Genomic DNA, 144,179 nt, shown 5'->3' on the forward strand with positions numbered 1-144,179 from the left:
CCTTTTACCTGAATTTTGGGTAAATGGTTTTATTGCTCTTTTTACTATTTCATATGAATATAATAGTTTCATATAAATTACTCTCAATTTCACCTTCTATCATAAAGCTTAACCCATCCCTTTCCTTGGGAGAGATACAGTTTGTGCAATTTATTCTGAAAAGTTATTAAGCCTTTCTAAGCAAGGAAAGCTAGCAACAGCTCATCAGATGACTGAAGATCTGCTGAATCACTCTAATACCGAGTCTTTTAGGAAAATGCTAACCATTTCCCAAACTTTGACATTTGTTTTCTGCTCTTCAGCCACTTATCCTGATTAGATTTTCTGGCTGTAGCAAGGATCATTAATCATTAGACAGCTGGGGCTCACTGTCAAGTGAGACCTTGTAACACATGGTGGATTTGTATTTTCTTACCAAGTTGAGCTTTTAGGGAACATTCGCTGCTGGCCACTAGCAGAAGAATTTCGATGACAAATTTCATCTCTCGAATGCCAGTGAAAATATCTGGCTGCATGCACGGTTTCAAAGTGTTTATTGATTCAAAATGTATTAAAGCCTACCAGGTGCTTGTAATTGTGTGAGAAATGTGAAGAAAAAAACCCAGTTCTTATTCCCCGAAGGAGCTCTAGTGGGAAAGACAGATGACAAACACACAGTTGAAATCAAGTAAAGTATTCAATGAGGTCAAGTCTGTGAAACACGTGGGGAAGAGCTATAAAAGTATAGAGGAAGCGCTGCAACATTGCCCCAGTCACCTTCAGACTCTTCACCAACCACATTTCATCACTGGTTATGCAAAGGCAATGCAACCCTGCTACATGACTCCATGCATGCATGTTTGAAGGAGAAAACATCAGAATATTTCTGCGGGAGAACAGTGAGGTCTCCAAACTGCAAATATTTTCTACACCAATGGCAGAGCATTGTTGAGCACCTACGGTTGAATAAACTAATTAAGGTGAGCTTGGGTTTATGACCTAATCTTACTTCCATGCATTGGGAGAAGAAAGCATGGTCGTGCAAAGAAATCTCCTGGGGTCAGAAAACCAGATGTGTATTGTGAGATTAGGCAAGCGGGGTTCACTCAGGCCAGCTGAGCACAGGATCGTCATCTGTGAAGGCATGTCTGTCAGGTCCCCCCAGTCATGTGACATTCTAAGATCTAATCATAAGGGGATTGGTCAGGCCAGCCTGATTATCATTATAGTTTAGGACCATTTCAAACATCTGAATCTCCAAGGTGTATCATATAGGAGGAAACTCTGGTAACTGCTGAGCTCCACTTTATTGAAGGGGGTTAAAAAAAACTGTTTTAATAATCAATCGGTTTCTGTGCAAAAAATTATCAATAATGAAATTTTAACCGTGCAGAGCAGCACTAGAAAGCATTTGGCCACAGTCTGATCAACCAGGAAAAAAACTTTACTATGAAATGTTACTTACCATAGCCAGTTTTCTTCCTCTTCTTGAAAGTGGTCATTCTTTTTTAGCATTTTTCAAATCTTTTATTTTTTTTTACCTTTGATAATTGACTTTATTTGTGGAGTTTTTTGTATACACAAAAACTTTAATTTTCACATATTCAAATATGCCTTCACATTCTTGCATAGCTTTGGGGTTTGCAGTTTTAATTAAAAAGGTATTCCTAACTCCTATATTGTACATGTGTTTTAGACTTGTCTACATTTAACTCTTTTTTTAAATTTATTTTTTATTTATTTATTTTTAACATCTTTATTGGAATATAATTGCTTTACGATGGTGTGTTCGTTTCTGCTGTATAACAAAATGAATCAGCTATACATATACATTTATCCCCATTTCTCCTCCCTCTTGTGTCTCCCTCCCACCCTCCCTATCCCACCCCTCTAGGTGGACACAAAGCACCAAGCTGATCTCCATGTGCTATGCGGCCGCTTCCCACTAGCTATCTATTTTACATTTGGTAGTGTATATATGTCCATGCCACTCTCTCAGTTCGTCCCAGCTTACCCTTTCCCCTCCCCGTGTCCTCAAGTCCATTCTCTAGTCTGCGTCTTTATTCCTGTCCTGCCCCTAGGTTCTTCAGAACCATTTAAAATTTGTTTTTAGATTCCATATATATGTGTTAGCATACAGTATTTGTTTTTCTCTTTCTGACTTACTTCACTCTGTATGACAGTCTCTAGGTCCACCCACCTCACTGCAAATAACTCAATTTCGTTTCTTTTTATGGCTGAGTAATATTCCATTGTATATATGTGTCACATCTTCTTTATCCATTCATCTGTCGATGGACACTCAGGTCGCTTCCATGTCCTGGCTATTGTGCATTTTTCAAATCTTAAAGAATGTCATTCTATATTCACTCAAAAACCTATGCTAACACCCGACAAATTCTTCTCTTTCCTGCCTGATAACTTTAGTGAATATGCAAAATAAATATTCTACTTTGTCAACATTTATGGCACCTTTGGTATCACAATATAATGTTAAACATATTTTTCTTATCAAACTGCTGATCTTGACAATTTAAACAATGCTGATTGTTTAAAGCCCTTTATGATTTCAGGACAGTCAGTGGCTCCAAATACAATCAATTACTCTGCAGACAGAGCAACAATTCCTTGGGTCTTGTAAGGCACTTGATTGAAGTGTAACATTTTCTCCCAGCTACCTTCAACTCCAGAGCACAAAGAATCACAACCCATGTGGGGCTAAAGATCCGTTAGGAAAAATGACTCCGGCCAGAGACTGCAAAAAGGAGGATTGCATGGCTTAGTTTTGCAAATATAAATTTTGTTTTAGAGTTGGAGGAGAACTCAAAGAGGAAACCAGCAAGTGCAGCTTTCAGCCTCCAGGAAGGAAGGACTACAAGAGCTAAACCTGGATGTGCTATTTCAGTTCAAGGAAAGGGGGAAAATTTAATTTTGCAAAGTTTCATTTCTTTTAAAATAAGTGTAATGCTATGGCTCAGCAGGCTATATGGAAATGTGTATAGAGTGTGCACTAAAGTGCGAGGCTAATTTCCCTAGAAAAAAACTGGGAGAGAAAGAGAGAGAAAACAGACTCCACTCTCCTAAAAACTCTCCAGTCTGTCGAGGAGGCAACTACAGAGTACAGTAAAAAAAATGACGGCAATACTTTGACAAGAACGCCTACAGAGCCGCTCAGTAGAATAAGAGTTAACATTCTCCTGCCTGACAACTTTACAGCAAAGCCCAGAAGAGGAAGCCAGAAAATTCAGAAAAACCAAAGCTTAAGTCTGACTATATTTTTAAATTTCATTTTTGGTTTCTTTATACTTGAGCAGAACTCAGTCCCGCAAACGTCTTCTTCAACGGCGGCAGATGTCACCTTGGAATTCTCCCAGAGGCAAAGTGCTAGATTTGGGGCAGTTCTTCTTCGGTCACTAAGCCGAGGTGGGCTGGGTTGTGCCTGAGCTGACTGAACTTCGGACCCGTAGAAGCACCTGCATTGGCACCATCTCATAGGATGCACCCAGGCTAAGGGCCCGGGGAGGTAGGCGAGCCAGGTATCATTGCCTTCGGGGCGAAAGCCGAAATCACAGCTAGGAGAGGGCTCTGCTCCTTGTCACGCTGTTACTCGGCTGCAGATTCCAAGGCTCAGCCTGACGCGCGCAAAGAGCCCGGGAAATGCCCTGGGGGCCGGAGAGGAGCCCGGAGCCAGTACTTTCTATTAAACTCGGTAAGTACTGCGCTCCCGCTGGCGGGGACACTGCATCGCCAAATGGAAGGGAGGGTTCCCTCTCCTCCACCTCGAACTCCTTCCAACCGCCACCTTTTCCTTCCCAACAGACCTGCCGCCCATTCAGGCGGACATCTGGGTCGGTGGCCTGAGGGCAGAGCTGGGAGTCAGGGGGTCTGGGTGGCTGGGACTGTGGTTCCCCTCAGCACCTGGAGCCGCCAGTGGCCGAAGGACACTCGCGCTTGACGGCCGATTGAATCACGGGTGAATCAGCCCCTGCAGGGTTTCGGAGTTTCCTACAGGGAGGAGGCGGGGCCGGGGTGTGGATTCGCCAGAAGCAGCCCAGGGAGGCTGCTGGAGCCTGGCTGGGGGCGGGGAGTCGGGAGGAGGGGCGGGGGCGGCCGTAGGGCCTGCGGAGGCGCGGGCGTGCGAGGGGCTCTTTAAAACGCGCCGGGCACGGGCTCCCACAGACTCGGGGTTTCTCGCGCCCCTCCTGCTCCATTCCGCAGCCCCAGGCGCCTGCAGTCCAACCTCCGCAGCCTCCCCGCCTCCCCAGCCTCCGGGGCGCAAGGAATCCTCCCGACCTCGCCGTCAGCTCGTGAACATGGCGACCCCCACCGGGCCCCGGGTACCCTGCTACGAGGCCGCCGTCGCTCGGGCGCTCCTATTCGGCTGGGTCCTGGTCCGAGTGGCCGGAGCCACAGGTGAGCGGCACCCTCCCCCGCCCCCCCCCCGAGCCCTGGGGCCCGCCACCGGGAAGAGGGAGGACAGTCCTGGCTGGCAGCAGGCTCGCCCTGCCGCCCTGAGGTGCCACCCGCCCGGGACCCGCCGCCCCTTCTGCTAGAGATGCTTGCTCGTGGCGTCCAGCGTTGCCTAAGTGCGTTCGGGGCTCTCGCTTGAAGTTTAGGAAAAGAGCTTCCCAGGGAGCCGACACCTTGAAGGTGGTGGGACGTGGCTCCTCACCTGCACGGGTCGGCGTGCAATGTTTGAATGTTATCCTTCATTATATATGCACTTTCCATAATAAAAAGCGGCTCTCGGTCTTATCTTGATCGTCTGTGTTTTAGATTGCGTTAGAGGCAGTCCCTGCAAAATGTCGCTTGGACTGGAGCAGGCACCACATTGTGCATGCCCTGTAAGCCTGTTGTGTGTGCGGGCAGGGCAGAGGCTGATCTGCTGAGAACTGGCCAGGCAGACCTTAACACTAAGGCATCCTAACCGAATACATCCGACGGTGTTAACAGGCTTAACGGCTGCACGGTTGTCTGTGGAAGTTTCAGTATAGAAACATTTTAGATACAAATGAAAAAAGTCAAGGTTTGGGTTTTTTATTGGATGCAGTCCTAACTCTTCTTACACATGTGGGCTTTGTCCTTTAACGTAATTTATGGAAAACCCTTCCTAGCCGGCTTTCCCTGCTAAGTTGAACCTGGAGTCCTGCCCTTCCCGAGTTGGGCCGTGGACACCCTGGGCCACTGATGGCTCCTGGGCTGTGCTTCCAGGTCATTATCACAGGGCTTTCCCCCATGAATAATTTCAAACAAGGGTTTCAAGATCCTTGTGCGTTTCCTCAGATTACCCGGTCAATCTTGCCATGAGGAAATTCTGGGTTTAGGAAAAAATTGCAGATTTTTTCTTATAATTCAGTTAAAGCTTTTGTGATTGGAAAAATATTAATGTGAGGTTTATGATGGTGTTGGGGAGTGGGAAGCTGTTTTATACCATCAACATGAAATCGTGTGCTGAGAAGTTCATGTAAACATTAATAGCTGTTTCTCTGTTGTTTAAAGGCACTACAGATGTAGTAGTAGCATATAATTTAACTTGGAAGTCAACTAATTTCAAGACCATTTTGGAGTGGGAACCCAAACCCATCAATCATGTCTACACTGTTCAGATAAGGTAAGCCAGGTACCAAAAAAGAAAAATAAGATTTTTGCTGTTTCCTGTGCTGAATATAAATGTCTTTAAAGCTGATTGATAGATGAGATTATTTAACAGATAACGAAGAAGAGGGCATTCATCATAATTTGCTGGCCAGAGCCATACTCTGTCAAGCCTGCAACATTTCCAGACCTTAAACTGATAGAACATTTTAATTGTTTTTGGAGATGACGGGGAAATTTGTAAGTGGAGTATAAGCTATGGATAGGAGAACCTTCTTGAGCAAGCCACGGTGGCACTGATCGCTGATAATTCATCTCATCTAAGTACACAGCTTTTTTCCGTGCTGTCTAGACTGCTAGCGGGATTTAACATGTTAGAGAAGAGGTGGGGAGGAGTTTGGATGTATACATTGCCTTTAAACAGTGTTTGATTCATTAATCTTTGGATTCATGATTCAAAATTCGGTTGCATACATGATCTTGGAGGGGGTCAAATTCATGACTCACTGAGCGGGAATGGAATACTCCTCTGTCTGCACCCTGAGCTGTCAGGGCTGCTCTGCTCATCCGTCCCCATCCCTGATTGGCAGCTGTCCCCAAGAGCCCCTAATTCAGCATATTCAGTCTCAATGTCCTCTTTTTGATGGTCGTCACCATATTCTTAGCAAGTTTTTGGTTTCTGAAATGTTCTAGGAAGCTTGGTAGAGCTCTTATTAAGTAGAGGAGAGCAGCTGTGGAAATTAACACTGCTTGTAAAAGGCACAAAATTATCGCTGGCTAAAATTAAAGGTGCTTTGCCATTTTGTTTAGCTTGTGCCAAGCCTTTTGTAGCATTTGGAATGCAGCTGCTAAGTATGGAGTGGGGCTTTTAGGTGGTTTTTTGTTTGTTTGTTTTTTTTTCCAAAATCAACTTCATGACAACAATTGCCAAGGCAACACGGAAGAGAATTTGTGTGTGCATGCATGCTTGTATAGATACATAGAAAGATTTAAAGGAATTTCATAACTCGAGGTAATAATTACTATTATGGTCAAACTTGTCAAATCAGATTCTACTGGTTGAGAGTTAGTAATTCCACTGATACAGAGCTGAAGTTTACCTTAGTAGATGCTTTCCTTCTGGGTAGTGAAAATAAGATTTTAGGAGGAATGCTTACCTCCGAAATATATTAAGTTTGGTGAACACAAGGAAACATATTTCTGAGTTACCAGCTTTTGAAACATAAGCCTTTGTCAACTCAAAGTTCTTGGACTTTGCATGGCTGTTGTTACATAAGTGGACGCAGTCCCCTTGTGCAAACATCCTAGTGCAGAGCTGCCTCTTGGGGGCGCCCGCGGACCCGGGCTGGGGGTGGTTCCCGCCGCACCGGCCGTCTCCACACCTGTGCTGGAGGACGTGTGAGCAGTCCCTCGCCCCTGCCGGAGATCCGCACTCTTCGGCGACCAGCCCACGGGTAAATGGGATTCCTGGGTGAAGGGACCGTAGCAATCATTTTATAGAAGAGGAAACTGGCCCTGGGAAGGTGAGGGACTTATTCATGACTGCGCTGATGGGGCTCGCCCAGCAGGGTCGGGTACCACGGTCTACCCAGCGAGGCGCACCACCACCCCTCAGTGGGTCTCCCCCGGGTCTGATGTGGGGCTCCAAAGCCGGGAGGAGGAAAGAAAGTCATTCCCACTGGTCTCCTCAGTGCGCCTTCCTCCCTCCCGGTTTCTTTCCCTAGAGAAAGCGTCTTAACCTGCTGCTCCTCCTGACCCACCCACCTCACCACCAGCCAGTCCTCAAACACAGGGTGCCGCTGCTGTGTCTGAAGCCCCTCCTTGGAGCGCCAACTGCCTTTTTCCCCTTTGGAAATGTTCACCGGTGGTTGCAAAGTGTTACTGGCTCAAGCCTTAGCACCGACCATCCCTTGTAGTATTGATTCCATGAAACGTTCTGAATTCTAAAACAGAACTAACTCCCCAAGCTTGTAGAAGACAACTTGCTTCTTAATTGGAGAGTCTGGATTCTGTTGGGATTTTTTAGAAGTTCAGGCGGAACTTTTATTATTTCCAAATCAGGAGATTTTGCAATACCCAGAGGAACCTTGGAGGCGTTTATATTGTTCATGCTCATTATAGCATTCAGAGGAAATGAACTGCAGAATTGCCCCTTCCTAACCTGTTCACAGCACTTCATGGCTTTATTACTTTTGATGATTTAGTTGCTTGTGCTAAATTTTGTCAGAGGACTGTGGTTGCTACTGTGAGCTGGAAGGAACCAAATGCTATCTCTCAGGCAGAGTATAGCCTCAGCACCCAGCAGTGTTGCTCCTGTTATCTGAACCATTTGTTTGCCATAGCAGTGGAGAAGAATCATCAGGTTCTCATTCACTTTTTAAAATAGAAATGATGTAATTTAAAAAAATGCATCTGGTCATTCTGGAATTAAGACTGCATCTCTACTTTTATCACAGAAAATTAGAGAAATCTAAGAGTATGTAAACTGATACTTCTGTATCAATCTTTATCTGTGAATTTAAGGACCAAGAGTGTGTTTACTCACACCCTCTTAGCCCGATTACTTAGTTCAGACTTTTAAAAAAATACTTATTTATGGTTCTCATGCCTGGATTTAGACAACTGAATCCATATGGCAGCTTGTTTTCCCCGGTTCAACCTGGAAATGTAAACCATCTAGTATCCAGCAAGGCCTGGCCATGTGCAAGCCCTAAAGCCCCACTGCGTGATGGGGGAGCACAAGGGCGTGGAGCCCTGGTACCACCCTCACCTTAAGTGCTTTAATGAGATGTCAGTGCTGGGGGATGGGGAAGGGAAAGATAAATTCTGAGCAAGGAGATCTGGAGATTCCTGCAGAAGGTGGGATTGGAACGTGGCCTTGAATGAAGGGTAGGGAACGCTAGTGGTTGATGATGGGGAAGGTCAGGGTAGCTGTCAACTTATGTGGGACAGATGTGTGTGGATCCAGCTGCAGTGACATTTGTCTAGGAATTGTCTTGGTTCTGTAGAATAATTTCATTTTTAGAAGCTCTTTATATCATTTCAGGATACTTTCATTTTTGGCAGTACTTTAAATCATTTCCTCTTCAATGACATCTTACAAAAGAAAGCTCTTTCGTCAGGTCTCTTAGTCTCAGACTTTGACAGATAACCACCTGTGTTGTTGCTCTATAGTTTTTGACAGCACATCTTGTGAAAGTGAGGGAGGCATGTCGTATAATGAGAGGAACAGACCCAGCTCTCACCACATAAGCTGTGAGACCTTGTACAAGTTACCTAGCAGCTCTGTGCTTCAGGGTCCTCATATGTGAGGAAGATCCAATACCTTCTTGGAAGGATTATACCAAACAAAGTAACATGGCTGAGGGTCCAGTACAGTGCCTGGCTTATAGCAGATTCAATAACTGTTAAATAACCACACCAAGAATGGTCACAATAGAATGTAATAGGATAGAATATATTACATAGAACATAGAATGTGGTAAACAGAATATAGTAAGTGGACTGTAATAAATAATTGGGTCTTGATGGAAAATTGCCCTTTATCCCACATAGTCATGACAAATCATCTACATTTTAAGGAAGATATTTAACAAAACGGTTCAGAGCACAGACCCAGTAGTCAAATTGCTGTCTGGCTCAAAATCCAGCTGTGTGACGTGGAGCTGGTCATTCAGTCTCCCTTTGCCTCCACTGCCTTATCTGTAAGAACAGAGACAATTACAGAGCCACCCGCAGGTTGCTGTGAGGATTCAAACTCATCTGAAGTGCTCAGCGTACCAAACGCCTCCTCGGGATCGCTTGTGGGAAGCTGCTATTTTAACAAGGCACCCCAGCCAGAAACCAGTTTGTCTTGTTGGATGCAAATCATAATGTTCCATTTCTCTTCCTTCAGCTCTAGATTAGGAAATTGGAAAAACAAATGCTTCTACACAACGGACACAGAGTGTGACGTCACCGATGAGATCGTGAAAAACGTGAAAGAGACATACTTGGCCCGGGTCTTTTCCTACCCATTGGATGCCATCGGTTCTACTGGGGAGCCTCCGTTTACCAACTCCCCGGAGTTCACACCTTACTTAGAGAGTAAGTAGCTCGGTTTGTAGTAACCATTCATTCTTGTTTTAAAAACTTCTGAATATTCTTGTGAGCTTGTGACCCTTAGGAGCCATGACCTAAGAAAATATTTATCCATAAACACGTCTTCTTTCTCAGAGACTGGTAAGTGCCACAGGCCTCTTCGCTCATTCCGGATGTGGCAGGAGGTTCACGGAACGTGAACTTTGGAGTTGATAACAATGTCATCAAGTAGGTTTCTCCACCAGTCTGTCCCCAGACCCTACCAATAACTGGCTGGATGAGGGGCAGGGAGTAGGAAATTCACTAAGCCTGGGGTTCCAGTATTTCCCCATATATATTTAGGAGAGTCTATATACCTCACTTCTGAATTTTCAGAAGTCCCAGATGAGGGTTTTTCACAGATGGTCACGAGTCCATGGGGACAGTTCCGTCTCCCTCCAATCTCATCATCGGGCTTGCTGACCTTTCTAATCGCTTGACCATGATCTGAGTCCTGTGATGTGCTGCCACTTGCCGGGCCAGCTCCCATCCTGCTTCCTTCATGCTGGTCTTGAAAACGCAGAATGCTTTTCTCCCCAGCCTTTGGCCCAGTAAACTGACTTGAGCGTCTACTAAGGGAGAGCAGAGGATTCCTGCCAAGTAGGAGACGTAAATTTTTTGTCACGGCTATGGTTCTGAACTAGGTATTTTAAATAAACACATGTAGCACATTGACAAGAGTGTAATCAGCTGCTCTAGCAAGAAGACTTGGAATGAAAGTGTTGTGTTATTGGTGCTTTTATATTTACCCTTCTGACACCCAGAGGGGAGTTTCTCAAAGCAGGGATGGAGAGAAGGGGCCAGAGGGACAGGCAGCCGCCTTTCCCCTTAGCACCTACTTTGAGGGTGGAAATAGGCCCAGCCTCACCCCAGGTGAATCTGGCTGCCTGCCCTGAGCCCCCGTGTGCCAGAGCCCGTCTTCAAACTCCCCTAGTGCTTCTACCTGTGTGCCTCTCCCAGCACTTAGCTAGAGTAGCGACCCTACCCACAGCCGCCTGCAGGGTCATTGACATTTATTCTCCCTCCACTGGCAGCATCCTCATGATTCCTTTTTATAGTTCTTGAGTTTTTTTGTCAGCCACTGCAAATCCTTTTTTGGTGCAAGAGGGAAAATAGTTTATTTATTTATTTATGCGCTCACACACACACATACTTGCACATAGTTCCTGTTAAGTTATCGGGATTTGTTTTACTGTCCTTCAACCAAAGCACATGAGATAACTGAGCCATCAAAGAGACGTGGTGGTTAAAACTGGTTCCTTGAGGTACCAAGGACAGACATTTCTTGGGCTTTCCCACAGCCTCTACTTTATTGTATGTAAGATCTGGAACCTTATGCAGCTGTTTGGTTAACCACATGTGGCTGCTGAGCACCTGAGATATGGCTAATGCCCTAAGTGTAGAATACATGCTGGATTTTGAGAAAGATCTCCAAAAGTTTTTATACTGATTAAATGTTAAAATGATAATATTCTAGCCATATGGGGTTAAAAGAAATATATTATTAAGATTAACTTCACCTGTTCCTTTTTACGTTTTCTAATGTGACTCCAAGGAAACTTAAGGTGACATCTGTGGCTCCCACTACATTTCCGCTGGACAGCACTGCTGTAGAACGTCTCGGGGCCCAGCTCTGGGGCTAGGGAGTTGGTTCTATGAGCTGTTTCATGAGGGATGACCAAGTTGTTATTAACCATGATTAATGGGATTCTACGTTGTCTAGAATTCTTTGATTCCAACAAAGCTCATTTTCTGTGTTTTAGCAAACCTTGGACAGCCAACAATTCGGAGTTTCGAACAAGCTGGGACAGAACTGAATGTGACCGTACAAGATGCACGTACCTTAGTCAGAGTGAGCGGCACATTCCTAAGCCTCCGCGATGTTTTTGGCAAGGACTTGAATTATATACTTTATTATTGGAGAGCTTCAAGTACAGGAAAGGTGAGCGCTCTTTTGTTTTTATGACTCGTTTTAAATTGTAGATCCTTGATTTTACAGCCTACTTCTTTTCCAACTCAAATATCAGAGCGGGTGGTTGAGAGGACAGGGTGGCGGAGTGGGAGGGGCCGCTGTCCTGGTTTTACCTGTGACTTCCAGCTGCCTTGCTCAGGGCCTCCTCGGATACTCAGGTTCCTCAGCCAGGGGGCTGGACCAGTCATCTCCAAGGTTCCCACCAGCTTCCTCATTTCTTCCTCTACAGAGGATCCCAGAGACGAGATTTGTTTTCCATTCAACAATTAATACTTCATTCCTATTTTCCTTTACTGCAGATATCTTTTTTAATTAATTAATTAATTAATTAATTAATTTTTGGCTGTGTTGGGTCTTCATTTCTGTGCGTGGGCTTTCTCTAGTTGCGGCGAGCGGGGGCCACTCTTCATCACGGTGCGTGGGCCTCTCACTGTTGTGGCCTCTCTTGTTGCGGAGCACAGGCTCCAGACGTGCAGGCTCAGTAGTTGTGGCTCACGGGCCTAGTTGCTCCGCAGCATGTGGGATCTTCCCGGACCAGGGCTCGAACCCATGTCCCCTGCATTGGCAGGCAGATTCTCAACCACTGCGCCACCAGGGAAGCCCCAGATATCTTCTAAAGGGGCTAAAAACTGGGTTGGATGCGCCCAAACTGGATATCTTCATCCTTGGGAAAAAAACATCCTTAGCAGTTATCGGGGGAACTTGGTGAGCCAACTCACTTCCAATCCTTTATGTCAGATGTGTCCATGTAGGCTTTAACTACCACAGTGACTTAGTAAAGGGGGCAGAATTCCTGGAGCCCAGATGAATAAAGGACTCTATCTTTTAACAGAAAAAGGCCACGACGAACACTAATGAGTTTCTGATTGATGTGGATGAAGGAGAAAACTACTGTTTCAATGTTCAAGCAGTGATTCCATCACGAAGAGCTAACCAGAAGAGTCCAGAAAGTCCCATCGAGTGTACCAGCCAAGAGAAAGTTCTGTCCACGGGTGAGTGGCTCTACCCATGATCCATCTGGGAGGGAGGGAGGGGTGCCTTCCAGGACGAGGATTTAATTTCTTCAGGGGAAAACTGCCTTGGTTTTTTGTGGTTTTGGGGGTACTCATAATTTTAGGCATTTAGAGATGTTTCTATGTTGCTCCCTTGTATTAGCAAGTGTTTTTCTGAGCGCGTACCATGCGCTAAGCTCTCTGCTGAGCCCTGGGCCCATGGTGCATGTTTAGGATTTAGCGTCAAATGCAGATTTCTCTGAGCATTTCTTCATACTTAAATTCTGATTTGGGGAGCGTGGGGGGAGCTTCTGGACCAGGTGCAGCAGCACCTGATGCACATTCATGAGCACCTACTGTGGGCTGTTTCCACAAAGGTTTTAACCCACGAAGGGAAGGGACTGAGTCTATCAGGTATACCACGTGCATGTGTGTGTCCCTGGCCGGCACGTGTGTGTGTACATTATGTGCCACACCAGGGCCCTGACACCAAGTGAGGAGTGGATCTTATCTGGAGATGCCATGGAGGCTCAGACACGTGCATGAGGGTGAGAGCCCAGGAATCTCCCACCAGGCTTGAGCGGGTAGTGCTCTGAGTACTTTTGGGAACAAAAAGTCAAAGGATAGCAATAATGACCTAGTGCCTTGTTAAGATGTAATTTAAGCCTTTTAAAAACACTTAAAATTCCCTCCTGTTTATTGACACTGACAGAAGGAAAGGGCTCTCTTTCCCTCTGGTTCTGCACCGTCTGGGCCCTCATACCCACAGCCCTCAGGTCCATCCTCCTAAAGCCAGCTTGAGTTCCGCTGCTCTCTGACTTCATGCACACCTAGATCGCTGCTTCCCCTGCCTCTTATCTATCTGCTGAATTGGGTCCTTTGAGAATGATTTCAAATGCCACCTCCACCAGGAAGCCTTCTTATTGCCCCAACCAGTTATCATCTCTTCTTTACTTGAATTTTGGTAGTGCTCTGCATCTCTCTTTGCACTGAGAGTTCAGCTTCTATAATCGTTGCCACCAAACTCAGCATCATTTTCAGCCACTTGTTTCTAACAGCCGTTCTTGCTTCCGTCTTCATGCATCTTTCTAGACTGTGAGCATTATCCAGTTTATTAAATCGTTTTCACCATTGTCAATTGCCCGCAAACATCTAGGGTTTGACAGATTCTTTCCTAATCGAAATGGGTTGTGGTGGAAAGAGCGCAGGAAAGAAATTTCAAGTTACGCAAAAACAGGATGGTGTAATTTGGGGTTATGCCTTCAGTTCTGCCCACTGATAAATGGGATTCAAGCTCTCTCTCTGAGTTGACTTGGTACCTTTTATTTTTCAGAAATGCCCTTCATCGTTGTAGCAGTGATGCTTGTGGTCATCATCTTCATCATCGTCCTGTCTGTGTCTCTGTATAAGTGCAGGAAGGCGAGAGCAGGGCGAAGTGGGAAGGAGAGCTTGCCCCTCAATGTTGCATGAAAGATCCTGCTCTTGGATCTGCCAACTCTGCAGAACTCGTGTTGCACTGTGACCAAGAACATTTAAGGCAGTAGAATACATGGAAACACAAATGAGTGTTTGAAGCTTAGAGACCCTTGGGCTCAAAGAAAGCTCTCATCTGACCTGTTCTCACGATTAGCATTCTGGTTTCAACATCAGCATTAGACACTTTGGGACGTAATGAGCGGTACAACCAATTCCAGGTTTTTTAAATTTCTATTTTAATGCTGCAGCACCTTTTGCACATATCATGCTCTAGACTGTATATTTTCTACACTCAAGTTGAAGCCAGATCATCTAAGGAAAAACAAATGAACAAATGCCCTAAAAAATCCTGGGTGGATTTTTGGAGAACTTTTGAGAGGCCGACTTCAAACCATGTGGGAGAGTAAAATGGAAACTGGGTGGACTTTCTAACGTATGTCTGTCCTTTTGTAATATGGTGTTTAGGGTTTTTTTTTTTTTTTTTTGAGTACTTTTGGAGGTTCGAAACAATTAGCAAACAACATTTATATGAATGTGTTAAAAGCAGAAGACTTGTATTGGGGGCACATTCGTAACATGCATTACAGTTTAGCACTTTAACTGACTTAAATGCTGTTGATGAAACACTTGACAGATAGCTGTATTTTTATAAGACTACTATACCAACAAATTACATAGAGTTTAAGATTTAAGGTACTTCACACTTTATGGTCAACATTGTACATATTTATAATTTGAAAAAAGGTTTTATATATGGGGATTTTCTATTTATAGAGGTAATATTGTTTGTATATATTGAGATTATTTATTTAATATACTTTTATATAAATAAAGGTAACTGGGAATTGTGACTATTTATTATATCTTATTTATCTTATTTAGTTATTATTTATGGTTTGGCCTTTGTATTAGTTGGCTCTGCTGCAGTAACAAATGACCCTGGAATTCTCAGTGGCTTATGACAATGGTATCTTTACATTACACTTACAGTTTGGTGGCTGTGGATTGACTACAGCTCTTCTTAATGTCTTCTCATTCTAGGACCAAAACCAAAGGTGAAGCCCCTATTTGGATCAGGGCAGAGGGAAAAGCAAAAAACTAGTAGAACGGGCAGCCATGTCTTCAAGGTTTAAGCCTCCTCCTAAAACTTCCACTCCAGAGTGGCTCAGTGTCACTTCTGGTCACATGCCACTGGCCTAAGCAAGACATATGACCAAGCCTGATAACACTCTGCCTGCCAGGAGGCACCACAAGTCACACAGCAATGGGCAGGGGTGTATGGTTTCCAGGGAAGGGAGGATTTTATACCATCTACTGCAGGCTTAGCGGGAGAGAGACCTTCCCATGGGCATCAGTTTGAGTTGCAGATGAGGGTTGGAGAGGAGAACAGAAGAAAAATTCTTCAGATTATTGAAAGAAAATTTGATAAAAGGACAATGTAAGATAGATAAGGAGAGAGAGAAGTGGAGTTTCTAGAGTTATTAGAAGCAAACTAGGTTGAGAGCTCTTTGTGGACAGGATGGGGTCACCGTCTGCTGCTCCTTGAGGGTGACCGTGCCAGTGGGCTCTTAGACATGGCTGAGTCGAACTACTTCACTTCGTCTAGAATGTAGAAATAGTGAGTTCTCCATTCAAATGCAAATAAAATCTAGCAGAACAGTCTTGATCCCACAACTGCACTGAAAGAGGATTCTAAGTAGAGATGAAAATGAGCCTCCTGGCACCTGGTTGAGCCCAGCCGTGTTTGCCTCCTGTTGTGGAAGGCTGGGCCAGTGCGGCCTGAGAAAGGCTTCCAGAGGCCACCCCTGCTTGGACATGGTCCCGCCAAGGAGACACTTAGTAAGCACTGAAAGCCAAGACTCAGCTCACTGTCCAGCTGTTCATGAATTAAGTGCATTTTGTTCCTTTGCTCCAAAGAGTTCAAAGCATTGTCAATAAAAATCTAAACATGAAATGTTAGGTATAACACCATATTTTTAGAAAGAATGGGGCCAAACAACCTTTCAGGTCCTCAGAAAGATGGCAGCCTGAAAAAAATATATTTTGGAGAAATTAAGGGAAACAGACCAGTGGTTGGTTTATTGGCTGGTTCTGATGGGTTGTTTGCCAGTCTGTGTCAATGCTGGAGTGGCATTCAAGCCAGAGAAAGGGCGTGCATTTGCAGCAGAGTCAACAAAAGAGAGGTTGGCATGGGAGCATGTCCCCAAAGAAGTATGCTTTGGCTGTTATCTTGAATTCCTGCTCACATGGGGCTATCCAGGACAAAGAGCTTAGTGCATGGGGGTAGAACAAGCTCCCAGAGAGGGTATCTGACTGGGTGGTTCCATCAGGCTGCTCTATTCTCGGCTAGGAATAAGTACAGCATTATGCAATTCCATGGCCTCATAATCTAAGGAACTTGAATGGTCCCACTAAAGAAAGTACTGGCAGAGTGAAAGCAGGTCTGGGTAGTAATGAGGTGTCTGGCTGTTCACAGGGAAGGAATTCATTACAGATCCAAACGAGGCTGCACTGCAATGATCGGGAAGCTTCAATATTGCACATTTTAACCACGACTCAGGTTTCCACCCCCGCCCTTATCGCTGAGACTAAAGAGCTGCTGCTCAAATCAACATCGTAATTAGCACTGGAGCAGAAAACCATACTCTAAATTGTTGGCTGGTATCCAGAAACTACTGCCCTCCAGTGGGCCAAATTATACTTCACTATTTATCCTGGTCTTTAAAAGTATCCCATAAAGCTAACTGTTAGTAAACTAAACGTTCATGCTTTGAAGACAGATTTTTACCATCTTAAATTATTAACCAAGTTTGACTTACATATAAGAGACTAATACTTGTGAAATCCAAAGACATTTTACCTTAGTTACAGCTGAGAGCCAATAACCTAAGGACTTGTCTCAAACAAAGGAACAATTCTATCAAATAGTAAATAAACTCATTACCAAATGCAGTTTTGACCTGTTCTAAGACACGTGTATTTAGCATGTGTTATTTTTCTTCGGTGGTTGCCTGAGAAGCTTTGTGATGGTTACAAGGTGACTTTCATTCATACCACACACTTATAGTGGACTCTAGTTCTTCTTTCCCACAGCCCTGCTTTTCAACTGCAGACAGAGGTGATTCTGGCTTTGCCATTCAGCACATTCCTTCCTCATGACTGCAGAAACTGGTTTAGGGGTAATCACATGCCCTAACTTGGTCTAGGAAGGGTGAATCTCAGCGCTCTTTGTGGGAATGTTGGGATGCTCTCTTTCTTGATGAACATAATGAAGAAACATGTAGCCCCAATGTTAGCTTAATCTGATGGTTCTCAAAGTGTGGTCCTGCATCTCAGGTGATGGAATAAGAATTAGCATCACGTGAGAGCTTGTTAGAAATTCAAATTCACAACCCTGACCTCAGACTTACTGAATTAGAAATCTGCATTTTAACAAGAAGCCCTTCAAGTGATTCTAATGCCCAGTAAAGTTTCAGAACCACTGGCTTAATCTATAATCTACTGCAGTGAGAGACTACAAGTAGCTCTAGACACAAATGGGGCATTCCTAGTCCTGGGAGAGGTCAGAAAGCAGCTTGCTGTGAAGCCAAAATCAAATTAAGAATACATAAAGCACAGACAAGATCCTCTGTCTTTAGCTGCACTGGAAGGTCTGTCATATATGGGTCTGTTAGGATTTTTTCTGTTGCAACGTACCGAAACTCTTTCAAGAGAACTTCAGCAAAATTGGGGAGCCTGTTTTCTCTTTTGTCAAGTGAGCTAATTGGTTGAAAGCTCTTCAATCTCTTTTAGCCTAAATTCCATGATTATGTATTCATTAGACAGAGCATGAATAATTAACAGCTGAAAGGCAACACTTTCTCTGGGAGAAATGAAAATACTTCAAAACAATCCAGGAATTTTGTAACAGAAATTGCAATTCATCTTGAATATATAAAATTTAATAAACATTTAAAACAGGGTTCTAAAAAAGCTTTAAGAAAAAAGGTTTTGACATAATCTTAATCCAGCCTGATTTTCAAAAATCCCTGGAAAACTATGCTCCATCTGCAAAGAAACTTGTCTTCTCTAAGCATGTATCAGGCCAGAGAATAAGAAACATTCAGAGGGGCAGGAAAATGCTTTTCCTCTGCATAACGGCATTTAGGGTGGAAGCGTCCTTTAATGACTAAGATTGCAGTGCCACCTTCAGTTCCTGAGGAGGATCGCAACTTAACCAGAATTCACGAACTGGATTGCAAAAGCAAAGGAATAGTAAATAAAACCCAGAACACCTGTAAATGATTAAGAATGAAGGAACATGGTGGGGGTGGTGGCCAGAATCACTGAACCAGAGAACCTACTCCAAGTTGCTGCAACTCCACCTGTGATGGTCTCTTTAGTCCACAGCTAGAGCTCCACTCCAGATCCTGCTACTTAAAGTGTGGTCTCGGGACAGCGTTTGAGCATCACTTGAGAGGTAGTTAGAGATGGAAATTCTCGGACCCCACCCCCGACCTACTGAACCAGAATCTGCATTTTCCAGGTGATTTATATGCACATTGAAGCTCTGTGCTTTCCCCAATCATTTAGCCCACTCTTCTGATTTCACAAAGGCAGGGTAGGGGAAGTGAGGTGGAGAAGGGGAAGAGACACCTCACCAATGGATAGAACTGCACAGCCTTGACAAGAAGTTGCCATTTATTAAACTTCAATTTTAGCAAGTTATTAATCCAGGCCAAACGTAAAAGCAGAGCCATGATCATACTGTAAATACTACCCATTTCACTAAGACAATACTCTGAGGACCTCTGCTTTAATCCACAGCTTTCTAAAGACCAAAAGCTTTCCTGCCTCAATCTCACCGATTCATGTGCCCTGCTTCTACCTACCCATCCTTCAAGACTGGATAATAATTCCTGGATCTCACCCAGGAGCTTTCCTCTCCCATATTCCCAGTGCACTCTTCCTACCTCCTTACTGCATTCTCACAATTCTTTCTTACCACCCTTAGTACTGTACAGATCTTTACCTGTTATGGCCCCTTTCTAGATGGTAATTTTTCTGGCAAGAACCATGCTTATGCATTTGAATTCATTCATTTATTCTAATATTAAGCACCTACTATGTGCCAGGCATTTTGGATTTGATAAAATACAACAGGTATAATCTCAGCTCTTGTGGAGCTCATGTATTTGCAGGGTAAAATGTCAAACAAGTAATGATAATAGAACGTAATCATTATGATAGGGGAAGTATAGGGTGCTTTGGGAACTCACGTGGGGCCATCTAACTTGGAAGGGCTACCTAAAACCTCAGCTGAAGGACACAGTTATAACCAGGCAGATGGAGGAAAGGGAGAGGAGAAAGTGTGAGCAGTGTTCCAGGAAGACGGAAGGCTTGATCACAAAACAATGTCTTGGACATAGGATGATGCCAAAAATAAATATGTGTTTGAAAAAGCTTGGAGTTTTGTATTGCCTTAAGCATCCCAAATTCAAAGCCATTTGGCAAAATATCTTTGGCTAAATAGTTTGGCCAATTAATTTATGTTTAAAATTTAAATTTCTAATGGATATGTATAACTAACTCGCTTTGCTGTACAGCAGAAACTAACACAACATTGTAAAGCAGGCTAGGATCATTAGCTAAAAGCCCGCCTGTGACAAACTCAAATCCTCACACATCGACTGCTTTAAATATTGTCCCAAACCATAATTTTAGCCGATTAGAGCCTACCTACTTTACATACCCCATGAAATTGTATTGAACATCTGCTGACCATAGATAAGACAATCCTATAGCTGTAAGACCCCAAACCACTGCTTGTCCTTCAGAGCAACTGCTGCTGAGGGACATCACCTAGACACATGAGCCCCTCTCTGATTTCCCTGTTGCCCCTGGGAGTCCCCTTGTCCTATTCCACTTATAGGCGGTGGTCTCACGCCACCATCTCTGGAACTAATTTTTTCTTAAGTTCTGTCAGTTCTCACGTGTTGAAGGACTTCCTCTCTCATGTAATCCTGTCCAACTGCCATCCAAATAAAGTTTATGTGTTTAAAGTTTATCTTGTCTCTCCTTGATCAACACCCAAGCCCCTGACTTACCACAAGAAGTTACGAAGTTCACAGGTTCAAGGGATGGGATTATAAATCTCACTTCTCTTTGGAGGATGTTCATACCACACTGTAAAGAGCATGTGGGGTGGGAGCATCCTTGGAAAATACAATCTGTCATAAAGATCAATTTACAAAAATTAACAAGTAGAAAATAAAATATACTATACTAGAATCAACAAACATCAAATGCCTAGCAATGAAGATGTGCAAGACCTCTACACAGAAAACAACAAAATATTACTGACAGAAATTCAAGAAGTCTTAAATAGAGGGATCTATCACGTTGGGTGAATTCTGCAGTTGCTGGGTACACATGTTAATTAGGTCAAGTTGGTTAATTGTGTCCAATATTTATGTGGGGTTTTTTTTCCCCCACTACTGGTGGATCAACCTTTTATCATCATGAAATGACCTTTTTAATTTTTAGAAATGTTCATTATCTTAAACGTCTACTTTGGATTCTGGGACAAGATGATAGAGTCGAAGGACTTGAGCTCACCTACTCTCATGAAAACACCGAAATCACAACTATCTGCTGAACAACCATCAACAAAAAAGACTGGAACCTACCAAAAAAAGATATTCTATGTCCAAAGACAGAGAAGAAGCCACAGCAAGACAGTAGGAGGGCATATGTGTGATATAATCAAATCCCATACCTGCTGGGTGGGTGACCCCCAAACTGGAAAGTAATTGTATCACAGAGGTTCTCCCACAGGAGTGAGAGTTCTGAGCCCCATGTCCGGCTCCCCAGCCTGGGGATCTGGCATCAGGAGGAGGAGCCCCCAGAGCTTTTGGCTTTGAAGGTCAGTGGGGCTTGATGGCAGGAACTCCACAGGACTGGAGAAAACAAAAACTCCACTTGTGGAGGGTGCACACAAGGTCTCATGTGCACTGGGACCCAGGGAAAAAGCAGTGACTTCATAGGAGGCTGGGCCAGACCCACCTGCTGCTCTTGGAGAGTCTCTTGGGAGGCAGGGGGTGGCTGTGGCCCACTGTGGGGACAAGGACACTGGTGGCAGAGGTACTGGGGGATTACTCATTGGCGTAAGGTCTCCTGGAGGCTGCCATTCTGACACCAAGACCTGGCCCCACCCAACAGCCTGTAGGCTCCAGTGTTGTGACACCTCAGGCCAAACAACCAACAGGGTGGCAACACAGCCCCACCCATCAGCAGACAGGCTGCCTTAAGTCTTCCTGAGCGCACAGCCACCTCTAAACACAACGCTTGACGTAGCCCTGCCCACCAGAGGGTCAAGACCCAGCTCCACCCACCAGTGGGCAAGCAACAGTCCTCCCACTAGGAAGCCTGCACAAGTCTCTAGACCAGCCTCACCCACCAGGGGGAAGACACCAGAAGCAAGAGGACCTACAACCCTGCAGCCTGTGGAACGGAGATCACAAACACGGAAAGGTACGCAGAATGAGATGGCAGAGGAATATGCTGAAGGAATCAGATAAAACCCCAGAAGAATAACTAAGTGAAGTGGAGACAGGCCATCTACTCAAAAAAAGAATTCAGAGTAATGATAGTAAAGATGACACAAGATCTCAGAAAAAGAATGGAGGTACAGACCAGGAAGACACAAGAAATGTTTAACAAAGAGCTAGATGTTATAAAGAACAGAGTTGAACAAATACAATAACTGAAATGAAAAATACACTAAAAGGAATCAATAGCAGAATGAGGCAGAAGAACAGATAAGTGACCTGGAAGACAGAACGGTGGAATTCACTGTCATGGAACAGAATAAAGGAAAAAGAATTGAGGACAGTTTAAGAGACTTCTGGGACATTAAACACACTGACATTCACATTATAGGGGTCCCAGAAGGAGAAGAGAGAGAGAAAGGGCCTGAGAAAATATCTGAAAGGGCCTGAGATAATAGCTGAAAACTTCCTTAACATGGGCAAAGAAACAGTCACCCAAGTCCAGGAAGTGCAGAGTCCCATACAGGATAAACCCAAGGAGGAACATGCTGAGACACATAGTAATCAAACCGATAAAAATTAAAGGCACAGAGAAAATATTAAAAGCAACAAGGGAAAAGCAACAAATAACATACAAGGGAATCCCCATAGGGCTGTCAGCTGGTTTTTCAACAGAAACTCTGCAGGCCAGAAGGAAGTGGCACAACATAAAGTGATGAAAGAGAAAAACCTACAATCAAGAATACTCTACCCAGCAAGGCTCTCATTCAGATTCAACAGAGAAATCAAAAGCTTTACAGACAAGCAAAAGATAAGTCAGCACCACCAAACCAGCTTTACAACCAATGCTAAAAGAACTTCTCTAAGTGGAAAAGAAAAGGCCACAGCTAGAAACAAGAAAATTACGAATAGGAAAGCTCACCAGTAAAGGTAAACATATAGTAAAGATAGGAATCATCCACACACAAATATATCAAAACCAGCAATCGTGAGGAGAGTACAAATGTAGGATATTGGAAATGCATTTGAAATTAACAGACCAGCAACTTAAAACAATCGTGTGTGTGTGTGTGTGTGTGTGTGTGTGTGTGTGTGTGTATATATATATATGGACTGCTATATCAAAACCTCATGGTAACTGCAAACCAAAATTCTACAATACATATACACACAAAAAAGAAAAAGCAAAAAAATAAAATTAAATTTAAAAAAAAGCAACCCAAACACAACACTAAAAATGGTCATCAAAACACAAGAGAACAAAAGAGGAAGAGAAGAAAAAAGACCTACAAAAACAAATTCAAAACAATTAACAACATGACAATAAGAACATACATATCAATAATTACCTTAAATGTAAATGGATTAAATACTCCAACCAAAAGACAGACTGGCTGAATGGATATAACATATATATGTTATCTACAAGGACCCACTTCAGATCAAGGGACACATACAGACTGAAGGTGAGGGGATGGAAAAAGGTATTCCATGCAATTGGAAATCAAAAGAAAGCTGGGGAAAAAAAAAAAAAAAGAAAGCTGGAGTAGCAACACTCGTATCAGACAAAATAGATTTTAAAGACTGTTACAAGAGACAAAGAAGGACACTACATAATGATCAAGGGATCAATCCAAGAATATGTAACAACTGTAAATATGTATGCACCCAACAAAGGAGCACGTTAATATATAAGGCAAATGTTAACAGCCATAAAAGGAGAAATCAACAGAAACACAATAGTAGTGGGGGATTTTAACAACCCACTTACATCAATGGACAGACCGTCCAGACAGAAAATCAATAAGGGAACACAGGCCTTAAATGACACATCAGACCAGATGGACTTAATTGATATTTACAGAGCATTCCACCTGAAAGCAGCAGAATACACTTTCTTCTCAAGTGCACATGGAACATTCTCCAAAATAGATCACATGCTGGGCCACAAAGCAAGCCTTGGTAAATTTAAGAAAACTGAAATCATATCAAGCATCTTTTCCAACCACAACACTATGAGATTAGAAATCAACTTCAAGTCCTCGTGCAGGAAGATCCCACATGCCATGGAGCAACAAAGCCCGTGCACCACAACTACTGAAGCCCGCGTGCCTAGAGCCCGTGCTCCACAACAAAGAGAAGCCACCGCAATGAGAAGCACGCACACCGCAACGAAGAGTAGCCCCCACTGGCCACAACTAGAGAAAGCCCATGCGCAGCAACAAAGACTCAACACAGCCAAAAATAAAATATAATAAATTAAAAAAAAAGAGAAATCAACTACAAGTAAAAAACTGTAAAGAACACAAACATGTGGAGGCCAAACCATATGCTACCAAATAACCAATGGATCACTGAAGAAATCAGAGGAAATCAAAAAAATACCTAGAGACAAGTGAAAATGAAAATATGATGATCCAAAACCTATGGGACGCAGCAAAAGCAGTTCTAAGAGGGAAGTATTCAATATATAGCAATACAAGCGTATATCAGGAAACAAGAAAAATCTCAAACAACCTAGCCTTACACCTGCAACAACTAGAGAAAGAAGAACAAACAAAACCCAAAGTTAGTAGAAGGAAAGAAATCATAAAGATCAGAACAGAAATAAATGAATTAGAGATGAAGAAAACAACAGAAAAGATAAATGAAACTAAAAGCTGTTCTTTGAAAAGACAAACAAAATTGATAAACATTTAGCCAGACACATCAAGAAAAAAAGGGAGAGGGTTCAAACCACTAAAATTAGAAATGAAAAAGGAGAAGTTACAACTGACACCACAGAAATACAAAGGATCTTAAGAGACTAGTACAAGCAACTATATGCCAATAAAATGGATAACCTAGAAGAAATGGACAAATTCTTAGAAAGGTACATTCTTCCAAGACTGAACCATAAAGAAACAGAAAATATGAACAGGCCAATCACAAGTACTGAAATTGAAACTGTGATTTAAAAACTCCCAACAAACAAAAGTACAGGACCAGACAGTTTCACAGGCAAACACTATCTAACATTTAGAGAAAGTTAACACCTACCCTTCTGAAACTATTCCAAAAAATTGCAGAGGAAGGAACACTCCCAATGAGGCTCCCATCATCCTGAAAGCAAAACCAGATAAAGATATGCCTAAAAAAGAAAATTAGAGCCAACATCATTAATGAACATAGACACAAAAATTCTCAACAAAATACCAGCAAACTGAATCCAACAATACATTAAAAGGTTCATATACCATGATCAAGTGGGATTTATCCCAGGGATACAAGGACTTTTCAATATCTGCAAATCAATCAGTGTGATACACCACATTAACACATTGAAGAATAAAAACCATATGATCATCTCAATACATGCAGAAAAAGCTTTTGACAAAATTCAACACCCACTTATGATAAAAACTCCCCAGAAAGTGGGCATAGAGGGAACCTACCTCAACATAATAAAGGCCATCTATGACAAACCCATAGCTAACAGCATACTCAATGGTAAAAAGCTGAAAGCATTTCCTCCAAGATCAGGAACAGGACACGTTTATTCCACATAGTTTTGGAAGTCCTAGCCATGACAATCAGAGAAGAGAAATAAATAAAAGGAATACAAACTGAAAAAGAAGTAAAACTGTCACTGTTTGTAGATGACATAATACTATACATAGAGAATCCTAAAGATGCCACCAGAAAACTACTAGAGCTCATCAATGAATTATGATAAAGTTGCATGATACAAAACGAATACACAGAAATCTGTTGCACTTCTATATATTAACAATGAAAGATCAGAAACAGAAATGAAGGAAACACTCCCATTTACCATCGCATTAAAAAGAATAAAATACCTAAAAATAAACCTACCTCAGGATGCAAAGTACCTGTACTCTGAAGGGAGTACACAAAGGGTATCCAATTACATATGAAGTTCACAAACAGGCAACCTAATTTATAAGTCAGGATAAAGTGGCTTTTATGGGCTAACGATTGGAAGAAGACATGAAGGAGGCCCGGAGGCGTGACAACGTCCTATTTCTTGATCTGGGGGGTGGTAATGCACATGAACACTTTCTAAAAATCCAATGAGTGTAAGATTTGTGGGCCTTTCTGCTTATGTATTATATTGCAATAAATATATTGGCTGTGGCTGGAATATGGGCAGCAGGGGATGCCTAGAACTGAAAAAGTAAGAAGTAGCTATATAATACACTGCTTAAAAATAAAACCACCAGGGCTTCCCTGGTGGCGCAGTGGCTGAGAGTCCGCCTGCCGATGCAGGGGACACGGGTTCGTGCCCTGGTCCGCGAAGATCCCACATGCCACGGAGCGGCTGGGCCCGTGAGCCATGGCCGCTGAGCTTGCGCGTCCAGAGCCTGTGCTCAGCAACGGGAGAGGCCACAACAGTGAGAGGCCCACGTACCGCAAAAAAATAAATAAATAAATAAAAAATAAAACCACCATAAAACAGTTACAGGTTAAAAATGGTTGCCCCACTGAACAGCAGAAACGACCTCAGCATTGTAAAGCGATTATACTCCAATTTAAAACAAAAAAAGAGAGAGAGAGATTGCCCTTAAGGTGTGGGAGGGACTGTTATTTATGAATTTCTGGTACTAGATTTTTTTAAGTGGCATGCATACATTTATAGGTCAGAGCATTTCAACTCTTCACAAAAGAAAAATTACTGATGGAGGTAAAAATGTAAACAGCTTCCTACAACTAACAATGCTAAAGTCCCATCTGATAGGAGAAAACTCACTCTGCTTTTAGGCAAACTATGGTTTTAAACACCAAATTTAAAAGTTAAAAAATTATATAAGGAAATGATAGATGCTATAATATCACCACAGTTTTAAGCCAAATGCTAATCATTAAGGGGTGGAGGGGGAAGAGGTGAAGGGTGGTAGGATTTGTCATCCCAAAATATGCCACTTTGGCATAAGGACTAGTTTGAGCTACAGGCACTTAAACAGCAGGTGCAGGAAGGGCACTCTGACTCTCCCCTTTTTCTTCCTTAAAATAGGCGATAAAACCCCCATATGGAATATGTCCTCACTATACCCGAAGGAGAATAACACTGTTATCAAGGACAGGATGTTGAGGCTGAGAGAATTCTATACAAAACTTATTAAAATAATTCTTACCTTCTTTTAGCCTCTCCACATAGTTATTTTCCACAATTGCTTGTTTGTTCAGCTTTGTAGCCTCAGGTTTTGCCACTTCTTTGGGGCTTTATTTCCTTTCGAGGACTCCCGTGTCACATAAAACTTATATTAAATAAATGTGTATGTTTTTGTCCTGTTAATCTGTCTTACGTCAATTTAATTCTTAGGCCCAGTCAAAAACCCAAAGAGGGTAGAACTTTTGCCTCCCTTATAGAGGCAAACCCCAGATACATTTATTCTATTAGTGCATAGCATACAACCCTAGGTGTCTGCATCCCTATTTTCTCATAGAAAAAGTAGAAGCTTGGTATGATACACTTGATATGCAGTGTGTTGCTCATGGATGAAAGTCCTTATCTTCAGTTTATTCTTCAGATTAAACCACCATTTCCCAGTTCAGTCTATGAACGATACTAACAGGAATTATATGGGAAAAGATGTTCCATGGTCAATCACGTTCTGGAAACACTGGATTCCTTTACTGCAAGCCTTCCTAGAACCAACAAGTTAATGTATACTGTGATTCTCCAGGAAAGGGATCTTTCTTTATACCTCATATGGTGAGGCACTTTAACATTTGTTAAATTAAAAATGGAAGAAAAAATAAAGAAAACAAAAACAAAAAAATTTTTTTGATTGCAAGAATTCATTACAGGGCTTCCCTGGTGGCACAGTGGTTGAGAGTCCGCCTGCCGATGTACGGGATGCGGGTTCGTGCCCTGGTCTGGGAAGATCCCACATGCCGCGGAGAGGCTAGGCCATGAGCCATGGCCGCTGAGCCTGCGCATGCGGAGCCTGTGCTCCGCAACGGGAGAGGCCACAACAGTGAGAGGCCCGCATACAGAAAAAAAAAAAAAAAAAAAGAATTCATTACAGAGAAATAAGGAGGCAGCTAGGAAAATACTTCTATTAGTAGGCTTACGATAACCTAGAAATCTGAAAATCTGAAACTTCCCCTATGCCATAAAATGTTTCCCAGGACTGATACTATCTTTTAAGGTCTCCTGTCTATTTGGTAGCATTTGTGAAGTACACTGAAGGTTTTTTCCTGGCTTTTCTAAAGAAGAAATTCATTCCACTAAAACCACATTTGACAAAAATTTTTAAAAATTAGATACTGGATGCTAAAAGGGCTTTGTGAATGTTTATTTTTGTATTTTTCAAGTCAAGACTGTATAACTCTGTATGAACTACCTAGGATTTATATACCAGAATAAAAAGAACAAGCAAAGGTTGTATAGGATATCTGATTCTTTTTTAATCTGAACAGAAAATAAGTAAGTATACAAGTTTGCTAAAGAGAAGTGGTAAAAATTGAATGTTATGTATTATGAAATCAGTACATCAAGTTTTAACTTTGGTAGTCAGTGATTCTTATAGTTAATTCTGCAAAATAAAGACCCAAACCAGTTATGCAGAGACAAGAATATAAAAAGCCCCTTTCTGAATCCCAGTTTGATAAAACTGATTTCATATCTAGCTTATTGATAATACTCAATTTCAGTTCTCCCTGTGCAAATAATACACATAGTCATTAATGGTGGTCTGGTGAGATGAAATGGATTTCTCTTAGGATATAGTTCAACATAATGACCCAAATACAAAAAAGTTATTAAAGAGTCACAGAGATAAACCAGTGCCTTAGGAAACATAATTCATTCATGTGCATAATTTTATAACATATTTTTTAAACATAAAATCACAGTCAAAGACAGTGATAACATTGCATACTCAGTGCTTTACTTCATGTAGTACATTCCTATGGCTCATCTGGAGTTTAACGCCATGTAACCACCACACTTCTAATGAATGGGCTCCTAACATATACAAATCCATCCAATTCTTTAAAAATTCTAAAAATCTTGTAAGACCTTGAGCTTGACATGTAAGGACTTTGTGTTTTCATATCCCATCACTGAGAAGATTAGGTGTGAAACACAGTAACCATCCCCTGTAAGCAAGACTGCACATATACTTTTGTTGCATCACCACAAATAACCCTCAAAACAACTCAATAATGAAGATTGCGAGTGGCACACTTATTATTTAGCCAAAGAAAATCCAAATGGCTTTCCTGGATTCAAATGTACCCCAAGACATAAGCAAGGAATGAGTATAACTGTGGCAGCTAAAGATATCTGCCACAGGGTAATAAAGGCCATTATGCCAAGATGTACATTTTGATAATACACTATGATTTGTTTGTTTCCCACTATCATGGGGCACAAGAAAATGAAACTCAAGACTATCTTGTTAGAACAGGACAAGTGATGACCCTAGTTTTAAATAGGGTTCTTCATTGAAGGAAAAGATAGAGCCATAAAAGTCAAAGTAGCTGACTTCAAATGGTTTACATCCCAGGATGAATCAGGTTACACTGATTTAAGCCCAATTTAATTTAGGCAGGTTTTTAACCACAAGAATAAGGACATTCTTAGTACATATTAATAATTAAACCAACATATACACAATTAGCAATATCCTATATAATATTAAATGTTTCAACAACTTATTCGTGATTATTTTATATCTAGTTAATTTGTTGTTTTGTTTAAAAAAACAAGCTCAACTTTATTTTACAATGTACTTTGTATTTCTAATTGTATTGTGTAATTATTTCATTGAAGCTGGTTCAATACAGTTCTCTGGATTCTAAGAGCCAAACTCAACTGTATCTTCTGTTATCTGTTTGAATTCATAATTGCCTCTGCCATCCATATGCAGGTAGTACTATGGGAAAGAAGGGGGAAAAAAATCAATAACTGAGAATCTCCTTTTCATCAGGAATTTATGTAGAGCTTATTATACGAGAAAATGATTGAAAATAATTATTTTAAGCCACTAAAATCTTCAAAAGTTTATACTCAGAAATGCATACCATTTTCCAAGGAAAGACTAAAAGAAGATGTCCGCTCTCTTTAAAAGGAGCCACAATATACAACTACTTGTAGTGGATACAGTACTTTCCATTAAGAGAACTAAAACACCAGACTTCCTTATTATTATTTTTTCCTTATTATTTTAAAGGAACCAAATCTGTAAGCATCCCACAAATTAGATGCTACCACTCCACAACCAACAATCTGATCTACAGAGGTGCAAGTGCACTAAGTGCAAGCCTGTCGTATAGGACAGCCTCTAAAATACTTACTTTAGCTGGTTTCCCAGATCAGCTCAGAACCTCTAACTTAAGGCTTTTTGTTCATTTGTTCTTTGACTAAGCAGAGGAGGATGAGAACTAGAGAGTGAGCTCAAATATTTCATCCTATGAAGATGCTTAGGACAGCAGTTACAAAGCCTTCCGTTTTATTTAGTGGCTTTTTGTTTACAGAAAAGACTTTTGTTTTTCCATTTTCTATATTGTTATTTTTAAGCTATTCTGGACTCTTTAACATTGCAGTTCTTTGTGTTACCCCTCCTGCACATGATCAATGGCCTGACGGTTATTTTGATAACTGTCTATACACCTCCAGGAGAAGAGGAGAGGGGAAACCCAAGTCCTTTCACTGTCCTATGGCTGTAATGTTTATGAACTTCTGAGAAAACACAAAGGCTTGGGTATATTTTAAACTGCTTTGATTTCTAGTTATTTAGTTTTTCATTCAATTCATGAAAATGGGCAAATTATAATATGTCATTAAGATAATAAAAGTATCTTTAAAAGTCAACAGCTATACAGAACTTCATTACGGTTTATTAAGAACTTTCATACAGGCTACCTCTTTGATCCTCACGGTAATCTATGAGACAGTTAGGCAAGGATCAATACTTTATTATACGAAGGAAGCAATTAATGCCAGAAACAGTGATGCCTGAACCCAGGTTTTCTGACTTCAAATCCCATGCTCTTCATTTAACCATTTATACACTATCATCTAAACCATAAGGTTCTTGAGTGTAAGGACAGTACTCTGTATCCCTCATGACACTTAGCCCAGTATCTGGTTAAAAAGATAATCAATCAGGTATGTATTTTATGGGACAAAACACCCTTACCATGTTCCAATTTTTCTCAACCCTTTCTGTATCATTTAGGTAGGAAAAAAAGGAAAGAAGAGAAGAGGGAAGGGAGAAAGAAAGAAAGGATGGAAGGAAGGAAGGAGGGGGAGAGAGGAAGGAAGGAAGGAAGGAAGGAAGGAAGGGAGGGAGGGAGGGAGGGAGGGAGGAAGAAAGGAAGGGAAAAGAAAAGAAAAGAAAAAAGAGAAGAGGAACTAAGCTGGGTTTATTTTTAGGGTTTGATTATTTTACATTAAGAGTTGAAGAGAACTCCCACACTGAGAATGGCACTATGGCACTGCTGGAGCACCTGTACCTATGTAAACCTCACTGTAATATCTTTGTAAATTATAGTGACCACCTAATGAATTCTGTTTATTACAGTGTGATGACAAATATAGCTGACATTATATAGTTTCCTCCTTGTAGTCCTGATCTCTACTAAAACTGTCTCTAAACTTTTTGCTACCTGATCCTTCTTAAAACTTTCTCCTTCTGTCAATAAAGAATGGTAAGAAAAAGTTTGTTTGGCCATAGTTGTGATAAGATTATGCACATTTTAGTCAGTTATTATACAACAGTCATTTATAAAACTGGAGAACCACTAACTGGTTCTCTAATATCTATCATATATAACAAGGGACTGTTTACATATATTGTAGCTTTCAAAATTAATAACTACAATAATATTTATGAAAATCCTGTTTTATAAAAATGAATTAGAATCACCTTTTTCCCTTAAGTTATATATTTATAAGGGAATATACACCAAGAAATCTAAAACCATAATCACCTGAATTCATATATGAAAATAAACTCTCACTATACCATTCAATAAGAAATACAAACCTCATGGTGTTTCCAAAGAGACTTTCTATGTGACACAGTGAAGAGGGTAATGCCAACCTAATACAAGGAAAATGATTTAGGTTTATATCAAGAACACAAAGTCACAAATTAAACTAGTCTATATAATTTAAGCTGTTAAGATGACTGTCTTCAGTAGCTATAGTTAAAAATCAATGCCAAAGAGAAAGAACTGTAACTGATGCCAAATGTTTAAGGTAATGCAAAGTACAGGCCATTGACCGCATAATAAAAACTAACAAGTATCAACAGAATCTTAAAGAAAAAAAAAACTAAACTAATAGGTACTAGCTTAATTTAAGTGTATTATTTTGTTTTGGGCAGGAAATATATATCCTAGCACATTTTGTATTTTATTGTGAAAAATATCTGAAAAGAGTATAAAGGTGGTAAAAGTAGCAAAAAGTCAAAAACAGGAAAATTAAATCAATATAGTACTGCCTACAGCAAATTTGTTTTTCAAATACAGGGTCATAATCTTTTATTGGAAACCCTTATTTTGGAATGTCTTAGAATTCAGACTTTGTAAAAGTAGTATTTACCACCCCCAGAGGGTTCTGAGGCAGAATTCAGAAATCAAACACATCAATGTTTCTGCATCAACACATATGGACATGAACATTCAGTGAGATAAATAAGAGCTTAAAGTCTTCTGTTAGCTCAGGCCAGGTCTGGCTACCCAGTGAACTTGCTACAAAATAATGAAAAGTCTTTTGGTTTTACAAGCTTACTGGATTTCAGACTGTGAATTAGGATTTATAGATTGTTCTTCAAATTTTCAAAACAACACTAAGAGATACAGCTAGTTGCTCTGGATCAGTGATTCTCAACCAGGGAGGGGAGGCAGGGGATTTTGTCCCATAGGGGACATTTGGCAAGGTCTTTTTGATTGTTGCAACTGAGAGTGCTACAGAAGTCTAATGAGTAGAGGTCAGAAATGCCGCCAAACATCCTACAAACAGAGGACAGCCTCCCACAACTAAGAGTCATCCAACCCACAATGTCAACAGCGCTGAGATTGAGAAACCTTGCTCTAGATCAGTGTTTCTCAAAATGGATCTCTCGAGGCTGAGATACATGCTAGGGTAGCCAGGAAATCTCCACCATGAGTTCCAATTTTTATATTCATTTTGATAATTAAAAAGAATTTTGAGTAAGTATGTTCTTCTTATCACTTCTATCATGAGATTTAAGTGCCCAAGTTTGTGTTTACACTTCTGTTGGCACCATGTGGTGACTTAAAGTGGTATCCTTTAAAACTTTTAATGTATCATAAGTTTGGCTGCCGTGGGAAAGGTTTTCAAACAGGTTAGGAACTGCATGACAAGTATACGGTCCGTTATTAATAAAACATATATTTCGATGGTGCAACACATATCTGATTTTTGAAAGCTCACTTCAGATATTATTTCTCTTACAACTCTAAAATAACTGGATTAGATCTCAACTGAATGAAGGCATTCTTATAATAGAATTACTTAAGTCAAAATACGTAAGCAAAATTCAAAACGTAAGATCTGGACCTCCTATTATTTTTGGACCTCAGATTAAACCTAAACCAGTGGTTTAGTTTCAGCAAAACAGTATCATAGGTCTCTCTAACGCTGCAGTTTTGAAACTGTGTTTTAAAGTTTTATCTGTACTTAACTTATAAGTTTATATTGGTTTTGTAGCTTTTGTAAATGAGTTTTAAGTTTAAGTTCATACTTCATTTCATGCTTATCATATTCAAGTGCCATTATAGTAATACAATTTATCAACTGGGGGCTCCATAAGAATTTTTTTCTTTTAAGTGGAATCTACACATAGGAGAATTGCATCCTTTGTGGGGACTTGCAGCCTACAGCTAGATATAAGAGGAAACTGTATGGACAAAATTACCAGCAAAGTGCCTCTAAATCACTAATCAAGTAGAGACTACGTGGTTTTATGTGTAAGAGATTCCACAAACACCTCTAATGCCTATAAATCTGAAAATATGTATGGACAAATGGATAAAAATTATAAATGACTAAAACTGATTAAGAACAGAAAACCATTAAAGAAATAAAATCAGTAGCTATAAAATCTTCCTAAAAGATGAACGTAGCAAATTTATTCCTTCTTCATTATGCCAATTCTTCTCAAACTTTAATGTGCATTTGAATCATCTGGGGGTTTTGTTAAAATGCAGGCTCTGATTTAGTAGTAGGGCTTGAGACTGCATTTCTAACAAGCTCCGAGGCGATGCTGCCGCTGCTGAGCTATGACCAACCACACTTTGAGCAGAAGGAATTGATCCTGTATATATGCATCGTGACTTTTTATATTTATTGTGAACTCCCAAAGAGCAGTTACAAAATGTTAAAAGACCCCTGTACTTCATTTGCTTACACTGAAACTCTAAAAAACAGTTAGGATACACTGCTCTTGTTCTCAAAATCCAACACAAGTATAGATGATGGTGACAATTCCTCACAGGAAAAAAAACAAACAAAAAAACTGAGATTACTGGATAATTACTTAAAGAATGGAACCAATGTAGACAGCCTCAGAAAAGGCTACTAAAAGAAGCCCTGGTAAAATACTGGCCAGGCCAGAGAAAAAAATGGATAAATTAAAAGTTGCCAAATAATTACTATCAAATTTTTTTAATTAAATTTTTTTTTATTTTTTGAATTTTCTTTATAAAAAAACAAATGATATTTAGGTAAAGTTGATGGAACAAATTAAGAAAATATCAGTTTACTAACTCTGAGTATAGAGAATGAGTTAAAAGGAAAAAAATGTAAACACTTATTTTATATCTAATACACGGCTAAAAAGAATTATATTCAGAATTCATTGATAATTTTTTTTTACTCATATCTATTAATTATCAGTTTAAAATATTAAAGCAAGATATCATCCTATGATAGTAATTTTGTCCCTTTATAACCTGGAATCTTCTCTTTGGGTAGATATTTGGTTGGACACAGAGTAAACTGAAAGGGGGGACTGAGAATTTATCACACTTACCTTTCGACAATGACTGTAAATGTAGTCTTCCACATCCACACTAACTGCACTTGTGCATTCATCCAAAATGGCAAACTGGGGCTTATGATAAAATAATCTTGCCATCTGAAGCATAAAAAGAAATATTCTGTACAATCATTTAGAGAGCTAAAATTAATATGCGAAAGTAGATTTACTTTAAATGAAATACTCATTTACAGTCTTCTAAAGCAAAGATGAAAATTATTCTAACTCAAAAAATCTACTTCTCAGAAGCAAAAACAATATAAAGAAACCTGATTGTTTTTATTATCGTCCTGAACAAAGGGAAAAATGTAACACATGGGAAATATTGTTAAGAGTAAAGCAAAAACTTTTAAGACTGATGGGAGATGAAGTTGAGTTTTAAACTAGTATTAAAGAAAGCTCTCTAAAAAAGGTCAGAGGGTATACTTTTTGATGAAATCTTAGAATTCAGACTATAGATGACTCATGCAAAAACTGACTATTTTTAAACATTTTGTTGCTGAAGTAATGTCAATATTATGTTGCCAATTAATATTCCCACCAACAATGTTTGAGTGCACCTGTTGTATATATCCCTGTGGTCAGTATTGGGCATGCTCATTTTTAAAAGGCTGTGCTAATTTTATAAGTGAAAATTAACATCAAGGTTATTATAGCTTACATCTCTTTGATTAGCAGTAATGCTGAACATTTTGCTGTTTATTTTCCATATGTATCTTATTTTCTGGGAATTATTTATTCTGATCCTTTGTCTAACAGATACTCCAAATTGTCATCTGCTCCTAACAGTGATCTCCATGTTGCATGACCATGGACACTTTCTATCCTTGCCCAATTTACCTTCTCTGCAACATTCAATACAGGTGACCAGTCCCTCCTTCTTGAGAAAGTGAAATCATGGTTTTAAGTTTCTTTCCATTTCTTATGCTGTTTTCTCAGTTTCTTTTCCAGCATTTTCTCTTTCACTTGACCATTAAATGTTGGGGTCCCTGAGGGTTAATTCCTAGGTCCTCTCCGCTTTTTCCTATGTTGTTTCTCTCTGAGTGATCTCATCAAATCTCATGATTTCAAATATTATTTACATTTGAAAACTCTTGATATATCTCCCTCACCCATACTTCTCTTCTGATTTCCAAACTAATACATAAAAATTCCTATTTGATCTTTCTATTTGGATATCTTACAGGACTCGTAGACTTTAAAAATCTAAAATTCAACGGATTTTCTAGATTTTTCCCTTAAATCCATTCATCCATTTCCCCCACCCCATCTTGAACATTTCAGAAATGAAGCTATCAAACAAGCTGCTCAAGCTAGAAAGCTGTGAGTCCTCCTTGATCTTTTCCCTTCTCCTCCTCCCTTCCCCTCCCCCCCATTTTTAGTCCATTCAAGTCAGTCCTGTGGACCCTATTCACTTTCCCCCAGCTCACAATCATGTCCTTAGCCCAGAGCATAATCCTCTCCTGCCTGGACGACCACAAAGAGCCTCCTGCTTCCTCTTTTGCACCTGTTTAACCCATTCTCCATGTAATCAGAGAGGATCTTCCAGAAACGTAACAGAGAATTTCATTCTTCTGCTTAAAACCCTTCAATAACTTCCCATTTCACTTAGAATAAAATTCAAACTCTTTACCATGGTCTACAAGGCCCCGCACAACCTTATTACTACTCACTCTCTAACTTCAACATTCCAGCCACCCTCTCCTCTCAACTACCAGGACACAATGTGTCACAGGTCTTACAGGCTTAGCACGTCACTTTCCTTGTGTCTCAAACGCCTTACTCTGCTCCTTGCATCTTTCAAATTTCTGCTTTATGTCACCTTCTCAGACAAACCTACCCTGATCCCTTTCCCCAATCCAAGTAGGTCCCTTCTGTAACATCTCTGCAGCTCTTCACATATGTAAATTGTATGTTGTCTCTTTGTCTACCCCTTAGGCTATAATATTCACAAAAGCCGAGACTCCGTTTTAATCACTACTGTACACCCAACACCTGTATAGTATAGGAAACATTCAAATATTTGATAAATGAATGACTAAAACATAAAAACAGCTTTCTTGGGGTTTATATCTTATTTATGAGAGATGTGAGGAAGGGGAAGCAGCAAGGACAGCCCATCAAGAAGTTCAGTTGTGCAGAGAATGAAAGGTATAGGCTACATGGGACCTTTGGTTAAGGCAGAGTTTGCTTTTTAGATCACAGAGACCTGAAAATATCTTTCTATAAGAGGACTAGAAGAGATTAAATATGGGGGGGGTGTCGGAGGGGGTGCATAACTGAAGGAGAGGGATGTGATAAAGTTGGAGGAGGGAGGGTCCAAAAACATAGATGGAGACATTTAGCCTTTCTCAAGAGGAAGGATGACATATCCTCCACTAACAGTGGGAGCAGGGAGGTCAGGACAGCCCAGTGCAAAGTTATTAAGAGGAGTGATTATTTGAAGGCATTCCACAAATGCCCCTCCTCTGTGTTCCCATGCAATGCTTTGCATACCTTCGTCACCACACTTAGCACATTATATGGAAATTGTCTCATCGTGTGTTTTTCTCTCTCCCACTATGCAGTCAGCTACCCGGTTTCTCAATACAAGGAGATTTTGGAGTATATGAACTCTGCAGTCACACTGCTGACTGAGCATGACAGGCCACTCCCACCCCCCACCAGCTTTAACATTTCCTAGATATCTTTGCCTGGCAAGCCACTTAACTGTTCTACATTCTATTTCCTCTGTGAAATGGGACACTCACAGCTCTCATCTCACAGGACTATGGCGAGAATGAAATGAGATAACCTGTGTAAAGTGCTTGGCATACTGCCTATCGCCTGTTTAGCACTCAATAAAAATTAGCAGTCATGTAACTGAAATAAGAGCATCTCTTTTTTCTTTAAGAAGTAGGAGGGGGCTTCCCTGGTGGCGCAGTGGTTGAGAGTCCACCTGCCGATGCAGGGGAGACGGGTTCGTGCCCCGGTCCGGGAAGATCCCACATGCCGCGGAGCGGCTAGGCCCGTGAGCCGTGGCCGCTAAGCCTGCGCGTCTGGAGCCTGTGCTCTGCAACGGGAGAGGCCGCAACAGTGAGAGGCCCGCGTAACGCCAAAAAAAAAAAAAAAAAAAAAAGAAGTAGGAGGAGTTATTCTGCTGAGAGTGGTGGAGAAAGTAATGGGGTAGAAAGCCTGAGACTGGTAGTTTTCAAATGATTATCATGAAAAATGAGACAGAGGGACAAAAATCAGTAATAGGATTGCCAAGCCATGCTGTGAATCCCTGTAAGACTGGAAACCATGGAAGTGCAGTGCCACCAATCCATCTTATTCTCTGATTTTTTTCCAGCGGTGCTCAGAAGCCAATGTACAGAGATGCCAAGGCAAACAAATGCTCTTGGATTGGTGTTTAAATAATATGAGAAAACAGAAAGTGGGAAAGGAAGTTAAGGGGAAGGGATCATTTGTTCATTCCTTTAAGAAATATCTCCTGTGTACCTCCTATATTCTAGGCCCTGGATTGTTAAGTCTGTGCTGGACAGGAAAGAAGGTAGTCAGAAGGGAACTGATCAATTATAGAGAAGGAATGGGTCAATATTAGAGAGACCTCAGTGAGTCTGAAGAACGGGGACAGCTGCCAATTAGGTAAAAGAAAAAGAATTAATTACAAAAATGAATTAAAAAAAAACACTAAAAATCTTATGACAGTGGTATGTCTGGTAAGGTGGTTTGGGCCTTTCTTTACACTTTTATAAACATTCCAACTTTTCTATCATATATACTTTTTCATAATTCAATATAAAGAAACCATCACTAAAGAGGAAGAGCAAGAACAGAAGAGTAGAAAAGAAAACTATGGGTCAGAGAAATAAGACAGCCCAATTTATGATATTAGGTGGAGCAACCCTGGCTGATGTTTGGACCAGGGTTGGACTAGCTGATGGCTGGACACAAATGGGTACAATGGGGGAAAAAGACATGTCACTTGAGACTTCAAGGTACAGTGAGAGAAGAGAACTGGTCAGACAGTTCATCTGCATATTGAAGGCCATATACTGTAATGTACTGGTTAAGAGCAAGAGTTCTGGGGTCAGACTCACCTGCACGTGGATCTCAGTTCTGCCATGCAGCAGCTGTTTGGTATCAGTAAGCTGCTAAGTTCTCCAAGTCTTTCCCTCATCTGTACCTTACTTCACAGGGGCTCTTGAGAGAATTAAATGGGACCTGCCATCCCAAACCAATCTTTCCCTCATCAATATTCTACTGCATTTTCTTTGTAACTATCACTGAAGACTGCCTGCCTGGTATCACAATTAAAGGAGCATATCTGGCTCTCCTAACTAGATTATAAAGGCAGGCACCTAGCTAAGTGCCTTGCACAGAATAGATTCTTAGCTAATCCTAAACTCTGTGGCAAGCATACCATAATTAATTTTTTTGCTGTTAAAATAATGGAATATTTCCCCCTATATTTATGTTGATATTTTTCAAGGGACTTTTAGAAATGTGTTCACCAGATCTCCCTTTATTCAATAGTTTTATTCCATTCCCTCAAATTCAAATCCTGATTCTCCTTACCTAAGACTTCCTTTGGTTCATCTGTTTTATACCAACCTTCACTCATAGATTCACTGTTTTTGTTAAACCTCTCAAGTCTGTTCTTCCTAAAAACTATAATTTTTATAATTTATAAATTATAGGTTTTTATAATTTATAAAAATTATGTCTTCTCTTCCCATCAACTTTTTACTTTGAAAATTTTAATCCTACCAAAAAAATGAAAGAACAATAAAATGAATACACATACATTCTCCACCCAACTTCAGCCATGTTAATATTTATTGCATTAGCCTTTTCTATCTTCCTCCAAACCCTTCTAAAGTAGCAAAACAATATGCTCTCTTTCAAACTTCACATTCAATTCTCCAAATATTGGCCTACACAGAACACACCCTGTCAAGGGCTTGGCCATGCAACCGTGTTACAGGTGAGCTCTCCCCATTTCCCAGCTCTATCATGGTTCATCTAGCTTTATAGGGTTCCTTCCCCCACTCCCTATCCTTCCAAAATAACCTCTCACACCTCTAGGCATACCCTTAAATTTTGTATCTTCTAATAAAAACTACCCTCTGTGTAACATTTATACCAAACATATAGAATTCCTTAGTTTAAGCAGATTTATTTTTCTTTCTGAGTCTCCATTGTGTCCACTTGTGAATCTTGCCTTATCCTTCCATTTTCTTTGAAGTCATAGTATAGGAATGTAAATTAGTTTTCTTGAATTGCAGTTATTTCTATAGGCACCTTCTAAACTGATTCCAGAAATGCTCAATCACTTTAAATTTTCATGCCTTCAGCCCAATTTCCACTTTGAGTATGGCTGATATCTCCTCTTTCGTTTATGATTCATTCAGCACTCTAGATTAATCCCACTAGCCAGATAAATCACAATATTAAGTTGATATTAAGTTCATATAATGGGTATGACCTGGAGAAAAACAACATGCAAAACAATCATGGAATAGGAGGTAACCAAAAGGTAGAATATAACCTGAAGATAAACAGTAAGCAATTCTGAAATAAGGCCATTCTGCTGCTCTCTTTCCTTGGCTACAGTTTTCTCTAATTTCCACAAGGTTATAACACTCCCTCACCAAAAAATTCCTCTGGATCTGCTCAAATTATGGTATGTCTAGTTAGAAAATGACTCCCTAAAAGTTATCCCCCTTGCGACTTCCCTGGTGGCGCAGTGGTTAAGAATCCGCCTGCCAATGCAGGGAACACGGGTTCAATCCCTGGTCTGGGAAGATTCCCACATGCCATGGAGCAATTAAGCCCGTGCACCACAACTACTGAAGCCCACGCGCCTAGAGCCCGTGCTCCACAATGAGAGAAGCCAATTCAACAAGAAGCCTGCGCACCACAACAAAGAGCAGCCCCTGCTCGTCGCAACTAGAGAAAGCCCATGTGCACCAATGAAGACCCAATGCAGCCAAAAATTAATTAATTACAAAAAATAAAATAAAAAAATAAAAGTTATCCCCCTTTACAGAGTACTCAAAGAATCACTCTTAATATGTCACATTTTGTAGTCATGTTTGATTGAGATAACTTTAGTTGATCATAAAATAATTGCTTTGAAATGCTTCTTTATATTAGGAAAATTTTAAAATTCTAAATAACTTTAGGTAGTAGATACTGAGCCCTGAAACAAGGATAAATATAATGATAGAGGGAAAGGACAAGAACAGAATAAAGAATAAAATGATAATAAAATTAACATCTCTAATACCTTCAGCTACTTTAGAGAGAACATGCTAAGACAGAGAGGTGTCTATAGGGAAAAAATACTGAAAGGGATCTCATAACCCAACCAGGACCTATGTGCTACAAAGTTCCCCAAACTTTTTGGAAAAACGGATTAACGGTATATAATTGGATCTGCATCTTTTCCTTTCATAGGAATATTTTTGAATTTTTCAGAATTCCAAATTTACATGCAAGCTATACTTCTATTATCATATAAACTAAACCACACTATAATAATTGCTAAATAAAAAGATTAAAACAAAACTGTATGCCTTGATTACCAAAATGCTGGATTCTAAGAGTGACTTTATGCAACCAGCTGCATTGCTGTGCAGTGTTTTCAGAGCACACTTACTGCCATTCTTTGCTTTTCTCCACCACTGAGTACATCCATCCAATCCTGAACACTGTCCCAGCCTCCTTCACGTTCAAGGATATGACCCAGCTGGACGTTGTCTAAGTATTCCTTCAGTACCTTTCAGCAAAATGATTAAAGATGAAATCGTGCTTAATATAAACCAATATTCTCTATCTTGCTTTATTTTTTAAACTAGAAGGACTATAATACTATTGTCAATATCACTAAAAAAGGCACATTTCACAAAAGAATGTGGCACAAAGGTAAACTCTTTACTTCCTATTTATACTAATTTTGACAAAATATATCTAGAGGCATAAAGAAAATAATACTATTGTACATAATTAAAGGACAAGGGCAATGAGAAAACAAACAATAGTGTAAAGACAAGGTTAAACATTCAACAAGTCATATTTAAGCAAAATGGTTAACGTCTTACCTCAACCTGGAAAGTTATAATTAATGATCAGGCTGTAGAAGCCTTTACAAAAGGTTAGGATAAACTACTTGAAATCTAAAATACTTAACTGATTAAGATAAAGACTCTGAAGTGGTGTTTTCAGTAAGTCTAGGAAATAAACATTTCCTTACGAGGTCAGAAATCCCCTTCTTTCTCTGATCTTCTCTTCCATCTGGATATATCACTTGGTCTCGAAGTGTTCCAAGGGTCATATAAGGTCTCTGATAGTAACAGAGCAAAAATCATTAGAAGTGATTTTTTAAAAAATAAGTTAAAAGATCTTGAAATCAAAGATTATAAAATAACTCAAACAAGGTCTCACCTGGGGAACGTAAAATAACTTTCCTCTCTCGGGTTTAGTTAGACGTCCTCCAAAAAGAGGCCATAACTATAAAAGCAGAGGAGGAGGGGGAAGAAGAGCTGTAAATTTCACAATGTGGTAGATTATATGGCAAAATAAGACTACAAAACCTTGAGGCCAATTTTTACTTACTTCACCAAGAACACGGAAAAGTGAACTCTTTCCACAGCCATTTGGACCGCAAATTAGAACGTTTGCCCCAGATCGAACCTGAAAGGAAATGAGTCTATGAATTAATTAAATAGAATATACACTCAATGAACATTTCCATAGAGTCAAATAGTTCTTCGCTAATGATAAGCTTTCTATTAGGTCTATAAATGTGATATTAGGTAGAAGCAGTGGAGGGTATGGATGAAGAGACCTTTTATTTTTGTTTACTTTCAATTTTTACTCAGTCACTTTTTTTCCCACTTAAATATCACTACTGATTGATATCAACTTAATCTCAATCAGAATACAAATATCTAAAGCTTGAATTCTTGAAAACAGTAATTATGTATGTAAACACATTCTTGTTTTAAAAACAGAATTGTACTATATATACTGCTCTACAACTTGTTCTTATTTAACAATATATCGGGTGCTGAATAGACTCATCCTGCCTAGTTGGGGAGGTCAGCAAAGAATTATGTTTTATTTTGCTTTGCTTTTGAGGTTTTTAAAATGTACTTAAAAAAATCTAGTTATATATTGCTTACAAGAAATATACCATAATAAAACAGCTCAGGAAAGGTATAAATAAAGACTTGTACAAAATACAGATGTAAACAAAATGAATTTCATGGAAGGGATCAAGATGGTGGAATAGAAGGACGTGCCCTCCCTCCTGCAAGAGCACCAGAATCACAACTAACTGCTGAACAATCTTATCAACAGGAAAACACTGGAACTCACCAAAAAAGATATCCCACATCCAAAGACAAAGGTGGAGCCACAATGTGACGGTAGGAGGGGAACAATCACAATAAAATCAAATCCCATAACCACTGGGAGAACACAAACTGGAGAACAATTATACCACAGAAGTCCACCCTCTGGAGTGACGGTTCTGAGCCCCACGTCAGGCTTCCCAACCTAGGGGTCTGGCAATGGGAGGAGGAATTCCCAGAGAATCAGCCTTTGAAGGCTAGCAGGATTTGACTGCAGGACTTCAACAGGACTGGGGGAAACAGAGACTCCACTCTTGGAGGGCACACACAAAGTAGTGTGCACATCAGGACCCAGGGGGAAGGAGCAGTGACCCCACAGGAGACTGAACCAGACCTACCTGCTAGTGCGGGAGGGTCTCCTGCAGAGGCGGGGGTGGGGGGGTGGCTGTGGCTCACCCTGGGGACAAGGACACTGGCAGCAGAAGTTCTGGGAAGTAATCCTTGGCATGAGCACTCCCAGAGTCACCATTAGCCCCACCAAAGAGCCGCGTAGGTTCCAGTGTTGGGTCACCTCAGGCCAAACAACCAACAGGGAGGGAACTCAGCCCCACACATCAGCAGACAAGTGGATTAAAGTTTTACTGAGTTCTGCCCATCAGAGCAACACCCAGCTCTACCTACCACTGGTCCCTCCCAACAGGAAGCTTACACAAGACTCTCAGATAGCCTCATCCACCAGAGGGCAGACAGCAGAAACAAGAACTACAGTCCTGCAGCCTGTGGAACAAAAACCATATTCACACAAAGATAGACAAAATGAAAAGGCAGAGTACTATGTACCAGATGAGGGAACAAGATAAAACCCCAGAAAAACAACTAAATGAAGTGGAGATACGCAATCTTCCAGAAAAATAATTCAGAATAATGATAGCAAAGATGATCCAGGACCTCAGAAAAAGAACAGAGGAGTCAAAGATTGAGAAGATACAAGAAATGTATCTTCTAGAACAATTAAAGACCTAGAACAATTAAAGAACAAACACCCAGAAGATTTAAGAACAAACAAACAGAGATGAACAACACAATAACTGAAATGAAAAGTACACTAGAAAGAATCAATAGCAGAGTAACTGAGGCAGAAGAACAGATAAGTGACCTGGAAGAAATGGTGGAATTCACTGCAGTGGAACAGAATATGGAAGAAAGAATGGTGGGATTCACTGCTGTGGAACAGAATAAAGAAAACAGAATGAACAGAAATGAAGACAGACTGAGAGACCTCTGGGACAACATTAAACACATGAACATTCACATTACAGGGGTCCCAAGAAGAAGAAGAGAGAGAGAAAGGACCCGAGAAAATATCTGAAGAGATTAGAGTCTAAAACTTTCCTTAACATGGGAAAGAAAATAGCCACCCAAGTCCAGGAAGTGCAGAGAGTCCCACACAGGATAAATCCAAGGAGAAACACGCCGAGACATATAATAAACAAGCTGGCAAAAATTAAAGACAAAGAAAAATTATTAAAAGCAACAAGGGAAAAATGAAAAATACAAGAGAACTCCCATAAGATTAACAGCTGATTTCTCAGCAGAAACTCTACAAGCCAGAAGGGAGTGGCATGATATATCTAAAGTACAACTAAGATTACTTCCCTGGCAAGGACTTCGTTCAGATTCAGTGGAGAAATCAAAAGCTTTACAGACAAGCAAAAGCTAAGAGAATTCAGCACCACCAAACCAGCTCTACAACAGATGCTAAAGGAACTTCTCTAGGTGGGAAGCATAAGAGAAAAAAAGGACATACAAAACCAAACCCAAAACAATTCAGAAAATGGTCTAATAGGAACATACATATTGATAATTACCTTAAATGTGAATGGATTAAATGCTCCAACCAAAAGACACAGGATTGCTGAATGGACACAAAAACAAGACCCATAAATATGCTGTCTACAAGAGACCCACTTCAGACCTAGGGATACATACAGACTGAAAGTGAGGAGATGGAAAAAGATATTCCATGCAAATGGAAATCAAAAGAAAGCTGGAGTAGCAACACTCATATCAGATAAAATAGACTTTAAAATAAAGAATGTTATAAGAGACAAGGAAGGACACTACATAATGATCAAGGGATCAATCCAAGAAGATTATATAACAATTATAAATATTTATGCAGCAACACAGGAGCACCTCAATACATAAGGCAAGTGCTAACAGCTATAAAAGAGGAAATCAACGGTAACACAACAATAGAGGGGGACTTTAACACCTCACTTACACCAATGGACCGATAATCCAGACAGAAAACTAATAAGGAAGCACAAACTTTAAATAACACAACAGACCAGACAGATTTAATTGATATTTATAGGACATTCCATCCAAAAACAGCAGATTACACTTTCAAGTGCATATGGAACATTCTCCAGGGTAGATCAGACCTTGGGTCACAAATCAAACCTCCGTAAGTTAAGAACACTGAAATCATAGCAAGCATCTTTTTCAACCACAATACTATGAGATTAGAAATCAATTACAGGGAGAAAAACGTAAAAAACACAAACACATGGAGGCTAAACAATACATTAATAAATAACCAAGAGATCACTGAAGAAATCATAGAAGAAATCAAAACATACCTAGAGACAAATGACAAGGAAAACACAATGACCCAAAAGCTATGGGATGCAGCAAAAGCAGTTCTAAGAGGGAAGTTTAGAGCAACACAATCCTACCTAAAGAAACAAGAAAAATCTCAAATAAGCAATCTAAGCTTACACCTAAAGGAACTAGAGAAAGAAGAACAAACAAAACCCAAAGTTAGTAGAAGGAAAGAAACCATAAAGATCAGGGCAGAAATAAATGCAATGGAAACAAAGAAAACAATAGCAAAGATCAATAAAACTAAAAGCTAGTTCTCTGAGAAGATAAACAGGATTGATAAACCTTTAGCCAGACTCATCAAGAAAAAGAGGGAGAGGACTCAAATCAATAAAACTAGAAATGAAAAAGAAGTTACAATGGACACCACAGAAATACAAAACATCGTAAGAGACTACTATAAGCAACTCCATGCCAATAAAATGGACAACCTGGAAGAAATGGACAAATTCTTAGAAAAGCATAACCTTCCGAGACTGAACCAGGAAGAAAGAGAAAATATAAACAGACCAATCACAAGTAATGAAATTGAAACTGTGATTAAAAATCTTCCAACAAACAAAAATCCAGGACCAAATGGCTTCACAGGTGAATTCTATCAAACATTTAGAGGAGATCTAACACCTATCCTTCTCAAACTCTTCCAAAATATAGCAGAGGGAGAACACTCCCAAACTCATTCTACAAGGCCACCATCACCCTGATACCCAAACCAGACAAAGATACTACAAAAAAAGAAAATTACAGACTGATGAACATAGATGCAAAAATCCTCAACAAAATACTAACAAACAGAATCCAACAACACATTAAAAGGATCATACACCATGATCAAGTGAGATTTATCCCAGGGATGCGAGGATTCTTCAATATATGCAAATCAATGCGATACACCATATTAACAAATTGAAGAAAAAAACCATATGATCATCTCAATAGATGCAGTAAAAGCTTTTGACAAAATTCAACACCCATTTATGATAAAAACTCTCCATAAATTGGGCAAAGAGGGAAACTACCTCAACATAATAAAGGCCATCTATGACAAACCCACAGCAAACATCATTCTCAATGGTGAAAAATGAAAGCATTTCCTCTAAGATCAGGAACAAAACAAGGATGTCCACTCTCACAACTTTTATTCAACATAGTTTTGGAAGTCCTAGCCACAGCAATCAGAAAAGAAAAAGAAATAAAAGGAATCAAATTGGAAAAGAAGAAGTAAAACTGTCACTGTTTACAGATGACATGATACTATACATGGAGAATCCTAAAGATGCCACCAGACAACTACTACAGCTAATCAATGAATTTGGTAAAGTTGCAGGATACAAAATTAATGCACAGAAATCTCTTGCATTCCTATACACTAACAATGAAAGATCAGAAAGAGAAATTGTGGAAACAATCTCATTTACCATTGCAATGAAAAGAATAAAATACCTAGGAATAAACCTACCTAAGGAGGTAAAAGACCTGTACTCAGAAAACTATAAGACACTGATGAAAGAAATCAAAGATGACACAAACAGATGGAGAGATATACCATGTTCCTGGATTGGAAGAATCAGTACTGTGAAAATGACTATACTACCCAAAGCAATCTACAGATTCAATGCAATCCCTACCAAATTATCAATGGCATTTTTTACAGAAATAGAACAAAAAAATCTTAAAATTTGTATGGAGACACAAAAGACCCTGAATAGCCAAAGCTAGTTTGAGGGAAAAAAACGGAGCTGGAGGAATCACACTCCCTGACTTCAGACTATATCACAAAGCTACAGTAATCAAGACAATATGGTAGGGGCTTCCCTGGTGGCACAGTGGTTAAGAATCTGCCTGCCAATGTAAGGGACACGGGTTCGAGTCTGGCCCAGGAAGATCTCACACACCACGGAGCAACGAAGCCCATGCACCACAACTACTGAGCCTGAGCTCTAGAGCCCGCAAGCCACAACTCCTGAGCCCACGTGCCACAACTACTGAAACCTGCGTGCCTAGAGCCCGTGTCTGCAACAAGAGAAGCCACGACAATGAGAAGCCCGCACACAGTAACGAAGAGTACCCCTGGATCACCGCAACTAGAGAAAGCCCGTGCACAGCAACGGAGACCCAACACAGCTAAAAATTAAAAATAAAATAAAATAAAGACAATATAGTATTAGCACAGAAACAGAATATAGATCAGTGGAACAGGATAGAAAGCCCAGAGATAAACCCATGCACCTATGGTCAACTAATCTATGACAAAGGAGGCAAGGATATATAATAGAGAAAAGACAGCCTCTTCAATAAGTGGTGCTGGAAAAACTGGACAGCTACATGTAAAAGAATGAAATTAGAACACTCCCTAACACCATACACAAAAAATAAACTGAAAATGGATTAAAGACCTAAATTTAAGACCAGACACTATAAAACTGTTAGAGGAAAACACAGGAAGAACACTCTTGAAATAAATCACAGCAAGATCTTTTTTTATCCACCTCCTAGAGTAATGGAAATAAAAACAAAAATCAAGAAATGGGACCTAATGAAACTTCAAAGCTTTTGCACAGCAAAGCAAACTATAAACAAGACAAAAAGACAACCCTCAGAATGGGAGAAAATATTTGCAAACGAATCAATGGACAAAGGATTAATCTCCAAACTATATAAACAGCTCATGCAGCTCAGTATTAAAAAGAACAAACAACCCAATCAAAAAATGGGCAGAAGACCTAAATAAACATTTCTCCAAAGAAGACATACAGATGCCCAAGAGGCACATAAAAAGCTGCTCAACATCACTAATTATTAGAGAAATGCAAATCAAAACTACAATGAGTTATCACCTCACACCATTTAGAATGGGCATCATCAGAAAATCCACAAACAACAAACGCTGGAGAGGGTGTGGAGAAAAGGGAACCTTCTCGCACTGTTGGTGGGAATGTAAATTGATACAGCCATTATGGAGAACAGCATGGATGATCCTTAAAAAATTAAAAGTAGAATTACCATATGACCCAGCAATCCCACTACTGGGCAGATAGCCAGAGAAAACCATAATTAAAAAGACACATGCACCCCAATGCTCACTGCAGTACTATTTACAATAGTAAGGTCATGGAAGCAACCTAAATGCCCATGAACAGGCGAATGGATAAAGAAGATGTGGTACATATATACAATGGAATATTACTCAGCCAGAAAAAGGAACGAAATTGGGTCATTTGTCAAGACGTGGATGGACCTGGAGACTGTCATACAGAGTGAAGTAAGTCAGAAAGAGAAAAACAAGTATTGTATATTAATGCATATATGTGGAATCTAGAAAAATGGTGCAGATGAACTGGTTCTCATGGCAGAAATAGAGACACAGATGAAGAGAACAAACGTATGGACACCAAGGTGAGGGAAACGGAGGTGGGGGTCGGGTGGGGGGCAGGGTGGTGGTGGTATGAAATGGGAGATTGGGATTGACATATACACTAATATGTATAAAAGACATAACTAATAAGAACCTGCTGTATCAAAATAAAATAAAATTTAAAATAAATAAATAACAAACAAACAATATATCACAGATATTCTTTCAGGTCAGTATATTCAGATTCTCCCCATTCCTCTCTTAATGCCTGCAGTGTATTCCATAGTAAGGATGTATCATAACGTATTTAAATACTCTCCTTCTGTTAAATATTTAGGTTGTCTGCATTTTGCTTGCTCTTTTAATAATACTGCAATGAAGCTCTGAGAGTGCAAACTGATGCACTAGTGAGAAATACTTCTACAGATCAGATTCTTAGAAATTATGTATTGTATAAAGTACATATGTATTATAAATATTTATAAGTGCCACCAAATTGCTCTGCAACAACGTAAAGTTAAATGAAAAATGTCAAGAGTGGTTGATTTCTAAGCTTATGGTCTTATCTGAGTTAATCAACCTGGTGATGAATCAAAAAACCTGAGTCATAATTGTAGCTCACACAGCAATGTATCACAGCAGGAAAAGACAACAGAGAGATATGAGTTACCCTGGCTGTGGAACCTGCCTTTTTTAAACTGTTGAGCCTTAGGTTCTTATTTTTTAATTCAATGAATATGTATTGAATACTCAGTGTCTGGCTCTGTTCGAGGCAATGCAGCTACATTAGTGAGTAAAAGAGACCAAAGAAACCCAAAGAACAACAAAAAAACACAACAAAATCCTTACCCTTACCAGTACACATTCTAGTGGGAGAGATATACAATAAGGAACATGCATAATAAATAAGTAAATTAAACAGTATGTTAGAAAATAAGTGCTACAGGGAAAAAATAGATAAAGGTAAAAGAAACTGTGGCGGGGGGGGGGGGGGTTGCATTTTTAAGGTGGTCAGGCCAGGCCTCACTGAAAATGACAACTGGGCAAAGCTGTGAAAGAAAGAGTAAACCAGAAGTTTATCTGGAGGGACTGTTGCAGTCCCAACCCTACCCACAAAAAGTAGCTACAAAGGCTGAAGCAGGAATGTACCTGTCCTATTCAAAAACCAGAAAGGATTCTGCTGAAGAAGAATGAGCAGGAGGGAAGAGTAGTAAGAAATGAGCTCAGAGAGGTCAGAGGTGGTGGTAGGGTAACGGCAGATAAACACTATAGGGTGCTGTAAGCCACTGAAAGAACTTTTTCTGATGGAATGCAGAACCTTCTGCGTTATTCAAAATAGTCGAAAGTGGAAGCAACCCAAGTGGATAAATGAATAAACAAAATGTGGCATATACATACAATGGAATATTATTATTCAGCCTTAAAAGGAATGAAATTCCGGTACATGCCACAACATGAATGAATCTGAAGACACGATGCTAAGTGAGATATGCCAGACACAAAAGGACAAATGTTATGATTCCATTCACATGAGGTACCCAGAATAGGCAAATTCAGTGAGACAGAAAGTAGAACAGAGGTTACCAGGGACTAAGGGGTGGGGAGAAACGAGTTACTGTTTAATGGGTACAGAGTTTCTCTTTGCTGTGATGAAAAAGTTCTGAAGATAGAGGTGATGGTTGCACAACACACTAAATGTACTTAATGCCACTGAACTGTATACTTCAAAATAGTTAAAATGGTAAATTTTATGTTGTATATTAGAGAATGAGCTATTCTGAATGACTTTTCCAGATATTTGTCTTTTTTTCTGAGAAATTATTTTAAAGAGTTATTTTGATGGACTTCTTCTAAATACATATTTCTTTTTCCTATAAAATTGAATATAGTGAATATTCCTAGTAATACATTATATATAATAATTGTACTCTACTATAAAAGTGTTTCCCCTAGGAGCACCTTAAAGTTCAGAGAACGATTAATTAAATGGTTCCCTAGCACTCTGATTTATTTAGGTAATGTTAGCCATATGTACTCTTCTCTGCACCTAACTGCTTACTGTGGCTTTCACTGATATCCAATACCCCTCCACATTACTTGGTGCAACATGCCGGGAAACCTCAAAACCAAGTTTGTAATGATGTGTATAAATAGCAACTAGAGTTACTGAAATCCTTAGGTACTCTTCTATGCACAAATGTCTTAGACTCAGCATTAACTTTTCTTTACTCCATGGCTTTTGATAATGTTGGACAAAACTTCCAATTATGACATCAGCCATGGTAAGCCAGCGATAATTTTTCCAAATTAAAGATTTGTAAAAACATGTATTTTTTTTTCTGGGTTGAATTAAGACTAAAAGCCAAGGGTTCCTTTCACTGAAAACCAGTTATTAAGTTCTTAATAACACTCTATTTTTAAATTTTTTAAATATAAATTTATTTTATTTATTTATTTTTGGCTACGTTGGGTCTTCATTGCTGCGCACAGGCTTTCTTTGGTTGTGGTGAGCGGGGGCCACTCTTTGTTGCGGTGTGCTTCTCATTGTGGTGGCTTCTCTTGCTGCAGAGCATGGGCTCTAGGACAGGCTTCAGTAGCTGTGGAGCACGGGCTTAGCTGCTCCACGGCATGTGGGATCTTCCCGGACCAGGGCTGGAACCAGTGTCCCCTGCACTGGCAGGCGGATTCTTAACCACTGAACCACCAGGGAAGTCCCAATAACACTCTATTATTGAGGATCCTGGATTGCTTTACTGGGGCAACGAATGCTTTGAACCACCATATCTTTACCAATAAAAATATTCCCCCAGAAATATCACTTCTTGATAAATCCTACTTCCTATGAATTTACTATAATAAAACATCAAAATATTCTACCCATAAATATGATTTAAATAAAAGAGAGATTACATGAAAGTATGCTGTTTACGAAGATTTACTTAGGCTTCTTTAAACATTAAAATATGCTCGCTTACTGAAAAGGTAAAAATTTTAGTAAGTTACAAAGTACTATTTTAATGCCCACATTATAACCTGCAAGTAGTTATTTCTTAGGGTTTCTCCAGTCTATATAAATATGCCATTGCTGAGGGAGTTTATAAAGGAATAAGATATAAAATCTCCTATCTCAAAGAAGCTTACATTATTTGATTATTAGGTAACACAAAAGGCAAACTGATCATAAAGTAGGACACATTTATTTGTGATGGCCAAGTCTCAGTTTTATCATGCCTCTTTGCAGGAGAAAGGAATCTTTATTTTCAAGTAAGCCAGATGGATAGAAAACAATCAGATGTTACAAAGAAGTGATGGATGTTTGTTGAATTAAAAAACAAAATAAAACAATGTTAAAAAAATGATAGAAAGACAAAATAAATGAGAAAAAGCCAAGTCTAACTTAGAATACCCTAAGTCAGAAAGAGACAGAAGAGGAATTTATTAACAGTGGACCAAAAGTACAGAAGTCAAAGAAACAGCTCCAAGTGGAGGAGAAAACAATACAAGAATCACAGAATAGACAACAGTGATATGGAACATGGTCACAGAGTAAAAAAACTTAAACAAGCAGGGGTGTAACTGATAACTAAAATAAGACTTTCCAAAATGAAACCAAAATAAGAACAAAAAAGTTAGGTCCTTTCTAAGACTAAAAGTGAAGTTATCAGGACTGGCCAGAAGTATACTAAAATTCAAACATAAAGGCTTTAAAGGGAAGGGCGGCTTTGGACTAAGATGAAAGGGACAGCATTAGTGTGGTAACACTATGACAAAGTGAGCATATCACAGACCATAATCATGATCTATTTATTCCACGTGGCTGTACATACAGATCCCAAATCTCTCCTCACTAGGCTCAAGCCATGTGTGCATCTGTATTGTTGGCGTATTCTATGTCTGTGTAAAGACACAAGTGAGGGAAAGTAGGAGAAAGGGCTAAGAGGATTCTTCAATGGAGAAATCTCATGGCCCTTTTTACTCTTGGGTAGTGACAATAAAGGGGCTACTGAAAATCTATCAAAGATGGAGTTTTAAGCTCTGTTTTATTCCTGAAATCAAGCCCTGTAGGTGGCCACCTACTTTGCCAAGGGAGCAAAGCAGCACCTAGAGCTGTAGCTCTGACTGCAGCACCTGGAGCTAAATGAGAAAACACTTCTGTAATACTTGTGCCACTAAATATTTACCAAATATATTCACATTTTCTGTACTTCCCTTTTTGTTTCCTGGCTTTAAAGTAAACATGACAATATATAACACTCATTGTTGAATAAGTCCAAAGTACTTTGCATAACCAACACTTTTCATCTTTACAGTTCCTTAAAAAGAAAGTGGAGACGTACATAATAAATATACATGACTAAGAGTAGAAAAACTGAAGACTTACCCATAACACTTCGAAAACAAATCCAGTAATTATACTCCTTATTTTATAAACTATCAGACAACATTCCTTCAATAACAGCAGTTGAAAAGAATCTCCATATACAACACAAATTACAGAGGACCATACACATAAGCATGTAGAGAATTCTAGAGTTGTGCTGTCCAATACAATAGCCACTAGTCACATGGCTATTTAAGGTCAAATTCATTAAAATTAAGTAAAATCTAAAATTCAGTTCCTGAACTATACTAGCCATATTTCAAGAATACAATATCCACATGTGGCTACTATACTGGACAATGCAGACACAGAACATTTCCATCATGGCAGAAAGTGCTATTGGACAGTGTTATTCCAGAGTAATGGTATCTGGAACTGGAGAGACAGCCCACATGATAGCCATCTGTTACTAATCTTCAAGATTTTCAGATATGAACTATTCGTAAAGTCACAATAGACACATAACCTAAATAGTAACCCTTAGGTCTGTAAGAGTCTTATAAAATCATACAATAACAATAATTCTCATCTTTTGCTTTTTCTTTTTCATTTGGCCTGCCATATTCCCATTTGGTTAATAGACTATATTGATCAGCACCACAATTCACTTGGCTCGAGATGTTATGTGTCTTGGGTGAGTGGCAATCTGCAGCACTATTGTGCTGCTCTTCCACTGTTTTCATCAGTAATATGAAAGTTTATGTTTTGTTTTTATAGGTACAGATCCTCCTATACCATCAAAATACTACCAAATGGTAAATTATTTTAATTTAAAGAGACTGTTATATTTGCATGTTTAAATATTCATCTTACATCGGAGATTCCAATTATCTATATCTTCTATGGCTTTCTTCAGATGGACTTTATTTGCAAAAGATTTTTGATAGTAGTATTTGAAACTTTAAAGTCCTGTCAAATAAGAAAAATAAATTTCTATTTCAAAGACTTACTTTTTATTTTTTTCTTCCAGTTTTATTGAGATATCATTGACATGCAACACTAAGTTTAAGGTGTACAGCATAATGATTTGACTTCCATACACCATGAAATGATTATCACAGTAAGTTTAGTGAACATCCATCACCTCATACAGATACAAAATTAGAGAAATAGAAAAAAAATTTGTGTGTGTGATGAGAAGTCCTAGGGTTTACTCTCTTAACAACTTTTCTATATGACATACAGCAGTGTTTTTATATTGGTCATGTTGTACATTACATCCCTGGTACTTATTTATCTTATAACTGGAAATTTACAGTACCTTATGACTACCTTAATCGAAGGCAGTCCTCCTTTATAAAGACTTACTTTTTAAAGCAATTTTGTGGGTTCAGAAACTAAGCGAAGCCTTAAAATTATGTTAAATATTCAGACAACAGTTCTCCATTTCACATTCTGAAGATGATTTAAGCTTTTATATAACCATGTAAAAACTTACTTCAAAATTAAGGTCTCGAATCAAGATATCTCCATTTGGCGTTGCTAAAGGAACATGATCAAATCTATAGAGGAAATTAATAAAAAGAGAATAATTTTACATTAAACACTAAGCAGATGTAGCTGAAAGAGAAAGGCTACTGTGTAGTTTAACAGATGTTTATGGTGCTAAAGAACCCTTTTCTGTACGTACTTTATAATGTTATCTGCATTGATGATTTCTCCAACACCAGGTATCAAGGGAATGCCTTGTGCTCCTTCAATACATTAAATGGAAAAATCAGTATTAAAGCATCATGTCATGTCAGCAAAAACTTATGTGACCTAGTGCATTCATATTTACCTTTTTCCTGTTGTGAGACCATGGTGCGTTCATATTTGCCCTGATTTAAATCCTTTAGTACTTGCATTAATTCTGTAATCCGAGCAGTAAAGCTGAAGAAAAAAAGAAGTCATAATCAAAACTCCAAAGGCTATATCTTTAATTTTTATTATTTATTTTGAATATAATTGACATATAACATTAAGTTCATATTTTTTACTTTATACAAATCTAACTGAAGTTTCTAAACTTATCATTTAGTTTAAATGAGATAACTTAAAAGACATCTCATCAACATAAAGTATTAGTACACATTTTATTATTATGCTTCAATAGGAGAGGAGGAACATGCGGCTAAGAAAAGAGGTCTCATAGGATCCCACCTCAACAGATACTTCATTAATAGGCAAATCAAGAAGGTTCTCTGCCACTAGAATTTTAAGGAATTTTCTAGTAAATACTATAAAAGGACCAATGCTAGTGCATTCCTTAGGTCCAGGAAGCATGGACCCTGAGTTCCTGCTGGAGCGAGTTATAAAGCCTTGGATAAAGTTGGCTTTTCTCTCTGAGGACATCATTTATTTTAAGTATGCCAAATGCACACTACTTCCCTGCAAACATGGAAGAATTTGGAGGATTCCTCTCTTTCTTCCTCTGAAGAGGGAAAAAAGATGAAGTGTTCTTAATATTAGAGAGAAATCACTGTGGTGATAGAAATCAAAACTAATGACAAGAAGTTGAGGAGGAGAAGAATGATATTCTGGTCGAAGAGAAAGCACTCTAACCAGAGAAGCAAACAGGATCATTCTGTGAATAACAAGCAGAAACTTCCTAAAGGAACAGAAGCATCCCATATGCTAGGAGCTGTAAAGGCATGAGAAAGTTATTAACAAGTAGGAAGAATGTCAGCATTCTCAAGAGAGAGACTCCTCATAGTAGTTTATAACTTCTTCTATCTTGCCATGAAGACCTTAACTGCCAAAGGAGTAGAGAAGAAGGAACAGAGGAAACAGGCAGACTAACCACAGGCCTGGGAAAGATCCAAAGACATCTAATTTCTTCAGATGACCTGAAACTTACGGTGCTCTTTTTTTACATTATCGTTTTTTTGACACCATACCAAGCCCTTTATATTAAACCCTGAAATTTTGAAATATTTAACTCCATTTGATGGTCTAAGAACAATTTTACTAGACACCCTGACCATATTTACAACTGGACCTACAGCTACCATAAAGTAACTTTTCACTTTTTTCATTAAAATCAACTTCATCCTTGTTTATCTTTTGCTGAGTTGCCAGGTATCAAAGACCTAAGGACAAAAAAGTCTGGTAGGGGACAAAAAAGTTCAAACGAGAAAATTCTATTCACTAACTTAATTTTCTGTGAATCAAGGAAAGACTGCCCCAATTCGACATTTCCCAGCTTACTGAATACCAGTGTCCACAGAACAGACAGCTTGAGAACAACTAACCTAGTTTAAGGCTCCAAACAGCTATCTTAAGGAAACATGGAAAGTTCACTACCAAAGAAAAATCTTCCTACTTTTCTATCAAAACCAGCTTGCAAGAGCAAGAAATACGGGGCTTCACTGCCCCTTATCTCAACCTCAACTGGGCACAATTATTAAGGATAACATATTTGAAAAAAAATTATTCTCTGCAATTGCTCATTATTACTAATCTTACTTACCCAGCCAATCTTGTCATTTCACGGCCAGCCAAAACTATTCGACCCAGAGCTTGAGACATTCGCAAAAGCATTCTTCCACTTTGGTAGTAATCCTGACAAAGAAATAAATATTAGTTTTCACTTATATTTCTAAGATTAAAACTAGCTTTTCTTTATTGTTATATTTAAAATTTCAATTGAGTATGACTACTACTACCACTTTACCTCCAGAAGTTCTGAATGTGAGCTTTTGAGATGTCGAGGATGAGACAAATCTAGGAAAGGACGACTGACAACTACATAACCAACCACAGTGGCAAAATCTGAAACAAAACAGTTAAAAACATCAACAATACTTCACTTTTCCCACAAATTCCATTCCATTATCTCTTTTAAAGCATACTTACATTTGGCAATTATGCTATCAATGAAGCCCATAGAAAACCGAAACAAAATGAAATTATGTAGGTGCTCCACCTGGCAGAAAGCAAAAACAAAAAATATATATACTTTCTGTATATTAAAAAAATGAATCTATCATGAAGACAAAAGAAACTAAATAATTTTTGTATTCAACAAGTATTAACTGAGTGCCTGTGATCTCTGATGACATTATATACATCACATTTCACTGAGCACAATGCTGATCACAGAACAGTTGCCAAACAAATACTTCATGAAACCATTTTTATGCAAACAGAATGGAAACTACTTAAAGAATATCAATGTGGTGTCCCTTGCATGTAACAGTACAATGACACTGTATTCATAATATTGTCAGATACATACATGTTAAAATTGATCAATAATCAAAAGAAAAAGAACAGAAAGATGAGCTAATTTAGGTGAAACACCAGCTGTCTGGCAATAGCACTCAATGCTTTGCCTTAGTTGGAAACCTCTGGTCTGTGCTTTCTCTAAGAATTCTACTACACTCAATTTGAACCCAGCGCTAGTGATGCTGCACAGCCCGAGTCTGTAGCTTTAATCTCAGCATGCATTATCTCAAAATTACAAGTCTAAAAATGTATTTTATTCTGCATTTTTAATGTTCTTGACTTTTCCATCTATCATATTACTCAAGGCCCTGCATGATCCGGCACTGGTCTCTATCTTAAACCTCATCTGCTTCTACTTTGCTCTTTCTCACTGAGCTCCAGAAATATTGGTTCCTCAAACATGCTTCTGCCTTAAGGCTTTTCTCCTGCTGTTCCCTCTGCCAGGATTACTGTCTTCCTAGATATTTATATTCTGTGACTAACTCCCTTACTTCATATGGGTTTCTGATAAAATGCCACCTCTTCAAGAAAGACCTTCTTGCCATCCCCTACCTAAAATAGCTAGGCAACAGCCCCCATCATACTCTACCACTTTATTCCATTTTATTTTTGGTCACAAAATTCACTACAACCTGAAATCATATATTGTAAAATATCCAGTTGTTTACTTGTTTATTGTCTCCCCCACTAAAACGTGGATTTCCTGAGTACAGGGTAGCTTGCTCTTAATATCTTCTGTGAAAGAACAATGGCTAGAACATGTATTCAATGAATGACAGATGTTACATACTGAGCTCAATGCTGGAGATACAACAATGAATAAAGCAGACAAGGTCCCTGAGCTCATGGAATTCACATACTAATGAAAGAGACAAACTAGTAAACAAACAAAATAATTATAAATCACAATGTACGCTTTTAAGGAAACAGATCATTAAAATGGGAAAATAACTGGTGGAGGCCATCAGAGAAGACAAGGCCTCAAAAAGGTGTTAACTTTTGGGCTGAAATCTAAAGGATAAGCATGGGCAAGCCACGTGAAGAGCGAACTAGTTAACAGCAGTCCCCTAGAACATTACCTTAAATGCATTTTATCAGTGCATACTATCAAAGTTCAGTCATGTTAAATATAAAAAAGGCAAAAATTCAATTTCTGAAATAATTTAAAATAACTTCCTTAACCTTTAAAAATCACCTTAAATATGTATTTAATTTCAAAAACTTCCACTAAAATGTAAGCTCCTTAAAGGGAGGATGTGGCCCATCACACACACCACTGTTATCACACTAATCACCTGGACAAGCACAGACACCTAGATGGTGCTCCGTATCTTTTGAATGAATAATCAATAAAATTAATTAAATTCAAATTTTCCAAGCGGCAAGTAAATAAAAACCAAGGTATAGTTTTCATAAGAAACAACGTTTATATTCTAAATCAAGGGTCAGCAAACTATGGCCCACAGTTCAAATCCAGCCTGTCACTTATTTTTGTAAATAAAGTTTTATTAGAACATAGCCACATCCATTCATTTACATACAGAATATGGTTACTCTTGAGTGGCAGAACTGAACAGTTGCAGCAGAGACCATATGGCCTGAAAAGCCTAAACTATACATGTATTATCTTGCCCACTACAGAAAATGTTTGCTGAACTGTGCTCACAGTATTTCCATGAATGCTACAGGAACAAATTCTTTCTGTAATAATCACTAAATTTATCACTAAATAAGACTCCTAAGTAACCGCTTTAAAAGTACAGACAATTATTTTAATAAAACCTACCCATTTTTATAGTTGGGCAACTTAATACAATGATTTGATAGTTTTTAGGAAAACACAGTATAAAAATTCTTCACAGTTAGTTATTTTAAAAATAAATATTTTAAAGATTAAAGGTATATGTATGTATCTTGGCAAAGGCCCCCAATCTTTTTTCCATAAACACATGAGCCTCCAACATGTTATCTTACCAGTTTTCGGAAGACTGAGTGGATTGTCTGCTTCTCTCTTTTATTTCCATTGTAAAAGGCAATTTCTTCACTATTAAAGAAAATAATTTAGCAATTAATTTTAATGTTACCTAAGCCTGAGAAATAACTGAAATACCGTATTTAATGACCGAATATTTGTATATAACTGGACATTTTGTGACTATGAGCTTATTGGGTACATCTCAAGCCACTATCTGTACCCAGCTCAACTGATCAGAGCACAGGGATACGCACCTGACTGGATCACAGACTGCACTACTGACATATGTTGCATATGCCACATATAGCCTGGCTGGAAAAGATGTGCTGGGTTAATTCTCAGAAATGTGAACAAAGAAATAAGAAATATAATAAGAAGTAAGAAGGAAATTGCCATGACATATAGGAAGGCAGGACTAGGGCAGCCATTACTACAAACTGAGTACAGATCTAACCAGAAGGGAGAGGAGAAAACAACAGTTAGAAAAAAAAATAAGGTAGTGATGCCATGACATGCAGCCTTTAAAAGACAGAAAAGCAAATTAATTCCTGCCCGCCTCACAGTGCCAGCTCCCAGGAGGCCTAGCTGAACAGTTGTTCTTATTCTTGGAACCCCAGCATAGCCTCGCAACTCCTCTTTCTTTGAGCTGATTTGAATGGGTACACAGGGGCCACAAGGATCTTAACTAGGAAAAAAGGGTCATTTTATGGATGAAAATAGGTTAAATATAGTTAACTAAATTTGCAGAAGTCATGGAGCTGGAAGGTCAAATAGCTGAAATTATAACTCGTATCTGACACTTAAGTCTAGTTTTCCACTCTATTCAGTATAATGTAAACTCTCCCAGCAAAGTACCTCTTATAGCAGAGGAAAGTAAAGATTTACATAGGCATCTAGAAGGCACAGTTAAAACAGCTCTTAATAAACACACAATATTTCTTTAAAGTCTCTTTTTTCCCTTAAAAATTTATGTGAGTTTTATATTCTAGTCCAAAATGTACCTGTATTTTTTTCCATCATAAAAACAAGGTAGTCCCTACCTCAACCAATTCAAGTAAAATTAACTTTCCATAAAGTTGCTTCGTGTTTGACCTGCCTTTCACAATTTCCCTTACACAATAATACAGGGCCCCAGGGTATCAGAATCCCAGTTTAACACAATTCTATACCTATAATTTGTCTTCTTACTTCCTTTTACCTCCTCTGCACATTTAAGTCAGTGGAGAAAGATGAGGTGATAATTCTACTTCTCCTGAACGTTTCAGCCTAAACCTAAAACCTGAAAGAACAGAACATCCCAGAATACTGACAACTGCCTATCCAACATTTATTCTCTTCCATGTCCTTCTTCCTAAGAGAACCCCAATTTTCTTAAAGTTCTCTATCCTTTTCTATGCATCCAAATGGTTGAGGAATGGCCTCAACTCCATCCACAGGGGAAGAGTTCCCAATGGTCTAAGCCAATCACTTTGCTGTAATTGCTTTAGTGATAATTCTGGCCAATGAGATGTGAAAGAAAGTCTGTTGTGGGGCTTCTGGCGAAGATTCCTTGCTCTCTTAAAGAGACAGCAGAAATGGTCTGTTTTTGTTTCTGGACTTTTTGCAGGGAAGGAGGGCTGGTGAGATCTAAAACTGCTTTTGCCATCTTGTGATCACAAAGAGAACTAGCCAGAGGAAAAGGGTAACATACGGAGGAGGAGAGAGCCAAGAGAAGACCCAGACACCCCGATCATGCTGCGCCTGGAACTGCTCTATCTTTAAGAGTTTTTATGTGAAGTAGTAAATGTCTTTATTGTTGCAGCCACCTGAGTCAGGGTTTTCTGTTTCTTGCAATGGAAAGCATCCTAGCTGATACCATCTTTCATTCACTTGGCAGATCACCTCTCTACTCAACCTTCTATTCTTCTGTCTCCCTACAGCACAAAAACCCTATTTAGAACTGGTACTATTTTAGCAATCCAAGGACATAAAGGAAGAGGGAACTGTTAAAAGAATAATTTCCTAAATAATTCTGTAATGCCAACAGGGTAGTAAATAAATATTAGGACCCTCAAGATGACTTAAGGTTGACAGATCATCAATATGCGAGAAAATGTATTGAGCACTTGCTACATATTAAAAACAGTGCTGGAAGCTTTATATATATTTCATATTTAATCCTCATGACAACCCTATATTATCTACCTAGCATAAACAAGGAAAGTGAGGCTATAAATAACTTGCCAAAAGTCATATATAACTGCTAAGTGGAGAAGGTAGCTTTTGAAACTAGTCAGGCTGGCTCTAACGCCCAATACTTCCTTCTTTGGATTTTTAAACTGTCTGGAAAATAGGTAGAGACACATGCAGTGAGACTGAATTAACTTTGAGTAGTCCAAATACAGTCTCGAACAAAAAACATTTGTGGATAAATTGAGACAAAATTTTCTTTGAAGAAGTAAATTCGAATTTAAATTGTTTTTTTGACTTTGCTTAAAGTGAAATCAACAGAAAGTTAGTCAATAGAAGACATGAAGAGGTAAATCAGGGATACTGAACAGTTAACAAGAAACAGGGTTAGAAACGTAGAGGATTACTACTTTATAAAACCGATATCCTTCATAATGTATATTTTCAAAAGAAGTAAATACACACAGACATAATTTCAGTAACAGTGTTACTAGACTTTTTGGAGTCAGCTTACAGGACTTCAATAGCCATACAAAGGAATTTTTAGTACAGCCAAATACATTTAATACATTTGTACACACCTGTTTGTGATGAGCCGAGAATTAACGTATCTATACTCTCCTTCAAGCTTCTGCTCAGTTATTGTCATCTTACCAATGGGTCTTCTAATTCGAGTTAGGAATAGCCCAGAAACAAGCAAGTAGGCCATCATGCTTGCTGGGCCCTGTTATTATTGGGAGAGAAAGATATACAAAGGTCAAGGATATAATAAATTCACTGAATGCAACACACACAATTTATTATAATTAACTCCAGTTACTTTGAGAGAAATTACTCTTTTAACTAATTTTTTCCCTTAATTGTTTCTTTTCTGAGAAATTACACACTGGGTCTTCTTTGTTTTTACTACTCATCTACTCCTCCTCCCACCACTCTTTCCCCAGCTCTCCCAAATTTGCTCACTTAAAAACTCCTAATTGTAGTCCCCACTCTTTTTTACAGCACCTAAAACTCTTCTGATGGAACTCGTCTCGACACTCTCTTAATTCCACAATAACTCGCAAACCTCTTTTTCGCCTTTTCTTTGAATGTTAATACTCCCTGAGGTTTTCTCTTTCACTCCCTTCTCCTCCCAAATTTATACCTCTAATCCCATCACTCTTAAGAATCCAAGATGTTATTTCCAAATACTTACTGTACATCTGAAGCTTACTACTCTGTAGAACCTCAAGCTCAATTCCCCCAAATGAGCTCAATCTGCCTTTCCCTTCTCCTGCGTCTTGCTTCTAGCTGCCGTACTTTCTAATGTGGTAAAGTACCTCATCACGCATTGACCCTTCTAAGAGAGAAGCTTCAAGCTTGCCTTTCCAAGCTCATCGAAGGTACTTCCCTCATTCCCATATATATATCCTATGTTCTGCCATACTGAAATAACTGTTTCCTGAACGTGCCTTTCAATGAAGTTGTTCTTATGTCTGGCAAGCCTGACATGTCTAATGGAGGCCTACTCATCATCCTCAAAGCAGCGCAAATATCACCTCCAATTCTTCTGGACAGTAAATACATTTCCACACTTCCATTACTGGACTTATCACTTATTACAATTGTTTGAATATCTACCCTTTCACCAGATCATAATCCCTCTTCAGTAGGAACTGTGTCTTACTCATCTTTTTATTCAGACAGTGTGTATGGAACATAGTGTGTATTATTTTTAAATTCAGTATGATTGATTCAATGCATTTCAACAATTACTAGAAGTATGGGCAAAAGAGATAACTAAAACATAGTTTCTACCTAAGAAATACAAAATCAGAAAATAAGAACACATGGAGATATATTTAAATATAAATATAATACTTAAGTATTATAAACATGTAATAAGTACCATCAAAATATTACAATATATCGGTAAGAGGCCTTAAGCCTATTCACTTGTTTACAGTAAAAACAAGTTTTAAGAATGATTAAACCTGGCTTACGAGATATCAAAAGGTTAGGAAGATAGACAAGAAAATTAAAATAAAAAACTGCTTTCCCCAATGTTTTGGAACAGAACAAAAATCACTACATAAATTATTTATTAATCAACTACAGAAAGTATATACATACACATGTACATATACACATAAAACAACCACACTATTATATGACTTTTATAAATATATAACAATAATACTACATATTAAATGAGTAAAGTTAGACTTCAACGAGAATACTCAGAATATAAAGGTCATTCTTATTAACACAAATGTCAGAGAGACACCTAATAAGGCTCATAGGATAGTCAACCATTTATATTATTATAAAATATTCTTGAAACTGTTATGGCCACTCTAAAAGTATTTAAACATTCAAATTGCATAGTAAAATAGCTGTCTCCAAATTTCTTTTTAGACATTACTTTGCAACAATAAATACACGTATGTTCAATGTTTAAGCACTTCTGGTTGTTAAAGCCACAAAAATTTTCGAAGTGTCTGGCTTAAGCAAAATTAAAAAGCTAAATTAGAAACCTTTAAAAATCTCTAGTACGGTATTATTTTATAACCAGACTTTATTACCTACACTTGTAAAAAATACATTCTTTGAGATACATAAAAATTCTTACAAACCATCCAGCTATTCACAGCACAGTACTGTAGCCATTTAGAAGACAGAATAAAAGTAAACTTACCTGAGCTCCTATTGCACTCGTTAACTTGAAGATATACAAAACTATGTCTAAAAATGGCTGTAAAATAAACATCAGAACGTTCAGAATTAAAAAGAACTAGATTGCCTAGAGTGATAGCCAATAAACATGTTAAATACAAAATGCTATTCGACATTTATAATTGTCAACATGCAGAGTTCCCACTATGTATAATGTAACAGTATGCAACTCAAGACACAGTTCTTACTCTCAAGAAACCCAAAATGGAAACAGCCTGATCAATGTCTACTGACCATCAACTGGGAAAAGTATTTACCACTTTCCATCAACTAAGGTAGCTCTACTGTGATAATTAGCCATTACTTACTTAGCAATTTCTCAATGTAGTATAAAGACACTGAATAAAATGACCTGAGTTTTAACCCCAAATCTACTAACAGCTTTTCTGGTTTCTATATATCTTCACCTGAAAAATGAGAGACTCTTTCTGCTCTTAACGTTGTCTGATTTTATCACAACATCTACATGTTGAAATATGGTGAGTGAGCTTATGAATCTAATTTTCTGACCTAAAACTCAAGCTCCTAGAACTAAAATAATACATTAATGTACTGCTCCTCACACAGAGACAACTCAACTGACATACCAAAAGTTGTACATATTTTGAACTGTTTTTCAAGAAACCCAAACTGTGTTCATTTACTTTAAGTCCATAGCCACTCCTTTCTGACTATATTAGGATAGGTGGCTTCGTTTATTAATTGGCTTGTACTAAGATGAACCTTTTCTTTCTTGTCTTACGAATTATCAAGAAGTTAGATATATTTAGACATATACTTAGATATATAAAATTCAAGTACACTTAAGTTACTGACAAAAATAATGACTCAATTGAAGTCAGAGTTCAAACAATCAGATATTTTATAAACTAAATATACTGTCGTATATAGCACCACTACAATCAATTAATTTGATAATATTTTTCTTTACGGCAGCTGTGACAAGTCCTGAGCTATGGACTTACTCAAGTGCCAAGGTGTAATAAAGAATACACAACAATGTCTACAGAATTACATGAAAAATATTATATACAGCACCTCCTCTCTACACACACACACAGAGAACGAACTAAAATGTGGTGATGGGCGGAGGGAAAAAAGCAGCTGCATTACTGAACAACTTGCAGCTGTCTGAGTTTCTAGAGTTTGGATCAGTAAAGACTTAAAGAGAGCTAAATAAAGAACAAAGTTTGGCATGAAGTGAAAAGGTGTCCTAGCAGTGGGCCTATCAAGAGGGATACAGATCGCTTTTCTTAGAACTGCCTAACCTCCTTCCATCCACATGGTTGAAATGGGAGCATTCCTATTCTTACAATGTGACCCAGCCCCTGGTAGTATATAGTTTTTTGTCTCAAGACTGGAATATTTGGATCAATTGTGGTCAGAGGCAAGATACTACAAATGGTCCAGTTTGAGACAAGCTCCGACCACAAACCAAGAGCAGTCATGTGGACTGGATGGGAAATGGGGCATCTAAGATGAAGAGTGGCGGGGGAAATGCTGGGCAGACAGTCTTATAGATGCCCTCTACATGTGCTAGCCAACGCAGGAGGTAATGGCAAAGAAGATGGCTTAATGAGAAGACCACAGCAAAAACTGTAAGGGTGGTGAGATAAGAAGAGGAAGTAAGAGCTGACATAATCAGGAGGAAGAAAACTAGTTAAGGTCAGAGTCAAAAGCTTTGGCAATATTCTGGAAAGGGGGGAAAAACAGTAATTAGAAAAAACTGAAATGTACTAATATCTTGTGAAAATTTTTTGACTATTACTTAAATGATCTATTAGAGATACTGAAGCAGAGAATTGGGCAAGAATATGTCCTAGCCTAGGGTTATGAATGTGGAACTAAAAATAAATTGACCATGAATTTCTAACAACTGCCAGAAGTACACAGGTCAAGAGATAAAAATCCAAGTTTCTGTCGTTTTACTGAAATCAGCCTACAAAGTTCTTATAACATCTTTATAAGACACTAAATTCTCAGTTCTTGGCCAAAGCACTTCACACCAATAATATAAAAAATTAAGTAACTGTAGTTAAAACTATTATAACAACTCTATAATTTTCTTATAAAAGCATTAAATACTTATATGCTGCTGTTATGTGCATCAAATCAATTCCATATAAATTTGCTTAGATTCAAAGATAAGCAAATTAACAACAATAAAAATAGAAAAACTTACCTTACTAAGATTTGAATACAGATCAACTACACTGTTACAAAACTTTTCTACATCTTGTGTAAGCAGCTGGTCTGGATTAGCTATTCTGTTGTCCAGATTTCCCATTTTATAATACGTGAAAGTTCTAAAATAACAATAAGAAGATGACTTTAAAACAAATGATTTTAAAAACAAAAAAATTCACATTATACTATGTAGTGCAAATTCATAGAAACAGAAAAATCTGGAGCTGGAAGAGGCCCTAAAGATTGTCCTAATTTATTTTAGAGATGCAGATGCAAGTCTGGAGAAGGATCACTGGCCAATTAATGGAAGAGCCAGGATTAGATTCCAAATAGCTGATGTCTTTCTCTATATGCTTCTGGGTCTAAGAGCAATCCTCTTGAAAAACATATCAAATAAAAAAGAAAAACTTCTACATCTCAATATCATAAGTATTATTGTTTAAGTATTTTAAATATAAAAATAGGTTATTACTTACTGGAGATACTCCTCATAGAGGTACTTAGTTAGTCTTACTCGGAAGCACAGTTTGAGCTCATTTAACCCAAACTTCAAGAAGTTATTAACCAGAGAAATCTAAAACAAACAAACACATATTATTGGTTTTGCTTCATTTCTACTTACTAAATTATAATTTGTTTCCCTATCATTGATTTTGTCTCCAAATCTTATAAATTTTTTATAACTGATAGTACAAATTGATATAATTCAGTTCTGTTTTACTAAACATTTCCAAAGACACAAAGAGAACATGCTAAATCAAATGTAATTAGCTATATTACCCTTTACTTGGAAATTAATTTTAGAATATATTAATATTATTAATTATGAGAAGCACCTTGTTACCTTTTTTATTTTTTTTGGGGGGGAGGGAGATATAAACAAGCCAAAGAGCAAATCTGTCACCTTTCTATCCAGTGTAAAGAACTTACTTTAGGAGTACTGACATTTATGCTTAGTATATCTTCTCTTTCCTGCTACCAGCACTACAACCCTAGACAACGGAACTCTATACCCACTGTATTTGCATTTGTTAAAAAAATTACTACAAGTTTTATACCAACTAATGCCATCTTCTAGATTATTTCTGCAGTCAACTTTACTACTCTTTTCCACCATTATATTAAAATTAATTCTTCCATAGTTCTGAGGTCACATTTATATAAAAATTTTCTCAAGGAAACACTGGTCTTCTGCTGAATCTCCATCTTTGATTGACATCAATGCTGCTTTTCTCAATTTTCTATTTTAAAAGGTCTTCCATGTATGTCTATCCTCAAGCTTTATTAAATCTGACATATGTTCTAATTAATTAAGTTCTATAATCAAGCTCCTCCCTTTTACTCCCACACATACAATACTAAAATTCTTATCGTGCCGATAAAATAGAATAAAGGTAAGACCCAAGCTAAGAAAATTACTTATGATTTGGACCACTTAACGTTTATTTTTAGTAAATTCGGACAATAAATTCCAATTACATTACATTACATTACATTAGTGGTTCGAGTTACTGTAACAGTTTATGGCCTACAGCAATGATTCTCACCCAGGATTTCTGCCCTCAGCTCACTGCCCCACAACCTCACCTCAGCCCCCCACAGGCCACTTGGTAATGTTTGGAGACACTGAAGACATTTTTTTTGTTGTCACAACTGGGGGAGGGGTGCTATTTCCATCTAGTGGGATGTTACTAAATATCTGAGAAACCCTGGCCTAATGGTCAAAGAAAAAATCATCTACACTTGTATACACCTACATATGTATGCAAAGAAACTGATCCAAACATAATTCCTTTAAATTTTTCTATCTAGTGTAAAGGTTTGCGCACTGAAAAACTCCACTATAAGTTACAAAACTAAACTTGAAAAAACTTAGTATATAAATCTTCAAAGAACTTAATAAGTAAAAATCCTAAAAGATTTCAGTAAGATGCAATTTTCTCCCTATGTAAAAATCTTTAAAGAATTAACACTTACGAGAGGCATGGCAGCGATGAAGTTGAATAAGTATTTCTTGAAATCTTTTCTGCTACGACCAATGATACCACTGCAAACCACCACATGCAATGCATTAGTTGCAAAAGAAGCAATATTTAACACTAAAAAAACCTCTCTAAATCTCTAAAACTATTTTTGGAAATTTTCATTGAATCAAATGAATCAATAAGAAAAAAGATGCTAAAAACATTTTCTTACAAAAACATTAACTTTTGAAATTTTGTCATTTTAAACAGCTTGCTTGGAAATCACTCTACAAACGGCAAAATTAAATAAGAATGATAGCTAGTTCTTTCCTTCGTAAAAATGGTAATTAAACAGCAGGCTTGGGCTTCCCTGGTGGCGCAGTGGTTGAGAGTCCGCCTGCCAATGCAGAGGACACAGGTTCGTACCCCAGTCCGGGAGGATCCCACATGCCGCGGAGCAACTGGGCCCGTGAGCCATGGCCGCTGGGCCTGCGCGTCCGGAGCCTGTGCTCCGCAACGGGAGAGGCCGCAACAGTGAGAGGCCCGCGTACCGCAAAAAAAAAAAAAAAAACCCAGCAGGCTTACACTTAAGCAGTCACAAAAGGGGTTTTATATGATGAAACAATTAACAACTTTATAGACCCAGGAATGGATTACTGTGGATAAAGTACTATTTCTTTGTTTGCCTTTAAATATTTTAACATCCTGTCATTTGTATGAACTAATGGCAAGGAGACAGACTAATGACAGATGAGCAAATTCTCCCTATAAAGGGCCAAGAGCAACCATTTTAAGCTTTGTGGGCCATAAGGTCTCTGTTGCAACTACTCAATTCTGCTATTGTAAAGCTAAAACAGCTAAGAATGAGATTGACTGTGGTCCTAAGAAAATTTTACCAAAAAAGATGGCAGTGGGATTTCAATGAAACCAGATCTTTTATCTATTTTTAATCTATTTTAAATATTTATGTTTTTAAAATATCCACTAAGAACTTATTTAAGGGTTCCACTACTTTTTTAAAAAGATAGAAAGCCATTATATCATTATAAGTAAAGGATCTCTGACTACCAAATGTCTGTGGTCTAATGCAAAGATAATGTTAATATTCCCAGAAGTAAACTAACCATATTTTGAAAAACAATGTGCTAAATGATTCAAACCTAGCTCTACACAAAAAAATGACTCGTATACATACTGATAAATAATTTCTTTTTATGAGGGAGTAGATGAATAATGCCAAGTAATATGAACTGATCTTTTAGAGCAAAAAAGTTCCATGGGCAAATAAATTTGCAAAAACCTGAGTTAACGCTAACAAATGTCTTTACCAAAGGCCCTCTCAAAGCTCTAATGTATAATATGCATTGTAAAACTCTGAGAGGGCTTTGTAGCACTAGCATTTCCTCCATCATTGCTAAGATTCCAAAGAACATACTTTGGGAAATGTTACTCTAGACCGATAGAAAAATTAATAGTCCAATTTTGACATAGCTGCTAAAAAGTGTTAAAAAAAATTTTTTTTTAAAGCTGAACTAGAAAAAAGTTAAAATAGAGCCACACAAAAATGTTGTGTGAGCAATAAGAATATTAGAGGCGAAAAGTAATTAAGTACAAAAGTTTAGAGGTTTAAATTAAAATTATTTGAACCAAACTTTACATAAAACCAAAGTGCTTTAGTGCTGCCCAAGCTGTGAAACACACAAGATTATCAAACTTTGGTAAAGCACATGCCATCATTCAGCAATGGTTTACCACTGGAGTAGCAGCTACAAATTTAAAAAATGGTTTCTTGAATAAAGCTTTATTTCTGCTTATTATCCCACTGCAAAAGAAAAATAATCATCAATAAAGTAATTTTAGAGTAGTCGCAATCATTACTTCTAAAACATACAGGAATCCTAAGACAGTTTGGTAATTTTAAAATGCTACTTATAGCCAAGTGGTTAAAAATAAAAGATATATTTATGATTACATACGGCAGTATAGGGGAACAAACTTTGCCACCCCAAAACGTGTTTCTTTGGCATAAGGATTACTTTAGGCTGATTATTTTTAAGAAACAGAAGCCTCAGGAAGTCTTTCTTTTTGCCTCCCCCTTAGCTGCCTAAAGAATTTAGATAAAAGGGCCTGCTCCCAGAATAGAGCTATGACCAGAGTTATCTGCAAAGCATATGGGCTAAGCATGTGTGGGGAAAGTAGGCAGGACCTAGAGATCAGAGTCCACGCTGTGTCCCAGAGTCTCCACGTGGCCCAGCAAACATTTGTTTACCAAACATTTGCTTTTCCATCTTCATGTGAATTGCCTTCCTCCCCTGTGAAGTCCCAAACCCCTACCCCCAACATCCTCTCTGTCGTTAGCTGAAGATGGTATTCAACATGAGGGCTTCGGCTATTCTGGCAAGTTACTAAATTCTCCTGGGTCTCTCCCATGTACACATGTTATTAAACCTTTGTTTGATTTTCTCCTGTTAATCTGTCTCACGCCCATTTAATTCTTAGACCAGCCAGAAGAACCTAGAAGGGCAGAGGGGAATTTCTTCCTCCCCAGCAGCAGCAACAAGATATGAAACATTACCTTCCATATCATAGAATTGCCAGTTTCTACCTTAAAGAAGGGGTCTGCCCTATTAAAATCTGCCCCATTCCGAAGTCATTAGTCACTGCTAACAAGTAAGCCTAAAAGATGTAAAGGATATTAAAATTAAGTACATTAAGGACCATAACAAGTCTCTTTGTGACTCTATTTTAGCAGAAGAACATAAATCTAAACATACTTTGCAAGAGGCAAAATGGAAAAGACAAAGTTTACAATGTACCTTTAGTAGCAAGTTAGAGAAATGTGTTAATTTTTCCAATAAAACTGTTCTATATTATGAATTCACAATATTTTAAAACTTTTAATTTGACCAAATATCAAAAGCTCTCATGCACAGCAGAAGCTCAAAAATCTTTATTCAGGAGAAAATAAACAATTAACTTTTGTTTTTGTTTTTTGGGGGGAGGAGCAGAGAAAGGTTTATTGCAGGGCCAAGCAAGGAAAAGAGGTGGCTCGTGCTCAAAAAAAACCCAAACTCAACAATTAACTTTATTTATTTATTTATTTAGGCCACACTGCACAGTATGCGGGATCTTCCCTGACCAGGGATTGAACTCATGCCCCCCGCAATGGAAGTGCACAGTCTTAACCACTGGACTGTCAAGGAAGTCCTCAACAATTAATTTTTAAATGACCGCTTCAAGGATTTCCCTGGTAGTGCAGTGGTTGAGAATCCACCTGCCAATGCAGGGGACACGGGTTCGATCCCTGGTCCGGGAAGATGCCACATGCTGCGGAGCAGCTAAGCTCGTGTGCCACAACTACTGAGCCTGTGCTCTAGAGCCTGTGAGCTATAACTATTGAGCCCACGTGCCGCAACTACTGAAGCCCATGCACTCTAGGGCCTGCGTGCTGTAACTACTGAGCCCACTTGCTGCAACTACTGAAGCCCACACACCTAGAGCCTGTGCTCCACAACAAGAGAAACGACCGCAATGAGAAGCCTGCGCACCACAACAAAGAGTAGCCCCTGCTCGCCGCAACTAGAGAAAGCCCACGCGCAGCACCAAAGACCTAATGCAGACAATAAACAAACAAACAAATAAAATGACTGCTTCAGAATCGTGAATTTGGGTTAAGAGTATAAGGAAGCTCCCTGTACTATTCTTGCAGCTTTTCTGCAAGTTTAAATTATGTCAAAATAATATGTTTCTTAAAAACTCTTAAAATTTTTGTTTTTATTATTTTTTTCTACATCTCATAACTGAATTTTAAGGCTGAGTACCCAACAAGTTGATTAGTCTAGTAGAATTATAAGTTGGCTCATGCTACATAATAACTTTCCTCTTATCCATCATTACCAATTAAATTAATGCACCACATACTCTTAGTGATGGATTTTCTCTAGAGCATTCAGTCTTTGAGAAAATTAAAATAAGCACCTATTTAATTAAAGTTGGAAATCCCTAGCTTAGAAAATTAAATATTATTCTTTTAGGTTACAAAAACATGAAATCACAAAATATGAATAAAAGGGAAAAAACTTTAAAAGATAATCTTCTATACTATACCATGATTGTACAGGGTTCTTTATATGTATCATGTGACTGTACACAGATATCTAATATAATGTTATTCACAGTGGATGTAACCTGTTATTTTTGTCACAGGTAATTAATAACACTACAGTTGGGGAGCCTGTATTTTTATTAACAGATATGGCATTTAAATAATAAGTAAAGCCATCAAAGGAAAAAAATATAAAATTCTATAATCATGTAAAAGGACATACATGTCTTCTCTATATTAATCATACAAATGACTCAAATTACTTGTACACAAAGCTCATAGAAAGAGAACTTAACAAAACTGATCCTGCTAAAGCTGATGTGCTAGCAGCAATGAACAAACGCTTCAATTACACTCATGCTTAACTTCTTAGAATTCCTTAGAGGATTCCTCACTGGGGCACAAACACACAAAACTGACCAGACTCCCCCTACAAATTCCCTTCAGGGAAACCAGACAATCAACAATCCCACAACTTGGCTTCTACCAAGTTAAACATGAATACACAGCCAAGAGTGACTGCTTAAGGAAAGCTCTAAACTGAATGACAAAGATCAGAACAACAAAGGACACTGAAAGTCACAGACTTGAAAGAATGACTGCTACAAAAATGAACATTCATACAAAAAGATAGCTCCTGGAAATAAAATTAAAACAAATAAAAATTCACTGGATGATAAAGTTAAAAGAAATCTCCTAGAATATAATATAAAATGTCAGAGATGTAAACAGTAGAGAAATTATAGTCAGAAGATCAGTCCAGGAAGTCCAACACTCAACTAAGATTCCAGAAAAAGTACAGAAAACACTGGAGAGGAAGAACTTTTTTAAAAACACAAGAAAATTTAATTCTTCAGAATGAAGAATGAGTTTCTAGATTGAAAAGAGCCCACCTAGTGCCTAGCACAAACACACGGAATGAAAAAAAATTCACACCAACATTCAGTGAAATTCCCATAACACCAGCAATACAACATCAACAATAAAGAAATAATAAAAGCTTCCAAAGCAGGTAAAAGAAGATCCGCTGCTAAGGGCGGGCAATCAGCACAGGAATGGGACTCAACACCAAATGTGGAAGCTAGATCAGTAGTTTTTAACCTTGGCTGGGATCAAGGTTAGGATCACCTGGGATGCTTCAAAAAGTAATGATTGATTGAATCAGAATCTCTAGGGGTGGGCCCAGGCATTAGTAGGTCTCCAAATTCCCCAGATGATTCTAATTATACTGCAGCCAAGGTTGAGAACCACAGAGCCCTATAGAAGACAACAGGATGATGCTTTCCAAATTCTGAAAAAAAGTGATTTCCAATTTAGAATGAATAAATACAGCTAAATTATCAAGTGTGAGAGTAAAAGACTTTATCAGACCCACAAGGTCTCAAAATTTTACTTCCCTCGTAACCTTTTCTCAGAAAAAGACTGCATCTGACAAAATGAGAAAGTAAACTGAGGAAGAGGAAAACAAAAGATCCAGAACATAGGAGTTATTTAATGCAGGAAAGAAAGATGAAAAAAATTCCTAAGATCATGATAAAAGTAAATTCAAACATGACTGCTATTCAGTGAAGCTAAAGCACAATCAATCCTAATGAGAGCCGGAAGACAGAAAACTAACAAGAGGTATGGGGTGGTAATAGATAAAAATCAGTTAAGTTATCTAGTGTGTTTGACATATTACAACACTGAGATTTTTTTTTTTTTTTTTTTGCGGTACGCAGGCCTCTCTGTTGTGGCGTCTCCCATTGCGGAGCACAGGCTCCGGACGCGCAGGCTCAGAGGCCATGGCTCACGGGCCCAGCCGCTCCGCGGCATATGCGATCTTCCCGGTCCGGGGCATGAACCCGTGCCCCCTGCATTGGCAGGCGGACTCTCAACCACTGCGCCACCAGGGAAACCCCCAAATACTGAGATTTTATAGTGTTGTCAATAAGCTTGAGCTGAATTAGTAAGAAGTAGGCAAAAAATTAATGTGCACAAAAACCTGCAATTTATAAATGCCAGGAAAAGAAGTTGTATATAAAAGAAACTACCAAAGAAGAGCATTTGGCTCAGCTGTAAACAAAAGTCAAAATCATGTAAACAATAAATTCTGATTTAACAAAAAACTGTGATATAACATTGAGAGAATGAGCACAGACATGGGTAGCAGTGGAAAAGAGCTAATTCTCATCTTCCAAAAGAGAAATAAATACACACATAGTCTCTAAGACTGAAAAATCTAGAGACAGTAACATAAGTGTGTTACTGTGTGAAGTAACAGAGACAAAAAGTGTGAAATGCAGAGACAAAATAAGAGATGAAACAGTAAAAAGAACAGAAGACAACTGGCTCCAGGAATGACAGTTACAGGTGGGAGGAATGGGGCACAGAACTAATGTTTTTGTGATTAAGTCCTGTATGGCTATTTGATATTAAACTATATTCATGTTTTACTTTTTAAGCTTTTCATATATTACTTTGATTAAAATAAAAAGGCATGGGACGGACCAAAGGATTCAGGGCGCCCTGAATTGAATATTGGCGTGTATACCATTTACACATATTCAGAGGCACATGGTCGGGGCTTTAATCCTATGCAAATAACCTTCTTTGTCCTTCTAGAGAGATGAGTCAGAAAACACCTGCATAAAGCATTCTGCCTCTCCTACAAATCCTCTAAGCCACACACAAATCAAGGATGTCAGAAAAAAACTTACAAAATTTGGGAGCATTTAAAAATTTTAAGTACCGTCATTCAAACAGTTACATTATACTAAGTACTTTAAGAAATTTTCTGATAAAATACTGCATGCCAGGAAACAAAATTCCAAGAAAAAATTTTTTACTGACATTCAAATTGGTATCATGAGGATACCAATACCTTTGTTAATACCTTTATTAACAGATAAATGTTAATATCCCAACTGTTTTTTTGTTTTTAAATTCCAAATCATCAATTGCAGTGATTAATATACGTACAAAGACTATAATGAAAAAATATATAAAGCACTAACTTCAGAAACTGAAGAAAATGTCTAAGAATTTTTTTCTGTTTAATAAACATTCTCAACATGATTCCCTGAAATGCTTTGATATTTTCCTCAAATTATCTCATTAATTTCAGACATCCAGCTTGGTGACTTTTTAAGTTCCCACTACAGCATTTATTATACTGCATATTAATTTTCTTTCTTTCTTTCTTTCTTTTTGGCCGTGCCCCAGGGGCATGCGATATCTTAGTTCCCCAACTAGGGATTGGACCTGTGCCCCCTACAGTGGAAGCGTGGAGTCTTAACCACTGGACCGCCAGGGAAGTCCCATAATTTTCTGTTTACTTGTCTCTGACCCTCTATAAACGGCCAGCTCTGCAGGGCTTGGTACAGGGTCTCTCCTGTTCACTCATGGGTACATCCCTATCACTGCCTGTGGCACAAGGGAGACAATAAATATCTACTAAGTAAATGAACAAAGACATAATTTGACTTAAGTATTTATACCTAACTTAGAATCTATTCCTTGCTTAAAATAACACTTAAATATGACACAAATCAGTATTTCATACATACAGGAGGAAGATGAAAAGTACCTTTCAATGAGTGTCCCGTTCTGAATCATCCAAACATCACAATATGTTCGAGACACCAGCATAACAGCAATAAGTATCAAGTAACCTGTCTAAAATAAACCAGGTATAGTAAATTAATTAAATGCATTTTAGAAAGTTAAAAGAAACATTACTTTGGTAAAGATTTTTGGTTTCTAAATTCAAAGCTTTATTCTAGCTTTAATGTAGTTGGCTGACATTTTACCTACAGGTTATTTTTAAATATAATTTTGAAAGAAGTTTAAAATATAATGTAAATGGAAAAGGCCTTATAGATCATTTAATCTAATTTTTCATCCAGATTCAAAAGTAATCCCAGGCAGGTCAAATGACTTGCCTTCATATAATTAGTCAATGACAGAAACCAGCAGTATAAGTTAGACTACCTAAATCACAGTGTATTGTGATTGTCCTATGTTTTTAATATACAACTCTAATAAAGAAAAATGACAACTACCAATACACAGTTAAGAACAAATACTGAAGCCTAAAATTTTGCTTAAGTAGAATAAATTTGGTTCAGTTTGTTAGAAAAATCTCTTAATAGTGCCCCTGCCATTGCAGGGCTTTCAATTTAGTTATTAAGGCAAGATTTACACATAAAATGTAAGAAAACAGACCAGTGTAGGTAAGTATATTTGCATCACTTCAATGTGATACGTGGCAGGATCGAAAGGTCTGAGGTAGCAAAAAAGGCTTATGACATTAGAAATACATTAAATAACCCAAGTAAAACAAAGGAGAAAATGAGGATTATGAGTAAAAAAAAAAAAGATGAAAGATTTAATGGAAAATAAAAAATAGATTAAAACCATATGAATTACAGTATTGCACATCCAGCAGATCTTATAAAACTACTGCAAGCTTTTAGGCAGAACAAAATATTAAAAAGTGTTGTTTACAGAGCATTACTTAAGCAATGCTGGGCAAGATGGATCATTGTGGGGGAGAGATGAGAGGCTGAGTGGCTGGCTTGGAGTCAATTGTCTTTGTGTGGGATGAAAATCTACGCTCCAGCCTCCAACTGTAACACTCACCCATTCAAAGGTGACCTTAAACTTTCTAAATGGGAAAAATATGACAGCAGCATAGAAGCTAAAGTCAGAGAAGAGGGTGTGTGGCAGGGGCAATGTTTGTTGGATAAGGTGTTTGATTTCAAAGTTATGGAATTGAGAGGCAAATGCATCTATGACTTTTGTAATTTTTGCAAAACAAATCTTGTTTTTTAAAAAAGGTGAAGGTTCTGAAAATACAGCCCTTAAGTGAAAGACAAGGCAGGGAGTAATAAACATGGAAGTAATAAATGAATCCATAAGAAAGAAGACAATGTCAAAGAAAGTCTACACGACTGAGTTGTGACAGCTGCTCCCCCAACGTTTGCCAGAGCTGTCCAGCAAGGAAGATACCATCTTCCTACCCTCTCCCACCATCTCGAAGTTAGGTATTAAACTGAGAACAGAAGAACTTACTGATTTTAATAAATCCTATCTGTAGATGACACTTTAACGGTAATGCTAACTTTTAATTCAGACCTTAAGTACAGCCTCAATCCTAAATTAATCATTTGAGGAATAAAGATAACATTAGACAAAGACAGTTTATTTTTTCCTTTATTTTATATACTTTGCTTAATTTTTTCTTTAAGTAAGTATCAAGTTTATTGTCTCATTTAGCAAAATCTGCCGAACTTTGATTACTGACAGTCCTGAAATGCCTTTTTGATGCAAAGGCTGTCCTCAGAATCACCATAATTCCATTACTGGGTTCATAGAATATGTCAGAAACTAAAGATAGGCTTGATTTAGGCAGTCCCTCACCTTATGATACAGACGAACTTCTATATGTTCATATGCAGCATTTTTATTTCATAAATTGATTAAATTAATCTCTCTATCTCTACCTCCAATTATCTGTGATTTCTACTGGAGTTTATTTCACTTTCTTGAACTGGGGTTAAGCCCGTATTTTTATATCCCTCAAAGATGGTTCGTAAAATGGCTCTGTGGCATGGATGCACCTTGACAGAACTGGGAGGTTGGCCAAGTTAGGCCCATCTACCTTCTTATTAACTCCCAGAGATCTATTCAATGTCTCACATTCATTTCATATTCAGCAAACCTCTGCTAAAAGGTTAAATGAACATTAAGCTGTTAACTGGTAAGGGGGGGGGGTAATACAAAAATCTTTCCAGAGAAGAAGCTTGTACTTTAAATAAAGATTCTTCAAAGTCAGGTAGATTGTAGAATGAGAAAACAATGAATTATATCCAGAGAGTCACGGGACGCCTTCACAAAGAAGATAAAGAGCATTAAGCTGTTTTTAAACGTTATTTGTTTTTGTTGGGGGTGTTGTCACAAACATGGTGTCATGAAAGTACGAGGGCACAAGGCCTGGCTACAAAACAGCAAAGGACCTTCCAAGTAGATGGTATGCAAAGGAAGGGCAAAGTCACGTTGTGATTTACCCTACAGGAGAAAAGAAGCCAAGTGTTCTTATTCGGGTTTCAGAAAGAAGACTAGTTAGAAAAGGAGAAGAGATTATAATAATCCAAGCAAGTGAGAACAGTACAAATGGAAAGTAAGGGACTAATCGAAGAGAAACTCAAGGATGCTTGGAAAAAACATTTAAAATATAAGGGACGAAGCAGATTTAAAAAGTGCATTTTCCAATTTTTTTTCAAGAAACACATAGGATCTCTATCTAATTAGAAAAAAACCAAATGTTATTAAATTATTTTTTAGAGTTTCTTTTAAGGGCAGAGTCAACAAGACATGACGCTGAAGTGAGGGGAAGGAGAGCAAGTCCAGTGTGATGGAGGAATGTGCCTTTCCTTTGAGAATTATAGTGCTTTTGGAATGTCTTATCCTTTTCCTGCTATCAACAGATTACAAGCCTAATGCTTTTTAAAATTTGAACGGTGGGAAACAATTATGTTTGAAGAAGACAAACTTGACAGAAAAGATTTAAAAAGGAGAGATTCGGGCTTCCCTGGCGGCGCAGTGGTTGAGAGTCCGCCTGCCGATGCAGGGGACACGGGTTCGAGCCCCAGTCCGGGAAGATCCCACATGCCACGGAGCGGCTGGGCCCGTGAGCCATGGCCGCTGAGCCTGCGCATCTGGACCCTGTGCTCCGCAACGGGAGAGGCCACAACAGTGAGAGGCCCGCGTACCGCAAAATAAATAAATAAATAAATAAAAGGGAGAGATTCTTTGAAATGAGACTAATTAAAGAACACTGTAATACCTAGGTAAGAATATTTAGAAAGAAAAATTAGCAGATACTGAAAGGATCTGTATCTGTGACTGAAAGGATGAGAGGTAGGTATGGGGAGGAGAAAGAGTCAACAGTGATAATATTTCTAGTTGTACAAAAGGAGAATATTAAGGTAATTAAAGATGGAGAACACAGCATTATGTTATTTTTTAATCATTAAAATACTTAATAAATCATGACAAAGATAATCTTGACAAAAGAGTAAATGAAAGAATAACAAAACTTTATTCTTACAACCAGTTCACTTCCTGAAAATACTTGAAGAACTCAGGTATCTTAAAAACATATTTAATCAAATATGAAGAAGCAACTCTCAAACGTATTCCATATCAATGCTACTTGTTAACATCTTAATGTAATAAAAAGGTCTTTCTAAATTTAATCTCGTTTGCATTATATTATAATAAAGCAACACCATTTAGGCTGGCTGTACTGAAGTACTCTAGTATTTCACATAAAATATAATATTTCATAAACAAGAGAAAATCATTTAAAAACTGGCGCTGAACAAGGGTACTTGCATGACAGGCAATGACTTAGACAAAAATTTAGTCTTCATTACCTACAGAGGAGACACTTGACCTGCAGTAGAACAAAGGCTTTATAATTCTATCGTTCTGATCTCACATAAGCTTTAAAGTTGAACACTTAATATTATCGTTTCATAAGACTTACCTCTTTACAAAATGTTCTAGGGACCATGATTTTCAGAATTCGTGTGAGCCTTGAAAAAAACACCTTGTCCACCACAGCTCGTTCTTTTTTCCCCTCTTTCTACATACATTAAAAAAAAAAGAAAGAAAGAAAGCTCTTAAAATAGTTATAACAAATTAAAGAACCATGTTTCATCTAAGGCAACATAAACAACTACTAAGATGGATACTGCATTTGAAGAACATAGTCTTGTACTGCTCTTCATATTCAAACATGCTTTCAAGAAACTAAGATGTTACCAAAAACTGAATAAGGAAGTGAGAACTTCCTTTCAGAAGTGAAGTTGCAGAAATATCTGGAAAAAGAACACTGCAAACAGAAGAAACAGCAAATGCCAAATACCAAGGTAAAAGCTCGTTTAATAACAAAACGGCCAATCTGGCTGGAGCTGTGAGCAAGAGAAAGTAGTAGAAGATGAGGTCAGAGGACAGCTAAGAAATGGCCATTATCCATCTCATTACTGTTTGTTCATCATCCACTTCCTTATTAACAACAGAATTTTTTAAAAATCCTGAACAGGAGTTTTCCTGCTATCAATTACAGGAAACTTTTGGATTCCTAGATTTATCATTTAACATTTCTAATATGCACTCTTCCTTACCAATTCAAAGACAGACAAGGTTCCCTCACTCATACAGTTCACATTCTAGCAGGGGAAACCCAGATAAAAATAAACCAATAAATAAACTGTTACAGATAGACTAGGCAGGGTCAAGAGAAAAAGAATGATCCAGAAAACTATGAGAAGAAAGGTCTCTTTGGGGGAGGGTAGTAAAGCACAGGGAATACCAAGCACAAAACCCAGTTCAGGAATAAAATTGGTATGCACACTGAAGAGCAAGACGACAGTGCTGCTAGAGCAGAGGGGACAAAAGGAGAGACGCTGAAGAGATGGGCAGGACCTATAAAAAACAGAGCCCTGAAGCCATAGAAGGATTTAGAGTTTACTGTCCGTGTAGAGGGAAACCACTGACGATAATTAAGAGCAGTAAATCATTTTATTACCCTCAGATATTTCTTCATTTTCACTGGTCCAAGAAAATAGAGCTATAAAACCATTTGCAAGGATAAGGAAAGAGTGACACGAACTGGGTATAGTGGACGTTATTTACTTCATTACCCTTGGGCTGTCTGGAAGAACAGGCAGAAGAAACTTCTGAATAGGCAAGACTCTCCAGAAGGACCCCATCCCCAATTGAGCTCCTTTCCCCAACTCCTATAATCACAGCTCACTTATGTATTAACTACTACGCTCTTGATAAACAAATACCCATGGTATAGTAAATTCTATTTGTTAGACAAACTTTGCTGTAAATATGCTGTAATTAAATTAATATCTAACTTGATAAACCTTAAATGAGTTCTTTGTGTACTGAATTAGAATAATAAGCTACCATCCATATGTCACACACTGTGCTAAGGGCTTTATATATGTAATCCTAATAAACAGACACTGCATGTCGTACAGAACTGTAGACAAGAGATGAAGGCACTGGGTGTGTAGAGTTAGATCAGAAAGACTAAGACAGAAAGAACTGGATAAGAACCAACCTACCATGTAACTGCTGGAACAGAGTTCAGGTCTTTCAAACCGTACAAAGGTTGTAAACCCCATCCCACTGAGTCACAGGCCCAGTCTACTTCATTCACACATGTATGTATTCATTCATTCAATATTTACTTGGCCCAAGGCACTGTTCTAAACCATGGGGACACACCAGTGAACAAAACACAAAATGCCCTACTCACAGTCTATTTACTCTAGCTAGCCTATTCTCCCCAAGCCAAACCTTACAACTTCAACCTAAATATCCCCTTTCACCTCCCCAAACTGAGAAAGTATAGGAAGAAAAGAATAAAGAGAAAGCAATGTACATCAACTACCTTTAAAGAAAGTTAGACTTCTACTCTCGTTTTCCTCCTGTCACTGCCTCCCTACCTCACTTCATCCCACCTGTAGTCAGTACCTTCTCCATCCCTAGCTTGAGCCTTAGACAGAATAATTCCAAAGTGAAACGGCCACCTTCTGACTTAAACAGAGGATAACTATTTCCAGCTGTTCTCAAGAAATGATCTAGGGCAAACAATGAGGAAGGTTTAAAAAAAAGTTATAAGAAAGTAACAATGAAGCACGTCGTATATAATTAGCAGTTTACCTGGTATTAATTCCTCCTCCTCTTTTTCTTCTGTCCCTGTTGTCACTGCTCCTATTTCTTAAGCTGTCTGAAAGCTGACTTTATTATTTTCATTACATTTGAATCCATAAAGGGAACGATATACTTCCTAAAGTCAGGAAACACCAAACATCTGGGCTGGAGGGCTGACTCAGGGTGAAGAAATAATCAAGATGCTGTACTATTCTTTTTTAAAAAAAAAAACATGGAACGCTTCACGAATCTGCGTGTCATCCTTGAGCAGGGGCCATGCTAATCTTCTCTGTATCATTCCAATTTTAGTATATGTGCTGCCGAAGCAAGCACTGTACCATTCTTGATACATAATAAAAGTCATACCTGAAACCAATCTAAATGCAAATACTTACAGAGACAGTACATTTCATAAACACTACTAGCTTCTCCTAAGAATTCATTTTAACCACAATTGACTTTCCCCACCTTTAAACTTCCCAGTAATTTTTTAAAAATATAAAAAATACTTTTATGATATAAATCTAACATGCAAATCATAGGAAAAAAAACAACCATTAAAGACCATTTAAGAAGCTAAAGTAATAATGCAGTCAGAAAAAAAAAAATGTACCTAACATTCAGGAGGCAACAAGGTCAAAGGGCAACGAGAAGTTCCTATTGATGTGTCAATCAACTTAGAAAGGTGACATGAACCAGAACTGACCAGAAAAGACAAATGTTTGAAATAGCAAATAAAAGGTCATGTGGTGCTGACAAAAGTGTAAGCATTTCTGTATATTGTTAGACGAAGTATAAATCAACATAACTATTATGTTGCATCTATCATAATATAAAATGTACACTCATTGCAAAATGTAAAACCCAGCAAATTTACTTTTAGAAACTTATCCTAGAGATATTCCTGAACATATGCTTAAACACATAAATGAAAAAACTTGCACATTGTTTTATAATACTATAAAATTAAAAACCTAAATGTACATCAATTATGAGATATTACATAAATCATGGTAAATTTATGCAATGAAGATTCTACACAACTGTAAAAAAGGAAGCAGCTCATATTCATACAAGAGAATACTACAGAGTGGTTAGTTAACTAGATCTATAGCTATCAATATAGATGGATCTTAAAAAAACATTATGCTGAAAAAAAAGGAGAACGATAGTACAATGATTCAACTTATAAAATTTTTCAATAAGCAAAATAATTCTACCTATATTGTTTATGGAGATATACGCACACCCCAAAAGTACAAAAATATGCATGGGAATGCTGAAGACCAAACCCAGCACAGTGCTACCTTTGTATATTTTGAATTTTATACCCTGTGTATTACATCAAAAAGAATAAATATTTTAAAACAAGTCAACTATCTCTTTATACTATTCTCTATCTAAATTTTTTTCTCCTTAAATCTCATGTCTTATGAAACTTGTCTCACCTCAACCCATCCCACCAAAGATTATAAAAAATTTCAATAAAAAGTTCTTTTCAATTGCGTCCCCTCATAAGTGACACACATTCACTGTCGTAAAATTAGAAAATTCTGATGAGCAAAAATAAGGAGCCTATAGCTACCACTGAGAGACATCAACTGTTAATATGTGGCACATCTCTTACAAATTTCATTTCAGCATATGTCTGTGTGTGCACTTCCTATACATTTCACAAATGTGGTATCAGGATGTACACTGCCTTAAACCTTTTTTTTGGCCAACCATTTGATCTAAACTAAATTTATTTTGCTTACACTATATGACTAGCAAACAAGTATATATATTTTTAAATGTACAAAAAAATAGGAAGAATTAAAATATGAGTGAATGAATACTGCTGTACTGGATAGTTTCACTGATGTCCTAGAACTTTCAGATACGGTGGTATACAAATAGTAGCTATAACTAAGATAACTAAGGTTTGATTACTCAGGTATAATTTAGATATAAGAGATTATGAAGATGGAAATTTGCCAAATGACTGGAGATAAGCATATCTTGTCCCATTTTTCAAAGATTATGGAAACTGGAGAACAGCAATTTTGATGTCCATCTCCAGGATATTCAGAGAATAGACATTAATATTGAGGGTTTAGGAAGACCTAAGAGACGCTAATCCCTAGAAGCCAGCAGAAGTTTACTAGGAAGAAGTCATGTCAAAGCCTTCTAATTTCCTTCTTTGTTAAGGATACTGTGCTAGTATATTAGCTGACATGCACAACATTAAGCTCCATGAGGGTAGGAACTTTTGTTAACTGCTATACACGCAGAACCAAGAACAATGCCAGGCATATATGAGGGGCTCAATCAATATTTTTTGACAGGCTGACTTAATAAATGAATTAACAAATTAATCAAGGAATTTGATGTTTCTTATAAAACTATTGTGGCCTTAATGGAGAAATAAAGACCAGATTTTTCTGCAGCTGGATACAGTCACAGCTGAATAAACCATAACCAAAAAAACAAAGACTAAGAGATGGCACAGAGGAATTTTCTGGTCCTAACCTAGTCAATACTATCAGCAATTGTGAGGAAGATAGAGAAGACAAATTAAATTTGTAGATAATACCTTCCACTTAACACACTAGATGTTAGAATTATATTCAGAATTATACTAGGGAGTTCCCTGGTGGCCTAGTGGTTAGGATTCCAGGCTTTCACTGCCATGGCCCGGGTTCAATCCCTGGTCAGGGAACTGAGATCCCGCAAGCTGTGCAGTGCGGCCAAAAAGAAAAAAAAGAAAATTACAGTAACAGAATAGACATTATAGAATAGACTAATAGTATAGACCCTATAGGCTGACATTTACAGGGAAACAACTGAGTTACCATATGACCTAGCAATTCTACTCCTAAGTATATACCCAAGAGAAATGAAAACATATGTCCACACAAAAACTTGTACATGAATGTTCATAGCAGCATTATTCATAATGACCAAAAGGGGGAAACCACTTAAATTTCCCTCAACTGATGGATAAATACATGTGGTATATCTAAACAATGAAATACTATTCAGCAATAAAAAAGAATGAAATACTGATACATTCAACAATACATATGAACCTTGAAAACATCATGTTAAGTGAAAGAAGCCAGTCACAAAAGGCCACATATTACATGATTCTATTTATATGAAATGTCCAAAATAGGCAAATCAATAGAGACAGAAAGTAGATCAGTGGTTACCAAGGGCCAGGAGGAGAGGGTAATGAGGAATGACTGCTAATGTGTATGGAATTTCCTTCTGGGGAATTGAAAATTTTCTAAAATTAGTGGTGATGGCTGTACAACTCTGTGAACATACTAAAACCACTGAATTGTACACTTAAATAGATGGATTTTATGGTATATGAATTACATCTCAATAAAATTGTCATTAAAAAAGGAAATAAAGAAATCAACTGATGAATACAGACGTGTGTCAAAAGAGCTGTTCATCAGAAAGACACCTGAAGGCTTACAATTTATCACAAACTCCACTTAATATAAACAGAAGTAATGGCTAAAGAAGTAAAAGCAACTTTAGGCTGAATTTTAGCAACATGATGTTCATATCAAGAAATGTAGTAGTGCTGATGCATTCCACGCTAGTCAGACCACGTCTACATTAGACTACATTCTATAGACCACAGACTACATTCTATCCTAAACATAATGTCTAGAGGAACTAACTAGTATAGATCCAGAGGAATGTATACATAATTGAAGAACAATTAGAAACCATGTCACCTGAGAAACACTTGAAGGAATGAGGATTGCTTAGCGGGGGAAAAAGATTCAGAAAATACAACCATCTTCAAACAATATGAGAGTCTATTAAGAGAAAATAGAGTAAACTTGTCCTGTGTTTCTACAAATGACAAAATAGAGGCTTAGAGAGGGAAGATTAATTCCATCATGGACTTGAACTAATACAGTTATGGCTATCTCCTAGGTAGTACTTTCCAACAAATGAACAGATTCAAGTAAATACAAAAAGTCACCTACAAAGGATTCCTATTTTAGGAAGAATTCCTATAATATGTAGTGGATTAGAGATGATATTTAAGTTCCCTTCTAATTCTTAAATTCTGTGATTTTATCCTAATTCAAAAATATATAATGAAACAAATGAAATAAATGCACGAAATCCCGAAGAGTAGACAACATAAATTTTACCTCATTGTTCCGTAATGGTGGTTCTCCATTTTTCTTACTGCAGAGAAAAAGAAAAAAGAGCAAGACAGCTTTATTTGCAAACTGTTCCCATCATAAAATATTATTTTAAGATATCAAAAGAATATACCAAATTCTCCAAATGAATTTCTTCTTTTATATTTCATACTGAGATAGAATATATTAAATACAATAGTCCAACTGTATAATCCACAGTCCTCTTACTAAGTATAAATCACAAAAAGTGCTCAATAAATGTTAACTACTACTATAATATATCAGGCATTGCGTTGTAATTTTTTTCATACACACACAATTACACTTATTTTACAAATTCTCCCATGGAGATGCAGAGTCTGTTTTTCCATCCTTGAATCAAGGCTTGGCCAAGATATTAGCAAATTGACACAAGGAAGGCCTTGAAAAACGTTTGTGCATTGGGCTCACTCTCTTGCTGCTTGGAATCTTTTCCCAGCCATGTGAGCAATCCCAGGTTAGCTGCCTAAAGGATGGGAGACCATGTGTCATTTCCATGTTACAAATGAAAAAACTGGCTTGGGGGACTTCACTGGCAGCACAGTGGTTAAGAATCCGCCTGTCAATGCAAGGGACACGGGTTCGAGCCCTGGTCTGGGAAGATCCCACATGCCGCGGAGCAACTAAGCCCGTGATCCTGCACTCTAGAGCCCGCTCACTACAACTCCTGAGCCCACTCACCACAATTACTGAAGCCCACATGCCTAGAGCCCGTGCTCCGCAACAAGAGAAGCCACCGCAATGAGAAGCCCGCGCACCGCAACCAAGAGTAGCCCCCGCTCACCGCAACTAGAGAAAGACCCAACGCAGCCAAAAATAAATAAATAAATAAATTTTAAAAAAAAAAAAGGAAAGAAAAAACTGGCTTGGAAAAGTCAGTACCATGCCCAAGGTTCACGCTACTCAAAACAATATAATAGCACCCCAAAACAATATAATAACCAGGCTTGGCTTCTTTTTATACACACTACCATAGCACCCTATGCTTCTATATAACATTAATCACGTATTAAATCTCTTGTTTAACATATATTTCCTCCCAGTATATTAGTTCTATGAGATCAGGAGCTATTGCAAGTTGGCTTCTCCAAAGTAGAGGCGAGGTGGTGTTTGGAGTACAAAATGTTTATTAGAGATCAGTATCTGTGAAAGGAAGGCAAAGAAAGAAAGTTTGGGCAGAACTCAAACTGTGATATAGGCCAACAAAATTTCAGCCAACCAAGTGGGAAGCCCTGAATCAAATACTGTCCATCATAGTGCTCTGTGATGGGATGAAATGGTCAGGTCTTTAAACCTCTTTCTAGCTCAGCATGCAAATGTATGCTGCTCCAGGGAGATCATGACCTTGAGGGAGGTAGCTCTGCAGGTAAGGCAGACCCTAGAGATGTGTGCAGAAGGGGCTACCTGGTAATCCGCACTCCTCATAGCCGGACAATGAGCCCTTCTTTGAAGGGGAATCTGGGTAGCATATCTCCTTGTCTACTACAGGGGTCATATATTACCCAACCCTGTATGTTCAATACCTAGTTGAGCCACAGCAATCTGTACAGCAATCTGAACATTTTCAGTAATAGGATACCACGTCACTGAATAACGCTAGAAAGGCAAACAACTTTTGATACAATTCGGTAGATGCTATCATTTTTAAAGTGCTTAGGTTTATTACTGTTTCTAGTTTCAATTATACTGCAGGATTGTTCATCTGTTTTTAAATTTCCATGAGACCGCAAAACTGTTTCACAGAATGCCTTTTATATATATGTTCAAGCATGCACAGTTAATTATGAGCCCCTTTTATAAATAAGGCTTTCTAAATTCCTCTTTTTAAGAATTCTTTAATGTTTCCTCAATTTTGAAGATACCAGCTATATAAATACATATAAATTACTTAGGATAAATTAGAGCAGTATACTATATTTATGAGCTAAATCCATTAAAATAAAAGTATTCAACACGTTCGAAATATATCATCAATATGCACACAAAATGGCGAGGTATCTATAATACCTAGAACAATCACTAAATATCAGTTATCTCGTTACATTTCAGGGTATAACCAACTGAAGTTATTTTTAAATCTAATTTTGTGACTATGTGAATGATGACCTTAAACCAGTCTATTATACCAATATCAATGTCATGTTCAGTCAGGAGCTGCTCATCTATCTTCTTCTCACTCAATAAATCAGCACACTTTCCAAAATCCGACGGCACTCCTGCATCAATCCTTTTCATTGCCTTGCCCAACATCCAGGCGTGGGCAAAGGCAAGGAAAAGAGAATCGCAGTACCAGGATAAGATATATAAAAACAAGTTGGTTGCTAGAGTATGAAACAAAGGCACACAGAAAAGATACATTATCAAGTGCATGTGGTACTGAAAAGACAGGTAAATTATAAAAGTGACATGGTCAAGAAGCATTCAAACGTCTACTAATTGCTTACTACATGCTAGGCACTATTCTAGATCAGCACTTCTCAAACCTCGTGGTCTCAGGATCCCCAAGAACTTTTATATATTTGTGTTACATGGATATTTATATGAAATTTCAACCTCATAAATTTTAAAAATACTTATTTACTCATTTAAAGACAACAAACACATTACATGTTAAGTAAAATTTTTTATAAAAATAGCTATATTTTCTCAAACAAAATAATTTAGTAAGAAAAGTGGCATTGTTTTTACATTTTGGCAAATCTCCTTTATGTCTGGCTCAATAGACGACAAATGGATTCTCATATCTGAGTCTGTATTCGTTCTATCTACTGCAATTCAGATAGGTAGTTGTAAAACAGGAGTATTCTGATAACTGTGGATATTCTTCTGTGATACTATAATGCTGCAATGCAGTCTGATAATTATATCAATGAACTTGTACTCTGATACAATAAAATTCACTGGTCTATATTATATTACACTTTAAAAAAAATAAATTTATTTTATTTATTTATTTTTGGCTGTGTTGGGTCTTCGTTGCTGTGCACGAGCTTTCTCTAATTGCGGTGAGCAGGGGCTACTCTTCGTTCCGGCGTGCGGGCTTCTCATTGTGTTGGCTTCTCTGGTTGCGGAGTATGGGCTCTAGGCACATGGGTTTCAGTAGTGGCAGCTTATGGGCTCAGTAGTTGTGGCTCGCGGGCTTAGTTGCTCTGCAGCATGTGGGATCTTCCCAGACCAGGGACGGAACCCGTGTCCCCTGAATTGGCAGGCGGATTCTCAACCACTGTGCCACCAGGGAAGCCCCTATATTACACTTTCAATGGCTCTTTTAACCCACTCGAAATTTTCTAAGATCATGCATTAGTCATTTGGAAAATGCTGGTTCAATGAGTTATATAGTAGGCCTTGCAAATGTAATACATTTTATTATACAATATTTTTAAAATTATATTTGTTAATATTACCACCAACCTCATCAGAAAGGTCTTAAGCACTGGGAAACTAGCAAGCTCATGGTAGCAGACAAGATTTCCAAATTCTAATTTTCACTTGAAAGCTTAAACTGTAACATTAGCAACAAACACTGCCAGTTGTTTTTCCTTGAAGGCATTACAAGAAAATGTCTGCAACATTCAAGGCTGAATAACCAGAGTTATTCAGTCTTTCTTTCAAGTAAAAATGATGTTCCACCAAAAAAACAAACAAAAAAAAGTGGCTAGTTCAGTTCACAACTCAAACAACTGCACAGTGCTTTCCCTCAAGACAACCTATGTATTTGATATGCTACAAGAAGTGCTTTTGCAAATTTCTCATTTTTCTTTGGCAAAGACATTACAAAAAAGAAAAGACAAGAGCAGTAACCAGCTATAAAAAGTATAGGAAGGTTTTATCCAAGAAATGTAAAGTCAGGTTAACATTTGAGAAAACAAGGTAATTCATCATATTAACAGTCTAAAGAAGAATAAACATATGATCATATCAATAGATACAGAAAAGGCCTATAAAACCTGACACCTACTCATCCTAAGAACTCTCATCAAACTAGAAATAAAAGGAACTTCCTCAGTCTGATAAAGGACATCATCAAACACCTACAATTATCATCATACCAATTAACAAAAGACCGAATCTCTGTAAGATCTGGGACATTGCAAAGATGCCAACACTCACCACTTTTATTCAATATTGTTACTGAAGGACGCAGTGCAATAAAGTAAGCAGAACAAACAAAAGGCACATAGAATGAAAACGAAGAAGTAAAACTATCTTTATTGCAGACTCTATAAACACTATATAGAAAAGCCTAAGGAATCTACAAAAAAGCTAAGTGAGTTCAACTGGTTTCCAGGATACAAAATCTATATATAAATACCAATTGTATTTCTACATATGAGTGAAGAACAATTGGAAATTGAAATTTTAAACATACCATTTATAAAAGCATCAAAAATATTAAATACTTAGGGCTAAAATTAAAAAGAAAAAAAAAGACGTGCAAGACTTGCATGCTGAAAACTACAACACATTGCAAAGAAATGTTCAAAGAAGACTAGATAGATATATATCATGGTCATGGATCAGAAGAATCAATATTATTAAAGTGTCAATTCTTTCCAAATTGATTTAGAAATACAATGAAATCCCAATCAAAATCGTACCAGACTTTTCTATAGAGAGTAACAAGTTGAATCTAAAATCCGTATGTAAATGCAAAGGACCTAGAACAATCAATAAATTTTTACAAAGAAGAACAAAGTTGGAGAAATTGCACCTAATTTCAAGGCTTATCATAAAGCTCTACTAATCAAGAGTTTGATACTGGAGTATAAACAGAGATCAAAGAAACAGAAAAGTCCAAAGTAGACCTACACATATAAGGTCCATTGATATAAGACAAAAGTGCCAATGGCAACTCAATGAGGAAAGTATAATCTTTTAACAAATGGTACTGGATCAACTGGACAGACATATGCAAAAAAAATCAAAAGGAACCTCAGATGTTATTGCACACCATATACAAAAATTAACCTGTAATGAAACAGAGACCTAAATGTAAGAGCTAAAACTACAAAATTTCTAGAAGAAAACAGAAGATCTCAGTAATCTTGAGTTAAAGACTTGTTAAATAGAACAAAGTACAAACTACACACAGAAAAAAAAAATCAATAAACTAGAATTTATCAAAATTCTAAATGTTTGTTTCTCAAAATATACTACTAAGAAAATTAAGACAAGCCACCAACTGGAAGAACATATATGCAAAATACATACCCAAGAAAAAACTTGTATTCAGAATACATAACAGACTCTTATAATCAAATAAGGTGGCAATTCATTTAAAGATTTAAACAGACACTTTGCCAAAGAAAATGTATGGATGGAAAATAAACACAAGGAAACATGCTCCAAATCATTAGTTCTTAGGGAAACTCAAATTAAAACCACAATGAGAAACCACTACACACATCCACTAGAATGGCTAAGATTACAAAGACTGATCACAGCAAGTGTTATCAAGGATGTGGAGCAACTGGAATTTTCTTATACTGCTGATGGGAATATAAAATGGTACAATCACTTTGGAAAACAGTTTCTTAAAAAGTTAAACATACACCTACCATACAAGCCAGCCATTCCACTACTAAGTATCTACTCAAGGAAAATAAAAGCATATTTCCATAAAACTTATATACATATTCATAGCTGCTTTATTTTTAATAGCCAAAACCTGGAAACATCCAAATGTTCATCTACAAGTGAATGGATTTAAAAAATTGTAGGTATTTCCATAAAATGTACTCAACAATTAAAAAAAAAACCTATTGATGCACGCAACATGGATGAATCTCAAAATCATTATGCCGACTAAAAGTAGCTAGACAAAAATGTACATAGTATAGATCCCACTTAACATGAAATTCTAGAGCAGTCATATCTAATCTACAGTTATAGAAAGCAGGTCAGTGGTCGCTTCAGGCTGGTGCAAGGGAGAAGATTGACTACAAAGGGGCATGAGGGATCTCTGGAGTGATGGAAATGTTTGCTATCTTGATGGGTGTGATGGTTTCACAGGTGCTTACATGTCAACACTCATTAAGTTGTGTATTTTAAACATAAGCAGTTTATTGTACATCAGTAAAGCTTCAATAAAACTATAAAAGAAAAAGATGACCAAAACCTAGGGGAGACTTTTTCTTAAGAACACAATAGAAAAGTACATTTTCTTTGTTCTTTATTGTTGGAGGGGTGAGGGAGAAGGAGATGGAATTAACTATTCCTTAATAATGCCAACAAAATATGTAAAACCAATAAGCAGAAATTTCCCCCAACAAACTATGAGACTAGGAAAAAGAAATTGACAAAAATTAAAAGAGAAGTTTTCAGATAACTTTCAGACTAAGTAAAAAAAAAAAAGAAAACAATTCTGAAAACTTTGATCAGAGTTTTGTTATCCAGAACAATAATTCTGACCCTAAAATTTCTCACTTAGTTCATTTTTCTAGGCCAGTGTTTCCTGGACTTCAGATAATATATGAACCTCTCCTGAAGGAAAAAAAAATTCTTACAGACCCCAGCGTTGACTTAATTTGGTGCTTCCTTAAATATGTAGAAGCGGGCTTCCTTGGTGGTGCAGTGGTTAGGAATCCGCCTGCCAATGCAGAAGTCACGGGTTCAAGCCCTGGTCCAGGAGGATCCCCCATGCCGCAGAGCAGCTAAGCCTATGCACCACTGAGCCTGCGCCCTAGAGACCACGAGACACAATTGCTGAAGCCCAGGCGCCAAAACTACTGAAGCCCATGCACCTAGAGCCTGTGCTCCACAACGGGAGAGGCCACCGCAATTGGAAGCCCACACACCGCAACGGAGAGTAGCCCCCACTTGCCTCAACTAGGGGGGGCCCGCGTGCAGCGACGAAGACCCAACACAGCCAAAAATAAATAAATAAATTTTTAAAAAATGTATAAGCATAAAATTAAGTTAATTGACCCTTAAACATGAAGACTTAGGAGCACTGACCCTCACTGCTGTTGAAAATTCACCTGTAACTATACAGTAGGCCCTCGTATCCGAGACTCCAGATCCTTGGATTCAACCAACCATGGATCATATAGTATGGAAGTACGTATTTAGTGAAAAAAATCCACACATAAGTGGACCCTCGCAGTTCAAAAACATGTTGTTCAAGGGTCAACTGTATACATTCCTTTTGTTTACAGCTCTTCTACAACCACAAAATAAAATTTATCACTTAAAAACTAACAAAAATTTTAAAGCCAATAAAAATGGAATCAACATTCATTTAAAGTGATAGGTGAGATAACATTGCTACAACTAATCACCAGTGCTGGGGTAAAAGAGTAGAAGGAATTATTTATGTGTTATATGTTCCAGTTAATAGCCAAGATTTTTAAATAATCTTCATTATTTTTCTTCGGTAAACAATGAACTGGCTTTAAATCACTGCTTCATTAATGTTGATGGGATAATCAATTTATTAGTACACCCCAAAACAAAATTCTAAAAATTAAAATACTCAGTGAAAATGTCATAGAACTTACTGCTAATAATACTACTAATAATAAGTGTTACAAATTGGTATTTATAGAAACAAATGGCGATCCATGCAATGTAACTGCTCACAAAAATATAATTTGCATATATATATAACATACATATACATACATACATATATACACACATATCCACCCACAATACATATATATACACACACCCACAATGGGCCACATGATCAGTCGGCTCTCCCATCACTTTTCTCTCTTCAAGCTACCATGAAATACCTTATTCAGAGTATACCATGACATCTTATGAGGCCTTCACTTGGTGTAAACACATAATCTACATGTCAGCCCTATGTTCTTTTATCAGTTTGTGACAAAGTAATACACTACTCAATTGCTCTACGTCTTTTTCATGATTTCAAACCAAAGCTTCATTATAAGATTTCAGTTACTTAGAAATTCTATGAAAACACCTTTCACCCGTAATTATCACTACAAAAGAAAAATTTAATAGCAAAATAATTCAGTATGAATACTAAGGTTGAAGATGATTTTCTTAGTTTTACATTACTACACTTCAGCCTGATGTAAGTTCTAATGCAGCAGATTTGTCTACCATACATGTGGTCTCTTTTGATGGTCACTTAAGCAACAATTCAAACACAAATACGGGTACAAAAATCTGCAATACTATGGTAGTCATTCAGACGATCCAGAATGTGCTTATACTAATTTATTTATAATTTATCACCAAGATGAAAACACAAAGTTAGAAAATTCTCATAGAACTTTAGGACCCTGAAGAATGAATCATTAGATCCATTATCTCTAGGCCCTAGAGATACTACATTAGAACACCTCGGTCAAAACCATGATATCAGCTATCACCATTCTCTAATGACTCCCCAAATCTCTAGCTCCCTCATCTTTCCTAAGCTCCTGACTTGAATAATCTATTTTTTTAAATAAGGTATCTGTACCTGGATCTACTGAAATCATTTTAAACTCAACATGCATTCTATGTCTGAACTTACCTTTCCACCCCAAATCTACCTTTCCACCTTCTCATCCTGAGCTGGGCCCTAACTCAGTGAATATACCTTCTTCTATCCAATCACCTAAGCCACAAACTTGGGAATTATTCTTAGATATTCTCCCTTTCTCATACTCTCCCTATCCAATCTCTCTCTATGCTCTCCTTTTCCTCTATTGCAACGACTTCAGTTCAGGCTATCAAAATTTCTCATGTAAACTAACAATTTTCTCACCTGCTTTCTAAGTAGGTTCCTTATCATTTCTATTGTCCCCCAGTTCAAGTCCTTAGCCATATCAAATATAGCTGTGTGTGTGTGTGTGTGTGGGCACACATGTGCACGCACACAACCAAGGTCAATCAGGGCCCAGAAATGATGAAGATGTGAACAAAGGTGGTGGCTATGGAAATAGAAAGATGAAACAAAATTGCTAGAAATAACAGGGTGAGAGAATAGATAAGAGCTAAGACCTAACTGAATATGGAAATGAGAGGAGAAGAGCAAAGACTTAAAGAACTATGTAAAAAGATACAGGAGGTATTAGAAACCTTCCGCTCCAAACTTATGCCCTGAAAGGCAAAGATCATTTTTCCTCAGGTCTCGCAGCTTGCACCCTAAGCGACCCGAGGACAGTCATTCCATTTACCATAATAAAGAATAACAGTAGAAGCATGCAGGGAAATAATAATTGGACTCATTATAAATGTGTTAAATTTCAGGTTCCAATAAGATAACGATATGGAATTGTCCAGAAGATTTTTTTTTTAAGTTTAGATTTGAAGTTCAAGAGTGGAGATGTTGATTTGAAAGGAATTAACATGACAATACTGTGACTATACAATGATATAACTCCTTTGGGAAACAAAAATATGAAATCTGAAATGTGAGTCTTACACCTGTTTATTAAGCTACTGTACTAAAAATTTTAGTATGTGCTCTTAAGAAACTTGGTTTAAGTTCTTCCCTGACTGATACTGCTCCCAGGTACTTTAACAAGTAAACTTTCCTCTTAAAATGAAAGTATGTTTACTATAAGCCTCAAAATTATTCCAAGTAATTTTAAATAAAATGTCTAGACCATAATCAAAAATAACCAAGCACATAGGAAACTACACTCCATAACCAAGAACCAGTAGAAATGACAGAAAACAGGAGCAGACCCAAAAAGATTTCAGATGTTGGCATTTCCAAACATACCCTATAAAACAATGCAGACGATATTTAAAGAAATAAACAGATAAAATAAAACAAAGTATCTACCAAGATAAGAAAATAATAAAAAGCTACACAGACTTAAGAAAACCAAATGGAATTCTTAAAAATAAAAATACAATTAAAATTAAATATTTAATCAATAGGTTTAACAGATTTCACACAGCTGAAGAGAAAATTAATAATCTAGCAGCTAAGTCAGAATTGACTATACAGAGTATAGCAAGGAGAAAACAAAAAGACAGCAAACAAAGAAATAAGAGACAGTGGTTACAATAAGACTATCTCAGTTGGTGTCCAGGAAGAATAAAGAAAGAAAATGAGGCATAGGTAATGGCCGAGAATATTCCAAAATCGAAGAAAGACACCAATCCACAAAAATTAAAAGGCCCAGTGAATTCTAAGCAAGACAGATAAAAAATAAATCCACACCTAACCATTACTGCCAATCTAGAATTAAACATTCAGGAAAAAAGACACTTACATGAAAGAAGGCAAATAAACACATTCCCTGGCAATATGGAGAGGGTTCATCATCAGCAGACTTGTACTAAAGAAATTTATAAAGGACATATTATGGGGGAGAGGAGGGTTGATCTCAGTTGAAAGGTATAGATTGCAAGAAGGAATGGAAAGCAAAGAATGTGGTAAATATATAACTCTAAGTAAATATTATATAAAACAATAATAATAATGTCTTATAGTACTAAAAAAAAAAACCCACAACAAATGCATCTAAATAAGGAGGAAAAGTTAATGGGGTCACTGCTCTGAAGTCCTTTTACTGCCTGGGAGAATTATGAAGTATTTCTTATTGATTAATATTTAGACTTGAAAAGGTAAACAGATGGCAAAATTTCTAGGGTAACCAGTAAAATTAAAAAAAAAAAATTTATATAGAGAATAACTTCCAAACAACTAAAAGAGCTAAAAATAAAATGAGGAAAAAAATCAATACTCTAACCACAAAGCAATTATGCTGGTAATTAACAGCAAAAAGAAAAATACAAGAAAAATTCCCAAATGTTTTGAATTTCTGGTATATTAAATACTGAGACAAATTCCTAAAAAGGAGGAATCTTTTTTCCCACCCTTGAATCTGGGCCAGGCTTGTGACTTGCTCTAGCCAACAGAATGGGTGGAAGCCTTTCTGCTTTCACCCTGGCTTCTTGGAATGCTGACCTGAGACCACCATGTAAGGAACTGGTATAGCCTACTGAATGATATAGTCACTTAGATGAAAATCAAGGCATCCCAGCCACCAGCCAGCACCAACTACCAGATATGAACCTTCCAGTGCAGCCAATCCTCTACTGGGTTCCTCATAAGGGAACCCAAACAAAACAAGCAAAGGAACTACCCAGCCATCCATAGAAATAAGGGGGAAAAATAACTGTTGGGGTGGTTTGTTATACAACAATAGGTAACTGACATAAATAAAGAGATTCGCTTTGGTTTGTGAAAAGTCATGGGTCAAAGAAATTTTTAAAATATTTGAAACGAATGATATACATATCAAATGATATGTTTACAACATAAGAGTTTACATATCAAAAAAACTGTGGGATGCAACTAAACAGTGCTTAGGGAACTTTATAACCTTAAACGAATACATTAGAAAAGACAGAAAATTCATCATCTATGCGAACATTAGAAAAAGAACAAAATTAACTGAAGTATAAAGAATAAAAGAATACAGATAAAAGCAAATAAAAATGAAATAAAAGACACTCAACAGAGGTAAAGCAAAACTGAAAGTCAGATTTTTAAAAAAATTGACACCTTACAAACTCATGGCAAGATTGATCAAAAAAAAAAGGGCACTATAACCAATTTTAGAAATTAATCTATAAATTAGATGAAATCCTCATCAAAATCCCAACATGCTCATTCTAAAATTTAAATAGAAATAAAACCAATGCAAGAGTTGATACCTGAGGCACATTTCATATTTTTATAAGATTCACTGCATTCATAAAGGTTCCTCCAAAGCATCTATAAGAGAGCATTAACTACTTATTTACAAGTAGTGAATCATTAGGTTCATAATGACACTTAAGAAGAATTCATTGGTCACCTCCAGAGAATAACAAGAAACTGATGTATAATAAAGAAGCAAACATCCATCCTGCCTTTCCTAACTGAACTGTACCACTGGGGAACCAAATAGATGAAGAAAACTTCCTTTTTACAGAAGCATTCCACCTTATAAATGAAGTAATAACCGAATTCAAATATCATCATTTTGTAAGACCTAATAAACTCACTGTTCTAGGTATCAAATATCAGTGGCTGCTCAAATCACAAAAAGAAACCACCAGACCTTATATACCTTGTGACAGAGAGTATACCACATCAACACCTAGGAAGCATTCTTGTCCAAAAAATAAAAACAAAATCTAAACTTTAGATCCAACTAGCAATTTACAGGAAATAGAGAATGAAGAAAAATTATACAACTGGCATAATCCAAATTACAGAATATGTATAGGTGAAAACACCTGGTTGCTTCAACAAATAAACTATAACAAAGGGGAAAGAGAAATGGCATGCAGACTCATAGATTAAGAGAGACCTGAACAAAAAATCCCACAAACACATCTGAATTATACTGCTTAGGAGCGCACCTTTGGGTGATAAAATTATAAAGAAATGCAAAAATGTAATTACTATAGAAGTCAGGATAGTACAGAGAAGGGGCTGTGACTGGGAAGGGGCATGTGGCTTCTGGGTAGATGGCAAAGATATTTCTTGACCTGGGTGGCAGTTACAAAAAAAGTCATTAATTTATATACATGTTTTATGCACTTTTCTATATTTGCTGTATAATATACAATAAAAATGTTTTAAAAATCTTAAGAGTATTTCACCATGACTATATTTTAAAATTAATATACCACAATAAAATTGTTAATCTAACAATTAACATAACTTTGAATTTAACATTTTTTCTTAGCCCCTGAATGATTCTTGACTGTTCTTCTGAATCTGAAACCGAGTTCCCTTACTGAGTCTATGATTACTCTCTCTATCCAATTCTTTATTCCCTTTTTTGTCCCCTCTGACCTCAATCCTGTGCTAACTGAACACTAATCAACCAGAGTCAGAGGACGAAGACTGCTACTGTCGATAACATCGTTAATGTACTAAAATTCCTATTATGTATATCATCATTAACATACAAACCCAGGTTGTTTCTCCAGGGCAAGATGAGCTGATGGACCCCCAAGCCACGGACCACCTGGTCTGAGCCTCATAAACCAGAACATCCCGACTCCCGAAACTATGATGAAGAAATGTCACAAGATGATGATTAGTCCCAGCTTTCGTTCTTCCCCTTAAAAAAAAAATCCCTAACTCAAAGACCAAGATGGAGTGGATCTGAAGCTTGTCTCTCTCTCTTGCTTGGCGCCGTGTAATAAACCCTTACTTTGCTGAAAACACCTGCTGTCAAGAGTTTGGCTTTCTGTCCAGGGGCGAATGAGGCCTTGCTTGGTTACAAACCTAAGTATATCTGAAGGATCTGATAAAAATGTTTTATTCTGTCTTTTACCCTCCATATGGCTAATTCAAACGTAAGAACTCTTATAATCAGGTACCATTTTTACCTTTCTGATTACTCACCGATAAAATAAAGATAATAAAACAACTATCTCAAACGACTGTTGTCAGGAGTAAATGCAAAGTATTTAGAACCTATAATATGGCAAGTGCTCAATAAATAGTTAATAGTAAGGTTACCAGCTTCATGTCTTTGCAGTCCCTTCTTCTCAAATCATAACTCCACTAACGCCATCCTTTGCTCATGCTACTTTCTCTACCTAGAATGCCTTTTACGCCTTATCTCTTAAGATCAGGCACAAAAGTGAAACCTCCCCAGGTAACAACCAAAACAATCAAACATTCCCAATTCAGTGCTCCCTCCCACAGAATTATTATTAGACCACAGGTCTAGTCACACTGACTTGTACGACTTTTCTATATATTTGTATTTCCAGGGGTTAGAAATAATGTTCTAGAAATAATGTTCATCAATTTGGTATCTCAATGCCTAGCTTAGAGACATACAAGAAGCATTCAATAGAATGTACTGGATAAACATTGTATTTCCTTCCACATTGAAAGTTTCTTCACTGAAGTAAGGGGAAGTAGCTATTTTGTTGAGCCGGTGATAAAATACAGAGAGAAATGTATTCATTCATCAATAGTTAAATTGGAAATTATCTGATACGTTAAAAATGGGATCATTTCATTGATTCTGTCCTACACTTGCCTCCCACAGTGCCTCCACTGTTTTACTAAACACATCTTGGGCATTACTGCAGGGGAAAGAAAATGAATACCATAGTTGAAAACACCTTAAATCTAATTTCCTGATGCAACAAAATTGTATCACAGGTAAATGGAGAATAATATTTTAAATAAAATATACCAGGAGTTTCTTTTTTTAACTAGAAATTTGGTGTGAAATGTCCAGACACAGGATTCCCTCTTTTAATAGTCTGTGGGTTTCTTAACAGCAAAAATCTTGCCTAATTTAATTTTTAATCTTCCCAAGTGCCCAATACAAAACTAAAATGAAATGGGTTCTGTCTTCTCTCACTACGGGATCCATCTAGGAAACAGACCTACTCTTATTCACTACTGTGCGTTCTCAGCACCTAGCACTAAATGTTGAATGAAGGTACAGACTTGTATCATATCCCCCAACGCTCGAGAATAGGACCTTTTTTTCATCTCTATAAACCCAGCATCTGACATGTAGCAAGCACGAGATGTTTTGTGAGTTAGTGCATGATCTTTGGGTCCCTTTCTTTGAGTGGTTCATTGATTCCCATGCCACCCTACTTCCTCCAGTCCTTGCTCTGGAATGAGGAAAAGATCTGATTCTACCTCAACTTAAGTTAACTTCAGTTAACCTCTAAGATATAATGAAGAAAGAATGACAGTAACACTGAATATGGAGTCAGAAGATTGAGTTTGATGTAAATTACCAAGAAGCATTTTTATAAGCAAATTAAAAACATGCACAGTAAAACGGAAATGTAACAATATGCCAATACCATATTAATCAAAGCTAAGATGCGTCGGCTGTAAATTGCATCCTAATTTCAGAGAAGCTGAAATGTAAGAACGTCCTACTCACTAAAGTATGATAAATTTATAGGACCATACTTTTTCCTTCTGAGGAGACACTATGTGTCTCGTTGCTTACTTCATAGGTTTATGAAAGTGTAAATGTTTTAAATAGCGACATGCAGTGACCTACAGACACAGTACGCTGATTAAATAACCAAATTATGATTTACCTAGAGAAGCTGCCTCATTCCACATAGTACATTTATTTTTAATGCCAACAGATAACTATTGGCACTAAATTAATGCCAATAACTTCTTAAGCAGAGAGTAAATCATACAACCCATGTTTATGTCTATTATTATGGTGCCATTACAGTGGTATGTGAGATTGTTACGTCTATTCACAGATATCAAATTAGCTGAATGCTTTGATGAGCTTTATTTTCAATTTTATACTTTATTAATTTAATTGCAATCATTCAGGACTGCTAATTAGCCAAACAACAAATGCATGTTTTTTTAAAAAAAACACCTTTACCACACTCACTAGTTTTATCTAGCAAGGCTTCAAACTATCTTAATATGCATAATAGTTCCCAATGAAGAGTGCAACCATCAGTTATCCAGACCATTTTATCCTAATGCTTATGGAAGGTTATATTCTTAAAAGAGATGCCTAAAACAAAAGTTATTTCCTCATAAAAAGAATGTTATGATAAAAGCCATATTCTTAAGCAAGTGCCTTATGTCTAATTTTTTGTAGAAATGACTACAAATGTCATTTATAAAAACTCTAACATTCTGTAAAAAAAATCACTCCAAAACAAATAACAATAGGGAAATACAGTACCCATTTTGCATAAAATTTAATTTGCCACATATAACTCTAAAGAAAATTATAAAGAGCGCCTATCTCTCTTCTTCGTAACTCCAGTTTAGGGAATTCCCTGGGAGTCCAATGGTTAGGACTGACTCCATGCTTCCACTGCAGTGGGCATGGGCTCAATCCCTGGTCAGGGAACTAAGATCCTGCAAGCTGCGTGGTGAGGCCAATAAAATAATAATAATAATAATTCCAGTTTATATTTTATTGCAACAGATTAGAAGGTGGTGATATTCATCATCCATGACCGAAAAAGGAAGACCATTTCCCACTGACTCCATAGCAGAAACATCACAGAGGAGGAAGGATTCTGACTGGCCCAGTATGGATCAAATGCCTAGCCCGACCGTCAGAGTGCCAAATATCACCAGAAGGAAAGGTGTGAAAAGGTACCAGGTAAGTTAAAGATGAGAACCAATACAACCCCCAAAAGGTATCATTTAAAAGAAAGGTTATAGTGACATAAATACATTGTTCTATACTTAGTCCTGTCCGATAACTTATTGAAAAAATATACAGAAAGAATACTAATTAAATGTGCAGGATCTACTGTATAGCACAGGGAACTCTACTCAATGTCTGAGGTGACCTAAATGGGAAGGAAACCCAAAAAAGAGGGGATATATGTATATGTATAGCTGATTCGCTTTGCTATACAGTAGAAACTAACACAACATTGTAAAGCAACTATACTCCAATAATTTTTTTTTAATGTGCATGATGAAAAAAAATTTAGGAGAAAGTGATGTGCCCAAACAAAGATAAGTTGTAAATACTCACACCCAGGTTTAAAAAAAAAAAAATCAAACACAGCAAGCTAAGAAGGGGAAAGGAAGGGAAAACAATTGTGCAAGCTAAAATATGAGTGAAGAATACTGACTGTCACAAAAATGAACGTAACCTCACCTATTTTAACAAAAGTTTTGGATTTACAAAGCAGGTAACAGCCCACTCCACTCTGTCAGTCAGACCACACTTAGAATAATGAATTCAGTTTCAGACCTCCCTTTAAGGGGTGGAGAAATAGAGTATCATATTCAGGAAGCAACAACTGAAAAAACAGAGGACTGAAACCATGTCACATAAAAGTAACAAATACTTTCCAACTCTGAATGAGTCTATCAATTTGAAAGGTTTCTTTAGGGAGATTTTGGTGGGCATATTTGAGGAAATTTTTATGAAGGCTCAATAATTACTGAGTACATAACAATGGGATGTTTTGCTGTCCTTTGGCAAGCACAGGGAAAGCTAAAGCTATCTTCTATTTACTGAGCTTTGTTCCAGCTATTGAGTTAGGACATTTTCTCATTTGATCCTCACAACTACTGATTAAGTAAATACTATTATCCCTGTTCTACAGATGAGAAAACTGAGGCTGAAAGAGGCTGAGTAAATTGACCAAGATCACAGGTCTAGCAGATGGCTGAATAAAAACCTGAACCCATATCTAACACCAAAGACCATGTTTTATACTATGCTGAGTGCCTCCATAATAAAGACAGGTTTCTGCATATAAAAATATGCATTCTTGGAAATTAAAATAATCCTGAAACATTATTTTACATCTCTAAAGTAGTTCCCCCTCCAAAAAAATTCAAACATCCCTTAATGATGATTAGAGAATTAAATTAGCACTCATTCATAGTACTCTATGGCACGATTCTTAAAAAGTAATATGTGGAATTTGTGTAGCTCCAGAATGTTTATGTTTTCCTTTTCCACAAAAACTAAAGAAAGCTTATAACCTTCATTCATTAATCCTAATTCTGGCAATTTATTCCAAGGAAATAATTCAGCAGAGACAGAAATGTTCACTCACAAACACACACAGTATTATCTGTAAAAATTACAGAAGCAATCTAGATACCAAATATTTAAGGGTAAAATAAATTATGATATAGTCACACAAAGGAGTATTTATGTATTTCTTTTAAAATATAGTAATGAGGTTCATGTAGAAACACAGGAATGATGTCTATGCTTTAAACGAAAATAGCAAACCATGTATATAACTGTGTAAAAATATATGCATATAAATAATAAAAGGTAATAAAAATAAAACAATATGTGTGTTATGGTGATGACATTATGCATGATTTTTAATAGATCTTTATTGGCGTATAACTGCTTCACAATACTGTGTTAGTGTCTGTTGTACACCAAAGTACGTGATTTTTAATTTCTTAAAATTGTCTTTAATGTTTCTACTCTATTGTTAACTGTCAAAAGCAGGTTATAAAATGATGATACTATTTTTATAAATTTCTAAGACTTGCTTTACCCATGCATATAGAAGGGGCCCGGCTCCTAAAGAGCTCATAATATACTTCAGGACACATTTACATGTGTAGCAAGAAAAAAATTGTTATTTAAAACAAACAGTAACCACAGCTCTAAGAAAAATGGGAGGGAAAACAATGAGGATGTATGGGGAAAGAGAATTCCAGGCAGGGGAAAAGCAACTGCAAAAGCCCTAAAATGGAATGCCTGGCCAATGATGCTAATGTGCCCAAAGCTGAGAAGTTTAATTATAATAATTAAAAAGTCAGTACCCAGTTACCCCCAGCATACCACAGACAGCTGCACAGTTCTGAGAACATGACCTGCATCAGTTGGTTTCTGTATAGAGCTGCTTTTCCTGGCAAATCCTTTAAGGCCTTCTTTACCTATAGCTGCTTAAGCATCTCCTTTTTATTCTGAGGATCCATATGGCGATGAACCCTACAACATCCACTCATGGTTCATCCTAAGGGTCTCATGCAACTCCAGCCCCTCACCTGACACACGCCTGTACTTTGCAGAACATTCAGTGGGCCTGTGAAACTGAGAAAAGTGAAGCCAGCCCCTTCTAAAGCTTGATATGAAAGGGGCAGATCTCAAGAAGGAAAGCTGAATTCAGTATGCAGGAAAGCTGTAGGGAGGTTAGTGGGGACAGAGTACAGGGAGTAGAAGCTAGAGATATGGAAACATCCAAGGGGTACAGAAAAGACCCAGCAACAGGCCACAGGGCTGAGGCTCAGGGGAAAACAGACAACAAATTTCCAACAGTGGGAATGTACAAGAAACTTGTAAATAAAAGAACTTCTCCATTTTAAGCTGTTCCCTATGTTGCAATATAATCCCTGCCACTACTCCCAAATTTTCAGTAAAGCTCTACTACAAATACTGCTTTGTGACTGATGCTTTGGAGGAATCAAGGCAGATACCAAAATGACAGGCTCAAGAGACAACATACAAGTGCGTTCTAAAATAGAGCAGAAGCACAGAAGTAAGGCATGACTAAGAGAAACACAAGCTCCCTGAAACTCTCCAAAAATATTTGGTTATTCCTACCATCTATAGATTGGGGATTTGAAAAAGGACGAAGGAGGATCCCATAAGCTGGTGGACATGGCTACACTCCGATGGCTAACAACTAGATCATACCCAGTCAAACAATTAATAGATGAAAAAAGAAAAGCACCTAAATACATGGTTCATAAGATTAAAAAGGGGTTGTTTAAAATTACTTCATGGAAAAGGTGACCCTGATGTAACCCTTAAAGGATAAGAATTGAAGAACAGAGGATACAGGAAGAGATATTCCAGGCATGGCTAATATCATGAATAAGGCTCCAAAGCCAGGAATGAGTGTGGCCTGTTCAGAAAACAGTGCAGAAACTGGCCTATTTGGAACAGAGAGTAGTCACTGGCAGGCAATGGAATAAAAGATTAGCCAGGTAAGGTGAGACCAGATAAAGGAAGGTTCTGAAATCCAGGAAGAGAAATCTGAACTTTGACAAGCATTCATGGGAAGAGAAAGAAAACTGCTTTGTTCTGTTTTTGTTCTTTGTTTGGTTTTATTAAGATTATAAAATAGTTTGGCAATGTAGACTGGTCTCTTCCCTGCCTTATAATACTGGCCCACTGATTTCCTACCCCTCCCTACCCCCCCGTTCCTGTTATATAATCTCAGGTACACAACTATCACTTCTCTGAAGATAATGCCTTTACTCATGTTTGAACTAGTACCCCATCTCCAACTGCCTGTCAGACAATTACCCTTAAAAATTCTTCAAATGGGCTTCCCTGGTGGCGCAGTGGTTGAGCGCCTGCCTGCCGATGCAGGGGACACGGGTTCATGCCCCGGTCCGGGAAGATCCCACATGCCGCGGAGCGGCTAGGCCCGTGAGCCATGGCCGCTGAGCCTGCGCGTCGGGGGCCACAACAGTGAGAGGCCCGCGTACCGCAAAAACAAAACAAAAAAAAATTCTTCAACTATCCTACATCATTTGTCCACCCTATAAATACTTACTGAATGTCTATCCTATGACATGTGCAAACTAGGAATTTAAAGATGACTCAGTCCATGTCCTCCAGAAACTCACAGTCTGATGCAGGTAGAAGCCAAGAAAATAAACTACCATACAGAGTGGTAACTAGAGTAGGGGAATGCTTAGAGCAGCCTGAGAGCAGAGGACAACAACATCAGTATGGAGATCAGGAAAAGACAGGAAAGTGCTAACTGAACTGAGTCTTGAAGGAAAATAAACATCAGATGGTGGGAAGAAGTGGTGGGGATGACTGTGATTACAATAAGACTGCAACGGCTGGGCAGAGCCTGTCCTACTCAGAGTGTGTTAATTCCATATGGCTGGCTGAGTCGAAGTAGCAAAGGACCAGATCATGAACATCATTCACTCATGCTAAGAATTTTGTATTTTAGAATAGCTGAAAGATTTTAATGAAGAAATAACATGATTATATTTGTGTTTAAACTGAAAGAGTACCACCAAGCTTCTTCCTCCCATAAAATGCAACAAAAATCTAATAAGGGCTGCTACTGGCATTCAATTTATCTCCAGTTATTCATTCCTACCCTCTTTCTAGGCTTAGCTCACATTCTTCATAAAACCTTCCCTAACTCTTCCCAAACACATTAATCTCTTCTTTCTCAGAATTTTTAATATATGATTGTCTGTACACTGCATTGTCATCATCTTACATTTTTAACTAATTCACACTTAAAGATGTCATGTATTTTTTTAATGTATGTGTAACACACACGCACACATACACACACCTCTCCATCCCATAGCACCTAGTAATACAACATTCAATACTTCCTTTGCACTGAAATACATGGTCTCCTTTATCCATGAGTAAAAAGATTCCACTGTTCCCCATATAAATAATAAACAAAATAAGATGTACGATTAAGCAAAACTAGGGTGAAAAAGGTTAGTACGGTGGTCATGTAGAATGAATACAAGAGAACTTTCTGGGGAGATGAAAATGTTCTAATTTATGAAAGGGATGTGTTATACTATCGTACCCATTTATTTTAAAGAAGTACAAGATGTGTACAGCTCAATATATATAAATTTTACCTAAACATCTGTAAAAATCAGGGGCGGAGAGCAAGGAGCTATAAGAAACAAGAATGGTAAGATGTTAACGGCACTTCTTGTGTGAAGTGTATAGGAGGTCCATTATATTATTCTGCTTACTTTGAATGTGTGTGCAATTTCCCATAATAAAAAGTAAATTTCACCCAGTCAAATCATATGTAACTAAAAAATTATTCAGAACATTAAATTACTCATTCTCCCAATGTCTGGAATAAAATGACACTGTAACTTTTAAAGTGATTTTATTATCTTTATTAACTATCTGGTTCTAAGGAATATCTTCTAAGACAAATCTACTGTCAATAGCATAGACAAATAAAGGTCAAGCACTCACAGGTTCCTTCATTAGGCACCAGATAGTAAAATTAATTCGCCCTGTTACCACAGTCACCCGACAAGCCAGTAAAATATAAAGTTAGAATTTTCTCATCTTCAAACTATGATGCCAAAGATAGCAACTGAAAGATATCCAAATGATTATGGAAGTATATTATCTACAAAGATAGATTTGACACCATTCTTAATGGTTTTATAGTAATTCAACCATTTTACCTCAGTAATTTAAACATCATGCTTATCTGCTCATAATTTGCACTCTCCTCCCACAAACTAATGTGTAAAATAAAGATTTTCCTCACTACTGCCAGTGCAAAAGATTAACAACAATCTTTTGTTCAGTAAATTAACTGTTGCATAATTTAATCCCCCAAAAAGTTTACAAAGTTTCTCAAAAAGAGGTTTGTAAAGCATTTTATATAATAATGAATAAACACTTAAATTATTTAATAAAACTGATTGCATTATACCATCTTGCTATTATTGCTACTATTTCCCATTAGATTATATTTAAAATTTCCCTCGCTCAATAATCTATGGCCTTATTAATCAGTAACTACTTTAGCTGTGACTGGAAGGGACTTGAAAAGAGCTTCTGGGTTGCTGATAACATTTTTATCTGGGTGCAGATGACGGTGATGATTACATGAGTGAGTTCTATTTGTGAAAACCCTTCAAGCTCTACACTTATATGTATTTTTCTACAACTATGTAATACTCCAATAAAACAAAGTTTTTAATTAAAAAAATCATAAAAGCAAGCCAGAGCTGTTAGGGCTGTCCTCAAATCCCCCTCTCCCATACTAAAACACCTGTTCTATGCACTAAAACACTTCTCTGTAAAAATGTAATTCAAAGTTATTTTATAGCATTCAGCATATTCCCAGATAATAAATAACTTCCATTTGCAACTGGGAGATCAGAAAGCACACAATCTAACAGAAAATTTTGTTTATATTTTCCAGAATAAATCATTTTAAAAGCAAACTGAAGAGAGGAAAAGTGAATAGGTACTGTACTGTCCTGACAAAGAAGCAAATCATTTTCAACTTTGTTAAGCAGATTTAGGAAGGAAAAGAAAGACCACTGCTTCAGACTAATAAGATAAAGAAGCCAGGGGAAGGTTAGTAAGAACTTCATGGGAAGGAAGGCCACTTGTCAGTGTTTTAGTCCAAAATCTACTACTAATAAGATATATTAGGCAAGTCAAAACCGAAGGCAACAGTACCTGCCCAAAGAAATGAAGTAAAATGGATGAAAGCACTATGCTAAGATTTAATATGAAATATCCAATAGTAGCAAGAATGCGTTGGAAGTAGCCTTTTCTCATTCATTTGCTGAAGGAAAGTGACTCCCAGCAAATAAAAAATTATGTCTTGTAACGCCACAACAGTAACTCAATTCTCTCTCTTCCTTCTCTAATCTTACAATCTCCCAAAGTTAAATTTAAACATTAAAATTCTCGAGGGAGAAGCAGCGGAATATTATCAAAAGGGATCTGGATCCTTATCTAGAACACACTTTCACGTTCCACCTGCGAGTCAGGGAAACGAACCTTGCCCTCCAAATACCTCGGAACCGATTCAGCTTTTCCGATGAAATGCTCGGGCGTTCACTGGCCAACTCGAAGGGGACACCACTTTAGAAAGCAACTTTGCCAACTGGACCCAGGATAGTTCACACAAACCATCCTCGCGACTTTCAACAGCAACTACTAAGGAATCGTGCCAAACCTCACTCATCCAATGACTTAGACAACAGCCTCCAGCCTGGTGAGTCCAATCCCCTTCCTCAAATCACATATACACGTCCACAAAGCAAATCCACGGTCTGTCAGGAGATGAGATGGCAAAACAAGAATACACCCATAAAGTTGATGCAAAAAGGAGGTGGTGGTGCTGATGCAAGAAAGGGGAGGACATCAGGGGCGACGGCCTCGGGGCAGAGGCACGGGTTTGCTAGCGAGCGCAGGAAAAAGATTCGCACACCCGGGGGCAGAGTGAGCAGCCGGACAGGCCGGCGGAGCGCAGGGAGCACGGGGGACGCCCGCGCCGCGGGGACACCGGACATCCTGACATTGGAGCCTGGCAGCGGCCGCAGCCGGCCCCCTCTCCGCTTGACCTCGCGGGGCAAAGGCACTCGTCCGCCGGGCGAAGAAGAAGAGAGCGCGGGGAGCTCACGTTCGGGCCCGGGAAGGCGGCGCGGCCACGGGCCTTCTTACCCGTGCAGGCCGAGGGCGCGGCGCCGCTTGTGGAGCAGGCAAAGCAGCAGGAACGCGGCCCCCGCCAGCGAGGAGTTTCGCACGGTCAGGTACTTGCTGAAGGCCGCCATGGCACAGCCTTTGCTAGCGAGACGGGGACAGGAACGGGGACACGGCGGCGCCTACCGTAGTGCAGGAAGCGCGGGGGAGACTGGGACGAGAGGAGCGCGCTGGGGGCGGGCAGTGCCGGCCGCGCAGGACCGCCCCCTGGCGCGCGCCGCCGCACCGGCCGCGCGCCGGAGCCCACCTCGGACTTTGGCTCGTGGGGAGCGCGCGCGGGCGCCACGGAGGCCGGAAAGGTCCCGGGACGCGCTCTGCGCACGCGTGGACCCTCGCAGGGTCTCTGGGAAAGAGGGCTCGGAGACGGCCCTGGGCCTGCTTCTGCTGCTCCTGGCTGCTGCTGGGTCAGTGTGTCGCCCCTAGCTCACCCCTACCCCCATCTCCGCGCGCACACACGCGCAGGCTTTCACACGAACTGGAAAAGCGGGCCTGGCCTGCGCCGGGGGCTTCGTGGGACATGCCACTCCACCTCCAGGATGGGCCGTTACCACCCTCTTAAAGGAGCCAGGAAGAAGGGAAACGGCCCCGTCACAGAGCATTTACACAAAACTGAGGGCACAGTAATCCTTTAGATGAAAACAGCTGTCGGGAACTCTCCGAGGTGTACGGAAATGTGGAAAGAATGACTACAAATCAAAAACCTTTTGCCAAGCCGGTGTTTTCTAAACCATAGATTATAGTCTCTAGGGGATTGTGATATCGGTTTGATAGATGGAGAGCACCACTTCTTTTTTTTTAATGAAATCTAGAAGAATAGAACACAATAGAACAATCTGAGAGTGCATTACATGTAAAGGAGTTGTTTTGAGAAATTTTTATACCAGTCTTTTATATCTGTGTGTCCTGAGGAGTGATACAAAATGTATTTCTTGGGCTTCCCTGGTGGCGCAGTGGTTGAGAGTCCGCCTGCCGATGCAGGGGACACGGGTTCGTGCCCCGGTCCGGAAAGATCCCACATGCCGCGGAGCGGCTGGGCCCGTGAGCCATGGCCGCTGAGCCTGCGCGTCCAGAGCCTGTGCTCCGCAACGGGAGAGGCCACTACAGTGAGAGGCCCGCTCACCGCAAAAAAAAAAAAAAAATTATTTCTTAATGTGGATCTGATCAAACAAAAAGTTTGAGAAACACTGTTCTTTGCAGAGGGACATTCAGACATAATAAGAGTGCATTGTATTAATGCTGGCCTTACTCTCAGAATCAGAAGGGCATTACAGATTACAGCATTCTTCTGTCAGGCCCGATGATACAGAATTTCTTATCCTTAGCATTTAGATTCGGGTATGTACAGTGACTAGCGAGTCCCTGTCTTTAGTTGAGGAAACGAGAAAAAAGCAAGTGTGTCAGAAAATAAGTACATAAAACCTTGCATAATACACATATTAAAGTAGCCCACTCTGAAGTAGCCCACAAAACAGTGGTTTCCTAGGTGTTTTCTCAATATAAATTGGTAGTTGCCTAATAAAGATTACAAGAGTCACTCAGTAAGACAAGAGGGAAAGTTACTAATTCACTAATAAATTGCATAGTACTGTGAAAGTGTTAGGGACCTTGGGAGAAAGTGACTGTATCATCTTGGAGTTTGTAGCACTGAAGGAAGGGCATGCAAGTTTAGTCCAAAACATGTCTAATTAGTAAATAGATTATATTTCAAAGAAAAGATATATTTAGGAAGTAGACTATAGTTCAGAGGAAAGATAAGAATGACTCATTGGGCAAGATTTTCTAAAAGATACCCTTGTTCAAGGAGCATGAGTGATTCTTAAAAAATGAAATTAGTTAATAATGAGCTCAAATAATTTTAGTTGTTCGTAAAGCCCATCATATAAAGACCACCAGGGACAAACCTGTAACCCAACAAAGTTAGGTTTATTAACTTACTGCAGCAAAGGAAACCCCACACAGCAGAGGAAGCAGAGGAATTGTGGGTATGTCTCCAAAACAGGGAGGAAATGGGGATCATTATGGTATCAGGGGAAGGGAAGTGTTTAGGTAGATTCTAAATAAAACAGTACTTAATAGGCTCAGAGCAAATCAGATCTGTATGTAAAGGGGTTAATATCAGACCTGGCTTGAGAAGCAGACTAGTGGTTCTATTTTCTTGAAAGATAAATTTAAGATTAACAAGATTAACGTAGAGTATTGTGTCCAAACCCCCGCACTGAAAATTGAAGCCAATTCTCTAAATCAAAGTGACCTGTAGGGTATACACCCCCCAGGCAAGAAAGGAATGTTCTGTTCTCACTAATATGAGTTCCAAACAATGAAGTTTCTGTCAACCTAGGATTTTAGAGAAGGTTCCTTAGCACTGTGTCCTTTGATAATTAACCAAAGCAATTTTTCGGATTTATACTTTATAATACTAAATGATTTTTTTAAGTGTGAATTAATTGGGAGATCTTCAGGAGCTCTGATTTTTAAAGAATTTGAACTATTGGGAATAGGGAGGAGGGGGCATATGGAGCTAGGGAATCTAGAAAGCCTCTTGAAGAGGTGTTGTGACAGCCAGCCTCCAACACTGTCCCAGATGATCCTTGCTTCCTGGTATTTATGCCTTTGTGTAATCTCCCTCATGCTAGGACTGGTCTGTGTAACCGAAAGAGTATGGCAAAAGTGATGGTATGTGACTTCTGAAACCAGATCATAAAAGGCATTGTGGTTCCTGCCTTGGTCTCTCAGATTGCCTGCTGCTGGGGAAGCCAGCTGTGCAGAGAACAAATAGCCCTAGGGAAGAACTGAGGACTCCTACCAAGAGCCAGCACCAGGTTCCCAGCTTTAGGAAGCAGATCTGCCATCCCCAGTCAAGCCTCAGATGACTGCAGCCTCATGAACCATCCCAAGCCAGAACACTCAACCAAGACGCTCCTAAATTCCTGACTCACACAAACTGTAGGAGATAATAAACGCTGGTCGTTGCTTTCAACTACTAAATTTTGGAGTAATATGTTATGCAGCTGATGTGATTTGGGCCAGGCCTTGAAAAATGGATGGAAGAAAAGGCTTTAGGAGAAGATATAATAGGAGCAAAGCTACAGAGACAAGAAGGTACAAAGCAGATTCAGGAAGATGATTAACTCTGGTGTGGATGGAGGTTCAAGAAGGGGTGTGAGGGCTTCCCTGGTGGCGCAGTGGTTGAGAGTCCACCTGCCGATGCGGGGGACACGGGTTCGTGCCCCAGTCCGGGAAGATCCCACATGCCGCGGAGCAGCTAGGCCTGTGAGCCATGGCCGCTGATCCTGCACGTCCGGAGCCTGTGCTCCGCAACGGGAGAGGCCACAACAGTGAGAGGCCCACGTACAGCAAAAAAACAAAAAAAGAAAGAAGGGGTGTGAAATGAGAGAAAAGGATGAAATGTTTAATGGAAGATCTAGAACACTAAGTTAACCAGGTGGGATTTTATTCTGCATGTAAGAGGGAGTATCGCAGGTTTGGGGGAAGGGTAGTGACCTCAGCTATCATTTAAGGAAGACCATGCTAGTGGCAGTGTGTAGGGCAGATTGAAGGAGCGAAGCATCAAGTAGAGAAACCAGTTTGAACGCGCTTGAAATAATCTAGGTGAAATGTTGTGGGCATCTGAGAGAGTGCAGCACAGAGCAAACAGGAAGGAAAGGACTTTGTGGATTCAAATTGGGTGGGGATGGGCGAGATCATTACTTAGTAGGAAGAAAAATTTTTTATTAACTCCGAAATTTCCTGGTTGAGTGCCTGAGAGGATAATAATATTTCCCAGAGAGCAGGGGCACACAAATGGCACACCTTGGCAGGAAAGATATTGAGATGCAGATGAATAAATTCCTCACTGGCTCCTCATCACCAAGATAAACCCCAAGACCCTTAGCATCTTACAGAAAGGCAGTTATGATATAAGCTGTGCCTACCTCTCTGAATTCCTAACTTGGCACTCTTCCCCTCCAACAGGTATACTCTACCTCTGCCCCAGGACACACTTCTATTCCCCTCTGTGGTTTTCCCTCGAGTATGCTATTCCTTCTACCTGAAATACCAATCCCGTTCTGCCCTAACATCCTTTAAGCTGAAGCTTTGATGGTCTCCGACCCCAAAGTGTTTTCTGACCACTTCCCCCCACTGCCACCCCCACTCCCTGCAAAGTTAATCACTCCCCTCTTTGTACTACTTATGTTCATATGTAGTTCTATTAATGTAGAACTAGGGTGTTGGGGAGGCAGATCTTAAAACTTTTTTAAAGAGACACAGCCAATCATTTCTCTGACAAGGTAAACACCTCTAGTCACAAGGAACAGTTCATCTTTGCTTAGAAAAGAAGCACTTGAGAAGCCCTTCTTACTGACACATTTATAGGAGAGTTTGGTACCCATTGGATTGGGGAAAGTATGTAACAGGACATCTGGACAAGACCATTCCTCCAAATAACCCTAGTTAGCCCAAATTGGTAATGTGAAAATTTGCCTAGGATTGCCTTCTGGGAAGAAAGACTGAGATGTCAACCTCTTTCCTTTTGAGGTTCCATATTATTAGAACCTTCTGATAGACTGAGATAGTCCCGTCTTATAAGCTCGGGATCCTAAAGAGAAACTCCCAGGGGAAATAGGAAGCCTGGGCTGGTGAACTAGTTCAAAAACAGCCTCATGGCCACAAGGAGAACTGGTTCCCGCACAGTACTTGGCTAAGTCATGAAGGCCATCCAAATTCAGCCATCTAGGAATACCCGTGTTCTTTGGGAACAGTATCAAAGCATAGAAAAACTTTGGGAGTCCATGCTTCAGCCACTCTACAAGCTGTGCACCCAGGACGACATGACAGGGGAGCGAGGATGCTGAGGACAGCCAACTCGCAATGGCAACAGCAGCTAGTACCCCAAGAGTTTTGGCAGTAGTTCCCTCTCTTACCTGGAGACGGACAACTTTTAACTTCTCTGGGCTAAATTACTGCCTGTGGTTTTCGGTGAATTAGGTGAGAAAGGCAGCCTCAAGGGTAAGACACAGGTTTTCCTAATAAGGACCTAACTGAGCAATTAATTGGAAAAATAAATGATATGAAATGATATGTGACTATTACCCCAAACTGATGGAGCAGGTCATACTGATTAAAAGCATTCACACACACAATTGTGCTTTTTGTTTCTTTAGAATAGATATATCTTTAGGCCCTATATACTGTTGGCACACGGCATATGTTTGTTAACCTGAACAAATATTTTGGAGTGTTAAGAGGAATACCAAGTGGAAATGCCCAGTACGTAATCAGAAAATTAAGATCTAGTTCATAGGAAAAAAGGTTAGTATTAAACATTTATTCATATGAAAATATTTGTTAATGACTTACTGTGTGCCAGGAACTGAGGCCATAGGTGAGAAAAACAGAATAGTCCTAACCCAGAACAGTCTAGTAGGTGAACAGATATTAAGCAAATAATCAAATAAATATAAAATTCCAAATATAATAAGAGTTTCAAACACACATTTAGAAAAAATATACATGGATTTAGAGGTCTTCCATATACAAAACAGATGAATCCTTGGAACTGAATAAGAGTTAAAAAGAAGAATGGGCAGTTGAGAAGAGGAGTGTAATCCTATGAAACACCTACATTTTAAGGATAAAGGAAGGAAAAGGAGCCAGGACAGTGAGAATACTTTAAAAGGTAGTATGGGAATGCAGAGACATGAGAATCAGAGAAGTCAAGATAAAAGAGAGTTCCAGTAGGATATAGGAGCATTAATTCTGATCAGTAAGTATTGGAGATACATTCCTTTGTGAAGCCTTTTCTGGACTCTCTTTTCCTCTCTTTGGTGTCCCCAAGGCACACTGTTCTGATTTCTGTCACAGCTCCTAAAATGCTAATTTATTTAAATGGCAGTAACCATTACAAGGGAAGAAACCAAGTCTTATTTTTCTTTAATCCTGCATCATCTCAATAAAAAGAATTGGATCCATACCTCATAAGCCAAACAAAATAAAGAGAATAATTTCCAAATTGATCAAAGGATGAATAAAAAGAAAAAAGAAATTTAAAGAAACTATAAAACTATTGGAAGGAAACATAAAATAATTCTTCATGAAATAATTTTCTTATAACCTTGGCATGAGAAAGACTTTTACAAGTATTAAATCCAGAAACTGTAGAAGAAAAAAATTGATGCTTGGCTACTAAAAATAATTTCTTCATGACAAAAAGCACAATAAACTGAGCAGAAAGAAAACTGTAGGAAACAATTGCACTTTATTTCATAGACTAGTGGTTCATTTTCCTAAAAGTACATCAAATCAGTAAGAAAAAGACCATAGCTAAATAGAAATGGGTAAATAATATGAAATATAGTTCATAGAATAAAAAATTAAAATTAATATGAAACAATGCTTTTTGTCACACGATAAGTGATACAAAATAAAACTACACTAAAATACAATTTTCACCTACCAGATTGGCAAAGATCCCAAATTTTTTAAAACATACTATGAAATTTTTAAATTAATATTTCTGAGGGGCAGGTAAATTAGAGCAAACTATAAAATAATTGATCAAAAGCTTTAAAATAGTCACAAATGCACATACTCTATGACCTAGTAATTCACTTCAGGGAATTGATTCTGTAGATGTACTCTCAGATAAGTGAAATGTCATAGATATAATGCATCTTTGTAAAAGAAAGGAATTGGGAATATTCTTTAATTCCTATCAATGAAAAACTGGTTAAATAAATGTAATGGAATATTGTACATGCATTAAAATAATGAAGCAATTCTGTATGTACTACTATGGAATGATATCAAAATATAATATTAAGCAGAAAAAAAAAACCAGGAGCAGAATAGTATGTGAAATGTGTTACCATTCATAAAAGGAGTGGGGAGGTGAGCAATATATACTTACTTGCTTATAGATGAATGTAATGTCTTTGGAAGGATACTCATGAAGTTGATCGTATTGACTAGTTGCAGGAAGGGTAAAATTGTGGTGAAAGGCAGGAAGAAATATTTGCACCGAATTAATTTGTACCTTTTATATTTTTCACCCTGTGAATATATCGTCTATTACATTTCAGAAAAAAATTTAATGAGGTGAAATTCACATAACATAAAATTAACTATTTTGAAGTCAACAATTCAGTGGCATTTAGTACATTCACAATATTAGACAACTGCCGCCTGTATCTAGATCTAAAATATTTTCATCACCTCAAAAGAAAACCCCATACCCATTAAGCAGTTACTCTCCACTGTCCCCTCCCCTCAGCCTCTGGCAACCACCAATCTTCTTTCTCTATGGATTTATCTATTCTGGATATTTCATATAAATGAAATCATACAATAAGTGACATTTTGTGTCTGGCCTCCTTTACATAGCATAATGTTTCCCAGGTTCATCCACATTGTAGCCTTCCTTTCTATGACTGAACAATGTTACATTGTATGGATAGACCACATTTTATTTATCCACTCGTCAGCTAAGGACATTTGGATTCTTTCTACCTTTGGGCTACTGTGAATAGTGCTGCTATGAACATCCGTGTACAAGTATTTGCTTGAGTACCTGTTTTCAATTCCTTTGGGTGTACACCTGGGAGTAAAATTGCTAGACATATAGTAATTCTATGCTTAAAGTTTTTGAGGAGCCGCCAAACTGTTTTTCACAGCAACTGAACCATTTTGTGTTTCCACCAGCAATGAATGGGGGTTCCAATTCTTTGACATTCTCACCAAGACCTGTTATTGTTTGGGTTTTTGATAATAGCCATCCTAGTGAGTCTGAATACTCATTGTGGTAATGATTTGTATTTTCCTAGTGACTAATGATGGTGAGTACATATTTATGTGCTTGTTGGCCCTTGTGTATCCTCTTTGGAGAAATGTCTGTTCAAGTCCTTTGTTCTTTTTAAAATTGGGTTGTTTTCGTTGTTGAGTTGTAAGAATTCTTTATATATTCTGGATACTAGATCTTTATCAGATATATGATTTGAAAGTAGTTTCTCTCATTCTTTAGGTTGTCTTTTCACTTTCTTGATCATGTCCCTTAATGCACATTAGTTTTTAATTTTGACCAAGTCCAGTTTATCTGTTTTTTCTTTTGTTGCTTATGCTTTTGGTGACATATCTAAGAATCTATTGCCAAATCCAAGGTCATGAAGATTTATCTGTTATATCTTCTTCTAAGTGTTTTATTGTTTTAGCTCTTATATTTAGACCTTTGATCCATTTTTAGTTAATTTTTGCATATGGTATGAAGTTGTCTAATTTTCTTCTTTTTTGTGTGGATATCCAGTTATCCCAGAACTATTTTTGAACCTATTATATTTTTTTAATGAAATTTAAGTATAAAAAAAATAAACTTAGTCTTTTTAGGCTTTCCTCCTTTTGGGGGATGTAAAAGTTTTGGGGTCTCATACATAACTAAGGAATTGTAGAGGCCCCTTCATTTATCAGTTCTCTGTCTGTACTATCTGTGACTGAAGCGTCATTGTCTCAGCCTGCACAGTTCCTTCCATGCCAGGAGACTTTGGATGAGGCTAGGATCTTCCAACTTAGCATTTAGCTGACCTGGTACACTCTGCAGCTAAAGAACCCCTCTCTCCTCCTGTCTCAGGCAAGATCTTTTTATTCTCTTCAAACCCCAGTCTCAGTTTAAGCTTTGACAATCAAAAGTCATAAAGCCATCCTACCAAGCCCAGCTGAAACAATGAAGCATAGAGCTTGCTCCATGAATGGGAAAGGGAAAGGGGAAACGATAGGGAGAAAACATAAACTGATATTATGCTGCTACCCATGTATTGGGAACCTACTTACAAGAAATTTGAAAGCAAAGAAGATAGTCCCCACCCTCCTGAAATTAACAATGTAAGGACAAACACAGGCTAGGGAGTTATAAGGCGCCAAGTTTCTGATAACATTTATTTCTGTATTTACTTTTACATTTACATTCACTTCAGTTCTCTGTCTGGTCCACTGTGCCCCACACTTGCATGCTCAGTTCCAATCATTTTTAAGCAAATTCTGATTCAAATAGTAGTTACAGTATTGATGCCCTATCTGACAGGCTAAATTCTCAGTCATCCACTTGTATGTGGGATCCAGTCAACCAGACACAGCTCCTGGGCCTCTGTAAAGCAAAGTTTGATTCATTATTCAACTGAATACCACCATCTCTCTTTTAGAATTATTGTGCTGCCCTGACCCCGGCTGGGACCGGACACTATGCTGAGTCTTCTCAGACCTCCTTCGCAGAACTAGAACTTTGCACAATTCCATGGCCAGCCTAGGGTCCTGCTCCCCAGTCCCTTTATATGATTATTGGCCATTGTCTGATTCCTGGATTCTCTACCACTCTATGCTATCCATCAGAATGGAAATTTAAAAGGCTGCTAGAATTTGGTGTTTCAGGAAAACCATAATAAAGCCAGAAAGATATGAAATAAAAAAGCTAGAAAAAGGCCAATGAAGTCTTTACTATTTTCATTTATATAATTTTTAAAAAACTGAAAATGCATACTGTTTTACCAATATAGTTGACCCTTGAGCAACATGGGTTTGAACTGAGTGGGTCCACTTTCATACAAATTTTTCTCAGTAAATATAGTACCTGTGTTTTCATTTTGCAGGTCTTTAAATTAACAAGTTTGGAGGAAAGTTTGTCTTTGATAAGGGGTCACAATATATGGAATCAAAAGAAGTAGGGTTTGAGTCCTGATTCTATCCAAACTGTTTCACCTTTCATCTCAGGTGAGTCATTGATCAATTCCTTTGTTTTTGAGGCAGAGAAAGCAGCACTGATTTTCAGCTGGGCAGCGGGGTCAGTGCCCCTAACTCCCACATTGCTCAACGGTCAACGGTGTGGCTGTATATTGTAGTGATAAATTGTGAGATAAGAAAAATGTAAATTGGCTTATAATTAAATTGCAGATCTAAATTAATTCATCCTATGTTGTCTCAATTGCCTATTCATACAATGTTTCAAAGATCTATCAGGGATATTTAGGGAAAAAGGACTGAAACATAAAACATTTAAAACTATAAGGTGACTTATTTAATGTAAAAATGAGCATAGGCAAAAATGCCTTAGAAGTTTCCAAAAGGAGCAGAATAATATGAATGGAATTAGCATGGTGAAAAGTTCTCTGTTCTCTGAATGTTCCTTTTATAGACTCTTATTCTTACATGATGGATGTGGTATCATTTCTTGTCTCTCTGAGACTATGAATGATAGTTATTTTTAAGTTGTCTTCTCTCTGCACACTCTGTTTTCTCCAAGTTATTATTTCTTTTTTAAAAAAATTTATTTATTTATTTAATTTATTTTTGGCTGCGTGGGGTCTTTGTTGCTCGTGCAGGCTTTTCTCTAGTTGCGGCAAGCAGTGGCTACTCTTCATTGTGGTGCGCGGGGTTCTCATTGCAGTGGCTTCTCTTGTTGTGGAGCACAGGCTCTAGGCACGTGGGCTTCAGTAGTTGTGGCACGCAGGCACAGTAGTTGTGGCTCGCGGGCTCTAGAGTGCAGGCTCAGTAGTTGTGATGCACGGGCTTAGTTGCTCCGTGGCATGTGGGATCTTCCTGGGCCAGGGCTTGAACCCATGTCCCCTGCTTTGGCAGGCGGATTCTTAACCACTGCGCCACCAGGGAAGTCCCCAAGTTGTTATTTCTATCATGCCTTTATCTTCCACATAGGAGATTTTCCTTGGATGTCTAATAACCCTTGATTGTGTGTTCATGATCCTTGATCGTGTGGAACAATTTTTAAAGCCTAAAAATTAGCACTGGTTAAAAAGAAAAATACCACCAACATGTAGGTATTTTACTTTATTCAACTGACTTAGTTTACTTTATGCCTTCGTGTCTATTCCTATATTTACTTGGGCCCTACTTTGTGAAACAGGTTCAAGAAGATGATTATTTAAATCATAATGATAACTATGAGGGGGAAAGCTATAAAAAGGTAAGCATGAGCAGAAGATTGTAAAGCTACACTGGACCTTTTTTTTGATGCTAATGCTTTTTTAAAATTGAAGTACAGCTGATTTACAATTTTGTGCTAGTTTCAGGTGTATAGCAAGTGATTCAGTTACACATGTACCTATATCTATTCTTTTTCAGAATCTTTTCCCTTATAGGTTATTACAGAATATTGAGTAGAGTTCCCTGTGCTATACAGTAGGTCCTTGTTGATTATCTATTTTATATATACTAGCATGTGTATGTTAATCCCAAACTCCTAATTTATTCCTCTCCTTTCTTTCCCCTTTGGTAACCATAAGTTTGTTTTCTATGTCTGTGGGTCTATTTGTTCTGTATATAAGTTCATTTGTATAACTTTCTTTTAGAGTCCACATATAAATGATATCATATGATATTCGTCTTTCTCTGTCTGTCTTACTTCACCTAGTATGATAATCTCTAGGTCCATCCATGTTGCTGCAAATTATATAATTTCATTCTTTTTATGGCTGAGTAATATTCCATTGTGTATATATACCACATCTTCTTTATCCATTCATCTGTCAATGGGCATTTAGTTTTTAAAAAACTAAAACTAGAGCTACCGTATGATCCTGCAATCCCACTCCTGGGCATATATCCAGAGAATACCATAATTCAAAAAGCACGCCAATGTTCACTGCATCACTATTTACAATAGCAAGACATGGAAGCAAACTAAATGTCCATCGACAGATAAATGGATCTTTACATCTAGACCCATGGCCTTATTTACAGATGAAGAAACTGAGTTAAGGAGAGGTGAAGTGACTTGGCCAATGTTCTGTGACTAATTAGTGACAAAATCAGTATAATCTTCCCTATTCTATTTTTTGTTTCTATATTCTTCCCAGTTCCTTCCTCTGTAATATAGTTACAGGAAGACAGACCCATTCAGAGTAGTGTATAAATGTTGGTACCCACTTGAATTCAAATATTTCTGTTTAAAGTTGTTAACTTGAGGTTTTAATAATCAAAGCAGCATTATTAGAGAATAAATAATGAGATTCATTAAACAAATTAAGAAATTGCCAATTAAATATATCTTTTTAAAGAAAGCTATACATAGGAAAGTTGACTTGATTACCAATCCGTAACCATTAAGAAGGTTTTGATTGTTTTGTTTAAATTTTTTGTTTATTTTCATCTTATGATCTATTTATTCTATTCTCTTGGTCTCAATTAATTGCTCCCTAATATCCCTGATAGCACCTTGGAGCAGCTTTGTTCATAGTTTCATTTGTGCTACAAGAATGAATGGAGGGCTTCCCTGGTGGCGCAGTGGTTGAGAGTCCGCCTGCCGATGCAGGGGACACGGGTTCGTGCCCCGGTCCGGGAAGATCCCACGTGTCGCGGAGCGGTTGGGCTCGTGAGCCATGGCTGCTGAGCCTGTGCTCCGCAACGGGAGAGGCCACAACAGCGAGAGGCCCGTGTACAGCAAAAAAAAAAAAAAAAAAGAATGAGTGGATATTTTTTCATCATGACAAAATATATGAACCTTACTCCTAAAGTCAGCTCCGAAACGAGGAAACTCTAGCAGCAATCTCACTAAAGTCAAGAACAACAGATGCCTGCTATCTCCACTATTATTTAACATTCTCTGGAGTTACTACCCAGTGTAATTAGACTACTGGAAACAATGAGGCAGAAGAAAATAAGAAGTAAATCTATTTGCAGATAAGATGGTGATATACCTGGAAAACCCTAGAATAGGGGTCAGCAAATTATGGACCACAGGTGAAATTCAGCCCCTCATCTGTTTTTTAAATAAAGTTTTAATGGAACACAGCTATGTCTACTCATTTCTGACTTGTCTATGGCCGCTTTTGCACTACAATGGCAGGGTTGAGTAGTTGCATCAGAGACCTTTACACCATCAGGTCTAACATATTTACTCTCTGGTCCTTTACATAAAATGTTTGCTGACTTCTGCCCTAGAGAATCAATGGTAAAATTATCTCAAACAATAAAAGAATTACAAAAGGTAGCAAGATATAAATTTACCATGCAAGAATCAATAACATTCATATATACAAATAACAACCAGTTAGAAGATATAATGGATGAGAAGACCCCATTTACAATAGCATCAAAAAAGAAAAAATATTTCAGAATAAACCTAATAATAAATGTTCAAAACCAATATGAAGAAAATTATAAAACATTCCCAAAAGACACAATAGTAGTTTTGAACAAATAGAAAGACATCCCCGTTCTTGGTTAGGATGTTTCAACATCATCAGTATGTGAGTTCTCCCTTAGTAAACACTGCAAGTACATTTCAAGTAAAATTCCAACGAGCTTTGTTTGGAAGTAGATAAGTTAATCCCAAAGTTCATATGGGAAAATAAACATGCAAGAACAGCTGACAAGAAAGCATTTAACCCTTTCAGATATTAAAATATACTATAATGCCTCTATAATTAAAAGTGTGGTATTGATACATGAATAGATAGACCAATGGAATAGTATAGAAAATCCAGAAATGGAGCCAACTGCATATAACAGTCTAGCATATGATAAATGTGGTATCTCTCATCACTGGGCAAATATAATTTTTTTTTTAATAAATGGTGTTGAGACAACTGGATAACCATTTGAAAAAAGATAAATTTAAGTCCATTTCTCACACCATACACCAGAATAAACTCCAAATGGATCAGATATCTAAATGTAAAAAATAAATTACACAAGTACTGCAGGAAAACATGAGTGAATTCCCCTATAACACAGATATCAGAAAAGTCTTTCTAACTATAATTAAAAATCCAGATGCAGTAAAAGAAAAAGATTGATAAATATAAGGACTAAAAATTTAAAAACTTTGATATGTCCAAAAAACAGCATAAGCAAAGTCAAAAGACAGATGATAAACTAGAAGAAAATATTTGCAACTTACATTCCAGTTAATGGGATAATATCCCTAATTTATAAATAACGTATAAAACCTGAAAGAAAAAAAGCCTATAGAAAAATGGGCAAATGACAAAACACAGACAATTTACAAAAAGAGATATAAAAAATGGCCTTTAAACATATTGAAAGATGTCTAATAAGAGAAATTAATGGAAGTAAATTTCTTACCAATAGCAAGTTACCCTCTGGCAATAATATGAGGAAAACAGACACCCTCATACATCACCGTGGGAATGGAAAAAAAAAAATGAGGGAAGTTGGGAAATACAAATACAAACACAAAATTATACATGCATTTACCCCTTGCCCAGAAATCCTACTTCTAGGAATTTAAATGCCCAAGGAAGTGGATCCACTTCCAGAAATACAAAAATCCATGCGCACAAAATTCTCTCTTGCAGCATTATTTGAAACTGCAAAATAATGGAAACCAGCCGAAGATTCAAGCATAGGACATTGATTGAAGAATCTTTGGTACAGGTACACAAAGAAATTCTATGCAGCTTTAAAAAAAAATAATAGAGAAGATTTCTGTGAATTGAAATGGAGTAATTTTGGGAGGTACGACTAAGTTTAGAAAAAGCAGAAGGGCTTACATAGGATATTATCTTTTACGTACAAAAAAAGGGAAAACAAGGATATATACATTTTTTTTGCTTATCTTTTTTTTTCTTAAATTTATTTATTTATTTAACTTATTTATTTTTGGCCGCGTTGGGTCTTCGTTGCTGTGCACAGGCTTTCTCTAGCTGCGGTGAGCGGGGGCTACTCTTTGTTGTGGTGTGCAGGCTTCTCATTGCAAGTTGGAAAATGATCATTTTGCAACAATCACAGTAAAGATTGTATCAGGTAAGAATCACCAATGATGCTAAATCTAGGAGGAAATTTTCATAAGGAATAGGATATTTTCTCGATTCTAAGTTATCTCTGCATAGTCCACCCATGATTTACAACGGAGAGGAAAATAGTAATTTTACACTGAATAAATTAGACAGCATCTTGACAGGGCAATCCAAATTAAAATCACCAATGGGGGACAGATGGACAGTTCATGCCTCTAACTGTGCTACCCTGAGAAAGAGCATCTCCCATGCAGTATTCTGGTCTAGACTGCATAATATAAATCTAATTCTGAGGAAACATCAGAACAACCTGAAATGAGGAACACTTTTTTTTTAAAGAGAAGGGGGTACCAATTTGTCAAAAATGTAATGTTATAAAGACAAAAAAAGGCTTTAGAAATACTCCAGATTAAAGGAGGCTAAAGAGAGGTGACAGTTAAAAGCAATAGCTGATCCTAAACTGGATTTTTTATTGGGGGAGTAGGGGACTTTGTTAAGGACATTATTGGGTCAATAATTGACAAAATTGGAATACAACTGATAGATTAGAGTATTACACTGATGTCACTGAAAAAAAATTAAAAAAATAAAAAAAGTATTACACTGATGTCACTGAAATTGGTAACTATACTGTGACTATATTAGAGAATATCCACGTTCTAAGGAAGTATAGACTGAACTTTTTAGGAGTAAAAGGTCATAATTTTGGAGCAAAGGACCTTCAAATTGTTCAGGGAAAACACACACACACACACACACACACACACACACACAAATGATAAAGCAAAGTTTAAATAGTTACAATAGATAAATCTGGAAAAAGGATATATGAGTGTTTTGTGCAACTTCAATTTTTGCTACTTTTGGTAAGTTTGAAATTATTTTTTAAAAAGAAGTTTTTTAAAAAGAGAAAATTTAGGGCTTCCTTGGTGGCGCAGTGGTTGAGAGTCCGCCTGCCGATGCGGGGGACACGGGTTCGTGCCCCAGTCCGGGAAGATCCCACATGCCGCGCAGCGGCTGGGCCCGTGAGCCATGGCCACTGAGCCTGCGCATCCGGAGCCTGTGCTCTGCAACGAACGGGAGAGGCCACAGCAGTGAGGCCCGCGTACCGCAAAAAAAAAAAAAAGAGGGAAAATTTAAAGACATTCGAGAACATCCGTAGCAGCCTTATTCATAAGAGCCTAAAACTGGAAACCCTCGTGTCCATCAACAAGAGAATGAGTAAACAAGCTGTGATATAGCCATACAATGGAACACCACTCAACAACAAAAATGAAGAACTACTGACAAGTACAGCAACATGGATGAATCTCAGAAACTGAAAGATGATACATGCACACGCACATGTGCACACACGCACACACACGCTACTTGGTTCAATGAATGTGAAGTGCAAGAACAGGCAAAATACTATAAACGTATCATAGAAGTCAGAAAATGGTTGCATTTGGAAGTGGGGTAAAATCGACCAGAACTTTCCGGGGTGATGAAAGTGTTCTATATTTTGTTTGGGGTCAGGGTTTTATGGGTGTTTACAAATGTCAAAACATCAAACTGAACACTTAAGATCTGTGTCTTTTATGGTCTACAAATTATAACTCCAACTAAACGAATGAATGAATAAACAAACAAACAAGGTAATTCTTTTTTAAGGGCAATAACTTAAGGTAAATTCAGGTTCAAAGAGAAGTTAATATCCCTGGAATTTGTTCCAGTGTTAAGACCATTATGTCCTGAGAAAGATCTGGAGTTTCTAAAAATAGCAAAGGGAAATAATTTATCTTAAGAAGACCTAGGGGATCTGAAAACATGGAAGGGAAATAATTTATCTTAACCATCCCTCAAGCAACTTTTAGAATATTTAAGAATGTCCTGTGGGATGTATGGTTAATTTCAAAACATAACTAACCAGTTTGTTAACCCCAAAAGATGCATATATTGCTACACTTGTGAGGATGCCCAGATTTTGCTGCTACAGTTTTTTATTTTCTCTCTTACATATAAGGAGTGGCATGCCTTTATAGAATTGGGGCCTGTTTGGGCACCATTCTGTGCTGGGAATGTTCTCCTGATTTGCTCACACTGGGCCCAAAGCAGGGCTGCAACTACGTGTGTTACCTGAGTTCCACCCAGTTCAGGCATCTATCTTTAGCAGTACATGAAGGAGTTCATTTTATTCAAGCGATAAAAGGATTAGTCCACAAAAACTAAATTGTGCAATGGAAATAATGCTAGTTTAAATATCTGTGCCATATTTCAAGTACTCACAGCTATAATCATAGCATAGCTTTAGAGTTGCAGCAGCGCCTCTCCTCTAGATGCTGGTGTAGGCTTCATCCAAGAGGCACTAGGGTGATGCTCTATTCCAGTCCTGTGGCAGCTCTGCATCTTTGGTCAGGCTGGCTCTGAGATTTCTCTCCTTGACCTCTTTTGTTCCAGAATGCCACACTGGTGCAGTTGGGGGGTCATTTCCTATTATCACAGCTAGGTTACAAATTCTGAAGTTTTCCAATCTCTTCAGTTCATCAAAGTTCAGTTTCAAGGGCACAGATTTTATCAATAGTTCTTTTATCGTTCTAGAATATTGTGCTTCTAATTGCTACTGCTCCAATCTTTGCAAAACAGGGACTTCCATGAGAAAATCCTTGCTGGTGCCTTCTGTCTGTGAGCTGCTCTATGAATCCCTACTAAACCCCTGCTGTGGCCAGAGTGGAAAGGTTTTTTATAGACCTCCATGGCATAACACGGAAGATAAAAATCATACTCCCCCAACACATGACTGCCCCTTTATCCACAGCTACCGCAGCTGAGGTCAAAACGGTCTACTTACCACCTCATGGGTGTTTTACAAGTTGTCCATTTCACACTCATCTATATTTGGGTTGCAAATTGATCTGAGTACGTGCCTTTGAACAAAAACACCAGGAAGTAGAAAGAACAATGATCTGGTAGTCTTGAGTCTGAGATCCAGCTCGGTTTGTCATAACAAAACTTGTGTGACCTTAATCTCTGATATGTGAAATAAAACAATCAATACCAGTTAACTCTGAGAGTGGGGCTTGGAACCATTATTAACTACTAGGCCAGATATGGACATACCAATGGAGATAAAAAGAACTACAGAAATAGTCAAACCCTTACATATTCACACATACAAACAACTGAGGGAGAATTGTTTTCATATTATACCTTTCTTTACCATTAAACAAAAATGTGTGTGTATTTTATAAACTTTAAAAATACAAAAAAATTATAAAATAGAAAAATTTTGGACAAGTTGATTCCTAACATTCTTTATTGCTTAAAAATGTTTATTATTTTACCAGAAGGTGTTAGAGCAGGGGAAAGAATATATGAAAAATAAATGATACAACTGCATGGGGATGGGAGAAGAGCTGACCCATCTGGGAGAAGAGTGTTTTTACTGGAAACTGTAAGACTAAAGACAAAAAGAACTGATGAAAACACTGATATATTTTACTTGGTAAATGTGTGTCACACAAGAGTACAGTTTAGCAATTCTGATACTGCATTACGAGTATACTAGGGTTGAACAAAAGTAAGTAAATTGTAGATAATGGAAATCATGTTTCTCATTGTCAGAGAAAGTAAATTACAAATAAGTAAGGGAGGAAAGGTTAGAATGAACCCTGTGGAGTTGAATGAGTCAAAGATATCAGCATAAACTCACATAGTTGTTAGATAGATAGATAGATAGATAGAAATGATACAGAAATAAAAAGAGCTTCATTGACCAAACTTGGAGGAATTTGAGCAATAAAATTAATAACAATAGTATTGGATTATAACTCAAAGAATAAAATAAGTATCTATTAATTCATATTGATATAAATAAATAATTGAATAAATAAATGGAGAAGGGAAAACTCTTCCTTACAGAAAAATTCCAAAATTCCAAATAATAAATATAGAAGGAATGAGGGCAATAGAAAAATCACTATTTGAACACCAGAGTAATAACTACTGTGGGTAAGATTCAAGGATGTGTGCTAAAATTAGTGGGTGAAACTTTAAGGAGAAACAGCATAGTTGCACAGCCTCAATGTATCTCCCCCCAAATATTTACAAATGCTTTAGTGGTTTTAACATATGTCCACAAATTCTTTAATACTCCTCCCTCCAGAAGGTGTCATTTATTTCCCCAGATCTTGAGTGTTGACTGGACTTAGAAAGTCACTTCTAATGAATACAGTATGGAAATGGAAAAAAAATTAGTAATTTTACAGTGTAGAAACCTGGCAGACACCACTGTAACCAAGTGATCACCAGTAATAAGTTGATTAGTACATGCTGATATCATGTATCCTTGATATGATGCAATGAGAAGGACACTTCATCTCTGTGGTATTCTAAAAACTCCACAACCCCAGTCGGATCATGAGAAAACATTAGACAAACTCAAATTGAGGGACATTCTGGAAAATATCTGGCCAGTGTTCTTCAAAAGCATCAAGTTCATGAAACACAAGGAAAGACTGAGAACCCATCAGAGATTAGAGGAGACTAAGGAGATATGATGACTAAATGCAGTATAGAATCCCACTCAATCCTGGAGCAGAAAAAGCAGAAGTGGGGAAACTGGTGAAATTCAAATGAAGTTTGTGATTTTGTTAATAATGCTGTACCAAGGTTGATTTATTAGGCTTTGATAAATAGAATACGCAATGTAATAACATTAAGGGAAGCTGGGTGAAACATATGCAAGAATTCTCTGTACTATCTTTGTAACTTAATCGCTGCACTATGTAAGTTATCTTTGTAACATTTGTAAATCTAAATTGTTTCAAAATTAAAGTTCAGAAACATGTCATGATAAAATGCATTCAGTGTTGCTATACAAAATACACATGTCTAATCAGGAGCCTTACTGTTGAACCCAGAAATCAAGAAAGAAACTAGCATTAAAAAAATCCTTAAAAAAATGTTAAATGTAAAGAAATATAGACGACTACACTCTTTTTTCTTGGAATACCAGCCAACAACATCTTGGACTTATCAACAAAGCCTGGGCACATACCTTGCACATCATGTAAGGCTAGAACTCATTATTTTGTCATAAGCTTGCTTTTCATAGCTCTAAAAGAACCTCAGGAGATCATTGAGTCCCAGGCTGGGAGACCGTTTCATTCCCATCAACACGCATAGACCCATAGAAAAACATAAGCATTAGGACAAAACAATTTAATGCTATTTCAGTTGTTAGTTGTTTTTTTTTTTTTAGAGATAGAAATGTGTAACATTATATTCATGTGCATCTAAAATTAAGAAGAGTTTACATAAAATTGTTCCATAAATGTAGAAAGAAACGACCAAACAAACTTCTATCCACACTAGGAACAGTGTATGGAGTGAGAAGGAAAGGAGAGAGGAAGGGAGATGAGGATTAGCTGCCTGCTACCCTAAGATGGGCACTGACTTCATGGCTAAACTTCTTGTGGTGCCCTAGAGAATGAGGTTGGATGAGGTGTGTATGTGAAACAGCCCTTGAGAGTAGCTGCAGTCGGTGTCCTGGTAAAGAAGAGTGTTAAAGTTCACTATCAAGATTTTGTTGTCTGGTCTGAGGGGTGAAAAGGGAAAGACTGAGTAATTACTAGAGCCTCCACTTATAGGAACATATCTCATTTGATTTATTTTTAGGGAAACTAAAGCTTAGGGACAATAAGGAACTTGCCCAAGGTCACACAGTAACTGGAGAAGCCAGAACTGGAACCTAGGTTTATGTGACCTCAGAGTTGGAGCTCTTAACCACAACACAAAAGGAGTCAATAGCTGAGCAGACACAGAAACAAAGAACAGAAAGAAAGCCTGGACAGGAATAATGTGAGAGAGTTTAGCATTTGCCTCAAATACCTGAGATTCACTTCTAATGGCTGCTGGATTTTCCAGGTTGCTGGGTTATCACTGGCACAAACAAAGAAATGTCAGTGGACATAGAGACGTAAAAATGCTCCCTTTCTCTCTCTCTCTCTCTCTCCCATACACACGCACACACACTCACACACACACACACACACACACACACACACAGAGAAATCTTAGCCTCACAGAGGATGTGGAATTGGAGCCACCACATGTAACCACACACACACCTACAGAAGCAGTTTTTCTCCTTTTCTAGGGCCAACCTTCCATCTGGCTCCATCCTGTGAGGGCCTTGAACTTGGCAGAGTCAAAGCTGGTTGGGGGGCTTCCCTGGTGGCGCAGTAGTTGAGAGTCTGCCTGCTGATGCAGGGGACACGGGTTCGTGCCCCGGTCCGGGAAGATCCCACATGCCGTGGAGCGGCTGCGCCCGTAAGCCATGGCCGCTGAGCCTGCGCGTCCAGAGCCTGTGCTTCGCAAGGGGAGAGGCCACAACAGTGAGAGGCCCGCATACCGCAAAAAAAAAAAGCTGGTTGGATAGTGACTGGGAACTCTTTCACCAAGACAGAGTGGTATCTGGAAGTGGTTTGCTGCTCTCACACCTGCCAGCAAGATACAGTTTCTAAACTGGCCAAAGCATCTAAAAACCTAGAGAAGAACAAAATGGTGTTCAAAGCCTCATGCTTCTTGTGATCCCCTTCCCCAACCTCTTTGTCTCATGTGACATCTTGTGTGTCTTCCCCAGAAGGCATCTTGTGCTCAAACTCTACCCCTGTGCCATCTTCCTCTCTCCTCCTCTGTGAAAACCTGACACCTTAAAATCGGACCCTCTGAGAATCCAAATGCACAACCCCTAATTCTGTTTCTAAGTTAACTGGAGCAAATAAACAACTAGAAGGAAAGATAAAAATAGCAATTACCCTTGATTTTTCATAATAGACAAATAAGCTCCAAAACTCCTAGGAGAAAACTTGCTTTCTGTTTCTGTCAGTCTGTTTGTTGAAGGCTTTTGGCGAGTCACCTATTCCTTTCAAAAGGGGGAAACTTTGTTTTAAATAAGTCTACCTTAAGGGACATCCTTAAAAGAGAAGAGACAATGGAATCTATTTCTTAATTTTTATGCAGAAGCTTCTGAAAGACAAACTGACTCCAAAAAACAGCTCTAAAAGGATCCTTACAGCATACAAAAACAAAAACCAAACAAAAAACTTTGACCACTTGGGCAAGTAAACTTAATTTAGTTGTTGGTTTAATTAAAAACAAGCATGTCTTTGGAGTTATCAAATCTGAAAGTAATTGCAGGCATACAATTTTAATTCTATCTGGATGTATTGACCAGAGAAGTTCATGTTATTTTTTTTACAAAATTTGTCAGCCAGAAAAATAACTTAAGATGGCTAGCTGTTCGAATGTCACGTGAAAGTTTTTGTGAATAATCTAAACATAATTGTTGGAAACAAATGATTTAGGTACAGGAAAATAGAATAAGAGTTTTTGGTATAATAATTATGTTTTGAGGTATATGTGCTTGAAAAGTAAATTCCTGAAACCTTTTTGGTAACTTGAAACTTTGGAGTCTTGCTAAGATTAAATTAAATGATGAGTAGTCTAGATCTCTATATATGGAAATATCTAGATCATTTCCAAATAAGTTAAAGTACTGAAACGTTACTAAAAATAGATTCATCAACTTTTGGCTTTCTTTACAAAGAAATTAAAGGTATTTGGGTTTGGTTTTTTGGTGCCACATTGGAAAATTTACTATGAAGGAAATATACTTTTATACTGGTCCACTCCTGATGACAGATTGTGAAGGATTTTTCTTTACCTATTAAGTAATCTGCTTAGAAAACAAAGATTTGTGTTTTATGAAAATAATTTCTTGCCCTTCATGTGGTATTCTTTTTTTGTCCGGACCTTATGGCTTGTGGGATCTTAGTTCCCCAGCTAGGGATTGAAACCCAGCCCTGAGTAGTGAAAGCACAGAGTCCTAACCACTGGACTGCCAGGGAATTCCCACCCTTCATGTGGTCTTAATCAGGTGTTTGATTACTAAAGGAAACTGAATCTTCTCAATATTCAAAGAGCTAAGTTTTGCTACAACTATGTAAGCTATTTGTGTTTGCCTTTGAAATCTTTTGTTGTTACTTTCGTCAAATAGATAAATTAAGTACCATTTCATAATGATCTATGGTCCTGTTTGGTCAAGTGTCCAAAACTTTTTGATGTTTTTGACCAATTTCGCAAAAGCTGGGTTCTAAACGAAGTCTTCTTGTCCTTGAACTAACTTTGGGTTCATACAGAAGGCCAAAAATCTTAAAGAATTTGTCTCTAACCTGTAAAATGTTAAACTAATCAATATTATGTTTTATACAGAATTACATGGGAAGCTTGTCAAGAAGGAATACTAAAACTTTTTTTTTAACAGCTTCATTGAAGTATAATTGCTTTACATTGTTGTGTTACTTTCTGCTGTATAACAAAGTGAAGCAGCAATATGTGTACTTATATCTCCATATCCCCTCCCTCTTGTGTCTCCCTGCCACCCTCCCTATCCCACCCCTCTAGGTGGTCACAAAGCACTCAGCTGATCTCCCTGTGCTGTGCAGCTGCTTCCCACTAGCTGTCTATTTTACATGTGGTAGTGTATATGTGTCCATGCCACTCTCTCATTTCGTCCCAGCTTACCCTTCCCCCTCCCCTGGTCCTTAAGTCCATTCTCTACATCTGCTTCTTTATTCCTGTCTTTCCCCTATGTTGTTCAGAAACATTTTCTTTTTTAGATTCCATATATATGTGTTACCATATGGTATTTGCTTTTCTCTTTCTGACTTACTTCACTCTCTATCTGTCATACAGAGTGACAGATAGAGAGTGAAGGTCCATCCACCTCACTACAAATAACTCAATTTCATTTCTTTTTATGGCTGAGTAATATTCCATTGTATATATGTGCCACATCTTCTTTATTCATTCATCTGTCAATGGACACTTAGGTTGCTTCCATGTCCTGCCTACTGTAAATAGTGCTGTAGTGAACATTGTGGTACATGACTCTTTTTGAATTATGGTTTTCTCAGAGTATGTGCCCAACAGTGGGATTGCTGGGTCATATGGTAGTTCTATTTTCAGTATTTTAAGGAACCTCCGTACTGTTCTGCATAGTGGCTGCATCAATCTACATTCCCACCAACAATGTAGGAGGGTTCCCTTTTCTCCACGTCCTCTTGAGCATTTATTGTTTGTAGATTTTTTGATGATGGCCATTCTGACTGGTGTGAAGTGATACTTCATTGTAGTTTTGATTTGCATTTCTCTAATGATTAGTGAGGTTGAGCATCCTTTCATGTGTTTGTTGGCAGTCTGTATATCTTATATGGAGAAATATCTATTTAGGCCTTCTGCCCATTTCTGGATTGGGTTGTTTGTTTTTTTTGATATTGAGCTGCATGAGCTGCTTCTGTATTTTGGAGATGAATCCTTTGTCAGTTTCTTCATTTTCAAATATTATCTCCCATTCTGAGGGTTGTCTTTTGGTCTTGTTTATGGTTTCATTTGCTGTGCAAAAGCTTTTAAATTTCATTTGATCGCATTTGTTTATTTTTGTTTTTACTTCCATTTCTCTAGGAGGGGGGTCAAAAAGGATCTTTCTGTGATTTATGTCATAGAGTGTTCTACCTAGGTTTTCCTCTAAGAGTTTTATAGTGCCTGGCCTTACATTTAGGTTTTTAATCCATTTTGAGTTTATTTTTGTGTATGGTGATGGGTAGTGTTCTAATTTCATTCTTTTACATGTAGCTGTCCAGTTTTCCCGGAACCACTTATTGAAGAGACTCCCTTTTCTTCTTTGTATATCCTTGCCTCCTTTGTCATAGATTAGTTGACCATATGTGCATGGGTTTATCTCTGGGCTTTCTATCCTGTTCCATTGATCTGTATTTCTGTTTTTGTGCCAGTACCATACTGGCTTCATTACTGTAGCTTTGTAGTATAGTCTGAAGTCAGGGAGTGTGATTCCTCCAGCTCCGTTTTTCTTTCTCAAGATTGCTTTAGCTCTTCAGGGTCTTTTGTGTTTCCATACAAATTGTGAAATATTTTGTTCTAGTTCTGTGAAAAATGACATTGGTAGTTTGATAAGGATTGCATTGAATCTGTAGATTGCTTTAGGTAGTATAGTCATTTTCACAATGTTGATCCTTCCAATCCAAGAACATGGTATTTCTCTCTATCTGTTTGTATCATCTTTAATATCTTTCATCAGTGTCATAGTTTTCTGCATACAGCTCTTTTGTCTCCTTAGGTAGGTTTATTCCTAGGTATTTTAGTCTTTTTGTTGCAGTGGTAAATGGGAGTGTTTCCTTAATTTCTCTTTCAGGTTTTTCATCATTAGTGTATAGGAATGCCAGAGATTTCTGTGCATTAATTTTGTATCCCGCTACTTTACCAAATTCATTGATTAGCTCTAGTAGTTTATTGGTAACATCTTTAGGTTTCTCTGTGTATAGTATTATGTCATCTGCAAACAGTGACAGCTTTACTTCTTCTTTTCTGATTTGGATTCCTTTTATTTCTTTTTCTTCTCTGATTGCTGTGGCTAAAACTTCCAAAACTATGTTGACTAATAGTGGTGAGAGTGCACAACGTTGTCTAGTTCCTGATCTTAGAGGAAATGGTTTCAGTTTTTCACCACTGAGAACAATGTTGGCTGTGGGTTTGTCATATATGGCCTTTATTATGTTGAGGTATGTTCCCTCTATGCCTGCTTTCTGGAGAGTTTTATCATAAATAGGTGTTGAATTTTGTCACAAGTTTTTCTTCGTCTATTGAGCTGATCATATGGTTTTTCTCCTTCAATTTGTTAATATGGTGTATCACATTGATTGATTTGCCTATATTGAAGAATCTTTGCCTTCCTGGGATAAACCCCACTTGATCATTGTGTATGATCCTTTTAATGTGCTGTTGGATTCTGTTTGCTAGTATTTTGTTGAGGATTTTTGCATCTATATTCATCAGTGATATTGGCCTGTAGTTTTCTTTTTTTGTGACATCTTTGTCTGGTTTTGGTATCAGGGTGATGGTGGCCTCAGAGAATGAGTTTGGGAGTGTTCCTCCCTCTGCTATATTTTGTAAGAGTTTCAGAAGGATAAGTGTTAGTTCTTCTGTAAATGTTTGATAGAATTGACCTGTGAAGCCATCTGGTCCTGGGCTTTTGTTTGTTGGAAGATTTTTAACCTCAGTTTCAATTTCAGTGCTTGTGATTGGTCTGTTTATATTTCCTATTTATTCCTGATTCAGTCTCAGAAGGCTGTGCTTCTCTAAGAATTTGTCCATTTCTTCCAGGTTGTCCACTTTATTGGCGTATAGTTGCTTGTAGTAATCTCTCATGATCCTTTGTATTTCTGCAGTGTCAGTTGTTACTTCTCCTTTTTCACTTCTAATTCTGTTGATTTGAGTCTTCTCCCTTTTTTTCTTGATGAGTCTGGCTAATGGTTTATCAATTTTGTTTATCTTCTCAAAAAACCAGCTTTTAGTTTTATTGATCTTTGCTATTGTTTCCTTCATTTCTTTTTCATTTATTTCTGATCTTATCTTTATGGTTTCTTTCCTTCTGTTAACTTTGGGTTTTTTTGTTCTTCTTTCTCTAATTGCTTTAGGTGTTAGGTTAGGTTGTTTATTTGAGATTTTTCTTGTTTCTTGAGGTAGGATTGTATTGCTATAAACTTCTCTTTTAGAACTGCTTTTGCTGCATCCCATAGATTTTGGGTTGTCATGTTTTCATTGTGATATTTTTCTAGGTATTTTTGGATTTCCTCTTTGAGTTCTTCAGTGATCTCTTGGTTATATAGTAGCGCATTGTTTAGCCTCCATGTGTTTGTATTTTTTACAGTTTTTTTCCTGTAATTGATAGGTAGTCTCATACTGTTGTGGTCAGAAAAGATAATTGGTATGCTTTCAATTTTCTTAAATTTACCAAGGCTTTATTTGTGACCCAAGATACGATCTATCCTGGAGAATGTTCCATGAGCACTTGAGAAGAAAGTGTATTCTGTTGTTTTTGGATGGAACATCCTGTAAATATCAATTACATCCATCTGTTTAATGTATCATTTAAATCTTGTGTTTCCTTATTTATTTTCATTTTGGTTGATCTGTCCTTTGGTGAAAGTGGGGTGTTAAAGTCCCCTACTCTTATTGTGTTACTGTCAATTTCCCCTTTTATGGCTGTTAGCATTTGCCTTATGTATTGAGGTGCTCCTATGTAGGGTGCATAAATATTTACAATTGTTATATCTTCCTCTTGGATTCATCCCTTGATCATTATGTAGTGTCCTTCTTTGTCTCTTGTAATAATCTTTACTTTAAAATCCATTTTGTCTGATATGAGAATTGCTACTGCAGCTTTCTTTTGATTTCCATTTGCATGGAATATCTTTTTTTCATCCCCTCACTTTCAGTCTGTATGTGTCCCTAGGTCTGAAGTGGGTCTCCTGTAGACAGCATATAAATGGGCCTTGTTTTTGTATCCCTTCAACCAGTCTATGTCTTTTGGTTGGACATTTAATCCATTTACATTTAAGGTAATTATCGATATGTATGTTGCTATTACCATTTTCTTAATTGTTTTGGGTTTGTTATTGTAGGTCTTTTCCTTCTCTTGTGTTTCCTTCCTAGAGAAGGTCCTTTAGTTTTTGTTGCAGTGCTGGTTTGGTGGTGCTGAATTCTCTTAGCTTTTGCTTGTCTGTAAAGGTTTTAATTTCTCCGTCGAATCTGAATGAGATCCTTGCTGGGTAGAGTAATCTTGGTTGTAGTTTTTTCCCTTTCCTGACTTTAAATATGTCCTGGACTCCCTTCTGGCTTGCAGAGTTTCTGCTGAAATATCAGCTGTTAACCTTATGGGGATTCCCTTGTATGTTATTTGTTGCTTTTCCCTTGCTGCTTTCAACATTTTTTCTTTGTATTTAATTTTTGATTGTTTGATTAATATGTGTCTTGGCATGTTTCTCCTTGGAATTATCCTGTATGGGACTCTCTGTGCTTCCTGGACTTGATTGACTCTTTCATTTCCCATGTTAGGGGAGATTTCAATTATCACCTCTTCAAATATTTTCTCAGACCCTTTCTTTTTCTTTTCTTCCTCGGCAACCCCTATAATTCGAATGTTGGTACGTTTAATGTTGTCCCAGATGTCTCTGAGACTGTCCTCAGTTCTTTTCATTCTTTTTTCTTTATTCTGCTCTGCAGTAGTTATTTCCACTTTTTTTTTTTTTTTTTTTTTTTGTGGTACGTGGGCCTCTCACTGTTGTGGCCTCTCCCGTTGCGGAGCAAAGGCTCCGGACGCGCAGGCTCAGCGGCCATGGCTCATGGGCCTAGCCATTCCGCGGCATGTGGGATCTTCCTGGACTGGGGCATGAACCCGTGTCCCCTGCATTGGCAGGCAGACTCTCAACCACTGCGCCACCAGGGAAGCTGTATTTCCACTATTTTTAATCTTCCAGGTCACTTATCCATTCTTCTGCCCCAGTTATTCTGCTATTGAATTTTAAATTTCATTTATTGTGTTGTTCATCATTGTTTGTTTGCTCTTTAATTCTTCTAGGTCTTTATTAAACATTTCTTGTATTTTCTCCATTCTATTTCCAAGATTTTGGATCTTTACTATCATTACTCTGAATTCTTTTTCAGGTAGACTGCCTATTTCCTCTTCATTTGTTTGGTCTGGTGGGTTTTTATCATGCTCCTTCATCTCCTGAGTATTTCTCTGTCTTCTCATTTTGCTTAACTTATTGTGTTTGGGGTAACCTTTTCTCAGGCTGCAGGTTTGTAGTTCCCATTGTCTTTGGTGTCTGCCCCCAGTGGGTAAGTTTGGTTCAGTGGCTTGTGTTGGCTTCCTGGTGGAAGGGCCTGGTGCCTGTGTTCCGATGGGTCGGGCTGGAACTTGTCTTTCTGGTGGGCAAGGCTGCTTTCCGTCATGTGTTTTGTGGTGTCTGTGAACTTATTAGGATTTTAGGCAGCCTCTCTGCTAATGGGTGGGGTTGTGTTCCTGTCTTGCTTGTTGTTTGGCATGTGGCGTCCAGCACTGGAGCTTGCTGGTCATTGAGTGGAGCTGGGTCTTAGCGTTGAGACAGAGATCTCTGGGACAGACTCGCCATTTGATATTAGAGGGGGCCGGGAGGTCTCTGGTGGTCCAATGTCCAGAACTTGGCCCTTCCACCTAAGAAGCTCAGGCCTGACACCAGGCTGGAGCACCAGGACCCTGTCAGCCACACGGCTCAGAAGAAAAGGGAGAAGAAAAAAGGAAAGAAAGAGAAAAAATAAAATAAAATAGTTGTTAAAATTAAAAAAAATTAAAAATATATTAGTAAAATAAAAAATAAAGAAATAATTAAAAAAAGAAGAAAAAAGAGAGCAACCAAACCAATAAACAAATCCACCAATGATAACCAGCACTAAAAACTAAACTAAGATAAACATAAACCCAGAAACAAATTAGATGCATAAAGCACATCCCAAGTCTACAGTTGCTCCCAAAGACTACCGCCTCAATTTTGGGATGATACATTGTCTATTCAGGTATTCCACAGATGCAGGGTACTTCAAGTTGACTGTGGAAATTTAATCCACTGCTCCTGAGGCTGCACAGAGAAATTTCCCGTTCTCTTCTTTGTTCGCACAGCTCCTGGCCTTCGGCTTTGGTTTTGACTCTGCCTCTGCATGTAGGTTGCCCTCTGATATCTGTTCTTTGCCCAGACAGGAAGGGGTTAAAGGAGCAGCTGACTAGGGAGCTCTGGCTCACTCAGGCCAGTGGCAGGGAGGGGTATGGAATGTGGTGCAAGCCTGCTCCGGCAGAGACCAGCATGACATTGCACCAGCCTGAGGCACACCGTGTGTTCTCCCGGGGAAGTTTTCCCTGGATCACCGGACCCTGGCAGTGGCAGGCTGCACAGCCTCCCTGGAGGGGAGGTGTGGATAGTGACCTGTGCTCGCACACAGGCTTCTTGGTGGCTGCAGCAGCAGTGTTAGCGTTTCATGCCCGTCTCTGGTGTCCGCATTAATAGTACGGCTCACACCCATCTCTGGAGCTGGTTTAGGCGGTTCTCTGAATCCCTCTCCTCACACACCCAGAAACAATAGCCTCTTGAATCTTAGGCAGGTCCAGACTTTTTCCCGGACTCCCTCCTGGCTAGCTGTGGTGCACTAGCTCCCTTCAGTCTGTGTTCACGCAGACAATCCCAGACCTCTCCCTGGGATCTGATCTCCGAAGCCCGAGCCTCAGCTCCCAGCCCCGCCCGCCCCGGTGGGTGAGCAGACAAGCCTCTCAGGCTGGTGAGTGCTGGTCGGCACCGATCCTCTGTGCGGGAATCTCTCCACTTTGCCCTCTGCACCCCTGATGCTGCGCTCTCCTCCATGGCTCTGAAGCTTCCCCCTGCCACCCCACCCCGTCTCCGCCAGTGAAGGGGCTTCCTAGTGCATGGAAACTTTTCCTTCTTCACAGCTCCCTACCGGAGGTGCATGTTCCATCCTTATTCTTTTGTCTCTGTTTTTTCTTTTTTCTTTTACCCTACCCAGGTACGTGGGGAGTTTCTTGCCTTTTGGGAAGTCTGAGGTCTTCTGCCAGCATTCAGTAGGTGTTTTGTAGGAGCTGTTCCACATGTAGATGTATTTTTTATGTATTTGTGGGGAGGAAGGTGATCACCACGTCTTACTCGTCTGTCATCTTGAAGGTCCTCCTAGGACTTTTTACCTTATATTTGTATAGGTACATGTCAATATAAGTGTTCTAAAGTTGTGTGAAATCCCTGAAACTTTAATTTGTCCTGATATAATCTTACTGGCCATAATTTTAAAATGTATGTCACAGAAATAAGCAGATCCCCTTGTCAATCTCATTATAATGAACTCTCAACATGTCTTTAATAATGGGCATCTTCAAGTCCTTTTGTCATTCACAGAGTTATTTCTTTACTCAGATGCTTTTGCAAATGGGTTTCATCTTCAGAAAAATTCATGGAAAGGATTCTGAGAGACATTCTGGAATATAGGGTTTTTTTTGATAACTTTAAGATTATAACACTGAACTGGGTAAGAATTTCTAAAACTCCAATAGAAAACTGATTACCTTAATGTTTTATGTTCCAGATGTAAAGGACCCCTCTTTCTCTTCTCCTGTAAGCTATCTATAACTTACAGCAATTTGCTAAACTATATCTTCACAACAAAGGTTGAAGCAATTATTTTTTTCTCCCTACCTGATCTCTCAAGAGTTCTGAAGCTCTTGTTCAATATTCTTGTTTTTCATGACAATGTATGTATTTGCATACATTGCAACCTACATACGTAGGTTCAATGGGAGGCTGTTCTCCTTGTAATGGGGTGCCCAATGCACTTAGCTCTACATCTTTTCATCTACAACTGTTAAGGGGAGACAGACTTCTACACTGTAAATGCCTAAATTGCTTCTACTAAAAACCATCTTGCTCCAGTAGAGCACCCTTTTTGCAACATGCTCCCAGAAGACAAAGACCCCAGACATCCACCCTATAACCTAGAGATTTTGTGTACTGGAAGAGGCACCTCCAAGGGCAATTATCAGGTTCCATTAACTAACCCCTATGCCACCAAACTCCAGGGAGTAGACTCCTAGATCCACATGTCACACCAAAGGAGACACCAAACCCCAACTGGACCTGCACACTGCATGGCAACTTGAAGATAAAGCTCAGTAGGAGCTGAAGCAGATGACATCTGAGGCTGACAGCTTTCCCAAGATGTCCGTACCAGGCCTGTATACCTTTCTTTCAATAATCTTTTTTAACTTATTTTCTCACTCCCTTCCATGGAAGGACAAGGCCCTTGTCCATATTTCCCAGTCCCTTCTGAAAGAGGGAAACCTCTCCAATTGCTGGATCTGCCATTGGAAACCTCAGTCCATCCAAGATAGCAATGACCCTTTGGTTCACTCTGTCCAAGATTGCAATGACCCTTTGGTTCACCCTAGAAGTAATTTCGCTGGGTTTTCAGAGGCTGTTATCTGTGCAGATTGTTCTGTGGTCGCATTTTATAGAGTCAGTGCCTGCCTAAACTTATTCCTTGCTTCAACTTGACCCAATCCTGGAATGGGAAAACAAGATCTTTTGAATATTTATATGAAAGGTTCTCCAGAGTTGGCAATGCAAGTTGGATTATTTGTAAACTTGCTGACATATCTGTACATCTAGGTAACCTCTCAGAGTATAACAACATAATGTCTAAGCCTTGGTTAAGTAATGTTAATCCCTCTATGCCAGTGAATGGATCCATAGGTACTATCCCTTATGCAGGCACCTTATGTACCCCCGCTGGTTATACCTTCACAGGTGGAAGTCTGGGGAGTGGTCTTTATGCTTGGGCAACCCACTGCCTTGATAGCTGGAGAATACAAGGACAATGTGCCTCTGTTGTATTCACTGTCTTATTCTCCCTACATAACTGAACAGAAGCCTCTCATTGGTCTGTACCATTAAGCCTCTATAACTGCCTTAAGTGAGAACTTCTGGGAGGTGTACATAATTCTGGCTTTGTCTCCACAGGGAGAGCTTTCTTCCATGGATTGGAGTGAGTGCCAATGAACAAACGATCAAGAGCCTCTCCCTGATATTAGGAAAGTTAGCTTACTCTGTAGCCAACGCAGTTTCAGCTCAGCAATGATCCTTGCTAAGTCATTGGCTAAAGTGGTTTTAGATACCCACATAGCCCTTGATAACCTATCTGCTGAGCAAGGAGGTGTCTGTGCAATAGCAAACACCTCTTGTTGCACTTGGATAAAAGCCTCTGAGGTAGTAGAGACCCAATTACATAAAATTAAAGAGCAAACACACTGGTTACAGCAACTTTTACCAGACAACCTACTGTCTTTTGATTTATTCACCTGGCTACCTTCTGGTCTGGGTTCCCAGTTTAGAACCATCTTGCAAACTGGGTTTATTATGTTGTTTTAAATTCTGCTGTCTATACTTGTTAAGTTCTGCATCTATTGCTTGTCAAGCCTTTGTAAAAATGACATGCCTAATAAGGTGATGCTAGCTCATCGCTTTGAGATAATTTCTAACATTTACAACCTTGATTTAAAATGGACTTTTAACAAAAACCTCCAAAGAGTTCTCCCTACTACTTTCCTTGTTACTCAGATGCAGGCTAATGAGGTTTCTGACTTGTGTACTTTCCCTTTGATATGGGACATGATACTAGGGAAGGTCCTTCCTGGCACGAAGGACCTTCCTGGTCCTTCCTTCACTACTTGCGGAGGTCCTGACTCAGTCAGCAATCCTGAGAGGAAAGATCTTGACCAAAAGGAGGAAATGTAGAATTAATCAAAGAAACTTCAGCTAAAATTGGAGTTGGAACAGGCCTGTACGGTGAGTTCTCACTCTCAACCATGCATCATAAATTACTCCAAACAGGAAGAGATGTACAGCTACATCTCTGACAGGAAAGTGTTGACTACTTTACTACCCAGCAGGCAGAAGAAAACTTCTCTCTGCCCAACAGCCCAGTCAATCAGAGGCTATAGCAGCCCAACCAATGAGAAGCTTCTAACTTTGTACTCCCAGCTTTCTCCAATGGACTCTTTGGTTACACAGCCCATCCCAGCTCCCCCTTTTCCCTATAAAAGCAAGATTCCCTTCCTTGTTCTCTGGATTTGCCTATGGTCTGCCATAGTTCTCATATCCCAAATTGCAATTCCTCTTTCAATTCCCAAGTAAACTTGCTTTTGCTGGTAAAATAACTGGCCATTATGTTATTAAAGTTGACAAGGTATAGCAGAACAAACAAAGGACTAGGAGCAAGGAGACCTAGATAATAATTCTAACCCTACAGCTGAACTGTTTGTAATTTTGTTCAATTCATTTACCCTCCCTTGGCCTTGTTTACTTGTCTGACAGGTGAAGATACTTATCAAGATGATCTTTTCATTCCCTCTGAGCTCTAAAATTCTTTAGACCATGTGAGGTACAAGGGTTCTAAATCCCTGTGCTATGGAATGTGAAGTACCTTATAAAATGTTCCCTTCATTCTATCCCCACTGCCAGTATAATAATTCTAACACATAATAGGTATTTAAAAAGTGTTTGTTAATCAGCATTTACCTCATTGAATAGTCATAATAAGCCTCCAAGGTAAATAGTATTCTTCTCCTTGTGCATTTAAGATGATCTTATAGAGGTTGAATTTATATGCCT

At 38.2% G+C, this 144,179-nt stretch overlaps 2 protein-coding genes across 3 annotated transcripts; one reads left to right on the forward strand and one right to left on the reverse strand.

Moving 5' to 3' along the window:
• The first annotated feature begins 4,141 nt into the window (after nt 1-4,141).
• On the forward strand, nt 4,142-14,957 carry F3 (coagulation factor III, tissue factor). The gene is made up of 6 exons (XM_082677413.1): nt 4,142-4,392; nt 5,479-5,590; nt 9,470-9,660; nt 11,457-11,635; nt 12,498-12,657; nt 13,991-14,957. Exons 1-6 carry the CDS (start codon nt 4,293-4,295, stop codon nt 14,125-14,127), a joined length of 879 nt encoding a protein of 292 aa, XP_082533539.1. The 5' UTR covers nt 4,142-4,292; the 3' UTR covers nt 14,128-14,957.
• Nucleotides 14,958-28,034: 13,077 nt separating this feature from the next.
• On the reverse strand, nt 28,035-110,464 carry ABCD3 (ATP binding cassette subfamily D member 3). 2 transcript variants are annotated; one of them, XM_082676455.1, is made up of 23 exons: nt 110,288-110,464; nt 86,640-86,676; nt 80,288-80,386; nt 76,322-76,410; nt 68,662-68,731; nt 67,161-67,258; nt 66,680-66,803; nt 64,460-64,516; nt 62,364-62,506; nt 59,613-59,682; nt 57,267-57,336; nt 57,085-57,182; nt 56,881-56,972; nt 55,210-55,301; nt 55,060-55,123; nt 54,868-54,931; nt 42,287-42,364; nt 42,116-42,181; nt 41,925-42,014; nt 41,331-41,450; nt 34,679-34,783; nt 31,664-31,720; nt 28,035-29,548 (listed from the first exon to the last, which is right to left on the reverse strand). In XM_082676455.1, the coding sequence occupies exons 1-23, from the start codon at nt 110,395-110,397 to the stop codon at nt 29,471-29,473; spliced, it is 1,971 nt and encodes a 656-aa protein (XP_082532581.1). In that variant the 5' UTR covers nt 110,398-110,464; the 3' UTR covers nt 28,035-29,470. The 2 variants fall into 2 exon arrangements, with proteins under 2 accessions (XP_082532581.1, XP_082532582.1); XM_082676456.1 differs by lacking the exon at nt 68,662-68,731 and adding an exon at nt 70,401-70,470.
• Between the last annotated feature and the right edge of the window lie 33,715 nt (nt 110,465-144,179).

The sequence above is a fragment of the Grampus griseus genome (assembly GCF_964374135.1).
Source record: "Grampus griseus genome assembly, chromosome: 1".
In the NCBI taxonomy this organism is placed as follows: domain Eukaryota; kingdom Metazoa; phylum Chordata; class Mammalia; order Artiodactyla; family Delphinidae; genus Grampus; species Grampus griseus.

What these genes read in the sequence shown, in the direction of transcription:
- ABCD3 (XM_082676455.1), bottom strand. Translation starts at nt 110,397, where the DNA reads ATGGCGGCCTTCAGCAAGTACCTGACCGTGCGAAACTCCTCGCTGGCG. An exon ending in TCTCGGCTCATCACAAACAG is followed by an intron (nt 59,683 to 62,363) that starts GTGTGTACAAAT and finishes TTTCTTTAATAG; the next exon opens with TGAAGAAATTGCCTTTTACA. An exon ending in AGAAGGGGATTTCTGACCTC is followed by an intron (nt 41,451 to 41,924) that starts GTAAGGAAATGT and finishes TTTTGCTGAAAG; the next exon opens with GTACTGAAGGAATACTTAGA.
- F3 (XM_082677413.1), top strand. Translation starts at nt 4,293, where the DNA reads ATGGCGACCCCCACCGGGCCCCGGGTACCCTGCTACGAGGCCGCCGTC. An exon ending in GTTCACACCTTACTTAGAGA is followed by an intron (nt 9,661 to 11,456) that starts GTAAGTAGCTCG and finishes TCTGTGTTTTAG; the next exon opens with CAAACCTTGGACAGCCAACA. An exon ending in AGAGAAAGTTCTGTCCACGG is followed by an intron (nt 12,658 to 13,990) that starts GTGAGTGGCTCT and finishes TTTATTTTTCAG; the next exon opens with AAATGCCCTTCATCGTTGTA.